The 114,247-nt window shown below is 35.8% G+C and overlaps 3 protein-coding genes, 1 long non-coding RNA gene and 1 pseudogene across 12 annotated transcripts; 3 read left to right on the forward strand and 2 right to left on the reverse strand.

Moving 5' to 3' along the window:
* Nucleotides 1-3,046: 3,046 nt before the first annotated feature.
* Nucleotides 3,047-4,249, forward strand: LOC126690274 (uncharacterized). Its single transcript, XM_050385389.1, has one exon. It carries the CDS (start codon nucleotides 3,047-3,049, stop codon nucleotides 4,247-4,249), a length of 1,203 nt encoding a protein of 400 aa, XP_050241346.1.
* A 6,516-nt stretch (nucleotides 4,250-10,765) lies between these two features.
* Nucleotides 10,766-15,804, reverse strand: LOC126689090 (potassium transporter 5-like; annotated as a pseudogene).
* Nucleotides 15,805-32,152: 16,348 nt separating this feature from the next.
* Nucleotides 32,153-34,239, reverse strand: LOC126689091 (uncharacterized). The gene is made up of 2 exons (XR_007644420.1): nucleotides 34,107-34,239; nucleotides 32,153-32,498 (listed from the first exon to the last, which is right to left on the reverse strand). It is a non-coding gene; the product is annotated as an uncharacterized LOC126689091 (long non-coding RNA).
* An 11,594-nt stretch (nucleotides 34,240-45,833) lies between these two features.
* On the forward strand, nucleotides 45,834-91,722 carry LOC126689088 (cullin-1). 9 transcript variants are annotated; one of them, XM_050384127.1, is made up of 20 exons: nucleotides 64,492-64,659; nucleotides 65,156-65,335; nucleotides 65,482-65,581; nucleotides 68,027-68,212; nucleotides 68,412-68,459; nucleotides 68,544-68,747; nucleotides 68,840-68,917; nucleotides 69,128-69,217; nucleotides 69,338-69,418; nucleotides 69,538-69,600; nucleotides 70,965-71,000; nucleotides 71,083-71,169; nucleotides 71,252-71,401; nucleotides 71,486-71,541; nucleotides 71,678-71,798; nucleotides 71,981-72,142; nucleotides 72,235-72,378; nucleotides 72,501-72,719; nucleotides 72,818-72,985; nucleotides 73,082-73,601. In XM_050384127.1, the coding sequence occupies exons 2-20, from the start codon at nucleotides 65,196-65,198 to the stop codon at nucleotides 73,181-73,183; spliced, it is 2,235 nt and encodes a 744-aa protein (XP_050240084.1). In that variant the 5' UTR covers nucleotides 64,492-64,659; nucleotides 65,156-65,195; the 3' UTR covers nucleotides 73,184-73,601. The 9 variants fall into 9 exon arrangements, 8 of the variants coding, with proteins under 8 accessions (XP_050240082.1, XP_050240086.1, XP_050240079.1 ...); XM_050384126.1 differs by lacking the exons at nucleotides 64,492-64,659; nucleotides 65,156-65,335; nucleotides 65,482-65,581; ... (15 more) ...; nucleotides 72,818-72,985; nucleotides 73,082-73,601 and adding exons at nucleotides 83,577-84,242; nucleotides 84,368-84,467; nucleotides 86,273-86,458; ... (14 more) ...; nucleotides 90,931-91,098; nucleotides 91,191-91,722; XM_050384128.1 differs by lacking the exons at nucleotides 64,492-64,659; nucleotides 65,156-65,335; nucleotides 65,482-65,581; ... (15 more) ...; nucleotides 72,818-72,985; nucleotides 73,082-73,601 and adding exons at nucleotides 85,613-85,702; nucleotides 86,273-86,458; nucleotides 86,798-86,845; ... (13 more) ...; nucleotides 90,931-91,098; nucleotides 91,191-91,722.
* Nucleotides 76,264-80,240, forward strand: LOC126689087 (protein FAR1-RELATED SEQUENCE 5-like). Its single transcript, XM_050384120.1, has 6 exons — nucleotides 76,264-76,381; nucleotides 77,241-79,392; nucleotides 79,498-79,566; nucleotides 79,667-79,759; nucleotides 79,857-79,938; nucleotides 80,036-80,240. Exons 1-6 carry the CDS (start codon nucleotides 76,311-76,313, stop codon nucleotides 80,041-80,043), a joined length of 2,475 nt encoding a protein of 824 aa, XP_050240077.1. The 5' UTR covers nucleotides 76,264-76,310; the 3' UTR covers nucleotides 80,044-80,240.
* Nucleotides 91,723-114,247: the final 22,525 nt, after the last annotated feature.

Consider the following 114,247-nt stretch of genomic DNA (forward strand, 5'->3'; position numbering starts at 1 on the left):
GAAAGGAAATTGGCAAATTTGGAAGGAATATCAAGCAGAGAATTCTATGTGCTGTGTTTGACAAGGAGATGACACATGAGGAAAAGGATTCAGATCAGATGGTATCTTCTGAGGCAAAATCTAACTCTAGTTCAAGGCTTTGAGAAGCTGGCCTTCAACAGCTTCCCCAGCAACTATGAAATTCCTAAGCTAGAACTGTAGAGGGATGGGCAGCCCTTCTACAGTTCTGCAATGCCAAAAAAAGGCCCAAGTAAGCAGTCCAAATATCATATTTTGATGGAGACATGGCTAAGTAAGGACAAAGGCAAACAACTTTTGGAAAAATGTGGCTTTATGGAGGGTTGGGAAGTCCCTAGAGAAGGCCTTAGTTGTGGACTACTTCTGGGATGGATGTCACCTTACAAGCTAAGCATTCAATACGGCTCCAAACACCTGATCCATGCAAATCTCCTTGATAACAGAGGTAGCCCACTATCTATTTCCTTTATTTATGGGCATCCAATTCAGTGTAAGAGAGACATAGTTTGGTCAGATTTAAAATCTATTAGTAGATTTGCTTATAAGAACTGGCTGTGCATTGGGGATTTTAACCAAATCCTCTCCCAAAATGAGAAGTTTGGGTTTAAATCTAGAAAGATTAAGGGTGCTGAATTACTCCAACAAACTTTATTTGATTTGGAGCTTTGTGAATTAGAAGCTAAAGGCTAGAAGTATACCTGGACGAATAGGCATGACGATGATACCTTTGTTATGGAAAGGTTGGACAGAGCCTATGCTTCTGTTGATTGGATTAATACTTACCCTCACTATGACCTTCAAAACCAACCTATTATAAGATCTAATCATGGGGCCATTTTGTTAGATTTTGATCTAAGACAACCTTTTGGGAAGAGACCTTTCAGATTTGAGAGGATGTGGCTCACTTATGCTGAATGTAAAACTGTGGCACAACATTCATGGACTTCTCACACACAAGGGTCAAGGGCCTACATACTGCAACAAAAAATCAAAAATGCTAGGAGGCAGTTCATTAATTGGAATAGGAATACCTTTGGAAGGGTGGATAGGGATTTAAAAGAAAAAACAAAGGAAATTGCAAGAAATCCAAAATGCAATCTCTTCTATTGAGGATATTAAAGCTGAAAAAACTTTAAGAGAAGAGATTGAAAATCTCATGATTAAGGAAGAACTTATGTGGTCACAAAAGGCTCGTAGTGATTGGATCATCCAAGGTGATAGGAATACCAAGTATTTTTAGACCTTAGTGAAACAGAGAAGAGCCAGGACTAGAATAAAAATGCTAAAGAAGTCTGATGGACAACAAATAGAAGATTTGAATGAAATTGAGGCACTCTTGGTTGATCATTTCAAATCCCAATGAGCCTGATTTAAAGGATGTGCATAGTATTTTAAGGGAATTAGAAGCTCTTTCAATACCAAAACTAGACCAATCCCAAAAACAACACCTTGATAGGCAAGTGACAAATGTTGAGATTGAAGAGGCAGTTTTTCAATTGGGACCCCACAAGGCTCCCAACCCTAATAGATTACTAGCTCTATTATATCAAGAATTTTGGAGTGTTGTAAAGCAGGACATCTTTAACTATGTGCATGCCTTCTTTCACTCAGGCACCATGCTTAAGTCCCTTAATCAAACCTTCATCACCCTTATTCCTAAGACCTTTCCTATTGAGGAGGCTACTCAATTCAGACCTATTAGCCTCTACAATGTTACCTACAAGATCATATCCAAAATCCTTGTCTCTAGACTTAAACCTTTGATGGATCAGCTTATAACTCCATATCAGAATGCCTTCATTAAGGGTAGGATAATTACTGATAATATTCTGCTTGCACACGAGATCTGTGACACCTTGAAAAAGAAGAAAGGTAGGAAAAAAGGATATGGATCTTTGAAGATTGATATGTCCGAGGCTTATGATAGGGTCAATTGGAAGTTTCTTGAGGCTGTGCTTATTTCCATGAACTTTAGTAATTGTTGGATCAAGTGGATTAAGGAATGTGTTACCACAGTGCAATATGCTCTACTAATTATTGGGAGTCCTCAACTTTTTAACCCTTCTAGAGGTCTTAGGCAAGATGACCCTCTTTCACCTTAACTATTCCTCTTTTGTGCAAATATACTCTCCTTGCTCTCTTAAATGAGGAAAATCTTGGGAACATTAAAGGGATCCGTGTGGATAGGAATGGACTATCCTTTACACACCTTTTATTTGCTGATGGTTCTTTGTTCTTTTTCCAAATTGACAAAAACTCTTTATCCAATCTTAGGAGGACTATTCTGTGGTATTGTTCATTATCTGTACAGGCCATTAATTTCAACAAATTTGACCTTTTTTGCTCACCTAACACTCCTCAAGAGGTCCAAGAAGCTATTGTCTCCTCACTTCAAGTTAATCTTGTCCAACATCCAACCAAATACCTAGGAATCAGCTTCAAGCTTAGGGGAAGAAGGGTAGAGGATTTTCAGGATATTATTGATAGAGTACAACGCAAACTTCAAGGTTGGAAAGCCAAACTCTTATCCCAAGCTGGTAGAGCTACTTTGATTGCTTCTATTCTTCAAGCCATGCCTTTGTATTCTTTTTCCTGTCTTAAAATTCCTGAAACTATATGTAACAAGCTTGATGCTATTACTAGGGCTTTCTGGTAGGGTCATGATCTAGGTGATAGGAAGCTTCATCTTATTAACTGGGATAAGATCTGCCAACCTAAATGTAGGGGAGGGTTTGGGTTGAAAAAATTCAGTCTAGTTAATCAAGCCATGATTGCTAAACAATTCTAGAGAATCCAGCATAATCCCAATTCCCTTCTAGCAAGAACTTTTCAAAGAAAATACTATTCATCCAATTCCTTAAGAGAGTACAAACCTAAACCTACCCACTCTTGGATTTGGAAGAATATTGTGGTTACTCAAAATCCTGCCTTACATCAAGGCAGATGGTTGGTTGGAAGTGGGCATCAAATTCCCCTGACTCATCCTGACTGGCACCAAGCTTCAGAACTTATTCTAAGGTAAAACAATATGTCCAATGGTTCAGTTGTTGACCTTATTGACCAAGAGACTAAATCATGGAAGGTGGAATTAATTAGGAAGATATATCACCCACAGGTAGCTAAGGAGATTCTGCTTCTACCTATATCTAGACTACCAAATATGGATGACAAACTCATTTGGAAGCGTTCAAATTCAGGAGACTATAAGGTTAAGAAAGCATATCAATTGCTTCTCAAAGAGCAGTACCCTACTTCTACACAGAACCATAGATACTTTGGTATTGAAAATGAGGTCTGGGAAAGAATTTGGAAAGTTAAGCTTCCTCTCAAAATCCTGAACTTCATTTGGAAATTACTTCATGGAAGTTTACAAGACCTTGAGGTTCTGGTTAACAGGGGCATCACTGTATCAAGCGTCTTTTATGCAATGAGGAGGAGGAATCTCTTAATCATCTTTTTTTTAAAATGCCAATTTGCTCGAGCTGTGTGGTATGGATCAAACCTGAAGATAAGAACTTCTGATTCCTTCAATCTGTCAATCAATCAATGGGTGAAGTTTTGTGTTAGGCAGAATGATCCTAGAGAATCTACTAGATTGGGAATTTTGCAATCCTTCTTCACAACTCTATGGTCTATATGGAACCATAGGAATCAGGTTCTTCATCAAGGGAAGGATCCTAATCCAATGGAAGTTCTTCTAACATCCCAATCTCTCTTGTGCAGGTATCAGGAAGTTTTTAACAACAGCCAAAGTCAGAGGTCCAGTTGTAGACAACAAACTCAGCAGCAATTCACAAACCAAGATTGGCGGCTTGTCATAAAGGTAGCAGCTTCTATCAATAGGAAAACCAAAAGGAGTGCCTATGCTTTTGAGGCAACAACAGTGGATGGAAGAAGATTGTTCACAGGTGGTGCTAGTTGTGGCAGGAAGACCTATTGTCTTGCAATACAGGATGCTATTGGAGAATCAATGATTGAGGCCCTGGAGCTGGGATATAACAGAATGCTTGTGTTGAATTGTTGTAAGGACCTCACACAGGTCTGCAAGCAGTACAGAGAGCCAAGTTGGCATCAGAAGACTTTGATTGCAGATATAACCCATCTTCGGAATCAAGGAATACACATAGACTTCCATTTTGTTCCTACCTATGTAGTTAGCCATGTAACAGATTTAGCTTATATCACCACTTGTTTCCCTGCACATAGGTGCAGGCTAAATCCTAATGCCTGATGTCCTTATTGTGTGTACTGGTTATGTTTCTGTTATTGAAGTTGTCTTCTTTGGTATCAAAAAAAAAAAAAAAAAAAAAAAGTATTAACGTCTCCTTTTTTTTTTCCTTCTAATAATCATTCCTTTCCATTTATAACTCATTTATTTTAAGATTATTCAGAGTATATACCTTTTAATAAAAGTTCAATTTTATTTTTAAAAACAAACTGTCATAATTTCTTTCTTTTTTTCTTACAACTCTTTTTTTTCACTTTGTATGTAGAGTTAGGGATATATACAATTGAAGGCATTTGATTTTTTTTTTTTTTTAATCTTTTAATATTTTGTCACATAAGTTTTTACAGTTCTATAATTTTACATGTCATTATTTTCATATATATATATATATATATTAACTGATTTAATTTATATTCTACATTTAAACCCTCCATAGAATCTTGACACTTCATATCTTCATTAAATGGTAAAATAGATAGTTCCCTGTATAATAAATGGGTTTGGTTTACAACCAGTTAATTTTTAACAAGACATTTTCCTTTGCTTTTAATAAACTTAACAAACGGCTAAGATTAAAAAGGAAGTACACGTCATTTTAAAAAGAAAAGGCAGACCTCTGAAGCAACCAAGACAGTGGTTCCTTCAGAGTTCAGTGTCGACTACGAAGATGATGTAGGGCCTCTTCAAGTCCAAGCCTCTAACTACCCCAGAAATCGTTTGCCAAACTCGAGATCTTTTCCTCTATGAAGAGAAGGTTTCATCTTTACCATGCTTTTTCCTACTCGGATCCAGTTTGGTTACGCTTGCCTTAGTGACTAGGCTACATGATGTGAAGATTTCATTCTTTGCCAGTGAAATCAAGGAAATTTATTTGAATAAAAGAATCGAAAAAAAAAATGAGATATTTTCGTCAATGTCCTCTACTTCTTCACAGAAACTAAAAAAGAAAAAAAAAATCATAGATTTAATCACATACAGAGTTTTAACAAGTATTCCATTTTTAGCTTCAAGTCTCTATTTATGTCTTTGATTTTGGAGGTCAGTCAGCGTTGATTTTTTAATTCAATCCAAGGGAATAGCGTGGACTGATAAATTAGAAAACAATTGCTTCTCTCTTTCTTTTTTCTTTTGAGACTGAGATTTGGCCGTTGGGATTATGCTTACCATGCCGTTTGATTACAAGCGAAAGAATAGAACGAAGAAAGGATGTGGATCCCTTTTGGACTTCTTTCTGAGTTTATCTGAAGAAGAAAAATTAAGACATTGACGAAGATAGATCTCAAGCTTTCCGCAATTTGCGTTACCCTTATGTCCTTTTTTTTTTTTTTTTTTTTTTTTTTTTTTTTTTTTTTTTCACTCAAGAAACCTTGGCAGGCGTTAATTTGCCCAAAAGAAAAATGTCATGGCTTACGCTCTGTTTGTTTTGATGTAAAATATTTTCCCATTTTACATTGTTTGTTTTGTAGTAAAACATTTAGTCAAAAGTAAAATATTTTCGGTCAACTAAATCAACCATACAAATTTGTGTAAAATATTTTACACTTAAATTTTTGGTAAAATATTTTACATTTGCTCTTCTCCCTCTTACCCAATTCTTCAACTTCCTCAGTCCTCAGTCCCTCTCAATTTTTGCTCTCCCTCTCCCACAACTACTATCCCTTCTTACTCTCAAGTTCTCCGTCCTCTCTTTTCTTCTCTTCGGCAATCCATTGGGACTCCTATTGGTGAGTGATGAGGCGGCCAGCGTTGATCTCTCTGGCAGTCCATTTCTTTCAGGCCGCATCTCTCAGATCTGGATAGGTGGGTCATCAGTAGTGGGTTTGGTTTTGGGTTTTGGTGGCTGGGTATGGCGTTGCTGGGTTTAGTTTTGAGTTTTGAGTTTGTTAGGTGGGTTTCAGTGTTGGGTTTTGATGGCTGGGTATGGCGTTGCTCGGTTTAGTTTTGAATTTAGTGGCTGGGTATAGTGTTGGGTGATCGATGGTTCATCAGTTCAATGGTGGTGCGTTGGGGTTGGGTTCCAGTGTTGATGGTGGCCGATTGGGCTGGGTTTATCATTGATCTTGGATTTTTTTTTTCTTCTTCTCGTTGTTGTGGTGGTGTGGGTGGCTATTGCGGTGATTTGAAGCGTTGGGTTTTGCTGGCAACAATAATGATGGCTTTTTTTCATTATCCTTCTTCTTAATCTGGAATTTGGATTTGGTACCGTTGGTGGTGGTTTGTGCTTACATCCGGTGTTGGTTTATGCTTGCATGGTGGTTGGTGGTGGCTGATTTGTTCTTGGATTTTCAAGAGTTTAGGACAATCCAAACACTTGAAAATGTTTTACTGAAAATATTTTACTGTAAAATTTTTTACTTGTAAAATATTTTACATTTGTAAATATTTTACTTCGAAACAAATAGAGTGTAGAATCCAAGCCCGTTTGTTAAAAAGTAAAGGAGATGTGCCGTTAAAAATTAACTAGATGTAAGCCAAAATCTTAATAAATATCTTCTTTTTCATAAGGTCTAATAAATGCCTATTAATTGTTAATATAATTATCATATTTCATATTTTAACAAATAGCAAAAGATTAAAAAAAAAAATCATATTGTGTTGTGCATTGCATGGGTTACTAAGGGCCCGTTTGGATTAGCCTGTTTTCATCACTCAAACTGAGTTCTCATCACTCAAACTCAGTTTGGGTTGAGTGAAAAACATGAAAACCAAAAACAGCAAAGTGTTTTTTTTTGTTTTCACCCCTCAAACTGAGTTTGAGTTCAGTGGCATTTCTGTAAATCTTTTGACCTCGTGGAGCCCACCCATATGACTTGTCCCATCAAGTAAAGTTTCTCTCTCCAACCCGTTCTCTATCACTTCTCCTTCATTTTTTTTTTCTTTTACCTAGAGCTCTCTCTTCTCACTAACCCAAAGAGAGAGCAAGACCAGAAAAGAAAAGGGACGCCGGCGAATCGGACTAAGCCAAGACCAGAGACCAGAGATCAGTGTTAATGGTCATTTTCGCAACAAATTTTATGGTTCGACGGAATTACTAAGCCCAATTGCTTAGCGGGTCCGACTAATGTATTTTATCAATGTATTCTGCTCTGTTGCGTGGCCCAAGCCCATGCGAATAGTTGGAGAATTGAATAGGAATGGTTTTGGTGAGTGTGGGTTAGTTCCCATTGGATATTTTACATAGGCCCAGCCTGTGTGTGCCACAAAATGGGCTAGGGACACTGGGGGCATCTAGGGCCCATCAAGGAGGTCCAATGTCAGAAATTTCCACCCCAAATTTGACTCCATGCTCTGTGTGACTGTGCCCCTAATTTTCAGCCCAGCTCCATTTTCCCACACCAAGGCAGCTGACTCTAAGAAAAAGACTGAGCAGCCTAGCCCACTCAGCCACCTAAATGTAGTCTCCCAAGGCCTACAAAGACCAGAGACAGCAGCTATAAAGATGAAACAACTTTGTTTTCCAAAATCATGCAAAAAGCAACCAAACCTTTCCCTAAGCATAAAACATAACACACCAAGTCATAAAGATAGCATCTGAAAGGTCCAAGGCCTTCCTCCCACCTAAGAACTAGTCACAAGCATCCCCTGAAGCTTGGTATAAATATCCATCACCAGCCCACAAGAAGGGGGGAGGTTTTTCACACAAAAAACCCAAAAACTTTGACACAAAAAGCCCAGTCAGCTACCTAGTGTATGGACGATTTTGAAGGGTTGGGGGTGAAAATATTGAGATAGAGGAACTCTCCTTCTCTTGCTCGGGACCTCCTTCAATTTCTTCCTCTGTGTGACTGCGGGCTGAAATTTCTGACTCATGAATATACAGTTTCTGCGTTTTCTTATGTTTTCATTTTTGTGTTGGTTTCTTTTTCCATAAAACACCATTAGCCTTTGTATACCCCACATTGTGAATTTTGGGCTTGGCTCTCCAAATAACTAACGAATTTGACGAACCCAAGGGGAGTTTTGGGCTCATCTCTGCAATCTCGGCCCTTGTTGCACACAAAAAAAAAAACGTCCCCGACAATCAGTTTAGCCCAGTTTCGCTGCCACAAGCCAATGACCCAGAAAAGGAAAACCACGAGACTATGATCGCCGGTGCTGGTTCAATCCAGTTCCGCCGCCACCATCAAAGCGAGAGCCTCAAAACACCAAGACCATGATCGCCGAAGCTGGGTTTTGATTTTGTCGCTGTGATTTTGTCATCGGTGTTGGGTTTTATTTTTATTTTGATGAATGGGTTTTGATTTTTTCGATGGTTGATGAATGGGTTTTGTTGATGGTTGATGGGTTCTGTTGATGGGTTTTATTTTGATTTTGATGAATGGGTTTTGATTTTGTCAATGGTTGATAAATGGGTTTTGTTGATGGTTGCTGGGTTTGTTAATGAATGGGTTTTGTTGATGGTTGTTGGGTTTGTGGTGGTGGATCGGTTTGTAGTGGTTGATGGTAGCTAGTGGCTGGGTTAGTGGTGGTGGATTGGTAGTGGTTGATGGTGCCGGTGAGTGGTTATGGGTTGAAGGGAGGGAGAAGATAGAGAGATAGAGACAGAGAGACGCGGGTAGCAACAGACACAATAGTGGGTAATGTCAGTTGTGGGGTCCACGGGTTTGGGGAAAAGTGGTAGAGATATGTAACTGAGAACTCAACCCAAACATGTGATTTGCATTTTTTGAGTGAAATTGAGTTTGAAAATTGAGTTATGAATTTTGAGTTTGAGTTATGAGAATTGAGAACTGAGTTTGAGTTAGCTCTAAACCAAACGGGACCTAAGTTACTAACTAGTTTTTCTTAAAAAACAAGTTGGTCAAGAGTCTTGTACCTCAACTAATTAGCATATTCTAGTGTTTCTCTCTGGTTCAAATCTCTCTTTTACCGTTGTAATTATCAAATTATTTGAAAAGATAAAAAGTTGGGCATAGTATAATTGCAATGTAGGTTTTAAAAACTATAGACAAACAAAAAACTAAATAATTAACCAAATTTAAAATATAAAAAAAAAATTTCAAATAAACGTCCAAAGTATTTACATTGCCCTACAAAATTCACATTAAGAATATATATATATATATATATATATCTCAAATGTCACCTAGTCTAGGGCTACTTTTGGGTAAAGCTGTACATGATTCATTGTGGTTGGTAAAATTGACCCTTTTTTAATCACTCCACATATCGGTTTGGTCAATTCCAAGAGCAAATTTCAAGGTAATTTGGAGAAAAACCCTTTAAATTTCTCTTATATTTTTTTATTGGGTATGAATTTTGAAAATCTAACTGTTGACTTGCATTTTCTTATTATATCCTCCATTCTTGAAAATTTTATAAAAATCAATAGCTATGTTATCAATCTAATTTAAATTTCAAGTTTTTGTGATCTAAAATTATAGATAAAAAATAAATTTATTGATCAAATAGTAAATAAAATCTTATTTAAACAAAATTTGACATGCATGCTAAGAGCATAAAAAACATGCAATCCAACAGTTAAATTTTCAAAATTCACATCCAATAAAAAGATATAGGAGAAGTTTGAAGGATTTCTCTCCATACTAGTTTAGAGAGAAACCTTGTCCTATGGTTGGCTTGTTGACTCAAGCAGTTTGAGTTGCTCAATTGTATTGGGCCAAAATCCCTTTATATGATTTTGTTTTACGCATGATTGAGCCTTTTCTGAGATTGGATTAGGTACAATTGAGGTTTTTTTTTTTTTTTTTTTTTTTTTTTTTTTTTTTTTTTTTTTTTTAACCTTACCCTTGTTAATTTATTTTTGAAATTAAAAGACTTTAATTAATACCTATAATTTTTATGTTTTCAGAAATTTTAATTTGTAGGTGTAAAAAAAAAAAAAAAAACAATGTAATGTTAAAGAGTTTATAATAATTTTAGTGTTTTGAATAAAATAAATTTAGAATTTTAAGTTTTATAATTAAGAAATATATTGGTTTTAATATTGTTTATTTAATTTATTTTTTGAATTTCTCAACGTCGCAAATAAATATAATATGTTAATTAGATTTGGAAAAAGACATGTTTATTTTATGTTGTTCTAGTAACAATTGGGTAATTAAGCTAGTCCTAATCCTTGTAAGTTGTAACACACACAATCCTTAAAAACATATTGGTTTTTTAAGATTGTAAGCCTATAACCGGTGGTTACGTATGGAAACATTCAATAATAATGATGATAAGGTGATTTTACTTAGGTGAGTAAGTAGACCGTCTCAACATTCACATTAAGTATTATGAATGTGTCACTCGGCACAAAAATTAAAATGAACATTACAAAAACTCAAGCTACAATTAGAAATGATTTGGATTCGATTTAGATTTTAGATTGTAAGCAAGGGTAACAACCTAGTTTATTACTTATCTAGGAATCAGTCTCTCAACAACTAGTTATGATCTTTTATAATTTATTGCTTATCATGGTATAACTTATTTGTACTCCGAACTAATAATTAAGCAGTCAAGCACATGCATTTAAAATGTCAAACACAAAAACTTTTATCCATCCTTGCAAAATTACATTTAAAATATTAATTCCCATTTCATGCCTTGAATTAGCACAATATAGCTAGATCCAGATTTTATTGTTATATGAAAGGAAAAAAAAAAATACTACATGATATTTAAAAACTACAGTGGTTGCAATGGCATCAAACACTACATGGTATTTGAAATGGTTTTTCATGCCATTAGCAAACCAAGTTGAAAGAAGATCACAACAAACTGATCAAAAAGTCTAGACCTCATAAGTCATCCCTACCTTGAGAAGACGATTGCGAGGAATCATGAAAACTTCATCTGCTTGTCTCACACATCTTTTCAACCAATTATAGGCATAGTTTATAGCTAACTTCTTCAAAAGGCTAGACCCCTTTGAAGCCATCACTTCATTTTCACCCATTAGATAAACAACATCCCCAAATTTTAGTGCATCATCCACAATTCCCATCTCTCTTTGCACCATTTCTTCATCAACCTTTTCTACTTCTTTGTTATCAGCTAATTCATTAGGCTTGAGCAGATCATTTCGTATGAACTCCTTCAATTGATTCACCAACATCTCCTTAAAAAACTCACACTCAGATCTTGAATCCTTATATCCATACCTCACAACACATCGGAAAATGCCTAGCTCATGATGCTCTATTCGTCCAAACAAAAAGCGTTCCTCTGGAGGGACTGTGCTAATGGTTAGATACTTGATTGAAACAAAGACAAGAACAGAGTGTAAAGCTGGTACATTCGCAACATAGTGGGTGAATATAGGGGAAATTCCATGGACAAGCTCAGTGTAAAATAGGGCAACACCCGGAACTCGATGGATGCTAGGATTAGAGGCTACCTCCACCAATTTACGAGTAGAAACTTTGTTTTCTAGTTCATACTTGTACTTCATCCGGTAGCCATAGTTCCATAAATACATAATGATCACAAGAGTCAAGGCAAACAATAGAGGAAGGTACCCTCCATCAACAAACTTGTAGAGTACTGAGCTCAAGAAAAGGAATTCCAAGAGCCCTATAGTTAGAGCATACATGATGATCAAGTAGATGTTTGTCTTCCATATCATGACCATCACAAGGAGAAGAAATGAAGATGTGATTGTAAATACAAATGCCACTGCAATTCCTGTTGAAAGAATATCAAGAAAAAAAGTTGGAAAGACTTGCACATGTAGAATTCAAAAGGAAGCTAACAGAAAATGTTTTCATTCTTCACAACACAACATAGTAAAATAACATATTGATACAAAGAATGCAACTTAAAGTGTTCATTTGAATGAACTGTATGATGGAATTTAGTTGTTTATTATGTTTATTTAGCTTATATACAACGTTTTGAAGCAACTTTTTCCTAACTTAATTTCAAAACCTAAAAAGTCAATGAAAATAAACTCTCATAAACAAGCACAAAAGACATTTTTTGACTACTTTAACTTCATATTAGAACACTTCATTGCTTTGAAACATCATCATCATCATCATCATGGGAAGAGGATTTTGAATAAGGTTCTCTCCAGGTAATGCATGACTTTAAGCCACAAGGCTCTCAATATTTTTATAGCTTTTGAGTTTCGACAAGTCTTAATTCATATCAACATCCAAATAAATCCAAAAAATTGTACAATTGTTTTTTACTACCTCTCAGAATTCTAAATTTATATTAAAAAATAAAGAAAAGTTTGAGGTGATTTACCATAAGCGCTCCCTATCTTCAATGTATTTTTGAAGCCAAGAGTGACACCCACACAAGCCAACATGAGAAGGGTGTTGATCTCTGGTACATAAACTTGCCCTTTGTATTTAGCAGATGTGTGCACTACCTTAACCCGTGGGAAACACCCAAGGGCCAAAGATTGTTGGACGATGGAGAAAGAAGCGGAGATTAACGACTGACTAGCAATGATGGCTGCCATTACAGCCACAATAAACATTGGCCAGTACAGTGGTTCTGCATAAGAGAGAGTCATATGAAAATAAAGATACCACCTCAATATGATAGCAAGAGGAAAAAAAAAAACCATATTATAAGGAACAGTAAACGTACTTGGAACAGAACTATAAAAGGCATTGCTAGCATCCTGATTGTGTTTCCGGAGATAAGAAGCTTGACCAAAGTAGGCAAGAACAATCGAGGGAAAAACTATAGTGCATGAGCTTATTTGAATTGAACGAAGATTGAAGTGACCAAGATCTGCAAACAATGCTTCAGAACCTGACATTGTTTGACCAAGTTCACCACATGAGTAGCAACTATAGGATTAGTCCTAAACAAATAAGCAAAACTAATATTTTTTAGTTTATAATAGTAAAAAAGAGCATGAGGTTTAGGCAAATTTCAAACATAGCCATTGTTCTCTTGGTTTAGTGCTGTTGGTTCTTAAGATATCAAGAATGACAAAATTGATCCCATCATCACTTCTGTCAATTGTGACAATGAGACTAATGTTCCTCAGTAGTCAATAACATTAATTTAAAAGTGCAAAGAGTCCTGTTTGAACTTAACTTAAACCTCCAATGAGTCTGTTTTGCATATTTCCATAAATTTATTGGTTTATGAAACTTCAAACAATACCTAAGACAACAGTCATTTGTTAGGACTATTCAAAGTAAGTTTAGAGTCCTGGACAAGACATTTGTAGAAAATTTAAAGCAAGTTCTTAATAAAGGAAACCATAAATTTGCAGCGAAAGCACAATCAGGGATAATTTGGGATTTAAGATGGACTGATAATGAAGATGGACTTAACCATTTTTCTAGGAGCATTGTGCTTAAATCATCAAGGATTTTTTCTTATTAAAATTTACTATGATTTTAGAAATAATTCCAATCACTACCGTAAATTGTATGTTACTAAAGCTGAAACCTAAGACAATAGCTATGCAACAAGTCCATCACTACATCTTATTTATGTACATTCAAAGTGCTTAAACAATGAGATGAGATTATGATACACACCTGTTAGGCATAAGATGACGCCTCCAAGAGAGATCCACGCATCCTTCTTATTCCTAATGAAATAGTCAACAATATACATTGGATTGATTGCCTTGATAACCCCTGGATCATGCTTCACAAAGTTGTACATGCCAATAGTTCCGATGAAAAGAAACCAAATTGTTAGTACTAGGGCAAAACTATAGCCAATTTTATCTGTCCCAAATCTCTGAACTTCAAACAAAATAATCAAGATTCCTACTGAAATCCACATGATTGTATTATCAGTAAGCGCACTAGTAGCTTCCTTAACTCCCCCCACTGCTGACAATACTACACAAGGAGGAAATCATAATGTAAATTATTATTCAGAATATTAGATACAAAGAGTTAATGAAATGTGAAGTTATAAATAATTGAAACTAAGCTAAATGAATTGAATAAACAACTTAATTTTTACACCATCTTAACCAAAAGTAAAGAGATAAGTAGGACTCAGGAATATCACTCTATTGTACCTGATATGCATGGTGTGAGGATGCCATCTCCAATCACCATGGAGGTGCCAAGCATGGTCATGAACAAGATGAAATACTTTAGTATTTGGTTACTCTCAAGCATAGATTTGATAAAGGATGCTCTCTTCAGCCGTCGGTTTGGCACATCTAGTCGGTAGTTAGACACTTCTTTGTCTTCAGCCTGCTGGTTGGGCGTCAAGCTGACTTGGCATAGCGGCATATGAGAGAATATAGAGCAAAAGTTCCTCCTACAACAATACAATTTCCATTATAAAATAATGAATAGTTTGATGACAATGTATTCCTTGCTAGCAATTCAATATATAACATATCAACACCATTCAAAGTTCAAAGCATTATTATTGACACACTAATATAGCATCACCCAATGTCATTTTTATTTTGTGTGCAAGTCTTATCATCAAAAAATATTAATTTCTTTCTGATTATCATCTAGCAATAAAAATGAGAATCCAAGAACTACAATAACTAATCTATTAAAACAAATTGCTAAGCATGAGAGAAGATTATCAATTACCATCGCCGTTATCGTTGGCTTTCAGCACAATGAAAACATACTTGATCAAAGTAATTAACATGAGCGAGTAAAAGATTAGAGACAGCACACCAAGTATATCATCATTGTGCTTAACCCCAGTAGGAAAAATGCCTGGTAACACATACAAAGGCGACGTGCCCAAATCACCATACACAACCCCAATGCTCTGAAATGCTAGTTTCATTATGCTTCCCCAATCCAAGGCCTGCACTCCAACACTTCAAATATCATATTGGAAACGAAATAATAACTATAATAATAATTGGATTAGTTTTTTTTTTTTTTTCTACACTAACTTATTAGTTTATTGCTTATCTAAAATTATTAGTCCTATAATTTTTAGAATAGGCTATAGATATCATAAGAATAACAAGATAAACGAAGAGTAAAAAAGAGAAAACAAAAAATAATACCTGAGAAGATCCAAGGCCTTGATTGGAGGTGAATCTATCAGCCTCCAAATCAAAAGAATCAAGTCTAATAAGATTTTTCCAAGAGAGTTTTTTACATTTGAGACCATTGTGAATCCCAGGTTGATCTACTTCATGTTCTTGTTCTTTTTCTTCTACATGAATTTTTTCTTGTGAGCTTTCTTCTTCTATAGCATCAACACCCTCCATCTCACTCAAACTTACAATCTTATGACCTATCTAAACTCAGGAGTTAAAACTGAAATGAGAAAGCCCTTAATTAAGCAAGGTAATTTATAGGCTCTAATTGCCGATTAGTTTCCACCCAAAAAAAAATTTAAAAATAAAATCTTTATATCATTGAAAGCTTAAATTATATCCTATTAATAACTGGTAAGTCCTAGATTTCTAGTCCTACTACTACTAGTAATCTTTGCCTAAAAAATCTACTCTTGAACATGCGTCAACTATCTAAACGAAAGGATAAATATTACAATCAAATAATTTCGAAAATTACAAAAGAATAATTAAAAGTTTTTTTTTTCTCTCTCTAATGTAGAGGATTGAATTTTGTATTTTTTTGTATTTTTTTTATTTAAGTCTAAGGCTAATCCTATTTCTTTTAGTTGTATTTGCTTTACTTCGTGGAAGGGATTGACAAGAAAGGCCTGGTTATAGATAGAAGTTAATATTTCTGGCTTGCTTGATGATATCAAGTTGTACTTGTACATTTGTGATAAGCCACACTGAATTACCAGGGTCACACACACGGTTTCCACACAGAATTTTTTAATTGGTTCTTTGTTTAATTCTTAATCCACGCAACACAATCAAGTTGTACTTGTACATTTGTGATAAGCCACACTGAATTACCAGGTCACACACACGGTTTCCACACAGAATTTTTTAATTGGTTCCAGAATTTTTTAATTGGTTCTTTGTTTCTTAATCCACGCAACACAATCATTGTACATTTGTGATAAACCACACTGAATTACCAGGGTCACACACACGATTTCCACACAGAATTTTTTAATTGGTTCTTTGTTTCTTAATCCACGCAACACAATGCCACTCATATTTACTATTCTGGAAAGGCGTTCTTCCCATTTAATTCTCCCAATTCCTCTTTTTCTTTTTTCTTTTTTCTTATATTTTATTAGTTAATACAATCATGTGTTTGAATTTAATTAAGGAACCTAATCTATAAAATTAAATTTAAGTTTTGCCTAATTGTTAATATTCAATTATGTGCTACAATAGTAATAAACAATTTTCTAATATAAAAATATACTTTTACTTTATAATAATTCATTGATGATTTATAGGTACGTACAAAATAATTGTGATTATATGTGTTTTTCTTTATATTTGGCAATAATTTAACTTTACTTTTTTTTTTTGGGCTAAATACTTTATTTTTGAAGATACATCTTCTATACTCTATGCTATTAATAATAAGATGATGATGATGATTCCTGGTTTGGGGATTGACCTTTTTCCTGTCCCAAAATACCCTCTCACACACCTTATTAAGTCTTGAAAATGTTTAAAGAACAGAGTCAACTAAGTAAAATCATTCAATTTTGAATTATTATATTTTAAAAGATTTCTTGGAAATAAAAAAACACCTAAATTTTATGCTTTTATTTTGATCTTTTAATATTCAGGTAACCGCAAAAATCGACTCCCACTCAAGTCACCGTTGTTTTTTTTTTTTTTGTTTTTTTAACCCAAAAAAAAAAAAGTCCTGCACTCTTTCTTTTTTTGAAAATGAATTCAAAAGTTAATTTCATTGTGTCAGTTTTCAAGGATAAATACAATGACTAGGTCAAAAGGGCATCAGGAATCAAGGGTATCTCATGGTAAAGCCCTTGGTTGAAGGCAGCACGAGAAATTACACATTTCTGGGCTCATTTACATAGCTCATGGACCAGAAATTTTAGCTTCTATATTAATATTAACCCAGGTGGCCAGGCCTTAAAAACAAAAGAAGGTAAATTACTAGATGCACATTGGGCTTAAGAAAAAGCAACGCCATACAATTATGTAGGATATTTTTACTAGCCCTGAAGTTAAATTACTAGATTTCTTGGGCAATTTGAGGCATTTTTCACCATTATATTGAATTCAACCTTTAAATTTGTTTAAATTGATCGCTACCTACCAGGAGCAATACCATACAATGTTAGGACAGTAACTGGAGCTTGCAACCATATGCACAGTGAGATGTCTGAATACAAATAGAGGTGAGCAATGCTACATACACAAATAATTTTACAATAATTTAGTTGACAAATTTTTACTAATTTTTATTTGGACCCACTATTAATATTTTCTTTCTACTTATCACTAACAATCTGTCATATTTTTTTTTTTTTCTAAAACTAACAATCTGTCATATGACTCATATCAACTGTTGTAAAAAAATTTGTCAATTGTTTTCGTGTTTATAGACTTTCTCGGACAAATAACATATACTATGATTATATGATGTGAAGTTTTATTTATTTATTTATTTTTTTGAGAATGAATATGATGTGAAGTTGGAGGAGCTTTCAAAGGCTTTTTTTTTTAGTAAACATTAATACTTATTAAAATACACATGAAAATAATAATAAAAGGTGGGCTGTCAAAGGGCAAATGGGTCAAAGAGACTCAACCTATTAATTATTTATTTTATTTTATTTTCAAAGAAAGAGTCAATCTTATGGTCAACTCAATTAGTATGCTCATAAAGTGTTTTTTTTTTTTTTTTTGAGAATCAGTCTGCTCATAAAGTTGATACTAATACTAATACCATGCCTATTTTCACAACTATTTTATGCAATAAATTATGATTAACTATTGCCATCATAATTCTTTTTCCACCACTCACAGACTGACACATCAAGACATTAAAACAGCTAGAAAGATCATTATAAAACAACTAGCAATTGCGCATTCTCTTAACCTATTGAAGATCTATGCATTTAAGACCCAAACCATCTCTGACTAATCAAATGAACCAAAAAAAAAAAAAAATTAAAGAAAAAATGAACAAAAGATTGAATGAACCTTGCATGCAATTATATATTATATGAGAACAAGGAGTTGCAAGACACGATAACACTAAGGTTGGGCTACCATAAATGTTGACATAATTGTTAGATTTAATTAACCTTATCCGACAAATTAGCATGAGCATGTAAAATTCTATCCCATGTTGGAAGCTATGGGTTTACTTCTAAATTGACCTCCATATGGAAAATTATTAGGTACTCCCAGAGTACCATAAATGCGTATGTAAATTTGTAATTTACAATTATATGTTTTAGTTGGCTTTAATTTTGTGCCAAATTTGATTGTAATTATGCTCAATCTTTTGTACCCTGTATTTATTGTGGGATCTAACTATAAGGGTTGTGTGATAGAGAGAGAGAGTGTGTGAAGACTCAAGCAATTAAAGACAGAAAAGTTTTCGCAGGTAGCTCGCAACTAAGAATCCCGCGAAATGATGCATGTGCCCTACACATTATTGGAATGCAAAGAGTCAGGACAGATGGAGACAGCTATGTTTTGCAAGTAGCTTGCGGGTAAAGCCTTCCCGTGAGACACTCGCGAAACATTTTGTTTTGCTAGATTGTGCTATCTGATACACACTTTCTGTACCCACACTATATATACCTACATTATCCATAGATGTTAAGAAGTGCTTCAAAGAGAAAACTCTAGCCACAAACCTTGAGAGTTAGAAATTGTTATACCCACAATCCTCTACATAATTGCTTGTAGATTTTCCTTAACTCCTACCTCTCAATTTCCATACCATTGAGAGGTTAATAGCCCAAACACTTACTACACCCTTTCAGAGTGTTCAGTGAGGTTTTGGTGCTGCTGGGAAGCATTGGAAGAAGCCAAAGATGGCAAATGCAACATGGAGCTTGTTGCGGGATCCGGAGAACTAGACAAGACATAGTTCCGAGAAGCTGTGTTGGAGTAGGAGTTTGGAGGGCTTAGGTACATCGGGTAGATTAGGCTTGGAGGGTCTCTTGCTAACCCATGTATCCCAACTGATTGTCTAGTGGATCGATTACCACTTAGAGGACGGCGGAGAGGTTTTTCGCCAAGTTCTTCGGTTTCCTCTTCGATAACACATCGACGTGTTATCTTGTGTTTGCATTCTTCTTCCCTACTCTTTTATCTTTCATTTTACTGCTGTGTTATAATTATTATGGGTTAGAGTAGCTTGTTTGTTTATCCGATCGCATTTACTCTATTCCGCACTTAGTATTAAGTTAGAGTAAAATCAATCGAGCCGTAACTTTAATTTGGAAGTCTAAATAGCTCTTGTGTTTTCACATATTTTCAAGCATTCAGCGTAGTCCCTTCTCTCACATGAATGGTAGGTCCCACCATAAATTAGTGGGACCCACCATTCATGTGAGAGGAGGAAGTACGCATTTATGATACTCCAGGAGTACACAATAATTTCCCCCTTCATATGTGTGAAGATTTAAAGCAAAAGGTGTAATTAAATTTTTATATTTATTTTTAAAAATAAGATATAGAGATTCGGACTCAAATTCTTCACGTAAGAAAAATCATGTGATAGTAATACTTTTGATTTTTTTTTTTTTTTCCTTAAGAAGTTTTTGTTAACCACCTCAACCAAGAAGACAAGCACATAATTTGCATCTAGATAGTGCACAAAGAAATATACCTCATTGTTTACCCATTCATTAGAAAAGGAGGTCAACATTTAAGATATGATATATGCATATTCCATGTCTAGAGGACATGTATAATTGGTGTACATATTACACTTTTTTACTCGTCTATATATAATTAGTGTATACATATTACACATTTTTTACTCGTTTTCCAAAATGAGAGTGTTAGGATTTAAATTTCTAGATTTGTATTGGTAAACATGTGAATATAAACTTGCCTTGTTATTAGCTATCAATTTTTTTTTTTTTAAATTCATTATGAGATGAGAGTAGTTGAAAAGATGGGTTTGGTTTTTTTTTTTTCATTTCTTTAGTTGACAATTCGATAATTGAAGGAGAGAGGAATTCAATTTTGAATTTTAAATGTCTCTAGTGAGAACATTAGAAAAGTGTTGATTCATGAGCTAAAAAGCTCTTGCATGTATTTTACTATTTTTCTATCAATAAAAAAATAATGGATCGGTTGCATTTGAAATCCTTTGGGGGCAATTTTTTTTTTTTTTTTTTTTTTTTTTTTTTTTGTAATCTACATTCAACATGTAGGGTTCAAATTTGTCTTAAACAAAAACAAAAATAAAAAATAAATAAATAAAAATAAAAATAAAAATCACACACACACATATATATATATATATATATCACTTCACTTACAGTTCGTGTCCTTCACTCCTTCATTAATTCAAACAAGAACTTTAGCTTTATTATGCTCTTAGTGTTGGTGTTGCTCTAGCATTGAGACTTTGAGAGTAGTTCATAGTTCATAGTTTCTTTTATTTGCTTATCAAATTTTTTATTTTTTAGATTCTATGATTTTATTATCTACAGGTTACATTTTCTCTTTCTTTTTTTTTTCCCCAATGTAAACAATGATAGGTAACATATATTGATTATTTTGTGCGCCCAGGGCAAATATTCGTAAAATTTGGGTCTAAAATAGTGTGAGACAGCAAGGGCATGAGGTAGCATTTATATGATATTAATGTCGTTCTTTCCATATGTTCATAATTAACGTGTTAAGAATTTTATATTTCAATGGCACAACTTTGGCTCAAATCCTCTCATCCTCATAATAATTTTTATTTATTTATTAAAAATAAAAAAATAAAAAAACCCTAAGAATTTGGACGTTTAGTTGCCTTTTGGATTGCTTGCTACATTAAACTAATCATATGTCATTGTGTATAAAATGAATATTATTTCATCAAAAAAAAATGTGTATCTCATTTAGAAAGTGTGATTCTCCTTTCTCCTATCTACTTGTTAGCTAGAACTTCAACATACGCTTTTCATGAAACTAAACTTCTTTTGTTTGAGAAAGTAGTTGACCAACTTGACTTGTTCATTTCTTATTTGCTTCCTTCAACATACGCTTTTCATGAAACTGAACTTCTTCTTTTTTGAGAAAGTTGTTGACCAACTTGGCTTGTTCATTTCTTATTTGCTTTCATCAACATACGCTTTTCATGAAACCTTGATTAATGCTTTATTTAAGTGTCATGAAAAGGAACTGTTGAAGAAAGCAAATAAAGAAATTAAGTGGCAAATCAAGTTGACGGGGTACAGTTGGATATATATATCTTGCTTCTTGCTTCCACTTACAAAAGAAAAAAAAATCTCATTCCTCTCTTGCTTTTCCTCTTATAACCGAGTTTGTATTGCTCAGATTCTCATTTTCCTTACTCAAAATATTTTTCTCTCTCAAGAAAAAAATCCCAACAAAACCCCCACCGTTTTGAAGCAAATCTCATTACTTTCCGACCATTAATTTAGGTAAATCTTATTCTTAAGCTCAGTACTCTACAAGTTTTTTGATGGAGGGTACCTTCCTCTATTGTTTGCCTCGACTCTTGTGACCATTATGTATTTATGAAACTATGGCTACCAAAAGAAGTACAAGTATGAACTAGACAACAAAGATTCTACTCATAAATTGGTGGAGGTAGCCTCTGATCTAAGCATCCATCGTGTCTTAGGTGTTGCTCTACTTTACACTGAGCTTGTCCATGGAAATTCCCCTATATTCATTCACTATGTTGCGAATGTACTACCTTTACACTCAGTTCTTGTCTTTGTTTCAATCAAGTATCCAACCATTAGCATAGTCGCCCCAGAGGAACGATTTTTCTTTGAACGAATAGAGCATTATGAGCTAGGCATTTTCCGATGTATTGTGAGGTATGGATATAAGGATTCAAGATTTGAATGGGAGTTTTTTAAGGAGATGTTGGTGAATCAATTGAAGGAGTTCATACGAAATGATGTGCTCAAGCTTGATGAATTAGATGATAACAACAAAGTAGAAAAGATTGATGAAGAAATGATGTAAAGAGAGGTGGGAACTGTGGATGATGCACTAATATTTGGAGATGTTTATCAAATGGGTAAAAATGAAGTGATGGCTTCAAAGAGGTCTAGCTTTTCGAAGAAGTTAGCTATAAACTATGTCTATAATTGGTTGATGTGTAAGACAGGCAGATGAAGTTTTCATGATTCCTCGCAAGCGTCTTTTCAAGGTGGGAATGACTTATAAGGTATAGAGATTTTAATCAATTTGTTGAGATTTTGATAAAATGAATTGAATCTCACACAACAATTTTCTGATCAATTTACTTGTTTATTTTTATATATTATAGCCACAGCATGTTATGGAACCGATAAATTTGAATTTCCATCTATCAACTTGTTTGCTATAGCTAATGATAAAATTTGGAATGGTGGAGTAGCATGTGGGAGATAATACTTGGTGAAGTGCATTAGTGGTTCAGTAAGAGATGCTTATGATCAAAACCAGACAATTCAGGTCAAGATTGTTGATTATATTGGTGGAATACCGTCTCCCCCTTCAGCTTTCAACACCACCACGGTTTTATCCAACACAACTTTTGGGTCCATTACAAATTTAGCTACTTCTTCTCCCTCTATCAATATTGAATATCAACCGTAAGTTTCTTCAATGTCCCTTCTTTGTTTTTGTTTTCTTATTTCCTAATATGGGTGTCATTATAACCAATATAAATATTCCATACCTTGAAATTTATTCCTTATTTCTTTTGAAAGTTCAAATAGTGTATAAAACACTATGAACATTTAAACCGCCAATAACAAAATTACCAATTCAAGCTTTATGACAAACAATAAGTGTGCGGAACATGAATAAGCTTAATACAGAATTGATAAACAATCTAAACCAAATAAAATCACATCCACAACAGAAATTAAATGGCAAAGATTAAGGGAAGAGAGATGCAAACACAAGGACAACACACGATGTGTTATCGAAGAGGAAACCGAAGCCCTCGGCGTAAAACCTCTCCGCCACCCTCCAAGCGATAAGTAATCCACTAGAAAATGTAGTTGGGATACATGAACAGCAATATACCCTCCAAGCCTAATCTACCCAGTGTACTTAAGCCCTCCAAGCTTCTTGCTCCTACGAGGTTGCGCTGAACCTATTTCTTTTCTAACTTCCCAGATTCCGCTACTTGACCATAGCATCAACCAATGTGAAATCGGTTCCTTCCTAACTGCTTCCCAAAGCACCAAACAGCCCTCTCACAAAAATGGATATGGTGAGAAAAGGTTTTGGTAATAAGCCTCTTAAGGATTTAACAATGAAAAGGAAGAGAGTTGAGGAATTTGAAGAGTCTCTTAATGAAGATTAGGGATGAATCAATCTTGTTTTTCTCTAGGGTTTCTCTCTCAAAATTCTCTCTGGAAGCTCTCTTTCTTTCATGGGTATAAGGGGTATTTATACTGGGGTGAGAATGGAATGTGAACAGTGGCGACTCCAGAAAATTTTGTCAGGGTATTCCTCAATAAGTATAAATTACACAATTTAATAAAAATAAAATTTTATACATTGATAACAAAAATAATCAAAAAACACACAAATACATAAAATTTACAATTGCCTTCTATGAGTTTTCATATTTTGAAATCATTGTTTTCTTATCAAATATTTGTTCATAATTCTAGCAAAAAAATAAACAATAAACTATAAGTTCATTTAAAATATTAGTAAAATTATTAATTATTGTTGTTTAGTTATTTCATTAATTTGTTTGTCTTTTATAAACTATAATTTATTATATTGTTGTTTCATTAATTATAAAATTATTAATTATTATTTAACTTAACATAATTTAATTTATTTGTCTTTTATAATGTATTGGTTAATTATACAATTTTAATTATTGTTGTTTAGCGAAACAATAAACTATATTTGCTTTAATTTGTTTGTCATTAATTATATTGGTTTAATTTGTTATATTATTTAGGCCTTTAGCCCCTTGTGCACATTACACTAAAAGTGCCGAACATGATTACACATCCCATGTGTTATGTGTAACATATTACACAACTTTAATTATTATCATGTGTAACATATTACACAACTTTAATTATTGTTTACCGGACTCCATGTTCACATCAACCCATCTACCCTCACCCCACTCAACAAACAAGCACAAACTGAGTCAGAAAATTTCACAATAACCTACTAATAAGATTTTACAATCAAAAATTACAAACCACAGTACACGTTACACTAAAAGACAATTAATACCAACACCAACACAAACTGAGTCACTGCCCAACACCAACGGATAAGATAAAGCAAATTCAAAAAGACAAAAAAACAGGCAAAAAGAAAAATAGATAAAGCTCTTCATTCATTCGGCCAGGCGCTAGCCAATCAGAGAGAGAGAGAGTTACTGACTTATTGAGTGACTCTTAAAAGAATAAAGAGAGAGAGAGAAATTTTATTTTTCATATTTTCAGACTCAGTGAGATAAAGTGAGAGAGACTGAGAGACCGAGAGAGAAAAAGAGAGAGAAATACCTTGAGGGAGGCCGGAGCGGTCTGCGAGCCGATCTGCGATTTGCGATGAAGGGCGAGCGACGACGACGACGACGAGGAGCTACGGCGACGATGACGACGAGGAGGAGCGAGCTACGGCGACGACGAGCTAAGTATTGGGGTTTTTTTTGGTTTGGTTTTGGTACAGAGGCTCTGTATTCAGTATTGGGGTTTTTTTTTTTTTTGATAAACACCTCTCACCTCTGTGTTGGTTTGTTTTTGCTTTTGCTCTATAGACTGTATAGACTGTATTGGGTTTGGTTTTCTCTGCTTTCTCTGCCAGGACGTGACCGTGGGTTTGATTTCTGATTCTCTGTGTTGGTATTTTTTTTTTTTTTTTTTTTTGAGAATCCGTGGGTGGGTTTGCTCTGCTGACAGTGGGCTTGGCTTGCCGTGGCCCGTGGGCTTGGCTCTGTTACAATTTTTTTTTTGGGCTTTTTTTTTTTTTTTTGCTTGAAAGTTGAACAGATATATATATATTTTTTTTAATTTGAGGGTGTTCCTAATTTTGTGATCGAGGGTGTTCCTAATTTTGTTACTGAGGGTGTTCCTAATTCAGCTTAAATATAATTTTTTTTTTTTTTTAAATTTTCAGGTCAGGGTGTTCCTGGGAACACCCTGACCTGTACGTGGCGTCGCCACTGAATGTGAAGAGTCAGGTTTTTCAAAACAAGGCCGGCTCGCGGCTTGACTGAGTCATGAGTTCCAGCCGCGAGGTAACTGAATGGCCAGTTGTCCTATTTTGTCCTGTAGTGCTCCAACTGGCATGACGCTTCAACTTCTGGCATGCCTGGCATGTATGCAATTCTGACGGCTTGCAACCGCGAGTCACCCGCGAGATCCAGTCTCGAGTCCCTGTTTTTCTTGCACACTCTTGAGCATTTCTTCACACTATCTCACTCACTACCCTTACAAGAATCCCACCTAAATACAGGGTTACTAATTATTGAAATACAAGCAAATTTGGCCCGGAATAAAGCCAACAAGATGGTTGATTAAATTCAACCTTACATCTTTCTTTCTCAGTTCGAGTAAGATATGAATCTAAAATCTACTTTAATTCCACCTCAACCTTTATTCCTGAGCTAAAGTTAAGGATGAATGAACTTTTAATTGCTCTAATGCAGTTCTGTATTTTTACTTAAATTTTGTGTTATTGACTATCAACTGCTTGTTCAATAATTGTATCATGAATTTAATATATGTTTCCTCTTTCTCATATTAGGAAAATAAGAGAGGTAGAAAACATATATCTAAAATGAGATTCTTGTTTTTGTTGTCCCTTAATTCCTATAAGAGATTTTTCTTTTTCTTTTTTGGTTTAATTAATTTTGAAATATTGCAATATTTTGTGCAGGGTATGATATGTGGGAAATAACATGACTTGGACATCAATTCATATTCAGCTTGGTTTGTTGGACTGAGTTTTAAACAAATTTCTTTAAGGCTGCTATACAGAAATTTGAAATGGTTTTTCATGCCATTAGCGAACTAAAGTTGAAAGAAAATCACAACAAACCTATCAAAATCTCTAGACCTCATAATTCATTCCCACCTTGAGAAGACGCTTGCGAGGAATCATGAAAACTTCATCTGCCTACCTCACACATCTTTTCAACCAATTACAAGCATAGTTTATAGCTAACTTCTTCAAAAAGCTAGACCCCTTTGAAGCCATCACTTCATTTTCACCTATTAGATAAACAACATCCCCAAATTTTAGTGCATCATCCATAATTCTCATCTCTCTTTGCCCCATTTCTTCATCAACCTTTTCTACTTCGTTGTTATCAGCTAATTCATTAGGCTTGAGCACATCATTTTGTATGAGCTCCTTCAATTGATTCACCAACATCTCCTCAAAAAACTCCTACTCAAATATTGAATCCTCATATACATACCTTACAACACATCGGAAAATACCTAGCTCATAATGCCCTATTTGTCCAAACAAAAAGCGTTCTTTTGGAGGGATTGTGCTAATGATTAGATACTTGATTGAAACAAAGACAAGAACTGAGTGTAAAGCTGGTACATTCGCAACATAGTGAGTGAAGGGAAAATTTCATAGACAAGCTCAGTGTAAAATAGAGCACCACCCAAGACACGATGGATGCTTGGTTCAAAGGCTACCTCCACCAATTTATGAGTAGAAACTTTGTTGTCTAGTTCATATTGTACTTCTTCCAGTAGCCATAGTTCCATAAATACATAATGGTCACAAGTGTCAAGGCAAACAATAGAGGAAGGCACCCTCCATCAACAAACTTATGGGATACTGAGCTCATGAATAAGATTTACCTAAATTAATGGTGGGAGCGTAATTAGATTTGCTTCAAAATGGTGGGGGTGTTGTTGGAGATTTTTTCTTGAGAGAGAAAAATATTTTGAGAGAAAAAAATAAGAGTTTGGGCAATACAAACTCGGTTATAAGAGGAAAAGTAAGAGAGGAATGAGGTTTTTTTTTTCTTTTGTAAGTGGAAGCAAGAAGCAAGAAGCAAGATATATATATACACACACACAACTGTACCCCCATCAACTTGATTTTCCACTTAATTTCTTTATTTGCTTTTCTCAGCAACTACTTTTCATGACACTTAAATAAAGCATTAATCAAGTAAGGGGCAACAACTTTCTAAAAAAAAAAAAAAGGTTATGGGCAACAAATAGATAGGAGAAATGAGAATCACACTTCCTAAATGAGATACAAATTTTTGATATTTTTTGATGAAATAATATTCATTTTATACACAATGACATATGAATTGTTTGATGTAGCAAGTAATCCAAAAGGCAACTAAACGTCAAAATTCTTAGGGTTTTTCTGAAATAAATAAAAATTATTATGGGGATGAGAGGATTTGAGCCCAAGTAGTGCCATTGAAATACAAAATTCTTAACATGTTAATTATGAATGTATGGAAAGAACAACATTAATATCATATAAATGTTGTCTCAGGTTCTCACAATCTCACACTAATTTAGACCCAAATTTTATGAATATTTGCCCCGACCCCACGAAATAATCAATGTATGTTACCTATCATTGTTTACATCGGAAAAATAGAGGGGATATAGCCCGTAGATAATAAAATTAGAACGTAAAAAATAAAAAATTTGATAAAGCAAATAAAAGAAACTATGAACTATGAACTATGAACTATTCTCAAAGTCTCAATGCTAGAGCAACACCAAGAGTAGAATAAAGCTAAAGTTCCTGTTTGAATTAATGAAGGACGCGAAATGTAAGTGAAGTGATATATATATATGTGTGTATTTTTTTTTTTTTTTTTAAAGACAAATTTGAACTCTATAAGTTGATTGTAGATTACAAAAATAGTAAAATACATGCAAGAGCTTTTTAGTTCATGAATCAACACTTTTCTAACGTTTTTACTAAAGACATTTAAAATTCAAAATTGAAATCCTCTCTCTCCTCCAATTATCGAATTGTCAACTAAGGAAATGAAAAAAAACTAAACCCTTCTTTTCAACAACTCCCATCTCATAATGAATTAAAATAAAATAAAAATTGATAGCTAATAACAAGACAAGTTTATGTTCACATGTTTGTCAATACAAATGATATTTAAATCCTAACACTCTTATTTTGGAAAATGAGTAAAAAATGTGTAATATGTACACCAATTATAGATGAGAGAAAAAGTGTAATATGTACACCAATTATACACATCCTCTAGACATGGAATACGCATATCATATCTTAAATGTTGACCTTGTTTTTCTAATAAACTATTTGCGTTGACGATAGTGGATCCAATGATGAATGGTGCCAAAAGATGGAGCGTGATGTGTTAACTGGGTTGTGGGAGAGTAGAACTGAGGGTGAGAGAGGGGGAGAAATTGTCGTGAGTGAGAGATGGGCGGCACTGACAAAGGTGGAGCCGAAGAAGGTGGAGTCGTTGAGTTGTGAGAGAGAAGGATTGATGGTGGTCTAGGTTGTGGAGAGAAAATTGATGGTGAAGACTGAAGAGAGGCAGAGTATCAGGTTTGCGAGAGAGGAGCAAGGTCGGATTTGAGAGAGAGGAAAACAAGCGTAAAAGGTCAAATTTAAAAAATTTTAAAAAAATGTTGATGTGTAAAATTGTGGAGCTACCAAATCTGGTTAACCAAAAGTTAGAAATTTCGTTTTATAGTATATATAGATGTGTAAATAATGAGGAATAATTTTTTGTGCACTATCTAGAGGCAAATTATGTGCTCGTATTTTTGGTTGAGGTGGTTAGCAAAAACTTCTTAAGAAAAAAAGTCAATAGTATTACTATTACATGAGGTGTTCATTCAATCTATTGGTTCTAAAATTTTGACCTTGTTTTAATGTCTTGTGACCTAAAATTTTTGACCATTATGACCTAAAAGTTGTTAAGTGTCAACTTGTGCTTCGTGATTGGTGCACAATTATTCAACTTTTCACCAAATACCAACAAGTTAACATTTTCACCCCAAAAAAAAAGAAAAAGTTAACATAGAAACATATTGTGAAATTGAGTTTAAATTCGGTTGTGTGTAGTTGGGCTTATTCCTATGATCCACACTCCATCATTGGACATTGGAAATTGAACTCCCCACCCTGCTCGGAGAGAACCCTTCCTTATCTTATTAAAAAAATCTAATATCACGTACATTTTTATCACGACTTTGATGTGCTAGTCTATGAATGGTGAAGAAAAAATTATGATTCTATATAAAAGTGATAGATAATTAATCAAAATCTGTTGCATAGAATAGTTGTGAAAATAGGTAATTGTTAGTATTACTGCCAACTTTATGAGCAAACTAAGAAATTCTTGAATTATTGATTTGACCATAAGATTGACTCTCTTTTGAAAATTAAATAAAATAAATAATTAATAGGTTGATTCTCTTTGATCCTTTTGCCCTTCGATAGCCCGTCCTCCAGTCAATTTTCCCTTGTTAATTGCCTTCAAAAGCTCCTCCAACTTTTTTTTTTTAAAGCTCCTCCAACTTCACATCATATAATCTTAGTATATGTTATTTGTATGAGAAAGTCTATAAAAAAAAATAAAAAAAAAAAAGAAGTCTATAAACACAAAAATAATGGAGAATCTAGCCTTTTGCCCCATTTGGCAAAAAATTTGGCAATATGCTCTTATTTGCAAACTATATAGGTGCGTGCCCCTGTTTTGAAAATCGAGTACCTTAAAATTGAGTTTTTCATCAAACTTAAAAATAAAAAAAATAAAAAATAAAAAAAAAAGCATAGAACTTGATTTTATGAAGATCGAGTTCCAAAACGCCACTATAGGACTTTAAAACACCATTATAGGGCTAAAAAACGTCATTATAAGGCTCCCTCAACCTGCCATGAGACAATCACATTAAGAAAAAAAAATTGCAGGAAAACGTCGCTATAGGGCTTCCTCAACCTGCAATGGGACAATCACACTTAGAAAAAAAAGAATTTACAGGAAAACACCGCTATAGGGCTTTAAAACGTCACTATAGGGCCACTATAGGGCTCCCTGAACTTGGTATAGGGTAATCACACTTATTAAAAAAAAATTGTAGAAAAACGCCACTATAGGACTTAAAAACACCACTATAGGGCTTAAAAAGGCCACTATAGAGCTCCCTAAACTTTGTATAGGGCGATCACACTAAAAATTTTTTTGCATGGAACTCGATTTCTAGGAACTCGAGTTCCATGCATTATTTTTTTTTTTTAAAAAAATTTTGATTAGGTATAACTCGATTTTCTACAAATCGAGTATTTAATGAAACTCGATTTTAAGATAATCGAGTATCAAAACAGGGGCACGCCCCTATATATTTTGAAAACAGGGGCATATTGCCAAATTTTTTAAAAATTAAGGGTAAAATACCAGAATGTCCCAAAAATAATTGACAAACTTCACACCCGTGGGTCCCGTGAATAATGCATACTAGTGGGTCCCGCTTTTTTATTAAAAAAAAGTCCTACGATACTATTCACACATTTAAAAATTATTTTGCTATAGTATTTTCAATTTTCAGCTATATCTAAACATACCCTATTTCTATTTTATTTTATTTTTTTGGTGAGAAAAGAAAATATTGCATTATAGAACTGGGTGGTGGAGCCACATCTGTTTCTGTATATCAAGCAAAAGTCATTTTTAGCAAAAAATTTCTCCTTTTCCTCATCAATGCTCTGTCGGAGCTCGTCTCCTCTTCCTCCTCCGTCCCTATCGTTTTCTCTCTCTCCGTTAGGGTTTCTTCGCCATTCCAAATCAGCTCTCTCTCTCTCTCTCTCTCTGATTTTTTCAATAAAATCTCGATCTCGACTTTTCTTGTAGGTTTAATTTTCAGTGTTTGATAATTCTAAATCTTTGCTTTTCGAGCTCCGATTAGAGTGATTGCTTTTGTTTTGGGGAAAACTTTTCGGAAGTCTGATTTGGTTGGTTTTGGAATCTTGAGCTTCTTTTGGTTCCCGAGAAAGTCTAAAATTATAAACGAAATGAAAAAATTAGGATCATACAACAACTCCACCGAACTTCGGTAACTTTGTGATTTGTAATTTGAGCTTTTTAGTTGTACTTTCATGCTGCAGAAACAGAGCATTAGGGTTTTTGGACTGAGGATAGTGAAAATTTTGTTTACCTTTCAATTTATGCATCTGGGAATTTCAATTTGTGGGGTTTTCTTTGTTGTTCAATAGGTTTCATGTGAAACTTTGTAATGATTTTGGCACGAGGATAGGATGTGATGTGAGTGTGACCGGGTTTTGAGATTCGATGTTTTGTTTTGCAGGTTTTGGCTTTAGGGTTAGGGTTATAGCGGTAAGACGATGAGTGAGTGAAAGACCATAGACCTGGAACAAGGATAGGAATTTATGTAGAAGGGGATCACAAAGCTGAAGAACATTCTAGAAGGATTGTCCGAGCGATAGTTCAGCTCAAAGGACTACATGATGCTCTACACGTATTGATTTCCACGCCATTTTGCTTTTAGTTGCTTCATTTATTTTTTGTTAATTGTATGTGTTTCAAAGTTTTGAGTTTGATGAAAATGATTGTGATATTGTTTGTTTTGCTTGATTTTTTTTTTTTAATGTACGGAACCATCTATAACATGTGTACACAGAAGCCTCCTCATGATTATTCCCAACAGCTCTACGATAAGTACCGAGAATCATTTGAAGAGTACATAACTTCAACAGTGAGGAACATTTTGTGTGTACTATGAATGGATGGCCATGGGTAGGGTATGGATCGGGTATACCCATATCCGACCCGAAAAGTTTACCCATGGATACCCGATTATCAATACCTGTTAATATCCATACCCGAATCTTATCCGAACATATTATCCATGGATATCCATACCCTACCCGAAACCCAAAACCCATTTAATTTTTTTTTTTAATTCAAAACATTATAACATAAAAACTAACCAATCTTAAAACGCATTCATATATCAAAACATAAAGATTGCAAATAAGAGAAGAAAGCATAAGAAGTTTATAACTTTGAGTTGACAAATAGCTCCTTCACCATATAAGAAATCTCATCATCTCACATTTTTAAAACATATAAGAATTAAAAAAAAATTGAGCCTAGAACCACTTTTACAAATAAGGAACAGCTGGGAAAACCGCCAATACCCAGAAGATTGCAAAAGCAATTGAGCCTAGAACCACTTTTACAAAAGAAGCCAAAGCCATTTTTGCTGCTCAGCAAGAGAAAATCTTGTTGTTATACTATTCCAAGGGCTCTATGTTAATGAAATTCCCTAGCTGATGCCATGTTATTTCAACATGCAAGAAAAGAAATGCCCTGGTTAGAAAAAAGTAAGCATATAACAAGTGCTAGGAAGATAAGCAAGTAAAGTTGTTGCAGCTATTAATAGATTATAAGGCATAATAAAGTAACAGAACATTCAAAATCAAGAAATGTAAGGGATTGGGGAGTTCAACTAATACTAACTAACAATATACTCTTTTTTCTTTTTTCCTCCTTTGTTCTTATCTTTCTAGAACTTCTTAAGAGAAGAAGCTAGAATTCAAATAGAAAGCAGAATCTAGCCAAATATGATACTTTGTATCTATTGCAATTCCCATAAATATTGATATTAATAGAAGGAATTATTCGACTATTTTCAAGAAATGTCACTTCCATAACCATCTCAATAAGATTCTGTTAAGAGAAACAGTGAGAGAATGGAGCAAATAGGTTGAAAAATAAATCAATCCAAAGACAGCAACGAGAAAAGAAATGGAGCAACACAATTAATTAGCATCTTAAGGTGCTTGAAATGGACTGTATCATTTGTAGTCTAACACCATCCGAACAAGATACATATATTAATTCAATGCTCCAATCTGAACCATACCTTAACTAATACTCTGTAATTACACAACAAAACTGATGCTAGCTTAATGTGAAGATATGCTAAAACATCTATTAACATTACATGCATCCAATTTCACTTGCAAAAAGTACTAGAGTTATGTCTTTCTTTCTTTTTTTGTTGAGAAATTACTAGAGTTATGTCTTTGGTAACTCATTATACTATTTATCTTCAAACATGAACAAACAATAATCTTCCTAGATAACCAAAGTCTCCATTTCCGATAAAGAATACAAGCATTAAGAAGACTAACTAAAGTTTTATCTTGCTCAACTCGCAACTTACTTATTTAAGAATGCATCCCTTTTAAGTGTTTGGTTATTTAGTTGGGCTGTGATTCCATAATGAATCAGAGGACTAGTGGAAATGAGCTTCAGCAAAACTCATATCCCAAGCGACAGACTCAGATCGTACTTACTTCAATATATATGGGTCCACGTCATTTCTTTAAAATCTAAACTACAACTGCAAAAGCCAATACATGGACAGTGATTCCAAAACTCAGTTGCTACTAAATTATACTACAAAAACAAGCATAAAAGTTGAATATATACTCTAATAGGTTCCTTACAACCTTTCATATTTAACAAACAAAAAGATAGTTTTATAAATGCAAAGCTACGCATGAATAATCTAAAGAATAACAAAATTTTATATAAAAAAAAAAAAATGTTGTCTTTTATATGCATATCAGCCACTCAGGGTCTAAGAACATAAAAGTAGAAAACAAGTATCCCTAAGCTAGATTTTTTTTTTTTTTTAATAAAAGGCCTAAACTCAGAATACCCAGGTGCACACCCATCTGCTCCATGAAAGTCAAATTCAAAAGCACCCAGATGCTAGCCAAAACCCAAAAAGCAACAATAATCAAAGAACCCAGAAACCCAAAGGAAAAGATGGGAAATTTTGAACCCATATGCAAAAATCAAGAGTAAACAGTGAAACAGTTTCATATTCACATACACAAACACAAATCATTTCATGAAAATCTTACAATTACGCCTCTCTCTACTTAGCATATCATTCTAACTCTACCGTGGAGGAGGTCATAAACGCGATCGGCGATTTGGAGGAAGGTAGGGGCGGAAACGACGGCGAGGAGAGGCGGAGACTGGAGCGAGTGATGGTGAGGATTGAGTGACCTTTTTACACAAATTTTGGCAGAGAGAGTGTGAGACTGAGCGACGGTGAGAGAGGTTTATGTTAGTTTTTAGACCCCTTAAAACCACAATCAGATTAACCTAGGTAATTAGCTAAGTGATTACTTAGTCCAAATTACAAGTATAGGTTATCACAATCAAACAATCATATCATGCATAACAGCGGAAAGATAAATAACACAGTGATATGATAACCCAAGAAAACCAAACCGGTAAAAAAATCTGGGGAGGATTTAACCTAGCTATCCTCAAGGTAAAAAGCAAATCCACTAAAAAGAATCGAAGTTCATACAATAAGACTTACAAGCCCCCACGCTCGAATTCTTATTGTTATCCACCAGTAGAATTTACTGACACAACCATGTGCAAGCTCCAAATCCACGGACTCCTTCTTTCTTTGGCCTTTGCAAAACACAAACACCCCCGTTTGTGACTTTGAGATCCCACTCAAAGGTTTAGTAACACAAACTCTCCTGTTTAGTAACACAAACTCTCCTGTTTGTGACTCCAAGACCACCCTTGAAGGTTTAGATCATCAACACCTTTGATGACAAGAGAAGACAACAACTTCTACAATACCGGATCTTGAGATTCTTCAAGGAATAACACCAGTAGAAGACATAAGAGAGCTTTTAGGTACAAAACCCTAGATCTACAAAAGAGGCACAAGATGCACTCTAATCTCTCTAAAAAACTCTCAAAACCCCACCTAGGGTTAGCTTATAATGTCCTTTAAATACTGGAAAAAACGGCTCACAATTTGGACTTCAAACGAATAAGTTATGGCCTTTTTACGTTTGCTGAAATTTTGGATCAATGAAATTTGTTTTTCGATCAATCGAACCAACCAGCTTGTAACTCATTTGTTTTTATCCCAAACTTGAGTTTTTTGTCTTGGGCTTCAATGTAAACCATTCTAAACTAATGAGACTTAGTTTTTGTCATGGTTTGTCATGGTTTGCCAACATTACAAATTCAAAACCTAACAATCTCCCCCTTTGGCAATCCGTGACAAAACACATATACAACATAATGCCCATATACAATAAAATTCCCAAATACATCACAAATCCCAATCTAAGACTCCTAACCCAGAAGTTGCAAGAAGAGGTAGAAGGTCTTGATCAGAATGTACCTGTCTTTCCTGAAACTCTCAACAAACACATCACGGCATGTGTGGAAAGAAAGACATATAAACAATAATATGAAACAGAATATAAAAAAATAAACTAACTCTCCCCCTAAGTTAGATACAACAAAAAGTTTTTTATATTCTCCCCCTAAACAAAACAAACAGGTCATCTATATTCTCCCCCTAAAACTCAATAATCATAAAATCGAGTTACATTGAAACTCGATTTTTAGAAAATCGAGTTTCAAAACAGGGACACGGTACTTAATAGTTTCATAATAGGGACAATTCACTAGATTTTAAAAAAAATAAGAACAAAAGCCCATTTTTCCCGAAATAGTTGTGTGTTCTAGGTCTATTCATATTAAGGTAATCATCACATTATTATAATCCTTTTTATGTTTCAGAGTATTCTAGATCCTAAATCTTTAATTAAAACCCAAGCTATGAAGTTTTAAGGGGAAAATGGGCATTTGCCCCTAATTTACTAATTATGCAGCAAAATGCCCCTAATTTACAGGTGGAACTCAACTTTAGCAATGTTGAGTTCTATGCATATTTTACTACTTGAATTTTTTTGAAAATTTAAGTGGAACTCAACATTTTTTATGTTGGGTTTCACTTAAAAATATGCATAAAACTCAATTTTGAGGATATCGAGTTTTACAGAAAACTCAATTTTGTTAAAGTCAAGTTTCAAAAGCAAGGGCATTTTGCTAAATAGTTTCAAAATATAGGCATTTTGCTGCATTGTTTGTAAATTAGGGGCAAATGTCCCTTTTTCCCAGTTTTGAGAGCCTTAAACACGTTATTCTTATTGCAAAGGCTACGTGTATTTCCATTTATTAGGATTATATTAGTGTTAGCAAAATTTCATATCAAAAGTTTCAAATGTGTATTTGCATCAATTTCCATGTATCTTATTCTTGTGAGTTGCATTCAATCTAGTCAATAGGGAAAAGAAAAGATGAAAGTTGAAGTTGTTGTGAATATCTTGGTTGAGCAAAGTATGAAAATGGCAAGCGAGGGAATTAAAATTGACTTGCTTCCTAGTAATTTTTCTTATTAGTATTTTTCCAAATATGAAAATAGTCATTTAACCATTGATTTGTAACCATTTATATTAACAAAAAATAAACCCTAATCATGGTAGAACAAAGGTAGAGGCTCTTGTAAATTTAGAGTGAATTCTTTGTATTCTCACATACCTTCACCCTCTCTCTTCCGTCGATGAGAGGTAAATAACCAAAACAATGAGTGAAACCTAACCATACCTTCATGTCTTCATATGTGTGTATAGTATTTTTTTTTTTTTTAATTTTCTATTGTGTTATCCATTGTGATTGAGATTTTGAATTAACTTGTTTAAACACTAAATTAACTTAGAAAAATCAGTAATAAGTCGTTGTAGGGGTCTAAACCTAACCAACACCATTAAAGTTTCAAGAGATTAGATTTGTTCAGGTTTGGATGATTCCCCATTAAATACATAAAGAGGTGTTAGCTAAAATACAAGGCTCATGGCCTTAACTAGGTACTCAAAATTTGTACAATTTAGGTGTTAAGTTTTTTTTTTTTTTTTTTTTAATTTCTTATCTATATATATATATATATATATATAACCGAAACTTCTGAAACTCCTACAATTTTCCACGTTAGTACAATATTAAAAAAATAATAATAAAACAAAAAAATAAAACCAAAAAAAAAAAAAAAAACGTAATAAACCTGACACTCAAAAAAACATAAGCTCTGACATTCCCTTTCACAATGGTCTATCATCCCCATGTTTTTCCTTAGTCCTCTACCAGCTTCTCCTCGATCAGACCCACCATACCCATAAACCGAAGCCTCAATCTCCTTCCTCAGACCATCAATTTGCCACAAACGACCCACATTCAACCTCTACAACCCAGAAACGGCCCCCCATTTGCCGTGGGTTTCATCAGCCCCATGGCCACAAATAACCCACCATGCCCACCATACCCACAAACCCACAAATCCACAAACATCAAACAGAGGTCGAGCTCCTTCCTCAGACCACCCATCTTCTTCCTCAGAGCACCCACATGCAACCTCTACAACCCAAAAATGACGCCCCATTCACCATGGGTCTCATCCAGCCCATGGCCCATCAACTATGTTAGTCGACAATACACCCAACCCAACTCGTTGAAACCGGCCCAAATGTATCTAATGAACAAATTTAATTAGAACTCTATAATATATTTATTTATTTTTTGAATCCAAACTCTATAACTATTAGGACTCTATAACTATTATCTTATAAATAGTTGATTCTTATTAGTCTTCTTCTTCTTTTCTTTTTTTTTTTCACGGCTATTCAATTTCTAAGTTTATTGCTATTGCCTTTCTCATAATTCTTTTCCTCCATTCGAATCAGGGTTAAAGGTATGGTATTCGTTTACCTCTGTGATAATCTATATACATCTAATTTCTAACTATTTTAGTTTAGTTATATCAGTTTTAGCATACAGCTTATTTATTTTTTACCCCAGCCTATTTTGTATTCTAGAGTTGATGGAATTGTAGTTTTAGTTGTGTTTCTCTTTGTATCTTTGCAAACCCATGTAGCCAACCTTTCGGAAATTTTTACCCCAGCTTCATTGATTTCTGTTTTGTATTCTAGAGTTGATTGAATCGTAGTTTTAGCTGTGTTTCTCTTTGTATCTGTAATTGAGTTTGTGCACACACTTAGATAATCAATTTGAATAGATATTAAAATGGTGATAATCCATTTGAATTTTTTTTTTGTGTGGAAACTGAGCTATGGTTTTGAATTTGTCTAGTGGAAACTAAGCGAGGTGGAGTTATCAGCTTGCTTCCTGATAATCTTAGCGAAATTGGTGTGGAGTACGTTGAGGTTAGTTATTCATTACATTGTTCATATTGAATTATATGTCTCTCTTTGATGTAGTTTACTTTGATTAAGTGCACTTTGAGTTAGTCTATTTAGGAATAGTTCACTTCAAGTTAGTTTGTTTTGAATCAAGTTATTTTGAATCAATAGCATTGGAATATGAGTTAGACTTAGAAATTGAAAACTAGTCTCTTGAGGATTGTAATCACTTTAGTTTCTTATCCATCATTGTACTTGCATTGCAACAAAAAGTCTTCTTAAGTGAGTTATTTTGAACTTCTGCAAAATCAAATTTTAATCCATGAATCTAATGATCATTTAATGCTCTCTTCTAAAAGTTATGTTTGGTATTCATTTGCTGTTTTAAATCTGCTTTTATTCTTGGAGTTTTAATATCTTATTTTAACCTTATAAATATTTATCTATCTAATAATATAGTATTTTTTTTATTTCCCCTGTGTATGTTTAATAGTTACAGCAAATATATGGTTGCTGTTTTAAATATGCTTTTATGCTTGGAGTTTTAATATCATTGAACGATTTCTTATTCTTTGACATAGTTGATGTTTTATGTTTTGATTGTTTCAAGTTCAGACTTAGAATAGTTTGGATTTCTTAGCTTTTTTTGAATTTTAGTTTAGTTATATCAGTTGCAGCTCCCTCCTTTTCTCAGCCACAACTCCTCTGGTTGATGTCAATTTTGATTCATGGTTTTTTTTTCTTGAGTTTTTATCATCCAGGCATTGATTATTTTTTGGCCCCCTTTCTGGGCATTTGATTTTCAAGATAGACTTGAAGAATTTGGATCCTTTTCCGTTTCTGATGTTGGACGATTTTTTAGGTATGAAGAATTCCAATCTGATCTTTTTCAAGTTTCAATTTTATTTGATTGATATGGGTTAAAATTCAAATTGAAATTGGTTTAAATGGAACAAAGCCTCAAAGTTATGTTTTAATTATATGTCTTCAATTAGGTTTTCTATCGATTTAGGGATTTCAAATTATATGTTTTAATTATATGTCTTCAATTATATTCCTCTAATGGTTTTTTTTTTTTTTTCTGTGTTTTTGAAAGGCCTAAGAGTCGGCCTGATGATATTTATTTTGGCTGAAAAATTAATTCATATTGACGTAGATTGTGGTTTTAGAATTTTCAGTGATATGTATGAGCTGTGTGTTGTGGATAGTTATGGGTTGTTGCTGGAGTTTGTTTAATTAATTTATTTTGGGTTGCTGCTGGGGTTTGTTTCAATTTCAGGTTGTTGGAGTTTTTAATATCGTTTTTTATTTGAATTTGTTTTAATTTAGGCTTATGTTTGGATTTATCAAAATTTAGGCTTATGTTTGGGCATGTGATTTTTTGAAAGAAAAATTATTTTTGTTAACAGAGAATGTTCATAATATATGATTGTTTAAGGTACTCAGATATTGTTAAGAACTTTTTTTTTCTTTTTTGTCTCTCTAAAACTACACAGTAAATTAAAACATGCATTTCTCTTTTCAAAAACAGTCTTATGGACAGTGAGATTGACATGTCTTCCCATTTGATTTTTGAATTTGATTGTGATTATCAATTTTTCATATACTTACTAATATATTTATTGTTTCTATGTCTTCTTATGGTACAAATTGAATACTTTAGTGGGGTTTTTCAAACTTTGGCTTCTTCCCAGTTAAGTGATGGTATTATGATTTCTTTTGATTACATTTTTGTTTATGGTAGCTTAATTTCTAATGTTGTTTTTACTTTGCAATTTTTATTTCATGTTAAATTATGCTTGATATGACTTTTGATTTTAGTTCTAATATTGCATTGGCTACTGAGCATGTGAATTTGTTTCCAACTACTAAAGCTTAGAATGATCTGTTTTCGATGCTGTCTTCCAGATCTTGCACATTTGTTTGCTGCCTCCTAAAGATTGCAATCTTTGTAGTTCTGTACCTCTATAATCATAATGCACCTGAGCATGTGAATCAGTTTACGACTATTAAAGATTGCAAAGCCAGTACCTCTTTTTTCTGAGAAACTGAACATTTTGGTACCACACATAGACAAACATACATTGATCCATGTCTAGGTTTAGAAATATATATTATGTTACTTTCTTTTTTGTGTGCTTGGAGTTGCAAAGAATGTAGGTGTTAATTCTCTCGTTGTTGTTTTTGTGAGTAGGTATTAACTTGATTTAGGTGGTCATTTACTGCACTATTATTGATCTTTGTTATTTTGTTTTTTACAAATTATTTTAATTAAAAAATAAAAAAAATACTTATTTTGCAGGTTCTACTTTCATTTTTGGATAAAGAGTTGCATACTTAACTGCATCGACTCAAGGTTTGTTAACAATTTCTGTAAAAAAAATTTTAAAAAAGTTCCTGTTGCATAAAATTTATATATAAATAGTCAATATAAAACCATTAATCAGATCATTTACTGCTTTGCTACTAATACACAAAAGAGAAACAAAAAAAAAAAAAAAAAAAAAAAAAAAAAAAAAAAAAACCTGACTCTTTTGTTTTTAGACTATTTTCATTTTAAAATTTTTTTTAAAAGTATATTTAACTCAGCTGAGTTGTTATACAAAATAAAAGAAATATTTTTTTTAAACGGTTGGAACATATTGTTTATTGCGATTGTTATACTCATTATATTTGTTTTTAGTTGTTTTTCCAATAATTCATTGTGAGAAGGTAAAATATTTCTTTTAAATGGTTGGAAGGTAAAATATTTGTCTTCAATCATACAACCTGCCCTTGAATATTTTGTATCTATAAAATTCTTCTCTTGGCTTCAACTCAAACTTTTCTCATAAACAATACTACTTTTTGTTAGTGCGAAAGAAAGGAAAAACCAAATAGCTCAGCAACCCAATCTGTTCTGTGTTAGACAGCACCTTTAAGATAATATACCTGACTGTTTTGTTCTTATTACAAAATCTAAATCTAAATTCCCAAATTTTTGAATGTTTGCATAAATTTATGATCTTTTTCACTCATTTTTATTGTGTCCATGCTTTAATTTAAAAAATATTGCATTAAACGATGTCGTTGGGTTATTTTGGCATTTTAAAAGGTGCCGGAGTGGTGGAGAAAGTAGAGGTAGAGGTGGAGATAAAGGAATATAAGTATGAGAAATTAGTTAAAACCCTTGAAAACTTTGAAAACAGGCATTATATCTTTCTATTCTTATTGTTTGTTTATCTTATTCTTTGACTGGATTGAAAAGAATTAGAGTCCCATAAGTGTATAAAATTTGTTAACCCTGACAAACTTTAGTAATTTTGGAAATCCTTAAACTTTTTTGGCAGTTATAAATAAACAGTTAAGTTCTTTCTCAATCTAACATTTTAATCTATTTAGATTTTTATCATTTTGGGTGTGTTATTGGTGATTGATATACGGGCTGATTTGTTTGGTCTGTTATCCGCTCATCTTGTAACTCTCTTGTTATCCTTGCTCCAGGAGGTATAAAACAACGCAAGAAAGTTTGGCGAGCTAAAACTTTTAGAGTTACTTCCTTTCCAATCAAGTCTAAAATCTTAACAATTTATGCTAGGTTTGTTAATTCTACTTCCAACAATCTCCCTCTATGTTCTTGATATTTGGATCTTCAATTTGTGAATTTTAATTATTTTTATTTTGCTTCATTCTTCTCTCTTCAAATATTACATTTATTAGTTGGTGATATTTCTGCATTATGGTGTTTTTAAAACAAGGCTACTTTTGAATCAATTTGTATCTATGCTAATGGTGTATATATTGAGAATTTTAATAATAATGGCATGGAAGATTTTGATAAAATCATGAATCTTAACTTTTTTTGAGGGCTGCAAAAGTAGGAAATGAAAATTCTGGAATTCTGCTTTTGTCTGCATGGTTTTGCAAGGTAGGAAGCTTATGATGGGGGAGCATTAGTGTAGAGCAGAGAGAAGAATGAAGCAATTCAAGAGATACTCTTTGTGATACAGTGTAGAGTCAACAACAATATGCTTGCACCTGTTTTCTCATATTTAATATGATAACTTATACAAGTCTTATGAAGAAGGTTTTATTTTTAATAAGATTTCATTGTTGATTTACAAAACTCTTTGAATATTATGATCATTTGTTATTAATGCATGTCATATATTTTACTTTCTGTTAGTGTTTCTTTTAAATGTGATATGTAATATTTTGATTTGAAATTTTACCCTTTTTGTTGTGATGGCAATAACCAATGATAGGACATCATATTATTTTTCATCTACTCAAATTGTAAATCACAACAACAAAAAGTATGTAAGCTTCTGCCTAGAATGAACATTGTAAATTGTTTCAAATGAGCAATAATTTGCTTTGTTGGAAAATTAAGAAATATTTGACAAGGTCACTATATATATATATATATATATATATATATACATAGGGATGGCAATGGGGCGGGGCGGGGCCAAAGGATGGGGTCTTCGTCCCCGCCCCGCCCCGCCCCGCCCCGCATGACGGGGAATACTTTCTCACCCCATCCTTGCCCCTTGGGGCCCCATGAAGCCCCGCCCCACCCCACCCCATAAAACTTTACTTTTTGTTAATTTACCCTACAACTAGTACAATTTTTTTTAATGAAACCTATTTCATTAATAAAAATATACTTGAAATTACAACTAAATTTATCCCATCAAATCAAATAAATTTTTAGAAAAAATTGAATAATATATCCAAGTGTTTAACAAGACAATCATTAAAAAAAATAAAAAATAAAAATCTCATAGTATAACACATAACAAAATAAAGGCAGAGAATCACATTGGGTAGAATAAAATATGCTAATATTAATATGTTTGTTTAAATAGTAAAGTTTTAGGGTATGAAAAATTTACAATTATAACCTTTAGTAACGCAGGATGGGGTGGGGAGGGGTAGGGGCGGGGGGGGGGGGGGTGGGTCTAAAAGGCCTAAACCCATCCCCGCCTCGCCCCATGGTGCGGGGCTAAAATCTTGCCCCATCCCCGCCCTATCGCCTTTGCAGGGTGGGGAAAACTCGCGCGGGGCGAAACGGGGAGGGGCGGGTTAAGCGAGGCGGGGAAAAATTGCCATCCCTACACACACACCTACCTTGGTTGACCAACTCAAATCCTAATGAAATTTGTACATTCCTTTTTGTGTGAGTTATTTCTTAAAATCCAAAGCAAAAAGATTCATTCAAGTTAACTAAATTTCTCTCAACCCAACAAAAAATGCATTTAATTTGATTAAAAAAATATTTAGCATTTCTAAGAACTTTCCCGTGCATTGCACGGGTTAGCAACTAGTTTGTATTTATAAGCAAGTTATTAGGGAGTAATATGTTGATACTAATTAAATGCATCAATATTAAATTATATAGAAGTCTTAGGGTATTAGATGTTGATATTAATGTTAGGTTTATAATAGATTAAGTGTATTGGCAACTCATGCAAAAAAAAAAAAAAAAGAGTTTTATTAAGTCCAAATTGGTTTTTTTCAAGTCCAAGATGAAGATCTAAGTTCAGTTTAAAGAAAGGCAAGCCTTTGGAATTTCGACGGCTCTTCAATTGATCAAAGCAGTGTCGAAACTATTGGATAGATTGAAAATTAATCTAGATCAAACGAAAATTGTGAGATTTGTCAATCAAGCCCATTACGTCATCAATTTAAGTCCTATTATGTGTTCTACTTGCTGGACTATATAAGAATATATTAGGGACAACCAAAACAACAATGTCAACTTTAAACCATTATATTTCACTTATTTCAAATTCAAATTAAGTAGAATTTGTATATGCTTTGAAGATTCAAAACTCTACTTTCCATTAAACATGACTTACTCAAATATCATTTATGGTACAAAAAATATGAGCAACATGTTACATATGATCAACCTTTTATCTTTTGAGCATATCAAAACTTTGTAATATTTGAACAACGTTTGACTTGAATGATGAATCCAGCTCTTTTTTACCACTTTTTATGCTCCATTCTATGCTCAAAAATATAAACATGTCACATGTCCACCTATTTAATTAAATCATAAAACTATGTATCTTATTTTAATTACCTATAATATAATTTTTTTTTTTTTTAACCTACACATCCACATCATCACCGCCACCATCTTCAAGAAATTTTAAAAATTAAAGAATATTTTTCCCCCCTTAAAATATGAGGTTGTTTTCATTTTTTCATTGCATTTCAAAAAATTTCATTTTGGCCCATTATTTTTGTGGAGATAAGAGAACTGAGTATGGGTATCGGGCCATGGGCCATGCCCGAGGATATCAAGGAATTCGAGGACGGTCAAGCAGTAAGAAGGGCAAGTGGGTTAGTGGACCGAGGACAAGGGCCGATAACAATGAACAATTGATGTCTCCCGAGGAGCCACACTTCCTCGAAAAGCAGTGTGAGAGTCTAGAGCCCAACCACCCAGCGAATACCGTGCAAGAGGAAACCATACTTGGGAGGATCAGTTTCAAAGAGAAGAGTTAACAGTGAACTAAGAAATATCTGAGAAGAAGATTGCTACCACCATATTGAATGCTCTGCACCTAACCAATTGGCCACATTTATATGGAAGTGATGCATGAACAGTGATATTCAGCCTTACAGCTACACACAGAGGCTTCAAGAAGGTTCTGATGAAATAAGCATCCAAGAGATCACCTATTTGATCAATAAGTGGAAGGATAGGATGGAAGCAAGGGGAAAAAATATATAAGGGGAGGGACTCCTTGATAGAGGGGGTATCTGATCTAGGAGAGAAGAAAGGAAAAGAACTCTGTGTATTTAGAACATCTGTGTATTTGGAAAAAGTCGGAATATATCTAAGAACAAACCTTCTTCGGAATTTATCAAGGAATACTTTTCTTTTCAAGTTTTACTTCTCAATCATTCTAACGCTAGTTTAATCTACTATGGCACACACTTGATCCATTAAGTCTTCACCTGTAAAATCCACTCTTTAACAAATCTATTGTTATGAGCTTATTGGGCCACCACTCATTTCTTGTGGGCTAAGGATCAATTTTAGTCCTTACAATTTTTTTAACTATGTTTCAATATTGGTTTCTTTGTTCATTTTTGTTGGTAACCTAATTAACTATTTCATAAAATAAATTCTAATTGGTTAAAAATGTTAAATTAAAATAACCTTAATTAACGCTAAAAGTGTACTTTAAGTTTAAATATGAACAAAACTTAGATACAGTACTTAGGTATTATTCCTTAGGTTTCTTTTTTAAAATTTTGTCATGTGAATTTTTCCTTATAGATGAAAGTACTTTTTTTGTTAAGTAATCACAAAGCTCAATCTTAAGTTCCCATCTAAGAAACAACACATAAAATATTGTTCCTAAATTTTGTCATTTAAATATATATTGCACTTCATTCTCCCCAAAAAAAAAAAAAAACTAATATTGTACTTGAAAAAGCCCAAAGAGGTTGGGTTGTACAAGTTTTTCACTCGGAAAAGCCCAAAATGATAAAATTCCGGACAGCCTACCATCTTCGACTATAGGCCCAACGTACCGTATGATTCCACAAACCATAGGATTCGTTCCTTCACTTTCTCTCTTTCTTTTTATTTATTTTTTTTTTTTTCTCTTGGAACCAGATTTGGGGAAATTGGATTAGGATTTTAGGGTCTCTTCGTTGATTTTCGATTCCGCCATTGAAGGCAAAGAAATCAAATCCATCACAGTTCAACACAGCTACAAATCTCAATGGGGAAGAACGAGTTCCTAACCCCAAAAGCGATCGCGAATCGGATCAAAGCGAAGGGGCTCCAGAAGCTCCGATGGTATTGCCAGATGTGCCAGAAGCAATGTCGCGACGAGAACGGTTTCAAGTGCCACTGCATGAGCGAAAGCCACCAGCGTCAGATGGAGGTTTTCGGCCAAAACCCGACCCGAATCGTCGAAGGATACTCCGAAGAATTCGAACGCACTTTCTTGGACCACATGAAGCGTAGCCACCGGTTCAGTCGCATCGCCGCCACCGTCGTTTACAACGAGTACATCAACGATCGCCACCACGTCCACATGAACTCGACGGAGTGGGCCACGCTCACTGAGTTTGTCAAGTATCTCGGTCGAACCGGCAAGTGTAAGGTCGAGGAAACCCCTAAAGGTTGGTTCATTACGTATATAGATAGAGGTTCGGAGACTTTGTTCAAAGAGAGATTGAAAAATAAGCGAATCAAGGCCGATTTGGCCGAGGAAGAGAAGCAAGAGAGAGAGATTCAGAAACAGATCGAGAAAGCCGCTGAGTTATTTACCGAGCCCCCGAAGCCTCTCGAGGCTGAACCTGTTAGGGAATTGAAACCCGAAGCTGGTGTTAAGATCGGTTTGAAGCTCGCCTCGTCGAATTTGAAGCCGAAAGAGAGGGGAGAGGGTTCGAAACTGGTGTTTGATGAAATGGAAACCGATAACAAAACCAGTGTGGCGAAGACGAATAATAATAATAAGTCCGTTTTGGGGGAGATGATGAGGGAGGAGGAGATGAAGAAGGAGAGGATTAATAGGAAGGACTATTGGTTGTGTGAGGGAATTGTTGTCAAGGTTATGAGCAAAGCTTTGGCCGAGAAGGGTTACTATAAGCAAAAAGGGGTTGTGAAGAAAGTGATTGATAAGTATGTTGGGGAAATTGAGATGCTTGAGAGTAAGCATGTGTTGAGAGTTGATCAGTTGGAGCTCGAGACTGTGATTCCGCAAATTGGGGGACTCGTGAAGATTGTGAATGGGGCATATCGTGGCGCGATTGCCAAGTTGTTGGGGGTTGATACGGAGAAGTTTTGCGCCAAGGTGCAGATAGAGAAGGGTGCTTATGTTGGTAGAGTGCTTAAAGCTGTTGAGTATGAGGATATTTGTAAACTTCCCCAGTGAGTTTGATTAGAAAAATGATAATGGATTATATATTTGCTATGTTTAGTTGTTTGACAAAATTTCATTCTGTTAAGAAACTTTAATCTGTTGAATGAATGTATGATGTTTCTTGTGTTCTTAAATATGTATGTTTCACTTGGATTAATGACTTGGATACTGTTTATAAATTTAAGATCTTGCAATTACTGGCTTGATTATGCTATTTAGGTCTGTCATAGGTTTGCTACCACTAGAATGTCTGCTTTTGTTTTATTTGTTCTGCAAGACCATCATGTGTTTGACATGTATTATCCATTTGGTAGACTCTTAGATTTGTCTGCTTTTCCCTTTTGGGAGTGGGGATGCCATTTTTAGATAGGTAATTGGAGATATGGCTCTTCATAGGGTGAGTAACATGAAACAATCCATGTAGCCAACCCCAATTAGTTGGGATTAAGGCTTAGTTAAGTTGGTGTTGAGAGACCATTTATAATTGTAAAATTTTTATATGTAATAGTTATTTTTCTTCACCCCTTAATTACTCTGCAAAAAAATTAATACTACCCTACCCATCTTTGGGATCTCATACAAGTTTCCCATTTCCTCAATTGGGTCACAGCTCTTGGATCTTCAATAAAACCACCCACAAAATAAAAGGGTTCGTCGTTTACACCATTTCGTGAATTGGGTCACTCTCTTTTGGTCTCAAAAAATGAAGGTCAGTGTAGTTTCTCGAAGTGGTAAAGATGTTGTCAAGGGTGGCCTTGAGCTCAGTGATTCCATACGTTCTTCTCTTTCCCTTTTTTCCTTTGTTTTTGTAATTTATTAACATAGTTTCTCTGTGAATCAGTGGTAACAATCATCTCAATTCAGCTGGGTTTGTTAGTTCTAATTTAAGTAAAAGATTGTTTTTTTTTTTTTGGTTGTTGTTGTTGGAGGATAAAATGATTAAGACCCGAAAATGGTCTTCTTCTTGTTTTCTTGGGTTTATATTAGTTTCATGATTTTTGTTTTCCTTTGCATGTATTTGAATAATACCCAATTGTGATTGTATATGTCTTTTTTGTTAATTTGTAGGCTACGGTTGCAGATCTGCAGTAGGCAATTCATCAACGAAGTAAGTGCTGGATTTGCTTTCCTTGTTATTAGAATTTCTGTGCAAATTTTTACCTTGAAGGCTTGAACTGCTAAGTATGCTTTTTTAGTCAGTTAATCTATGTTTAGCGAAATAGTTATGGTTGATTTTAAAAGACAAATGCCCAAAAAGTGTTATTTTCCACATGTAGTGATGTAGGTGTTAATACTGGTTTTAGTATGGGTTTGAGGATGAAAAGAGATTTTCTTTATTATGGAAATTACTGAAACTTCTATAGACGGCTGCAAATTTGACAAGTGGGTTCTACATGATGTTTTTTGCACACAATTGTGAAGGACATCTTCTCTATTGTCTTTAAGGACTAATTTTCTTTCTTGAAATTATCCTAGTAAGAATTAGTAACATCCTTATGCTTAAAGCTAAATTAGAGCTTTGGTTGTCCGTACCACATAGGCGAAACCTTTCTAGTGATAAATTTTTTTATACAGATTTGCATCTTGAACTGCATTTCTCTTCCCCCCTCCCCCACCCAGCCACCCCCCATAGAAGGAAGGAAGTTCACTTTTTCTACTAGAATGTACACATATCAGTCTGTGGAGGGTAATGTACTTTCTTGAAAATGATTCTCCCAAATCATTGAATATTTTTCTACTACGGTAGTATCCAAAGATAATGAGTCATGACATTGACAGGAATTTTATTTTTACTATTAATTCAATTCAATTATTTGTGGGCATGACTGATCACTTTTAGAAATTATCTGTTAAAGCACCAGGTCTTGTTGGGCTTGTTTGACTAAGTTATTTTCAGATTTCAGAGAACTATAATTTGTATGCAGTGTTAATTACAATTAGATAAACAAACTTATATAAAAAAAAATTGTATGCAGTGTGAATTCAAGCACACTGAAAGGAAATCTTGACACTTACCACTGGAGCTCTTTTTTTTTTTTTTTTTTTTCATGATGCAATATTTCTGTCTAGAACAAAATAATTTCTAAGTCCGTGGGATCTGTAAGATTTTTAACAAAATCAGCACTAGACTTCCTGTCTGATTTGATTTATATTTTCTGGACCTTTGGTGTGTCTAAGATTGAGGCATGGCCTTTTGTAGTTCATCATATTAGGTGTATTCGCTGTTGGACTTAAATCTATTATTGATTTACTGCCTGAGATACTACTTATATGCTTTGTTTCATTGTGAGTTTGACCCCTGCCCCCAAAAACTGAAGTGTGAGTGCAGGTGTATATGTGTTGACAGACTTGCATGTCATATGATTTAACTCACCTGATTTTCATCTTACGTCAACAGCCAAAAAGTTCTATCCTTCAAGACAGCGGTTAACCCTCCCCCTTAAACCGGGATCAAAGGAAAAGCCTGTTGTTCTTAACTACAAGAAAAGTCTCAAGGATTATTGTGACAGAAAGGCTAATGTTATAACATTCTAAGAAAAGGCTCAACCTTGATTAGTGATATATAACATTAGCATTAGTGACTTATTATAGACTGAATGCAAGGAAAATGATCATTAGAACGTTAAGATCAGTGACTTACTCCAGACCATTGTATCTTGACCTCTGCATACTGCTCTTTTTTTTTTAATTGATCTTTTTATGTGAGCTAGTACTTGAAAAGTTCATTATGCTTGTAATGCTCACTATTGTTTTTTCTTATCTTATTTTCACAGGCGGAGAAGGACGTGGTTGGTTTGCACGAACTGGTAATTGTATGAAGCTTCTACTTGTAGAATTTGTCTGGGCTGTTTGATGATTGGAAACTGATATGGAGTGTGTGCTCTTCAGGTTTTTATTAGAAAAGTGATTGAGCTGCATGACAAATACCTAGCTTATGTGAATGATTGTTTCCAAAATCACACTCTTTTTCATAAGGTTTGTATTAGAAATTGGCTTCAGGGTTTTCATGATCACACACGTGTTCCTCTACATCTAAATATTATGTGTTCCATTGTAGGCACTCAAGGAGGCTTTTTGAGGTCTTCTGCAACAAGGGTGTTGCTGGAAGCTCAAGTGCAGAACTACTTGCAACTTTTTGTGATAATATTCTTAAGAAAGGTGGAAGTGAGAAGCTGAGTGATGAAGCCATTGAAGAAACACTTGAAAAGGTCTACTCCACTCCTGATGAGTTATTCTGTTTAGCTTCTAATAGAGATATTTTAGAACTTAATAATCTTCTAATCAACCTGCAGGTAGTAAAGCTGCTTGCTTATATCAGCAATAAAGACCTGTTCGCTGAATTCTATAGGTAAATAGTCTTATTTTCAAATATTGGTAGTCTTCGATCAGTTCTTTTGAACATGAAACCACATTGATTATTGCTTTATGTTTACTTTAAAAACAACTTGTAGATGATTAATTTATGTTGCATAATTTCTGGCAGGAAGAAGCTTGCTCGACGGCTTCTTTTTGACAAGAGTGCTAATGATGACCACGAGAGGAGTATTTTGACAAAGCTTAAGCAGCAATGTGGTGGTCAGTTCACCTCAAAGATGGAGGGAATGGTAAGTTAACTTAATCTTTAAATAACTAAACTTTTAAATGTTAATGAAGTACATTTTTTATACTGATTGGATCCCAATATTTCATCTCTATTCAATATCCAAAATAGTACTCTAGTGGAGAATTTTTCCATTTAATTAAAAAAAAAAAAAATTCTTGTAGGTTACAGACTTAACATTGGCGAGGGAAAACCAGACCAGCTTTGAGGAGTATCTGAGTAATAATTCACATGCAAATCCAGGGATTGACTTGACTGTTACTGTTCATTTCTTATTTGTTTTCTTCAACATACGCATTTCATGAAACTGTACTTTTTTTTTGAGAAAGTTGTTAACCAACTTGGCTTGTTCATTTCTTATTTGCTTTCATCAACATACGCTTTTCATGAAACCTTGATTAATGCTTTATTTAAGTGTCATGAAAAGCAACCGTTGAAGAAAGCAAATAAAGAAATTAAGTGGCAAATCAAGTTGATGGGGTACGGTTGGATATATATATCTTGCTTCTTGCTTCCACTTACAAAAGAAAAAAAAAATCTCATTCCTCTCTTACTTTTCCTCTTATAACCAAGTTTTTATTGCTCAAATTCTCATTTTTTTCTCACTTAAAATAATTCTCTCTCAAGAAAAAAAATCCCAACAACACCCCCACCATTTTGAAGCAAATCTCATTACTTTTCGACCATTAATTTAGGTAAATCTTATTCTTGAGCTCAGTACTCTGCAAGTTTTTTGATGGAGGGTATCTTCCTCTATTGTTTGCCTCGACTTTTGAGACCATTATGTATTTATGAAACTATGGCTACCAGAAGAAGTACAAGTATGAACTAGACAACAAAGATTCTACTAATAAATTGGTGGAGGTAGCCTCTAATCTAAGCATCCATCGTGTCCCGGGTGTTGCTCTCTTTTACACTGAGCTTGTCCATGGAATTTCCCCTATATTCACTCACTATGTGAATGTACCAGCTTTACACTTAGTTCTTGTCTTTGTTTCATTCAAGTATCCAACCATTAGCACAGTCCTTCCAGAGGAACGCTTTTTGTTTGGATGAATAGAGCTTTTCCGATGTAAAGCTGGTGCATTCGCAACATAATGAGTGAATATAGGGAAAATTCCATAGACAAGCTCAGTGTAAAATAGAGCAACGCCCGAGACACGATGGATGCTTGGATCAGAGGCTACCTCCACCAATTTATGAGTAGAAACTTTGTTGTCTAGTTCATACTTGTACTTCTTCCAGTAGCCATAATTCCATAAATACATAATGGTCACAAGAGTCAAGGCAAACAATAAAGGAAGGTACCCTCCATTAACAAACTTGTGGGATACTGAGCTCATGAATAAGATTTACCTAAATTAATGGTGGGAACGTAATGAGATTTGCTTCAAAATGCAGGAGGTGTTGTTGGAGATTTTTTCTTGAGAGAGATATTTTGAGTGAAAAAAATGAGAGTTTGGGCAATACAAACTCGGTTATAAGAAGAAAAGCAAGAGAGGAATGATTTTTTTTTTTTTTGTTAGTGGAAGCAAGAAGCAAGATATATATACACACACAACTGTACCCATCAACTTGATTTTCCACTTAATTTCTTTGTTTGCTTTTCTCAGCAACTGCTTTTCATGACACTTAAATAAAGCATTAATCAAAGTTTTATGAAAAACATATATTGAAGAAAGCATTAATCAAGTTATGGGCAACAACTTTCTCAAAAAAAAAATTTTGATTATGGGCAACAAATAGAGAGGAGAAATGAGAATCACACTCTTCCTAAATGAGATACAATTTTTTTTTTTTTTGATGAAATAATATTCATTTTATACACAATGACATATGAATAGTTTGATGTAGCAAGTAATCCAAAAGGCAACTAAACATCAAAATTCTTAGGGTTATTTTGAAATAAATAAAAATTATTATGAGGATGAGAGGATTTGAGTCCAAGTAGTGCCATTGAAATACAAAATTCTTAACATGTTAATTATGAACGTATGGAAAGAACAACATTAATATAATATAAATGTTGTCTCAGGTTTTCACAATCTCACACTAATTTAGACCCAAATTTTATGAATACTAGTCGCGGATCCGCATGTTGTGCGTGATAATTTCTTTTATGATGATTGGATGTTTTGGTCATGGAATTTATTTTGTATTATTAGAGATTAGTATTTGAAATAGAAAGATGAAATTTTATTGTTGAATTAATTTTTTAGAACATAATTTCTACCATACTCAATTTGCTAATTTGTACATTTCCAAGTCAATTGAGCACATTTTGCATGTTACATGTAATTCTTTGTTTCCATAAGGGTAAGGACAGTCACAATCTCAATGACCCACTCCATTTTTCTTGCATGCTTGGTTTTTTGGGATGTAAAATGTGTTTGTTCCAAAAGTTGTATGTGGAAGAATTTGTCGATAGTTTTGCAGCAATTGTTTCCCATCTTGTTGGTTTAAAATTGATGATAGTAGCTGGATTCCTTCCTTATTTGATTCACAAAAGAGTGCAATTGCGAGTCCATATTTTGCATTTTTGTCCCCTTATTTGTTGGCTTGAAGAAGGATTTCTTTTCCTACTTTAGTTTTACCTTGCACAAAATATTTGTGAGCTCCGACCCAAAATAGTGTTTGTTTGTTTCCGACCCTAAAGCATCAATGAATGAGTTTTTCTTCATCATTTCGAAGGAATGAAGGATTTTGAAGCAATCCAGTCAGATTGATGTGGTGAAGAACTTTTGTTTTTTTGGTTAGCCGATTGAATCGCTTGCAGCTATTTTTTAAAACAAAGAACACATATTAAGAAATTAATGTGCTAAAAAAATACATATTTTAATACTATATTATAAAATTGAGAAACATTTATTTTCCTTTAAACATACTTTTTATGCCTACAATTTGGTTCAAGTTCAATTTATTTTGTATCCCCATATTTAAAAAGTTAAATTTCATTCCAGAAAAATTATGACTTCTAAAATTTGTATATGTAATACTAAAAATTTAGGAAAAAAACAAAAATACCAACAAAGTTAAATTACTATCTGAAAAATTATAGTATGCTCATACCATTATGACAAAGCAACTACTTCCCAATTAGAAGAAATGAGACTTCATTTAAGCAAATCATGAAGTAATTAAGAAAGTATTACCCTGCCACCTGCGAGTTGATTTTCTGTTCTTTAAATCAAAGTAGAGAAGGGGAGAAGTTTATTCATTTTCTTGACTGTTTGAATAAGGAGATTAGCAACAAAAGTTCACTTACAACCGTTGGATATCTATTGATAAGCAAGTATTGAATTTTGGCAGAAGTAACTGAAAGAGAGGCATCCAAACAAACAGAGATAGGGAAAAGAAATCTCCACAAAACAGGACAAAAGACACTAACATATGTATCCTATCCTAGTAATCTGTATATTCTAAATAGCACAACCTATAACGTTCCTATGACAATATCTATACAGCAGGGACCCAAAAAATGTATTATTAAATACATGTAAATAGCTGCCAATTGATTAATATTCACATCAGTTACTTAAGACAAAGTAATTAATTTTGGTGATTGTCAGTTTGTTTTTTAGATTCATATCTTGTCCCATGATATGGTATAATAACATAAACATGTGACTATTTGAAGACAAACCTTGAAGTAGCGTGTGAGTGATGTTCATTAGCGTAGGCGTCGTTTGAATTGTTCAATCTTCATCCTCTTCAACCTTTGCCTTTTTACAATGAAAGATATACTTGCCACCATTTTTTAATAGATAAATTATGTTTAAACAGGATGACATAATATAGATTTTTTTTAATAATTTTAGTTGATAACAATAAAATATTTGTATGATTTTAATTGTAAGAATATTAGAATATTACGGAGAAGAGATGATAGGTTCATTATATTTTTAAAAATGGGAAATTGTCATAAATAATTGAAGTATTTGGTTGTGAGAGGCAAATGATTTGAAAGCTTCATGTTTGATTCATACTGGGATGGTGTAAGTTTTGAAATAAATGGAAAGTTAATATACTTTCATGAATTGATTTATTAGATAATCGAAAATAGAGGATGTTGAAGAGTCTTTGCAATAAAAATTTGTAAATTATGTTTAAAGGTAAAAAAAATATTGTTTTTGTCTGTTAAGTTACAGCACTATTGAGCAATATATAGAGGTCTTTTTATTTTTCTAATGACATTCAGTTATAAAATTTGATATTAAAAATTACTAATGAATCAATTATTGAAAGCAATATATGTGTGGTAATGGGTAAAGATTTTGGCACAGTAGTTGGTGGTAGTATATTTAGGTTCCTCAATCAAATGAAATCCACCTAAATGAATTAGATTTTTTTTTTTTTTTTTTAAATACAACATTGTTTGTATTTTAACACGTTTTTTATAAATAAAAAAATTAAAAGATTAGAGGAAAAAAGATATATATTTTAATAGATTTGGAGGATGTGGTTAAATTTAGATGTTAAATTAAAAGATGATGTTTTGATTGTCAAATAATGAAGTTTGTAATTAAACTTAAATGAGTATATTTCATGAAATAGAAGTAGCTATAGTTGCTGGCTGGTATTGATTTTATTAGTGCTAATGCTTAATTGGATAACAATTTGATTTTCCAAAAAGTTTTATTATTAATGAAGGAAAGTATTCGATTTCATTTTTTTTGACACAATATGTAGAAATAATACAACTCTGAAATAAGTTTATATAGGCAGGAAAATATAAAATTCCAATATCATTTGCGTCTTTGAAGCTTCTTCTTCTTTGATGACTTTTGTTCTGTAGCTTTTCGATGATTGATCAGATCTTGAAGAAACATGTTATTGTCATTTGGTTCCGCATCTTCAACATTAGAGGCAGAACTCATTGATGGGATGGCATCATCATTGTCTTCTTGTTTTGATCCACTTGCATCATTATTTGCGTTTGTTAATGGTTTTGTATCAAGAACTTGAAATGTGTTTTTGTCTGAAGTTTGATTTGCTTTTTTCTTGATTTCATAATTCTCCAATGTTTCCTACACCAAAGAATGTTTATTAAATTATATTGTAGATATTTTTTTTTTCAATGAATTTGCAAATAAATATAGCAGTAGAAAGCTTACTGTTGTGGTATCAGCATTATTTGTGGGTGGATCACTTGGATCATTATTTGCATGTGGGGATGGTTTTGTATCAATAACTTCAAATGTTTTGTTGGCAGAAGTCTATTCTGGACTTTTCTTGATTTCGTCCTCTTGCAGTGGTTCCTAAAACACAGTCTATGGATTAAAACACAATGTTTGATTTTGCAAATAATGGTAAGTTTGTAATTATTGACAGTTTATTGTTGTGCTATGATTAAGTTTCATTGCCATTTGATCATTTGAAAGTTGTCAAACAACTTTTCAATTGTATATAATTCCCAAGAAAAGTATAAAAATAAAATGACACAGAAAAAGTACTATGGAAACCCAATGAGGGAAACAGAAAGCATAAATTGATGTGACCAAATCTAATAGTGGAGAAGTTCTTGAGTAAATGCAGCTTATTTGATCAGAGTAACATAAAAAGTAATCATTCAATTATCACTGGCTTGGGCATGAACATTTTTACAAATGCCTATGATTGAGCAGTATGCAATAGTAGTCTAAAAATTGTCAAATTTAAAAGTTACATATCCCCTATCGAGATATTGCAAATTAATTTTTTTTTGCAATTTAGGTCTTCCTTCCAATTTCATTAAAACTTTTCCATTAAAAATATATCATTCACACATGAAATAGATCTATAAAATTAATTAAAAATATTTTTTCATAAATTAATTACATACTTTCAACTTCAGATATTAAATGGTAAAGACGTATTGAAAATATGTGGAAGACGTATTGCTCAAAAAAGAACTAAAGACGTAATTTATATAATGTTTGAACTAAAGAACTAATTCGCTCTGCTTTCTTTTCTTTTCTTTTTTTTCTTTTTTTAACTAATTTGAACTAAAGAACTAATTTTTTTTAACTAATTTGAACTAAAGAACCAATTTTTTGAAGTATGTAATTAACAAATTAACTAAATAAGAGCAAAACATTTTACAATACGTCTATCAAGTTAATTACATATTTAATGGTTAGTTGAAACTTGCAAGTAAGAACCACCCAGATTAATAGGATGCATAAAATGTTTACTATAATGTTTTGCTCTTCTTGAAAGACGTATTTTAATGGGATGCATCAACTTTCTAGATGTATTCAAGTTAATTACATATTTAATGGGAAGTTGAAACTGATACATCTTAGGTGGGGAGAGAGATTTAGGCCTTATAAATCTCGACTAAAAAACACAATCTTAGCACAAAATAAAACACTTGCACAGTGACATAAAATTGAAACCATGAATATCAAATCATGTTTAAACCAAAGACCATGATAAACACAATTATGCAGAAAAATTACTGCAAAAATTGAAACACCAGAAAAACAATTTGCTTTGATTCTAAAACCCAATCCATGTTATACAATCATGATATTGAAGTATGCTCTGATATCAACTGTCGAAAAATAGCAGAAGCAAATAGAATTAAAAACCCAGCAATCAAAAAAATCAAAATGAACAGACCCAAAGAGGTAGAGATCTAATTAAAAAACCCAGCAATCAAAAATTCAACACTCTAAAAAAGATGCAGTAAACAATCTGCCACACCATAGCAACCTTATAACTCTTAATTAAAAAACACAATCTTAGCACAAAATAAAAACACTTACACAGTGACTTAAAATTAAAACCATGAATATCAAACGAAGTCTAAACCAAAGACCACGGTAAACACAATTATGCAAAAAGTTACTGCAGAAAATTGAAACACCAGGAAAACAATTTGCTTTGATTCTAAAACCCAATCCATGTTATACAATCATGATATTGAAGTAGATAGTGGAAGCAAACACCACAGCACTATGCTAGGAAATCAGAGTCACACTAAGTAGTTGGAATCACATGGAATTATAACAAAATCTAATAAGGGAAACAGAAACCATAATGCAAAATAATGGGGCAAAAAAGAACTGAGATGTAGAGATATCTCAATCGAAGTAGGCAAGTTCTGTTAGTATATATACACCGTGTGGAAAGGAAGACAGGGAGGAAGGAAATCAAATTGGCAATCATTACTACAAAACGGTAGAGCAGGAAGGTGGGTAGCTTTCAAACTCTCTATTTTCTCATGCAATACCTGAAGGCTTCAACATTTTTTTTTTCCTTTAAGCTTCCCTCCATGTTACAATCTTCAAACTCTTTGTCTCCTCACGTTTCTATTTGGTCACGCAAAACCCTGAAGGCTTCAACGTTTTTTTTTTTTTTTTTTTTTTTTCCTTTAAGCTTAAAAAGGCTCACACAAAACCCTGAAGGCTTTAACATTTTTTTTTTTTTTTCCTTTAAGTTGAACTGAAAAGGCTTTGGATTGGGCTTAATAGTAGAACTAAATAAATAAGAGGTGAGCTAGATTAATTATACAAATTTATTATAGGATGACAGTGGAAGTAAATAAATAAGTGGTGGGCTGGATTTATTATAGGGTGATAGTGGAAGTAAATAAATAAGTAGTGGGCTGCATTTATAGGGCTGAAAATTGTAAAAAACCATTTTAAAATTGTAGGACAATTTTTTTTAAATAACGTGGCAGCTGATGTGGCGCAATGTGAGAGCAACAGCATTAAACGCTACGCTTCAACTTTTAGTAATATATAGAATATAGATTTGCACTGACCCCACAAAATAAATAAATGTATGTTACCTATCATTGTTTACATCGGAAAAATAGAGGGGATATAGCTGGTAGATAATAAAATTAGAACGTATAAAATAAAAAATTTGATAAAGTAAATAAAAGAAACTATGAACTATTCTCAAAGTCTCAATGCTAGAGCAACACCAGCACTAAGAGCATAATAGAGCTAAAGTTCCTGTTTGAATTAATGAAGGACGCGAAATGTAAGTGAAGTGATATATACATACATATATATATATATATATAAATATATATATAAAATTTTTTTTAAGACAAATTTGAACTCTACATGTTGATTGTAGATTAAAAAAAAAAAGTTTGCCCCCAAAGGATTTCAAATGCAACCCATCCATTATTTTTTTATTGATAGAAAAATAGTAAAATACATTCAAGTGCTTTTTAGCTCATGAATCAACATTTTTCTAACGTTTTTACTAGAGACATTTAAAATTCAAAATTGAAATCCTCTCTCTCACCCAATTATCGAATTGTCAACTAAAGAAATGAAAAAAACTAAACCCTTCTTTTCAACTACTCCCATCTCATAATGAATTAAATAAAAAATAAAAAAATTGATAGCTAATAACAAGACAAGTTTATATTCACATGTTTGCCAATACAAATGATATTTAAATCCTAACACTTTTATTTTGGAAAATGAGAAAAAAAGTGTAATATGTACACCAATTATACACGTCCTATAGACAAGGAATACGCATATCATATCTTAAATGTTGACCTTGTTTTTCTAATAAACTAGTTGCGTTGACGACAGTGGATCCAATGATGAGTGGTGCCAAAAGATGGAGGGTGATGAGTTGACTGGGTTGTGGGAGAGTAGAACTAAGGGTGAGAGAGGGGGAGAAATTGTTGTGAGTGAGAGATGGGTGGCACCGACAAAGGTGGAGCTGAAGAAGGTGGAGTTGTTGAGTTATGGGAGAGAAGGACTGATGGTGGTCTGGGTTGTGGAGAGAAAATTGATAGTGAAGACTGAAGAGAGGCAGAGTATCAAGTTTGCGAGAGAGGAGCAAGCTTGGGTTTGAGATAGAGGAAAGCAAGCATAAAAGGTCAAATTTTAAAATTTTAAAAAAAATGCTGATTGTAAAATTGTGGAGCTATCAAATCTGGTCAACTAAAAGTCAGAGGTTTTGTTTTATAGTATATATAGATGTGTAAACAATGAGGAATAATTTTGTGTGCACTATCTAGAGGCAAATTATGTGCTCGTATTTTTGGTTGAGGTGGTTAACAAAAACTTCTTAAGAAAAAAAGTCAATAGTATTACTATCACATGATTTTTCTTATGTGACGAACTTGAGTCCGAATCTCTATTTCTTATTTTAAAAAATAAAAATAAAGACTTAATTATACCTTTTGCTTTAAATCTTCACAGATAGGGAGGTCAATTTGGAAGCAGACCCATAGCTTCCAACATGGAATAGAATTTTACATGCTCTTGCTAATTTGCAAGATCAGAAGGTTAATTCAATCTAACAATTATGTCAACATTTATGGTGGCCCCAACCTTAGTGTTATCGTCTCTTGCAACTCCTTGTTCTCATATAATATATAATTGCATGCAATGTTCATTCAATCTTTTGGTTCTAAAATTTTGACCATTGTTTTAATGTCTTGTGACCTAAAAATTTTGACCATCGTGACCTAAAAGTTGTTAAGTGTCAACTTGTGCTTCGTGATTGGTGCACAATTTTTCAACTTTTCACCAAATACCAACAAGTGAACATTTTCATCCAAAAAAAAGTTAACATCGAAACATATTGTGAAATTGAGTTTAAATTATCCACACTCCATCATTTGGACATTGGAAATTGACCCCCCGCCCTGTGCGGAGGGAACCCTTCCTTATCTTATTAAAAAATCTAATATCACGTACATTTTTATCACAACTTTGATGTGCCAGTCTATGAATAGTGAAGAAAAAACTATGATTCTATATAAAAGTGATAGATAATTAATCAAAATCTGTTGCATAGAATAGTTGTGAAAATAGATAAGTGTTAGTATTACTACCAACTTTAAGAGCAGACTAAGAAATTCGAACGAAATGGGTAATTAGCCATAATTTCCCAACCATTTAGTTAGTAGTTCTAGTTACAAAATTATATTATTTACTAGCATCTCGAGTCTTTTAGACTCGATTTTGACCTATAAATCGAGCATCAAAGACTCGATTTTTATGCTCTAATTACTTCCGACGTGGCATATTTTTCCATGTAGTTACATAGAAATCGAGTCTCTAAGACTCGATTTCTAACCCTTATAAATAGAAACAAGTCAGAGAGGAACCAGAACATCAGAGAAAAAAAAAAAAAAACCAGAAACAGAAAGGGAGATCGGCTTCAGATTGGAGTGGGTCACACGTGGCCCGGCCTCGCGCGACCCGACCACGCGCGACTTGGGCTCGTGCGACCCAAGCAACGCGAGGCCTGGGCTCACGCGATCCAGGCCGCGCGACCCAGCTCTTTCTCTCCCTCTGATCTGAGTCTTTGGATTGATTTGTTTGAGATTTCTTAAATTTGTTTTTGGGCATTTTGGCTCGTCTATGAGACTTAAAATTTTTTAAAATCTTTTTGGCTTAGAAATCGAGTCTTAGAGACTTGATTTCCAGGTAGGCTCCACGTGGAAAAAAAACTCCACATCGGACGTGATCAATCCATAAAAATCGAGTCCCAAAAACTCGATTTATAGGCCCTAAATTGAGTCTTTGACGCTCGAGATGTTAAAAAAAAAATTTCTTTCAAAACTGGACCTACTAACTAGATAGTTGGAAAATTAGAGTTAGTTACCTATTTTTCCCAAGAAATTCTTGAATTATTGATTTGACTATAAGATTGACCCTCTTTTGAAAATTAAATAAAACAAATAATTAATAGGTTGATTCTCTTTTACCCTTTTGCCCTTCGGCAGCCAATCCTCCAGTCAATTTTCCCTTGTTAATTGCCTTCAAAAGCTCCTCCAACTTTTTTTGTTAAATCTCCTCCAACTTCACATCATATAATCTTAGTATATGTTATTTGTATGAGAAAGTCTATAAAACTCAAAAAAAAAAAAAAAAAAAAAAAGGAAGAGAAAGTTTACAAGCACAAAAATAATTGACAAAAAATCTCACATCAGTTGATATGACATATTGTTAATGGTAGGAAGAAAAATAATGTCAATAATGGGTCCAAATAAAAACCTGTAAAAATTTACCAACTAAATTAGAGTCTGTTTAGATACTGCTTATTTGCTAAAAATTGAAAACTTATTACTGAAAAAACTGTAGCAAAATAATTTTTAAACTATGAATAGTACTGTGGGACCCAGCCAAAAAATGCAAAACGCCCGATAATCCTTAGGCAAACGCACGCTTATTATGAAATTTTTTGTGTATGTAGTATTGCTCGACTCTATTTGTATTCATACCTCTTACTATATCATATGGTTGCATGCTCCACTTACTGTCCTAACATCGTATGGCATTGCTCCTTAGCAATCAATTAAAATAAATTTAAAGGTTGAATTCAATGTAATGGTGAAAAATGCCTCTAATTGCCAAAGAAATCTAGTAACAATATCCTAATTGTATGGCATTGCTTTTCTTAAGCCCAATGTGCGTCTAGCAATTTAACTTCTTTTTTTAGGCCTGGCCGCCTGGGTTAACATAGAAGCTAAATTTTCTGGTCCATTAGCTATGTAGATGGGCCCAGAATGTGTAATTTCTCGTGGTGCCTTCAACTAAGGGCTTTCCCATGAGAAACCCTTGATTGCTGATGCCCTTTTTGTCCTAGTCATTGTTGTTGTTGTTGTTGTTGGGTTTTTTTTTTTTTTTTTTTAATTTGAAGATGTGTGAAAAAATAGTGGTTAACTTAGATTTATTGCATTGTCTCAATTTCAATGTTTTATTAGGATCATGATATTCCATTGTGCTTTGTTCTTGTTTAGTGGCATCATCAAGCAGGTCAGAAGGGTATAATTAATGCCGATCTAGGTTGAAGTTATTATAGCTTAGGAAAAAAAAAGGTTTGAAGTTATTATAGCTTAGAAAAAAAAAAGGTTTGAAGTTATTATAACAAGACATGGGAGTTATCATTAACCTAGTAGTTTACTTAAACAAAGTACAATGATTAGAAACTATTTTGTACCTGTCTTTAACTGCCAATGTTTTTTTTTTTTTTTTTTCCTTAAAATTCTATTTCACTTTATAAAACGTTTTTCTTTATTTCAACACAAATTTTTAGCAAGTTTCCTCTAAAATCACTTTTACAATTCAAGTGTAGTAATAATTTCCAACCCTGAATTTGCAAACAAACATTTGAACCTTTGACCAAACCCACAGATTTTTTTTTTTTTTTGTTGATAGGAAGAAGCCAAAAGAATTGATTATGATTGAAATAGTAGAAGTCTGGAAAAAAAAAGAAAAAGGAAATAGATTAATTTGTAATATTAAGAATGTTACAATTAGAATACTCATGAAAAAAGAACAGTGATAAATGCAAATAAGAGGCATCTTTGTATTTGCAAGAATTCCTTGTTATTTTTTTATTCTACCCCTACATGATCAAAACTTTCATGAGCCTGAGCTTTTGTTGTTGATATAAAAACATCTCTTTCCATGTCTTCGGATACAACCCATGCATGTGTCTCTGTTATTTGTAAGAATAAACCCTTGTTATGGTTTCATGCAACTTCATCACTTCTTCCGCTTATAGGATAACAAAACGGATTTTTCAAATGTATAAAATAAAAACTTCAACAGCTTTTGTTACTATAAACTTCCTACCCATGATTTTTTAAATTTATTTTTACAGACATTTCATCTAGAAAGTAGACATTTTTTTTTGGTAATAATAATAAATAGGTATAAATAGAACAAAAGAGGGGACTTATATAACTTTGTATAACCTTTTATATACTACCCTCTCTTTTGTTCTATTCATTAATTGAATTTAAAAGGTAAGAACCCGTTTGGTCATAGAGTTCAAAAATTGTTGCTTAAAAAGATGTGAAAATTGTAATTTAAAAAGTGTTGTTGAAAAACGTGTTTTTAGTATTTATAAAAAAAAAAGTGTTTGGTATCATGGTTTAAATAACGTGTTTCAGTGTTCAAAAAACATAAAAAATATGTTTGGTACGTGTGTTTAATTTTGTAAAAAAAGCTGAACAAATGTACGAAGTAACAATTTTTAAATCAGGAGAGAGAATACTCCCGTTCGTTTGGGGCGTGAAGAGATGAGAGTACAGAGAGGAGAGGAGACAAAGATTAAAAAAAAGCTGATCAAGTGGGTCCGAGCGTAGTCCAAAATAGCTGATAAATGAGTTCAATTTTATTACAGAAGTGTCATCGGAAACATCAGTTTGTTGTTTAAAATCAGCTCCGAGCACATTCCAAAAAATGCTGTTCAAACATGGGTTTTGGAGCAACAATTTCCAAACAACCCTATTTTGAACTCCGTGACCAAACACATTTTTCCAAATTTTGGACACTAGTGTTCAGTGTTTAAACACTGAACACTGTGTTTTGAAAAGACAAACCGAACGGCCTCTAAATATCTCGGTTTCACATATAATTTATATAGATATAATTTTTTTCGAAAAAAATCTTTTCTTCCTTATGAAAGAAAGGACTTACTATCTTTGGAATCCAATTCTATACCCTAAAAAAAAGAAAGCTTTTGGTTTTTGAAATCTTATAAAACCTTAGTAATTTATTGGGAAGAATTGATTAGAAGAGGTTTTTACAACTTACGCGAGGACGTCTTAAAATAAATCAATTAACATTGAAAGTGTATATTAAAAAAAAAAAAAAAATTGAGGAAACATGAGGGGATTTCACCCATGAACAAAAAGTGTATGACCTTGATTGCAAAATAAGTTAATTCCTCATGACTCTAAACTATTTCTATTTTATTTTTATTTTTATTTTTTATTTTTATTTTGGTGAGAAAAGAAAAATATTGCATTATAGAACTGGGTGGTGGAGCCATCTGTTTCTGTGTCTCAAACAAAAGTCCTTTATAGCAAAAAATTTCTCCTTTTCCTCATCAATGCTCTGTCGGAGCTCGTCTCCTCCTCCTCCTCCTCCTCCGTCCCTACCGTTTTCTCTCTCTCCGTTAGGGTTTCTTCGCCATTCCAAATCAGGTCTCTCTCTCTGATTTTTTCAATAAAATCTCGATCACTGACTTTTCTTGTAGGTTTAATTTTCAGTGTTTGGTAATTCTAAATCTTTGCTTTTCGAGCTCCGATTAGAGTGATTGCTTTTGTTTTGGGGAAAACTTTTTGGAAGTTTGATTTGGTTGGTTTTGGAATCTTGAGCTTCGTTTGGTTCCCGAGAAAGTCTAAAATTAGAAACGAAATGAAAAAATTGGGATCGTACAACAGCTCCACCGAGCTTCGGTAACTTTGTGATTTGTAATTTGAGCTTTTTAGTTGTACTTTCATGCTGCAAAAACAGAGCATTAGGGTTTTTGGGGGAAAATTTTGTTTAGCTTTCAGTTTATGCATCTGGGAATTTTAATTGGGGGGTTTTCTTTGTTGTTCAATAGGTTTTGTGTGAAAATTTGTAATGATTTTGATACTAGGATAGGATGTAATGTGAGTGTGACCGGGTTTTGAGATTCGGTGTTTTGTTTTGCAGGTTTTGGCTTTGGGGGTTAAGGAATTAGGGTTATAGCGGCATGACGATGAGTGAGCGAAAGACCATAGACTTGGAACAAGGATGGGAATTTATGCAGAAGGGGATCACAAAGCTGAAGAACATTCTAGAAGGATTGCCCGAGCCGCAGTTCAGCTCGGAGGACTACATGATGCTCTACACGTATTGATTTCCATGCCATTTTACTTTTAGTTGCTTCATTTATTTTTTGTTAATTGTATGTGTTTCAAAGTTTTGAGTTTGATGAAAATGATTGTGATATTGTTTGTTTTGCTTGATTTTTTTTTTTTTTTTTTTTTAATGTACAGAACCATCTATAACATGTGTACACAGAAGCCTCCTCATGATTATTCCCAACAGCTCTACGATAAGTACCGAGAATCATTTGAGGAGTACATAACTTCAACGGTGAGGAACATTTTGTGTGTACTGTGATTACATGTATTCTTCCGCATTTTGTTTGAATTCGCTTGACTTTGTTGACGTAGCATGAAATATGAATTATGTGTAATACAACTACTTGCTGCGGAATATCACTTTGCAAGGTATAGGATTGAATCTAATAGTTATATAACAGGAAATGTGGGTTGAATTGTATAAAATCAGGGGAGATGTCTGACTTCCTTTCATTCTTTGCAAGACAACAAACATTATTAGGTGAAGCTTATTCTTGTGTGACTTTTAAGAATTGGTGTTTTCCTTACTAGGATTCATCTTATGTTCTTGGGTTGGTTCATGTGTGAGTTGCAATGACAATGGCTTATTGCCCTAAATTGAAATCTTGCTAGCCCACAAGGTAAAAATATTATAATATTGAGGTATTGACAGTTCTTTGCTAAGAGATGTTTAGTATGCTATTGCTGGATTTATTATTTTGAATATGAAGTGATGTCTCTTGATACCATAGTCAGTGAGGAGTTCTTTTTTTATTTATTTATTTTTTCTTCTTTCAATGAAGTATTATTAACCTTTGCTTTATTGAAGACTTAAATGTGTCAGGCTCAACCTTGAATCAAAGTTAACATTTATTCTATTACTGTGAAGCATTTGAAAAAAAAAAAAAAAAAGATATAAAAATAAAAACAAAAATAAAAGGAACATGTTTAACAGTGATATAAAATGCATATTGCATGTCAAAAGACTTGATTTTGCACAAGTCAAATGTTGTTGCCTGTTGTAATATTCACGCATGAATGATGTGTTTGGTTAAGTGTTCAAGTCCCATATTGTGTAATAATAACCACAGTGAGAATTAATTAATATAATAATATTTGGCACAAACCTACTGGCCTAAGCTTCTAAGTTAAGGTGGTGTTCCAACATGCTGTATCAAGTTGTCAAAAAGAACTTCCTTAGGGCTTTAGCATTCAACTCTCAAAAATCTGAGATCAATATGTGCCATCTGAGCCATTGTTTCAACAGGGCAAGCCTTTGATGTGATTGTGCATGTTGTTGGTGGATCCCACATAAGAGCAAGGAAGACCCCTATGATATCCTACCTATGGTTGAGTAAGGACTTTAAAAGTGATGAATTAACGGAACTATGCTTGTGCACTGGTGGCTCTCATAGTAGTGTGAGAAAGATTCATTTTTTCTATTAGTAATGTCACATATGCACTCGATGGGTTTTGAATCCATGACCTTACCCTCCACTCTTTTCATTTGGTGTTTGGGGGGGGCAGCGGAGATGCTGTTTGAGATAGAACTCAATGGCTGCAAGAAGGATTCCCATGTCAATTGTATCAATGATTGAGTAATGGCAAGCATTGGATTCTTGTGACACTACGCTTAAACTATTAAGAAAAAAGAATTCCATTTGAAGGGGAGGCTAGTCAAAGTGTTTGTTGATGTGGCAAGATAGAATACTCACATGTGAAGGGAAAGATTTGTTAAAATAATTACATAAGATATTAAAACTCTTGTCAGAGTCAATATTAACACCTTCTCACTACCAACAGATCAAGCCATCAAAAAGAGACTTCCTATGATGTTAACATTCACCCTCACAGATTCAAGATCCCTACATTTGGCCTCTCTGTCAAGATAAATGAGCCTCCTTCCTATCTCTGAAGTAGCTGTTGTATTTCGAGTTACCTCCTCTTTCTCAAACTGGAGAACTGTTTTGTTAATTTTCAATAGCTTTCACATTTACTTGTCAATCATTTGATGGCCTCTACGGTTTGTTGATTAAATTTTAAGCTCATGCTTTGTTGCCCTTTTTTGGCTTGCAAGAGTGAGATCAGGAAGCATCAAAAGGTAATATTACTAGTATAGCTGCCAGAATAACGACTGAAAGGAGGAAAAAAACACAACTGTAATTTAATACTGCTACTGCTTGTTATTCCATTCTCATAAGTTTTCTGTCTTTTAAGTTCTCAATGGTTTGCCATTATCTTAAAAGATAAAAGAAAGTTTTCTTGTACTTTTCTTTGAAAAAGAAGTATTAATGGTTATTATTTGTTTGATTCTGATATTAATATTATGATATAAGCACTTTAGACTTTAGTTATCTAAGAGGTGTGCGGAAAACTGTTGGGAAAGCAATTACCAAGATAAGTAGGACCTTTGTTTGATCAGTATCTCATTTCTAGCTCAAGAAATGTCGTGCATCTCAATTCTATTTTCTTCTGTGTGTGTGTGCATGTGTGTTTATAAATGTATATATATGTGTAAGTATATTTATTTATAATTCTCTTGCCAATGAGCTATAGCTCCATTAGCACTTCATAATAATGGGATGAAGGGTGAGTACGTGGGTTCAAAACCCACTAGGTGCATGTGTAACTTACCACTAAAACAATGTATTTATAGTTCTCTTGCAATCATTTTCTAGCGGTTTCTTCTTCTGTACAGGTATTGCCATCTTTAAAAGAGAAGCATGATGAATTTATGTTGAGAGAGCTTGTAAAAAGGTGGGCAAACCACAAAGTAATGGTGAGATGGCTTTCTCGTTTCTTCCATTATCTTGATCGATATTTTATTGCTCGGAGGTCACTTCCGCCCCTTAATGAAGTTGGACTTACTTGCTTCCGTGATCTGGTATGTCATGACCGAACCCCTATGTGATGCACCATCTTGGTTCATGTTGTGTAGGCCATTTTTATTTTTATTGCCTCTTGATAATGGATTAGTTCACATTCTAAACCAAGACTTTACAGTCTTCCATCCAATTTGATGCTCATTTCCTTCATAAGATATATCAATTGTGATACGGAGGGCACGTTAATTCTGATTTCAGGTCTACCAGGAGTTAAATGGAAAAGTAAGGGATGCTGTAATTTCTCTGGTATGTTTGCACTTTTGCCTGTATTATAGACTGAACTTGTATAGCTCTGAAAAAAGTTTACTTGAGACAATTCTTTTCGATCAGATTGATCAAGAACGTGAAGGAGAGCAGATTGATCGAGCTTTATTGAAGAATGTTTTAGATATATTTGTCGAGATTGGAATGGGGCAAATGGATCAGTATGAAAATGATTTTGAAGAAGCAATGCTTAAAGATACTGCTGCCTACTATTCTCGAAAAGCTTCCAGCTGGATTCTAGAAGATTCTTGTCCAGATTATATGCTGAAAGTAAACTTTATATGCCCGTGTTTTTTGGTAAAAAGTGATTTCCTATAGATATAGAATGATTTCTAATGTCTGTTGAGACTTGGGAATTCCAGGCTGAGGAGTGCTTAAGACGAGAGAAAGATAGGGTTTCTCATTACTTGCATTCTAGCAGTGAGACAAAGCTACTGGAGGTTTGTACCTTCTTTTAGAAAAAAAAAAAAAAAAAGTAATCCATCTTTTCTGGTGTAGTAGTCCTATGAATGATGTTTTATTAGGTTGATGAAATATTAAATTTTTTAGTGATGTTCATTGATTTTTGCAATGCCTTTCAATGTTTTATTAAAAAATCTGTAAATCTGGCTGTTACTTTGTTATTATGACCTCGTTTTTCTTCCTTGTAGAAAGTTCAACATGAGTTATTGTCTGTATATGCAACCCAACTGCTTGAAAAAGATAATTCTGGATGCCATGCATTGCTTAGAGACGACAAGGTACTTGGTGATTATATTGTTTTTGAAATAGATTTGCTGATATTAATTGAAAATTGGGCAATTATTTCTGCTTCTGATCACTTTATTATTTATTTATTTCTCTGTTTAATTATGCCTAAGGTGGAAGATTTGTCAAGAATGTTCAGGCTCTTTTTTAAAATACCTAAAGGCTTAGATCCTGTTTCCAGCATATTTAAGCAGGTTAGTAGCCTCCAGCTTATGATTTATCCAATGTCTTCAATTTAAAAGGGATCCTATGCATGGCACATCTTCCTTCTGTCTCTCATTAAAGCTTTTTTTTCCACTGTTCTGTAATGCAGCATGTCACTGCTGAAGGAACAGCCTTGGTCAAACAAGCGGAAGATGCAGCAAGCAACAAGAAGGTCTGTGCCTTGATTTCCTTTTCCTCTTTATTTACTGTTTCAATGCTTTTCCCAGAAGGTGTTTTTCTCACTTAAATACCACAGTAGGAATTGAAAAGGCAAATACTTCCATTTCATACCCTTGCTAAGGAGGTGGCATCCATACTTCTTCACATAAGTGTTTTATCATTCTTATATTCATGGAGCCATTCTAAAATCTTGGTGACAACATGCAACACTTTGAATTGTTTCAGACATGTTGCATTTCCCTTCGCAAAATGTGAGATAGATACATTTGGTTTACTTGACTTTTTTGTTTTGTGTATGAATATGCGTCATTTATGTGCACTTAATTGTGAGTCATTTTGTTGCCCTATTCCTCAGTAAACTTTTAGAATGTCTGATCCAATGGGATCTGTGGCGGACAAGTCTGTTGCCTGAGGCCATAAGCTACATTCTAATTTGTCCCTTGTTTTGAAGATTGGTTTTGAGGGTGAGTTCTAGTTAAAGCCAATATGAATAAAGTTTCAGAGATGCAATATATGGAAATATAAAACAAAACTTATAACAGTATGAAAGTAAACTTGGAAAGATCACTTCTTACAACAATGTAGAATCAAAAGTGAAGCATATAGACAGAAAATGTTGAATAAAAAAATATTTACATTCAAACGGATTAATTTTAATTGATACAGTCATTATAAGTTCATTATGAATACAGTCATTATATATATGAGTCCATAAAGTGTATGATCACCATAGTCTATATGGGTGAATTGGCTTATATATATAGCAATAGCAATGAAGCCTTAGTCCCAAATTTTTGAGGTCGGCTATGGATCCTCAACAAATTAGTTTAGGTTGGCGAATTGGCTTATGTATAGGATCATTCAAAATTAAAATTTTTTTTAGATTCTGAATTTATTCATGTTTTTTGACATTTTTAATGGTCCAATGCTAATCATTTAAAAAATGTAATGGCTAAATAAACCGACTGATTGGACTGATGGATGTAAAGATGCTTGGGCCAATTATTACTGAATTTTTCATCCTTCATTTTTTTTTTTTGGTTGAACAAATTAGGAAATTCTTCATTTTTGTAATCCAATATGAAATCACGCTTTGTAAGTTCACTTGCAATCTAAAAGGTGACTTCCAATAGGCTTACATTTTAGGCCGCACATTAAATACTTTCACATTACATATCATGTTATGATTAGTGATATATAACATTAGCATCAGTGACTTATTCCAGACCACTGTATCTTGACCTCTGCATACTGCTCTTTTTTTTTGTTAATTGATCTTTTTATGTGTGCCAGTACTTGAAAAGTTCATTATGCTTGTAATGCTCACTATTGTTTTTTCTTATCTTATTTTCACAGGCGGAGAAGAAGGACGTGGTTGGTTTGCAGGAACAGGTAATTGTATGAAGCTTCTACTTGTAGAATTTGTCTTGGCTGTTTGATGATTGGAAACTGATATGGACTGTGTGCTCTTCAGGTTTTTGTTAGAAAAGTGATTGAGCTGCATGACAAATACCTAGCTTATGTGAATGATTGTTTCCAAAATCACACTCTTTTTCATAAGGTTTGTATTAGAAATTGGCTTCAGGGTTTTCATGATCACACACGTGTTCCTCTACATCTAAATATTATGTGTTCCATTGTAGGCACTCAAGGAGGCTTTTGAGGTCTTCTGCAACAAGGGTGTTGCTGGAAGCTCAAGTGCAGAACTACTTGCAACTTTTTGTGATAATATTCTTAAGAAAGGTGGAAGTGAGAAACTGAGTGATGAAGCCATTGAAGAAACACTTGAAAAGGTCTACTCCACTCCTGATGAGTTATTCTATTTAGCTTCTAATAGAGATATTTTAGAACTTAATAATCTTCTAATCAACCTGCAGGTAGTAAAGCTGCTTGCTTATATCAGCGATAAAGACCTCTTCGCTGAATTCTATAGGTAAATAGTCTTATTTTCAAATATTGGTAGTCTTCAATCAGTTCTTTTGAACATTGAAACCACTTTGATTATTGCTTTATGTTTACTTTAAAAACAACTTGTAGATGATTAATTTATGTTGCATAATTTCTGGCAGGAAGAAGCTTGCTCGACGGCTTCTTTTTGACAAGAGTGCTAATGATGACCACGAGAGGAGTATTTTGACAAAGCTTAAGCAGCAATGTGGTGGTCAGTTCACCTCAAAGATGGAGGGAATGGTCAGTTAACTTAATCTTTAAATAACTAAACTTTTAAATGTTAATGAAACTAAACTTTTAAATGTTAATGAAGTACATTTTTTATACTGATTGGATCCCAATATTTCATCTCTATTCAATATCCAAAATAGTACTCTAGTGGAGAATTTTTCCATTTAATTAAAAAAAAAAATTTCTTGTAGGTTACGGACTTAACATTGGCGAGGGAAAACCAGACCAGCTTTGAGGAGTATCTGAGTAATAATTCACATGCAAATCCAGGGATTGACTTGACTGTTACTGTTCTGACTACTGGCTTCTGGCCAAGTTACAAGTCTTTTGACCTCAACCTTCCACCAGAGTTGGTAATTTGGAATTCTATATGATATAAATTTGCAATTTTAATTTATTTTGTGGAAGTCGCTAACATCCTTCTCTTCTTTTGCTATTGCTTTAGGTCAAGTGTGTCGAAGTTTTCAGGGAATTCTATCAAACAAAAACAAAGCACAGAAAACTTACATGGATATACTCTTTGGGTACTTGTAATATCAGTGGGAAATTTGAACCCAAAACTATGGAATTGATTGTGACCACTTATCAGGTGATATGTTCACAAAATTTTATTTCTATCATACAAATGCTTTTATGTGGATGTGAGTGCCACATCCGAATGGTTTTATTTCTTGATAATATAGAGGGTTAATTCTTTTTCTTGTGGGACAGGCTTCAGCCCTGTTGCTTTTCAATTCCTCGGATAGATTGAGTTACTCAGACATCATGACGGAATTAAACTTGACCGATGATGACGTTGTAAGACTTCTCCACTCCTTGTCATGTGCGAAGTACAAGATTTTGAACAAGGAGCCTAACACGAAAACAATATCTCCAACTGATTATTTTGAGTTCAACTCAAAGTTTACCGACAAAATGAGGAGGATCAAGGTACTGAGCTATTTTCTGAATGTCTTGTTCCAGTTTGCCTTTTCAATTTACTGATTTTTGCTAGGCATATTTAATCTATTGCTTGGTTTGATGTGCAGATTCCTCTCCCTCCTGTGGATGAGAAGAAGAAAGTAATTGAAGATGTTGACAAAGACAGACGGTATGCCATTGATGCCTCGATTGTGCGCATCATGAAGAGTCGTAAAGTTTTAGGTCACCAGCAGCTGGTCATGGAGTGTGTTGAGCAGTTGGGTCGCATGTTCAAGGTTTTTCTGGCACCTCTTTTCCTCATATATGATTAATGTCCTGTTTCTTTCAATCAGCTGTGACTCACTGTTGTTGCTTGAAATGTGATTTTGCAGCCCGATTTCAAGGCAATAAAGAAGCGAATTGAAGATCTGATCACACGAGATTATTTGGAAAGAGACAAGGATAACCCTAATTTGTTCAGGTACTTGGCATGAGGTGGCCTAGTTGAATATCACCAAATGAATTTGTGACTATTACTGCTGCAAATAACAAAGAAAAGAGGGTCAGTTCGTGGTGGAAAGAAAGGGGGAAAAGGCATGTACATAAATGCCACCATGTAAGTGCCTCTTTTGGTGATTGCTTAGTAGCAGTAAGCAGAGAATGCTTGTACATTTTTCCTTGGAAGCCAAGTAATGAACACTACTGTAGATTTAGCACCCATGCCGGAGAAATTGTAATTGATTCCATAAAGTGGTCCAGTGCACTAGTTGGATCCCGCCCTGTATCTTTGTGTTGTAATTTATTGTAATATCCAGTCTCATGACTTAGTTTATGCTTCTGTTAATTGTTTATCCCCACCCCACCCCCTGCGACCGGCTGCCAATGGAAATGAAAAGTATATCTTTAATGTTACTCATCATTGCCTTTTAATTGTCAATCTTCAAACTATCAGATGGATGGTCCATCACTCCATCTTCATATGCAAATCTTTATTGCTCTCTTGTTTTGTGCATTAGTCTGTACTTACATAATTTTATTTGCTTAATGTAATTTCCAAGTCAATGTGCCAGCGTCATAAGATGCTTATGTTTTTTTTTTGTAAGGCTTGGGACACGTGTTGGATTTAGAACAGTAAAATGAGTTTCATATTCTCTCATGCTTTTAGAAATCAATCTGTGTTCAAATGCTATTATGATTAATTTCACTTTACGGGATTTAAAATAACCCCTATTCTCCTTGCAAACAGATCATGAGTGTGTGTGTGTGTGTGTGTTGATTGAAATTATTTGTTCACTTCTCAAATATTGACATATACTAGTCATCATACCTATGTCTTTCTAAAACATGAAAGTGTGGGATTGCCACCTTCATCAAGAAATTTTTGCTATGAACATAAATAACGAAAATAAAAGTATTATAATTAAACACTATAAGTACAACCTAAAATATAGCACAAACCAAGAAAAGTGTTAGCAATTACCATGCAAATATGTCTCCAAGATTGAGACGTTCCTCTCTCAGACTGTGCTCAAAAGCCTCAGGATCTCTATCATAGCCTTAAAATCTTGCTAGAAATTGATGTCCCTAGCCGAAACCCTAGGGATTTCTCAGCGTTGCACCGATTCGATCTATTTTAGAGCATATTCTGCCTTGTTAGTTCCATTACGACAAAGACAAAGATTCGGGTTCTATTAGAAGGTTTATGCCAAATTTGGGTTTGCTTGATTATAGTTATGGGTTTTCCTGAGTGATTTTCAATTTTTCAAGTTATGAGGTTATACAATTTTTCTCGGTTATGATTTTAGGTTTGCTCAATTTTATCCCAAACGAATAATATGCAAGATGCTCGATTTTTTGTTGATGAATTTGTTTATTTGTTTGTGTTTTGGATTTAATCTTTTTGTTTAATCTTTTTTTTTTTAATTTTAAATAATAATTATTAAAAAATTGATATAGTATTTTATTTTTTTTGTTAATTTATAAAATTCAAAGAAAACCAAAATTACGTCGTTTTTAAAGGCAGTAATGGCACGATTCTATGACTGAATTAAATAATGTTAAAATTTAGAAGACTGAATTGAGTAAAGTTAAAAATTAGAGAATTGAAATGAATGAAAGTAAAGTAAAGAGTATACAAATTGTAATTTAGCAAACAATATATATATAGGCATAAAAATTAACATGCATGTTAAGAACGTATAAAACATGTAATTCAACGGTTAAATTTTCAAAATATGAATTCAACACCAAGTTATTGAGTAGTAACATTGCTTAGAGTTACATCACGTATAACATTGCTTAAAGTTATATATAAATGAGTTTGTATTAATATTTGTATTAACTATTAAATGAGTTATTAGTTGCAAAAATCTAAGGTCCACTATCTAATCCTACAATCCACAATCCTACCTACTTCCCACGATTCTATGTAGGATCCTAATTTTGACAACCTAATCTGGACATCAAATTCAAAACTCACTAAAAATTACACTTAAAATAATATTCACATAAATTTTAGAAAAAATAAATTTTACATAATTGTTACTTTTTATGATGAATTCATTACTAATAAAGTTCTATAATAATTATGCTATAATACAGATACAACATTCTTCAAAACCATTTTACATAAAACAGTACAACATTATCCGTGTATCACACGGATAACTTACTAGTTTATAAAATTCAAAGACAACAATTGTTTTCAAAGGCACTAATGACGCAATTTTAATGGACACTAATGAGATGTTGAATGAAATAAAGTTAAAATTTAGAGGACCAAATTGATTAAAATTAAAAGTTACTAGCCTCATCACACACATTTCGCGTGAGCGATAAGGCTTTTTTTTTAGCAAAAAAAAAAAAAAAAAATCTTGTGTTTTTATTTTATATATATGATTTTTATTTTGAGAATCTAATTTATAAGTAAATAAAACAATTTGAAAATTAACAGAAGAATGTTCCTATTTTTTAGGCAAATATTTAGTGGGAGTTAGAGTTGTATTTTTACCGGATTGTCCTTTAATTTTGTCTCTACTTAAATATAGAAGTGTAGGGATATTTTTAAACTAAAAAAATGAGAAATTCAAACAAGAGAAGTCTCTTAAATAGTAGTATAGATAATACTGAATTAAATAAAATTAATGACACGTTTGGTAAGGCATTTCAAACATGGATTCAGATCTTCTAGAGTTCCTAGGGAACTCTACCAGGTAAATTTCTTTAAATCCTTACCTCTCATTTAAAATTAATGGTTTAAGATGTTGCCACATCAACATTCCACTAACTTACTCTTTTAAAAACACAAAAAAGGGAATAACTTTAAGAAGCTGCCGTGATCTTTTAACGTTAGCAAACGGTTCCAACATTTTTTTTTTTTTTTTTTCTCTTTGGATGGAAACGGATCCAGCTTTTTTTTTTTTTTTTTTTTTTTTTTTTTTTTTTTTCTTTTTGGATGGAACAAATCTCAAACCCGGGAAATTCATCATCCCAAAAATTACTCCCGCCATTTTCCCATCTGAATCCAAAAGACACTCCTAGGCAAGAAGAAACCAGACTTTCTTTTACATCTGAAGCCATAATCTCCTACAGCCTTGAAATTTTCAGTTCTTTCAATCACAAATGAGGGATCCACCCAGCTCAATCCCTTCAAACCGTCCATGGATGACCATTGAAAGCCCAATGGAGGCCAGGTATATTAGCTATCTTAATCTCTCTCTATCCTCTGTTCTCTGTCTATTGCCTACTGAGTATTAGTTTCTTCCTTTCTCTTTTTTTTTTTTTTTTTTTTTTTTTTTTTCATACCTGTGGTTGATATTAGATTTTTATTGTTTTGCAATTTCACTACTGCAAAACTGTTTAATGATTGCTCATGAAGGGCTGTGTTTTTTTGGGGCTATATCCTCTGCCTGCAAGGTGTTTGATAAATGTTCAAGATAAGTTTTGACAACTAGGACCCCTTTACGTATTGTTGAGTTTTGTGCTCCATGGTGTGGGCCATGCCGTGTAAAAGATTTAGAGGGAACTATTCTGCAATATTTGTCAATGTGGTGACTTGAAAATTGCATTTCAACCTTAGACCTCAGTCTTCTCAATGTAGTTTTAGTCTTTACTTTTTGGTTTTAGTACCTGACTGAAGGTTTATTATATGTCCTTTTATCTTTGCAGCCCTTTTTTTGCACTCTTCTTCTGCTTGTAAGCAATGTTGCGCGTGCACCACAGAAAACTTGAACTCCATTCATTTTTATTTTACTTTTTGTTGTTTTTATTGTCTTTTAGAAGCCAATATATATCTACTGGTGTAACCAATTTGCTTTGTGTTTTTGCTAGTTTTTCTAATGATTTGCAAGCTATCGGATTTGGAAATCTGCTTTGGTGCTTTTCTTTTCATGTTATTGGGTTTAGCTATTGCCATGATTGTTTCAAACTTGTCTATTTAGTTTGAGTATATTGGTAATGGGACCTTGGTATATTAGTAATATTTGAATTATTCAGTTTCAGTTAATTGGAATTGAGTTTTATTTTTTATTTTTTTTGGTTGTATTTTTATAGGATGATGGACATTTCTTGTCAAAACAAGGATACCATGAATGATTGTACCCCAAAGGTTGGTATGGAGTTTGATACGTTAGAGGCAGCTTGGATGTTTTGGAAAAATTATGGAAAACAAATGGGGTTTAGTGTTCGAAAGCATTATACAAATAAAAGTAAGATAGATGGAGAAATAACATCAAGAAGATTTTTGTGTTCTAAAGAGGGTACTCGTAAGCCTGATAAACGAGATCATCTGACCAGTCAACCTCGACAAGAAACAAGGACTAATTGTCCAGTACGATTGGGTGTTTCATTAGTTCGTGAGACCGGAAAGTACAAGGTGTACGATTTTGTATCAGAGCACAACCATGTTCTTCATCTTGCAGCAACTACTTTCATGATGCGATCAGAACGAAAGATGTCTGATGTCCAAGCTTTTGCTATTGATTTAGCTTATGCTTCTGGAATTAAGCCTAAGGAGATACATGAGTTAATGAGTAGGGAGGCTGGTGGAAGGGCTAATCTTGGCTACACTGGAATTGATCAAAAAAACTATCTTCGAACTAGACGACAACGAAGCTTGATATATGGTGAAGCCGGTAGTTTATTAAGGTATTTTCAACAACAATTGATTCATAATCCATCGTTCCATTATGCTGTACAGTTGGATATCGAGGAGCAAATAACTAATATATTTTGGGCTGATGCTAAAATGATAATTGATTATGCCCATTTTGGTGATGTTTTTAGTTTTGACACTACATTTGGCACAAACAAAGAATTTAGACCTTTAGCTATGTTTATTGGTTTCAATCACCATAGAGAGATGGTGATTTTTGGGGCTGCACTTTTATACGATGAGACAACTGAATCATTCAAATGGCTTTTTGAGAGTTTTTTAAAAGCACATGGTGGTAGAAAGCCTAAATCTATCTTTACTGATCAAGATTTTGCTATTGCAAAGGCATTAGCTGAGGTGATGCCAGAGACATGGCATGGATTATGTACTTGGCACATAATGCAAAATGGAATCAAGAAATTGGGAAATTTGATGAAGGATGGCTCATTGTTCCTCCGAGACTTTAAGGACTGCATGTATAAGTATAAGAATGAGAGTGAATTTGAAGAAGCTTGGAATAAAATGATTCAGACCTATACAATTAAGGATCTTAGTTGGTTAAATGGTATATACAAATTGAAGGAAAAATGGGCTAACTGTTACATGAAGAGGGCAGTTACTTTGGGAATGCGAAGTACTCAGCTTAGTGAAAGTTTGAATGGGGATTTGAAAGATTACTTGAAATCAAATTTGAATATGGATGATTTTTTTGAGCATTTTGAGATGGTAGTAGGGCAGAAGCGGGATAAAGAGTTAGAGGCTGAGTATAATGCTAGGGAAAAATTGCCTCCTTTGTGCTTGAAGAATTCACCTTTATTGAAGCAAGCATCACAGGTGTATACCCCTGCAATATTTAAAGTGTTCCAAAATGAGTATGACCATGCATCAGCTGCAATAATAAAAGATCGGAATTGTAGCCAGCCAGTGCATGAATATACTGTTGTGCTTCTTGAGAAAGTTGGAGAATATAAAGTATTGTGTAGTCCTATTAGTAGGACAATCTCATGCAGTTGTAGGAAGTTTGAAACATTTGGGATTTTGTGTTGTCATGCTTTGAAGGTTTTCGACATACTTGATATAAAGATAATTCCTGATGCTTACATTTTGAAGAGATGGACAAGAGAAGCAAAAAATGGGTATGTCATAGATAGTATTGGGAAGGATGTCAATGGGGATGTTAACTTAAAAGTTACACAACGGTATAGAAGATTATGTCCCAGGTTAGTTAGATTAGCATCACGAGCTGCTGAAATCGAAGAAGCATATGCTTTGGTAGAGAGTGTTACAAAGGAATTAGAAAAGCAAGTTGAAGATATTGCCATGAAATTTTCAAGTGTGAGTCTTGATAATTCTAAAGATCAAATGTCATTGGGTGGTAGTGAAATTGTGGATCATGGAGAACCTATAAAGAATTTAGTTGAAAAGGTTAAAGGCCTCAAAAAGAAAGAAGGTTGTAAGGGTCGAAAAAGATGTAAAAGTTGGGTTGAACAACAATCAAGGAGAAAGAAAAAAACTTCAACAAAAGATACTGTTAGACAACAATTATCCAAGGTATGCTCTTGATGCAAAAAATATTGACAAATTTACATGCATTGTGTACAAACAGTTTATTTTTTTATTCTTGGTTAAACTAATTCCTTATATCTTACCATATAGGAAAACAATAACTCTTCTCTCATAAATTACAATAACTCTATCTCACCTGTGCAATGCTATTCACATAAGGTGAGCAATCTTGTGAGTTTGTAGGTAAGCAATTTTAAAGAATTTTTATTGCTAAAAATCTGAAAGTTTTAACGAGAACTATTTGTGATTTGTGATATAGGAAACTGATCTGGCACCTAATTCAATGGCATGGATGACATATGAAGGTCTCCAAGGAAATAGATGCCAAAACAATTTCATTGAATCATTAACGGTGAACTTGTTCATTCAGCTTTTTTAAGTTATTAACAAGTGGCATGTTCTTTTATGCAATGACATAGATGACACAAAATCATTATAATTTCTTGCAGGGAATGGATGTTGGGTTTGATCAAGCACAAGTTCCTTTGGGTGACACAACAAATAATTATGATGCTCACATGAATTTTCTTGGTAAATGATTAACAAATGATGGAAAGTTTTTTTTTTTTTCTTTTTTGCCTTTACTAAGTTATCAAAAGATAACCTTGGGTTTTTGAAATATGTATAGGTATGTGATTTTGATGTTGCCAATGCTATGGACGTTGAAGAGGAGATAGGCCTTTGTTAATGCCACCAATGTTACATTTTTCTTTTGTTAAGATTGTCCTTGTTGTAAAAGAGAAGAGGGGATAGGCCATTGTTAATGCTGCCAATGTTACATTTTTCTTTTGTTAAGATTGTCTCTGTTGTAAAAGAGAGGAGGGGATAGACCATTGTTAATGCTACCAATGTTACATTTTCTTTTGTTAAGATTGTCCCTTTGTAGAATAGGGGATAGGCCTTTGATATGTAACATTTTCCCCTCTTTAAAACAATTGTACCTTGTGCAAAGTTCAAACTTCTAGATTTTAAATCAATATTATTGGCAATTTGAATGTCTAGCAATAAATTACATTATATTACATGTATAGTTTACAAGCATCTATGAAATAACAAAGTAAGATAAAACTAATAAAATTGATATTATTGCCAATAACTATTCATTACATATTGCTTTCAAAAAAAAAAAAAAAAACTATTCATTACATATCTATAACTATTGAAACATTGGTAATACATGAAGCATTTTAGCCACTATTGATACATATTCTTCTTAATTTTTTTTTTTTTGATAAATACATATTCTTCTTAAATATTGTGATCTTTACTACTGTCTTTTTTCCAAAGAACTAAATCCTAAAAGCCACTGTGGATGCTGCTTAGTGATAGCCACCCGCATAATTAGTGTGCAATCATAGATCATCAACATCCAAGCTTTCAAGTGAACCTGAAATTAGAAGCTGGAAAAAAAAAAAAAAGTGTCAAAGTTGGACCGTAAAGATCAATAAGTGTCAAAGTGTCAAAGAAGACTCAAAATTATCATTTGAGTGAAAATAAAGGGTAATAAGCACTTATCAAAAAATTTCATCATACAAATTTCATTGAATCCATGTGAAGAACTAGTCAATTCAAAAGTTCTAGATTTAGGCTATTTCCAAAAAATTAAAGTTCTAGTTTTCAAGAACCAGGCTTTTTCCACGTGAAGAACCAGTATTCCTTCTTCCAAAATTAATACTCTTAAGTAATGAGAACTTTCTCCAGAAGCAACAGATTATAACCAACAGAACTCCAATTCCAGCAAACAAAATGGTTGTAATCAAAGAATAAAAATGTTATATGGTGACATGAGAGTAACTTAAACTATCTATTGATAATGTCTTGAGCCTCAATAAAATTGCATTTTCTTGTGGTGACATGAGACTAACAATAGAGAAGAACATGCTAAGGATGACTTGGCATCCTGTACCTTAAAGCAGTTCAAGGGAGTTAGGTTTTGATTCACAGGAGATAGGGAGCCATGGAGAAAAATTATGAACTACAATAATTTAGTTACTGTATCAATGGATTCCGTACATTATATAGGATGATAAAAAAAAAAAAAATAGAGTAAATGGAGTTACCAAAACTGATAGCAGAAGCTACAGAACCTTATATCACTGCAAATTAATGGAATGGCATAGTAAACTTGGTATCAATATCAACAATATATTTAACAAAGAACAATAAAGATCGGTATACATATATCTGATATAGATTTTATATCAAGAAAAGTGTATTCTATTTCTAGTAACCTAAAAGGAAAGACATTGACATTGACCTCTTGTACCATGACAACTGCGACAAGCATCAGATACTTGCACTTCAAGGTTGAACTCAGCACTTAAGAGTGAAAACAGGCATTGACCTTTTAATTGTAAACATAGTGGGGCAAACACAAAGTAAAGACTAAGAATTTTAATTATAAACACCTTGCAGGCAGAGGATATAGCCCAATTACCCAAGTTCATCATAAAAATTTCATTGAATCCATGTGAAGAACCAGTCAATTCAAAAGTTCTAGATTTAATTAAAAGTCATTAAAAGCATGTTTTTGTTTAGATTGAGAAGATTGAACCTGAGTCTAAGGTTGAAATGCAATTTTCAAGTCACCACATTGACAAAAATTGCAGAATAGTTCCCTCTAAATCTTTCACACGGAATGGCCCACACCATGGAGCCCAAAACTCAACAATACGTAAAGGGGTCCCAATTGTCAAAACTTACCTTGAACATTTATCAAACACCTTGCAGGCAGAGGATATAGCCCCAAAAAAACACAGCCCTTCATGAGCAATCATTAAATAGTTTTGCAGTAGTGAAATTGCAAAACAATAAAAATCTAATATCAACCACAGGTATGAAATAAAGAAACTAATCTCAGTAGACAATAGACAGAGAACAGAGGATAGAGAGAGAGTAATATACCTGGCCTCCATTGGGCTTTCAATGGTCATCCATGGACGGTTTGAAGGGATTGAGCTGGGTGGATCCATCATTTATGATTGAAAGAACTGAAAATTTCAAGGCTGTAGGAGATCACGGCTTCAGATGTAAAAGAAAGTCTGGTTTCTTCTTGCCCAGGAGTGTCTTTTGGATTCAGATGGGAAAAATGGCAGGAGTAATTTGTGGGATGATGAAATTCCTGGGTTTGAGATTTGTTCCATCCAAAAAGAAAAAAAAAAGAAAAAAATGAAAAAAAAAAAAACGTTGGATCCGTTTGCTAACGTTAAAAGAAAAAAAAACGTTGGAACCATTTGCTTACGTTAAAAGATCACGGCTGCTTCCTAAAGTTATTCATTTTTTTTTATGTTTTTAAAAGAGTAAGTTAGTGGAATAATGATGTGGCAGCATCTTAAACCATTAATTTTAAATAAGGGGTGAGGATTTAAAGAAATTTACCTGGTAGAGTACCCTAGGAACTCTAGAAGATCTGAATCCTTCAAACATTCATTTTCAGTTTTTAAATAACATTACACACATTTCCATATACTTTTTTATCCACACGTATTTTAAAAAATTACAAACAATACTACTCAAACTCCTCTACCAAACAGGCCTAAGTTAGATAACTAAATTGAATATTAAGCAAACTTAAAGTGTGCAAATTGTAATCTTGCAGCAACCAAAAAAAAATATTTGGGATAATTATTAATTACAACAGATTAAATACTTGTGGTTTAGCCGTTAATAAGAATTTTATTTAAATGAGAAGGAACCCTCTCCTTCTCTTTCGTTGTCAAAAACAGAGAGAGAGAGAGAAGAGGAGACCAGTACTGCTCCAGAGTGCTTAAAAGTAGTGAGAAGCAGAGTTACATTTGGAAAAGGCAAATGGGTGCTCTAAATAATTGCGTACTCGTACTACTACTACTAGTATATAGGAGACCAGTACTGCTCCAGGGTGCTTAAAAGTAGCGAGAAGCAGAGTTACATTTGGAAAAGCCAAATGGGTGCTCTAAATAATTGCGTACTCGTACTACTACTAGTAGTATATATATAGGATCAATAAGAAAGCAACATTTTCTCAAAAAAAAGAGAAAAAAAGAAAGCAACACAGTAGTCAATGTACACTTTGTTTTTCCTAGTCTTTGCTATTTCCACCACTCAGACTTCAAATAACGACTTCCAGGTCAAAAGTCTAGGAGAATCAAACAAACAAAACTAAACTAGACCTTTTTTTTTTTTTTTTTTTTTTTGCTAAAATGTAAAACTTTCGCATTAAGTTTCATCAGAACTTACTCCTAAAGTTTCATGAAAACTTGGACTGAACTTTGGTTGAATTCTTGTGCTTTTTAATTTTTGCTTTTCTTTTGATGGGTTTCTCATATACAGCTTTTGTGTTCTTTGGATTACAACTCTTTTAGAGAGAGAGAGAAATATATATGTTTGAAATTTCATCTGTAATCTTCATCCATTTTTGCAAAAAATTAACATTTTGATTCGTTTTATGTTATGGTTTTGTATTGAAAGGTGTTTTTCTAACAAAGATTATACCAATTTGTAATTTGAGCTCTTTTAGTTGTACATTCACTCTTCCTCTTCCCCAGCTGAGAAAACAGAGCATTGGGGTTTTTGGACTGAGGATAGAGGCAATTTTGTTTAGCTTTCAATTTAAGCATCTGGGAAATTCAATTTGGGGGTTTTCTTTGCTGTTCAACAAGTTTTGTGTGATTTTTTTTTTTTAAATAATAATTTTGGGGGTTAAGGAATTAAAGCTATAGCAGTATGATGGAGCGAGAGACCATACCCTTCAAACAAGGATGGGAGCTAATGCAGAAGGGGATCACAAAGCTGAAGAACATTCTAGAAGGGTTGCCCGAGCCGCAGTTCAGCTGCGAGGAGTACATGATGCTCTACACGTATTGATTTCTATGCCATTTTGCTTTATTTGCTTTGTGTTTATGAATTGTGTGTGTTTTGAAGATTTTGAGTTTGATGGAAATGATTGTGATATTATTTTTTTTGCTTGATGTTATATGCATAGAACCATTTATAACATGACTACACAGAAGCCTCCTCATGATTATTCCCAACTGCTCTACAATAAGTACCGGGAAACATTTGAAGAGTACATAACTTCAAAGGTGAGGAATTTGACATGTATTCTTGTTCATTTTGTTTGAAGTAGCTTGAATAAGCTGGCATAGCATGAAATATGAAATGTGTGATAAAACTGCTTGCTGTAGAGTATCATATAAAAAAAAATGTTTAATTGTGATATAACTTGCATATTGCATGTCAACGACTTGATTTTTGCACAAGTCAAATGTTGTTGCATATTCATGTATGAATGGTGTGTTTGGTTAAGTGGTCAAGTAACATATCAGGTAGTAATTACCAGAGTAAGTAGTTAATATAATATTATTTATTAGGGTGTTATCATGGTCTATCAAGGTGTCAAAAAGAACTTCCTTAGGGTGTTAGCATTCAACTCTCAAAAACCTAAAATCCATATGTACCATATGAGCAAATGGTTCGACTAGACAAGTGTTTGATATGATCGTGCATGTTGTTGGTGCCCCCACATAAGAGCAAGGAAGACTCCTATGTTGTCCTACCCATTGTTGAGTAAAGACTTTAAAGTGATGAGTTAACGCAACTATGCTTGTGTATGTGTTGGTAGCTCTCATAGTAGTGCAAGAAAGATTCCCTTTTTTCTATTGGTAATTTTACACATGCACCCAATGATTTTTGAATCCATGACCTCACACTCCACTCTTTTCTTTTTGGGGGGGAGGATATGCCGTTTGAGATAGAACTCATTGGCTGCAAAAAGATTCCCATGTTAGTTGTATCGATGATTGAGTAAAGGCACACTAATGGCAAGCATTGGATTGTTGCGACACATGACACCTAAATTATTACGAAAAAGAATTCCATTTGAAGGGGAGGCTAGTCAAAGTGTTGCTTGATGTGGCGTTATAGAAGGCTTACATGTTAAGGATAGATTTGTTAGAATAATTACATATGATATTAACACTATTATCAGAGTAAATATTATCACCTTGTCACTACCAACAGATCAAGCAATCAAAAAGAGACTTCTTAAGGTGTTATATTCACCCTCACAGATACAAGATCCTACATTTGGCCTCTCTATCAAGACAATTGAGCATCCTTCCCATCTCTGAAGCGGCTGTTATATTTCTTTGAGTTACCTCGTTCTCAGACTGGAGAACAATTTTGTTAATTTTCAATAGGTTTCACATTTAATTGTCGATCATTTGATGGCCTCTGCTGCATGTTGATTAGATTTTGAGTTCATGCTTTGTTGCCCTTTTTCTTTCATGCAAAAATGAGATTAAGGAAACAGAAAAAGGTAATAATATTTCAATCGTAGTTGTCAGAATAAATTTTAAAAAAGGAGGAAAATACACATCCACTGTAATTTAATATTGTTACTGCTTGTTATACCATTCTCAGAAGCTTTTTGCCTTTCAAGTTCTCAATGGTTTGTGATTATCTTAAAAGATGAAGAAAGCATTCTTATTCTTTTCTTTGGAAAAGAAGTATTAACGGCTATTGTTTGTTTGGTTCTGAGATTAGTATTATTATATCAGCACTTTAGTCTTTAGACTTTTGTTATCTATGAGGAGTGAGGAAAACTGTCTGGAAAGTAATTACCAAGATAAGGGCATTTGTTTGATCAGTACCTCACTTCTAGCTAAAGCAATGTCATGGATCTTAGCTTTAATTTATGTGTGTGTGTATTTATAATTCTCTTGCCAATGAGCTATAGCTCAATTGGCACTTCCTTCTCCCCTAATAATGGGATGGAGGGTGAGTTCGTGGGTTCAAAACCCACTAGGTGCATGTGTAACTTACCACTAAAAAAATGTATTTTTAGTTCTCTGGCAATCATTTTCTAACGGTTTCTTCTTCTGTACAGGTATTGCCATCTTTACAAGAGAAGCATGATGAATTTATGTTGAGAGAGCTTGTAAAAAGGTGGGCAAACCACAAAGTAATGGTGAGATGGCTTTCTCGTTTCTTCCATTATCTTGATCGATATTTTATTGCTCGGAGGTCACTTCCGCCCCTTAATGAAGTTGGACTTACTTGCTTCCGTGATCTGGTATGTCATGACTGAACCCCTATGTGATGCACCATCTTGATTCATGTTGTGTAGGCCATTCTTATTTTTATTGCCTCCTGATAGTGGATTAGTTCACATTCTAAACCAAGAATATACAGTCTTTCATCCAATTTGATGCCCATTTCCTTCATAAGAAATATAAAGCATGATACAGAGTTACCAGATTTGCTAGATAGCTGTGCTTTCCATGTATCCTAGTTTTTTTGTTTTGGTTCTTAGCACGCTGCCTGTGTGCTTTGGATTTTTCATTGTCCTTTTCATTGTTTTTGAAATGAAGTATTATTTACCTATCAAAAAAAATTTTAATTCTGATTTCAGGTCTACCAGGAGTTCAATGGAAAAGTTAGGGATATTGTAATTTCTCTGGTATGTTTGTACTTTTGCCTGTTTTCTATACTGCACTTGCATAGCTCTGAAATCAGTGTTCTGAAAACAATTCTTTTCAATCAGATCAATAAAGAACGTGAAGGAGAGCAGATTGATCGAGCTTTAGTGAGGAATGTTTCAGATATATTTGTCGAGATTGGAATGGGGCAAATGGATCAGTATGAAAATGATTTTGAAGCAGCGATGCTTAAAGATACTGTTGCTTACTATTCTCAGAAAGCTTCCAGCTGGATTCTAGAAGATTCTTGTCCAGATTATATGCTCAAAGTAAACTTTATATGCCCTTGTTATTTGGTAAAAAGTAATTTCTTATAGATATAGAATGATTCCTAATGTGTGTTCGGAATTCCAGGCTGAGAAGTGCTTAAGACTAGAGAAAGATGGGGTTTCTCTTTATTTGCATTCTAGTAGTGAAGCAAAGCTACTGGAGGTTTGTACTTTATACATGTAAAAAAAGTAATCTTGCTTTTCTGGTGTAGTAGTCCTGTGAATGATGTTTTATTAGGTTGATGAAAGATTAAAATTTTTAGTGATGCTCATTGATTCTTGCAATGCCTTTCAATGGTTTGTTACTAAATCTTCAAATCTGGCTGTTACTTTGTTATTATGACTTCTTTTTTCTTCCTTGTAGAAAGTTCAACATGAGTTTTTGTCCGTGTATGCGACCCAACTGCTTGGAAAAGATGACTCTCAATGCCATGCATTGGTTAGAGACGAGAAGGTACTTGGTGATTATATTATTTTGAAATAGTTTTGCTGAGATTATTTGAAAATTGGGCAATTATTACAGCTTTCTTATCACTCTATTTATTTATTTTTGTGTTTAATGATGTCTAAGGTGGAATATTTGTCAAGAATGTCCGGGCTTCTTTTTTATTTATCAAAAAATAAAGAAAGGTTCAGGCTTCTTTTTAAAATACCTCAAGGCATAGAACCTGTTTCCGGTATATTTAAGCAGGTTAGTAGCCTCTAGCTTATGCTTTAACCATTTGTCTTCAATTAAAAAGGGATCTTATGCATGGCACATCTTCTTTATCTGTCATTAAAGCTGTTTTTTCCACTGTTCTGTAATGCAGCATGTCACTGCTGAAGTAACAGCCTTGGTCAAACAAGCAGAAGATGCAGCAAGCAACAAGAAGGTCTGTGCCGTGATTTCTTTTTCCTGCATATTTATTGTTTCAATGCTTTTCCAAGAAGGTCTTTTTGGTCACTTAATACCACAGTAGGAATTGAAAAGGTAAATACTTTTTTTTCATACCCTTGATGTGGCATCCGTACTTCACATAAGTGTTTTATTGTTCTTATATTCATGGAGCCATTCTAAAATCTTGGTGACAACATGCAACACTTTGAATTATTTCAGACATGTTACATTTCCCTGTACAAAATGTAAAATTAGATACATTTGGTTTACTAGACATTTGTGATATGATAGAAATATATGGAATACTGGAAGTATAAAAACAAAACTTATAACAGTATAAAAGTAGGTGTGGAAAGATCACATGTTACAACAAAGTGGAATACTGGAATCAAAAGAGTGAGGCATGAAGACACAGAAAATGTTATATAAAAAAATAATTACATGCAAACAGATTAATTTTAATTTATACAGTCATTATAAGTTCATTATGAATACAGCCGTTATAAGAATGAGTCCATAAAGTGTATGGTCACCATAGCCTACATGGGTGAATTGGCTTAGGTGTATGATCTTTCAAAATTAAAATTATTTCTAGGTTCTGAATTACTCATTTTTAATGACCCGATGCTAATCATTTAAGAAAATTTAATGAATAAATAACAACCCGATTGGATTGATAAATGCAAAGATGCTTTGACCAATTATTACTGAATTTTTCAACCTACATTTTTTTTTTTTTTTGAGAATAAGTGAGAAAATCCTTCAATTTTTTTTAATCCAACAGAAAATCACACTTTGTAAGTTCACTTGCAATCTAAAAGGTGAGTTCCAATAGGCTTACAATTTGAGCCACATCTTAAATACCTTCACATTACATATCATCTTATGATTAGTGATAAATAATATTAGCATTAGTGACTTAGTATAGTCTGATGCAAGGAAAATGATCAGAACGTTAAGATCAGTGACTTATTCCAGACCATTGCGTACTACTATCTTTTTCTTTTTCTTTTTTAATTGATCTTTTTATATGTACCAGTATTTGAACAGTTCATTTTTCTTGTAATGCTCACTATTGTTTTTTCTTATCTATTTTCACATGCGGAAGAAGGATGTGGTTGATTTGTGGGAACAGGTAATTGTATGAAGATTGCACTTGTAGAATTTGTCTGGAATGTTTAATTATTGGAAACTGTTACAGATTGTGTGCTCTTCAGGTTTTTGTCGGAAAAGTGATTGAGCTGCATGACAAATACCTAGCATATGTGAATGATTATAACACTTTTCATAAGGTTTGTGTTAGAAAATGCTCTCAGGGTTTTCATGATCACACACATATGTTCTTCTACATCTAAATATTCAGTGTTCATTTTAGGCGTTTGAGGAGGCTTTTGAGGTCTTCTGCAACAAGGGTGTTGCTGGAAGCTCAAGTGCAGAACTACTTGCCACTTTTTGTGATAACATTCTTAAGAAAGGTGGAACTGAGAAACTGAGTGATGAAGCCATTGAAGAAACACTTGAAAAGGTCTCCTCCACTCGTGATGAGTTATTCTATTTAGCTTCTAACAGATATCTTAGAACTTATAATTTCTAATCAACCTGCAGGTAGTAAAGTTGCTTGCTTATATCAGCGATAAAGACCTGTTTGCTGAATTCTATAGGTAAATAGTCTTATTTTCATATATCTGTTGTCTTCAGTCAGTTCTTTTGAAAATTCAAACCGCATTGATTATTGCTTTATGTTTACTTTAAAAACAAGAAATTGTAGATGATTCATTTATGTTGCATAATTCTTGCAGGAAGAAGCTTGCTCGACGGCTTCTTTTTGACATGAGTGCTAATGATGACCATGAGAGGAGTATTTTGATGAAGCTTAAGCATCAATGTGGTGGTCAGTTCACCTCAAAGATGGAAGGAATGGTCAGTTAACATATAATCTTTAAAGGACTAAAATTTTAACAGTTAATGAAGTACATTTCTTATAATGATGGATCCCAATATTTCATCACAATTCAATATCCAAAATAGTACTCTAGTGGAGGCTTTTTCCATTTTATTTTTTATTTTTTTTCTTCTAGATTACGGACTTAACATTGGCTAGGGAAAACCAGACCAGCTTTGAGGAGTATCTTGGTAATAATTCACATGCAAATCCAAGGATTGACTTGACTGTTACTGTTCTGACTACTGGCTTTTGGCCAAGTTACAAGTCTTTTGACCTCAACCTTCCACCAGAGTTGGTAATTTGGAATTCTTTTGTTGATATGATATAAATTTGCAATGTTAATTATTTTGTGGAAGTCGCTAACATCTTTCTCTTCTATTGCTATTGCTTTAGGTCAAGTGTGTCAAAGTTTTCCAGGAATTCTATCAAACAAAAACAAAGCACAGAAAACTTACGTGGATATACTCTTTGGGTACTTGTAATATCAGTGGGAAATTTGAACCCAAAACTATGGAACTGATTGTAACCACTTATCAGGTGACATGTTCACAAAGTTTTATTTCTATTCTGTGAATGTTTTTATGTGGTTATGAGTGCCACTTCCGAATGGATTCATTTCTTGCTAATACAGAGGGTTAATTCTTCTTCCTGTGGGACAGGCTTCGGCCCTGTTGCTTTTCAATTCCTCAGATAGATTGAGTTACTCAGACATCATGACAGAATTAAACTTGACCGATGATTACGTTGTTAGAATTCTCCACTCCTTGTCATGTGCGAAGTACAAGATTCTGACCAAGGTGCCTAACACGAAAACAATATCTCCTACTGATTACTTTGAGTTCAACTCAAAGTTTACTGACAAAATGAGGAGGATCAAGGTACTGAGCCATCTTCTGAATGTCTTGTCCCAGTTTACTTTTCAATTTACTGATTTTTGCTTGGGATGTTTAATCTATTGCTTGGTTTGATGTGCAGATTCCTCTCCCTCCTGTGGATGAGAAGAAGAAAGTAATTGAAGATGTTGTTTTGGACAGACGGTATAACATTGACGCCTCGATGGTGCGCATCATGAAGAGCCGTAAAGTTTTAGACCACCAGCAGCTGGTCATGGAGTGTGTTAAGCAGTTGGGTCGCATGTTCAAGGTTTTTATGTCACTATCTTCATTTATGATTTATGACCTGTTTCTTTCAATCAGCTGTAACTCACTGTTGTTGCTTGAAATGTGATTTTGCAGCCCGATTTAAAGGCAATAAAGAAGCGAATTGAAGATCTGATCACACGAGATTATTTGGAAAGAGACAAGGATAAGCCTAATTTGTTGAGGTACTTGGCATGAGGTGGCCTAGTTGAATATCACCAAATGAATTTGTGACTATTACTGCTGCAAATAACAAAGAAAATAGGCTAGGTTCGTGGTGGAAAGAAAATGGGCAAAGGCATGTACATAAATGCCACCATGTGAGTGCCTCTTTTGGTGATTGCTTAGTAGCAGTACGCGGAGAACGCTTGTAAATTTTTCCTTGGAAGAGAAGTATTGGACAATTACTGTAGATTGAGCACCCATGTTGGAGAAATTGTAATCGATTCCATAAAGTGGTACAGTGCACTAGTTGGATCCGCGCTGTATCTTTGTGTTGTAATTTATTATAACTAGTCATATACCCGTGCATTTCACGCGATAATTTTTTTAGGATGGTCTCATTAAATATGTTATTGATACTATAATTTTAGTTATTAACCATTGATTTTTCATTAGTTTTTAAATATACCTTTTTTTTACCCTGTACGGCACCGAGCTCCCAAAGCCCATACAGGCCTTGGGCCCAGACCCATCTAGGCCCCGGGCCCAAGCCCATACCAGCCTTGGGCGCAGGCCCAGCAGATAGTTCCCGTTACCTTATGCCCTTCTTAAAACTGCCTTAGGGCCAAAAACAAGTTTTGGTTATTAAGCTCCCGGGGTTGACCGGTTAACATTTCCCGGTAGAGCGCATGAGTCAATACCCGGGAAGGTCATGATATGCACGGGAACGTGAGTCGCCGAACACAATCGGTGAAAATGGAGCCAAGTTCCAAGATCATAAATGCTGCACCGCCCTCTCACCTAAAACAGCCACTTTAACCAGATAATACTGGACCTTCAATAGCACTAACGATGAACATAATCATGGTCTCCCCACTAACCTTGGCTATAAATAGAGGAAGGTTGGGAGAAGAAGGGGTTCAGAAAAATTGAGAGAAATGAGTCAAAGAGAGAGCTTTTCAGCTGAGTGTTGCTTTGAGTCTCTCTGCCGAGAACGACCCATTGTAGGAAATCCTTAAACCCACTACAAATAAATTGTGAGCCCAAGGGATCTAAGGCCTAGAGTTCTTGTACTTGGTTCTTACAATTGGCGCCCACCGTGGGGCCATCCTACGAAGCTGTGGTTCGAGTGAGACTCGAGCAAAGAAGATGTCTGAGGAGCGTTCAAGAGGGCACGTTCCGAGCAATTCCGCAGGATCTTCCCGGGGATCGACGTGGAGGGAGAGAAGGCAGAAGCGGCTGGAGGATAAGGAGCATTCAAGAGGAGAGGAAGGGTCCGGATTGGGAGAAGGATCGGACCAAACGCACCGGACGATTTCAAACGTCTCAGCACATCGGCAACCTGATGATAGAGACCGGGAGCTGGAGCGGTTGCGCAGATTGGTAATGGACTTGGAGCTGGAGGCAAGGGGTCGGCGCCACGAAAGGGACCACAACCCCCAACCCAGAAGGAACCGTGGCGAGGAAGGTTCCAGCCGACCTGTTACGCAACAACACCAAGACCGATCCCATTCTCAAGAGTCACGTCGTCACTCCCGGGATATTCGTCGTAGACGGGACCGTTCCCGGTCACATGGATATGATAACCACGGGTCAGAGTCGCCAGAGGAGCGGCAGCACCACAACGCCGCGATGGATGCCATGAGCAGGGCCTTGCGGATGGCGGCCCGGTCTCCATTCTCGGATGAGATTGAACGGGCACCCATGCCGAGCAGATTTACGCGTCCACCATTCAATTCCTATGAGGGGAGGACAGACCCCGTGGAGCATGTCAGTCATTACATCCACATGATGTCGTTGCATGCGCACAACGATGCATTGATGTGTAAAGTATTCCCCTCTAGTCTCGGCTCTACCGCACTGAGATGGTTCAATGGGTTGCGGAAAGGTTCTATACACAGCTTCGCCGAGCTGATTCAGGAGTTCGGCAGCAGGTTCGTAACATGCAGCCGAGTGCAACAACCGGTCGACGCGTTGCTTTCCATGAAAATGAGGGTCGGGGAAACCCTTCGGAGTTATGCCAGCCGATACTGGGAACTCTACAATGAGATTGGTGGGGGAAACGAGAAAATTGCGGCTAGCACCTTCAGGATGGGGCTCCCCGAGGATTCTGAACTACGGGAGTCGCTGACAAGAAGACCCCCGGAGGACATGAGGCAACTGATGAGACGCATAGAGGAGTACAAACGCCTGGAGGATGACCGGCTGCAAAGCAGGGGGAAAGCCCCTTTTTCAGGGAGAGTTCGGCAAAGCTTCTTGCCGCCAAAGCCGAAAAGGGACTTCAGAATGCAGGAACCGGAGGTGCAGATCGAAGGGGTTAATGTGTTGTTTAAAGAGCCCGTGCACAAGATACTGGAACGAATAAGGAACGAGCCATTCTTCAGATGGCCGAACAAAATGGGGGGCGACCCATCTCGGAGGAACCAAAGCCTATACTGCACTTATCACAGAGACAAGGGGCACACCACCGAGCAATGTAGGGTATTGAAAGATCATCTCGGGCAGTTAGTGAAGGCAGGGCACCTGAAAGAGTTTGTAGCAGATTCCACTGACCGGGAGACCGAGCAGGGCGCACCACAGAGAAGGAATCCCCTTCCACCACCCCGGGGAGTAATCAACGTCATTCATGCCGCACCGAGAGGGGCAGCGGCGGCTAGGATGGTGATGACAGTGGCTTGCGCGGAGGGAGAATCATCCAAGAAGCAAAAGAGGGCTGGACGGCTAGACATCTCGTTCGGAGAAGACGATTTCGAAGGAACCATCCAACCCCACGACGACGCTTTGGTGGTGACAGCCCGGATAGGCGGATTCCTGGTGAAGAGGGTGATGATTGATCAGGGTAGTGGGGCTGACGTCATGTACCCGGACCTCTTCGAAGGGCTCGGGTTAAGAACCCAGGATTTGGCGAAGTATAACACGCCATTGGTCTCGTTTGACAGGAGAATTGTGATTCCCGAGGGGCAAATCTCACTCCCAGTGGACATGGAGGGCAAGGAAGTTGTAGTTACGTTCATAGTAGTCCGATCGTTCGCACCTTACACCACAATCCTGGGGAGGCCATGGATTCACGCCATGGGGGCTGTTCCGTCCACCCTTCACGTGAAAGTAAAGTTTCCTACTGAGTACGGAGTTGTAGAGGTAAGGAGGAATCAGCAGGTGGCGAAGCAATGCCTCATAGCCGCGGTCCAGTGGGAAAAGGAACAGCTCGGCCAAGCTGAGCACGCCGAGAAAGAGACTGCATAGCAATTACAGATACCCCAGGAAAAGGGGGCGGACGTTGCCGAGGAGGTACTGAAGGTAAGAATTCTCCCAGATAGTGACAAATACTTCCAGATAGGTACAAGCGTGAATGACCTGGAAAGGGTAGAGATGTTGTTGTTCCTGTTGCAGAACGTAGATGTCTTCGCGTGGAACCCGTATGAAGTGCCTGGCGTAGACCCCGAGTTCATTGTTCACAAACTCAATGTGGACCCATCATTTCCTCCGAAAAAGCAGAAGCCGAGAAGAGCGTCAAAGGAGCACGTCGATGCAGTAAACCTGGAGGTCCAGCGGCTGAAGGAGGCCGGGGCCATAAAAGAAATATTCTTCCCGAGATGGCTAGCAAACACTGTCGTAGTAAAGAAGAAGAGCGGTAAATGGAGAGTTTGCGTGGACTTCACCGATTTAAACAGAGCGTGTCCCAAGGATCCGTTCCCGATGCCCAAGATTGATCAGTTGGTGGATGCCATGTACGGGCACCCGAGAATGAGTTTCCTGGACGCCTTCCAAGGCTACCACCAGATTGCCTTAGCACCCGAGGACCGAGAGAAGACAGCATTCATATCCCCGAACGCAAACTACCACTACGAGGTCATGCCGTTTGGATTGAAGAATGCCGGAGCTACCTACCAGCGTATGATGACAAGGATGTTCCGGGAGAAAATTGGTTGCACGGTTGAGGTTTACATCGACGACATGGTAGTAAAGAGCAGAAAAGAGTCGCTGCATACTGAAGACCTTCGGGGAGTGTTCGAGATACTACGACGACACAGGCTGCGCCTCAATGCCGAAAAGTGCACTTTCGGAGTGGGGGCTGGCAAGTTCCTGGGTTATCTGATCTCCACTCGGGGAATAGAGGCTAACCCCGACCAAATAGAGGCAATCAATCGCCTAAAACCACCGAGCAACCCTAAGGAGGTGCAGGTGCTCACCGGGATGTTGGCCGCCTTGAACAAGTTCATCTCCAAGTTTGCCGATCGCTGCCGGCCATTCTATCAACTTCTGAAGAAGTGGAAGGGGTTTCAGTGGGACGAGAGCTGCGATGAAGCTTTTCGAGAACTAAAGGAGTATTTGGCAAAGGCGCCGAGGTTGACGGCCCCGGAGCCCGGGGAGGATTTGTTTATGTACCTTGCAGTGACCAATCATGCCGTAAGTGCTGTATTACTAAGGGACCGGGGAGTGCAAATACCGGTGTATTACGTAAGCAAGACCTTGGTCGATGCCGAGACAAGGTACCTGCCTCTTGAAAAGTTGGTTTTGGCCTTGGTACACGCCACGAGGAAGTTACCACACTACTTCCAGGCACACACAGTGTTCGTCCTCACCGAGTATCCATTACAATCACTGTTGAAGAGATCCGATTTCACAGGACGGATTGCTAAATGGGGGACTCGGTTGGGATCGTTCGACATAAGATACCGACCTAGAAGCTCGGTGAAAGGGCAGATTCTCGCTGATTTCATCGCGGAATTCACACCTAAGAATGAAGGCCAGGTAATCTGTAGTGCGGAAATTCGCCCGTGGAGGTTATTTGTGGACAGCGCATCAAACGCTATGGGGGCCGGGGCTGGTATTGTCATAATCACCCCTGAGGGTATGCGACTGGAACATTCCTTCAGATTGGGGTTCAAAGCCTCGAACAATGAAGCCGAATATGAGGCCCTGTTGGCCGGACTAAGGGCAGTATTGCAGCTGGGCGCCAGGGACGTAGAAATCTACTCAGACTCTCGGCTGGTCGTTTATCAGATCACTGGGGACTTCGAGGCTCGGGATCCTCGAATGAAAGCTTATCTGAGTACGGCAAAGCAGATTATCGGTCAGTTTGGAAAGGTAAAGATTTCCCAGGTGTCCCGGTCGCAGAACAAGCATGCTGACTCTCTTGCTACGTTAGCCTCATTGGCTACCGAGGACACCCCGAGGCTTATCACGATTGAACTTGTAAGGGAACCAAGCATCTGTGTGCAGACTGCCCTCGACCGGGCCGGAGTAGAAGTTGCGCAGGTGGCGGTGGCCGGACCATGCTGGATGAACCCGATCATAGACTTTCTTTCTGAAGATAAAGTTCCAGAGGATGAGGCCGAGGCCAATAAGATTCGATGAATGGCTCCCAGGTACTGGTTGTCTTCGGACCGAAAGTTGTACAGAAGGTCCTTCGCGGGCCCTTACCTCTTGTGCCTGCATCCTGAAAAAGTTAAGGAGCTTCTAACCGAGCTACATGAAGGAGTATGCGGTGGGCATGCCGGGGGACGATCTCTAGCACACAGAGCAATGACGCAGGGGTTTTGGTGGCCACAGATGCAGAAGGACGCCGCCGAATACGTTCGGAGTTGCGAACAATGTCAAAGGCACGCCCCAATGATCCATCAGCCTGCCGGACATCTAAATCCTGTCAGCAGCCCGTGGCCATTTGCACAATGGGGGCTTGACATCCTCGGGCCATTCCCCCGAGCAACGGGGAACCGCCGTTTTGTATTGGTGGCCGTGGATTACTTCACAAAGTGGGCTGAAGCTGAAGCCTTGGCCAATATCCGGGATACCGACGTGAAAAAGTTTGTGTGGAAAAACATAGTTACAAGGTTTGGGGTGCCGAATTCACTAGTGACAGACAACGGGCTACAGTTCGACAGCAACGCTTTTCGGACCTTTTGCGGCGAGCTCGGCATCAAGAACAAGTATTCAACCCCGGCATACCCCCAGAGTAACGGCCAAGCCGAAGCAGTAAACAAAACTATTTTGAACGGGCTCAAGAGAAGGTTGGATGGAGCGAAAGGAAGGTGGGCAGAAGAACTACCCAGTGTCTTGTGGGCCTACCGCACGACCCCCAGGAGATCCACGGGGGAAACCCCATTTTCTCTGGCATACGGAGCAGAAGCAGTGATACCGACCGAGGTGAGCTTATGCAGTGCGCGGGTCGTTGGGTTTGACCCTGTACAAAACGCCGACCTTATGATGGAGCAGTTGGATTGGCTAGAAGAATGCAGGGAGGCTGCGACCGTACGTCTTGCCGAGTATCAGCAGAAGCTAGCGCAAAGGTACAACCGAAATGTAAGGACCAGGGAATTCAGTGCCGGGGAATTGGTGTTAAGAAGGGTAGTAGGGAACATGCGGGACGTGGCTGCAGGGAAGCTTGCTCAGAGTTGGGAGGGACCATACAGAGTCACAGCCGTCGCAGGGGCAGGGGCTTACTACTTGGAGGACCTGGACGAGAGGCCGCTCCCCCGACCATGGAACGCCAACAACCTGAAGAAGTTCTACGCGTAACCATCGATGTAAGCCGAAACTTGTATTCTATGAAGATTAAGAGTATGATGAACTTTTTTGTCTTTGCTGTTTTTTACCCTGTAGCCGCACACCAAGAGAATCGCCAGCAGAACCTAAGGACAGAAACCTGACCCTCGGCTCGATCAATATCGCCGAGCAGGTGAAAACCTTACAAACAAAATCCTAAGGACAGAAACCTGACCCTCGGCTCGATCAATATCGCCGAGCAGGTGAAAACCTTACGAATAAAGCCTAAGGACAGAAACCTGACCCTCGGCTCGATCAATATCGCCGAGCAGGTGAAAACCTTACAAACAAAATCCTAAGGACAGAAACCTGACCCTCGGCTCGATCAATATCGCCGAGCAGGTGAAAACCTTACAAACAAAATCCTAAGGACAGAAACCTGACCCTCGGCTCGATCAATATCGCCGAGCAGGTGAAAACCTTACAAACAAAATCCTAAGGACAGAAACCTGACCCTCGGCTCGATCAATATCGCCGAGCAGGTGAAAACCTTACAAACAAAATCCTAAGGACAGAAACCTGACCCTCGGCTAGATCAATATCCCCGAGCAGGTGAAAACCTTACAAACAAAAAACCCTAAGGGCAGAAACCTGACTTTCGGCTCGGACAAAATCACCGAGCATGTGTGAACCCTGCAATTAAATCTATGAGGGCAAAAAATTGATTCTCGGTTAAAATCAAACATCCGGACAAACGGAAACTTTGCAAACAAATGCTCGAAGGACGGAAACTCAATTCTCGGTTAAACCAAAACCTGATAAAAACCTGACCCTTTTTACAAAAACTAAGTCCAAATAGCGCTCTCAAAACTACTCACAGCTCCGCACAACAGGTTCTCGGGGGTACATTCTATTAAGCGGCCATAGCATTGGTGTGATTCAGGCAGGGCACAAACGGATATAATTTCATTCAACAAAATTGAAACAGGAAAAGAAAACGGACTTCCAATTAAAAGAGTAAAAGCAATTGTTCAGTCACCACAGCCCGGTGACATGGGCAAATAAAACCAATAAATTAAAAGAACGGTTCAATCACCACATCCCGGTGACATAGGCAAATAAAAACGAAATAAAAATAAGCTAAAATAAAATCAACTAGGGGGTTGAGTCGGTGGTGGCACTTCCTGTTGGACGATCAGGGAGAAAGGCTGGGCCTCGTCAAGAAGTTCCTGCACGGTCGGTGTGCTCGTGGCCTCCAGTTCCTCGGGCTCAGCATGAGAGTCTATTTGCTCAACCAACTCCCTCATACTGGCCGTCTCCTCCTCATCTAGAGCAGCCGGGACGTTCTGGACAGCAGGTACAGGACTCGGAAATGGAATCTGGCCGGGGTCTCTCAGCGGCGAGTCTTCAGGAACTCCCATTGCTTGAAGAGCAGCAAACCACCCGGCCTCGAAACCCATATGCCGAGCCCGAGCCACCACCGGCTCTGCGGAGTTCTCGGCGTCGGCGAAGCCCACGACGTACCACTTCTGCTCCGCGGCCTCCAAGCCCGCCCTGAGATCAGCTATCTCCTCGGCATGAGAAGTGTTGAGACTGAGGGCTTGGGCCAGTTTAAGTTCCGTCTCATTTTGCCTGGCCAGGAGGTCAGTACACCTCTGTTCGGCAGATGCTCGGAACTTCTCCGCGGCAGCAGCCTTATTCTCGGCAGACTCAGCAATCTTGGCCTTTTCCTTAGCCGTTTTTACTGCTGCCTCCCGCGCCACCTTCTCGCGCTCATTTTCCTCGTCAAGCTCCCGTGCCCGGGCAGCCACAATGTGAGCTAGTTGAGCGGCCTAGCAAGCGTGAAGGTTAGCAAAGTGGCAAAAGGAAATTTACATGGAGCAAATAGACAAAAGAATTACCGCAATGGCGTGCCACTCTAACCGGCGCCCCACGGACTCCTCGGACCCGTCCTCAAAGGCGTGCACGTCCTCGGGAAGTTGGAGAGCTCCGGCCAAGGTTTGGGCAATGCGGCCGCCCTCGCCCTTATCCCATATCCGAACAGAGGCCGTTGATGGCAATGGTTTGCCATCCAGAAGGAACTTTGGCTCCCACGCCGGAGCCACTTGGGAGGAGGATGCGCCCCCCGTGCCGGCTTCGGACTGCGGCTCGCGGATGACAATCCCCCCTGTTGGTCGGGGAGGAGTCCGGACAGCGGCGTCCCCCGGGGCCGTGGAATGTGGCTCGGCCACTTTCTGTTTTTTCCGGGCACGTCCGGACTGCGAGGTTGGAGGAGGTTGAGAAACTGGACCCCGACCCTGGGTAGGCGGGGGCTGGTTGGTCGGCCGGGCACCAGGCACGAACCTGTCTAGGGTCATTATTCGCCTTGCCACCATGCTTGCACCGGGCTGGATCGCTTCAGCTAGCAGGTTAGCCGCGTCTGTCACTTGCTGTTGATGCTCGGCGGGTGGATCCTCGGGATGGGTCTGCTCTTGGGCTTGGTCCCCTTGTTGTATAGCTTCGTGGGCTCTCTCTCTAAGGCGCCGGGATACTTGCTCCGCGGAATCGTCTCGAAGGGGAACTAGTTCGTCCGCGGCAGTGAACCGCCTACCAAATTCCCTCGCTTCCCCGGTTGTAAGCTTCGGCGGCAAGAAGTTCACGTACCGGACGTCTATGTACGAGAGCAGGGGGCTGTCAACTATCAACGCCTGCTTGAATGATTGCCAAGTGGAGTAAACCGGTTCCACGCCGAGGATCAGGTGTGAGGCCCGGAGTTGCCCGTCCCAGTGCACGTAGATCTCGGAACGAAGGACGAAGTTTAAGTCGTTGACGTGGACGGCTCTGAGGTCCTGAGTAAACACTTTGCCGTCTGCAGAAGAACAAATAACACGTTAGCTTTTAACAATAAAAGATTTTCTTTTACTCAAACAACTATAAGAAGGGGAAGGTACGAACCCACTTCACGCCGTGTGAGGGGGCAAGGGATCTCCCCGGCAAACCAATTGCCGCGCACCCTGACAAACTCCCCGGCGGAGTTCCTGTTCGAATCAGGTAGGCACGATATCAGCCGTACCCGAGCATCCCTTGTCTTTAAGTAGTAATTTGTGGATTTGCTCCCACAAAGGCTGTACATTTGGTTAATATCATGGTGATCTAGTTGTAAGTTAAAGGTACGGTTCAACTGGCCGACACAACTAACTACCCGGTAAAAATTGGGGGGAAGCTGGTCGGGGCACAGCCCATAGTAGGTAAGTGTGCTTATCAGGAGGGGATCTACCGGGAACCTAACCCCACCTTCTAAGATGGACATCAAAGGAAAGAAGGCCGTACCATGCCCTCGGTGGAGTTCCATATCACTCTCATGGCAGTAAGCCACGTCCACGTCACTGGGGATACTAAATTTACTCCTAAAGTTGGCCAAAGCAGCCGGGGTATCTAGAAGGTAAGAATAACCCATCTATAAAGCCTAAAACTACAAGAATAAAATCAAAGAAACAAAGCTGAAGGAACAGGAAGGGAAAAAGAGACTTACGTTGGGTTCTAAGGAGGAAAAGAACGCTGAGCAAGCAAGCACACAGAAATGTGGTCGGCAGAGAGTAGGCGCTAAAAATCAGAGGCAAAGAAAAAGCGGAGTGACGTTTGGAGAAGAACTATTTATAGAGCCAGAAGAAATGGGGAAAGAAGAAACGCTTGATCAAACAATAAATGGGCACAGTGAACGAGCGACCCAGCAAATGCCAAGCGTAACCGATTTGCGCACCGCTTCGGTTCACGAACCGTCAGGCAATAATGACGTCTGCGCCTGGCGCCGCGAAACGGCGCGTCTTTTGAGATGGCTATTAATGAGAAATGACAGCCAGAAGTCCCAGACTAAAAGATTCCCGAGGTCAAGAAGCCCAGGCAGCTCCTTGATTCTCCTCGGCAACCGAGTATGAATCAAGGGGGGGCTATTGTACGGCACCGAGCTCCCAAAGCCCATACAGGCCTTGGGCCCAGACCCATCTAGGCCCCGGGCCCAAGCCCATACCAGCCTTGGGCGCAGGCCCAGCAGATAGTTCCCGTTACCTTATGCCCTTCTTAAAACTGCCTTAGGGCCAAAAACAAGTTTTGGTTATTAAGCTCCCGGGGTTGACCGGTTAACATTTCCTGGTAGAGCGCATGAGTCAATACCCGGGAAGGTCATGATATGCACGGGAACGTGAGTCGCTGAACACAATCGGTGAAAATGGAGCCAAGTTCCAAGATCATAAATGCTGCACCGGCCTCTCACCTAAAACAGCCACTTTAACCAGATAATACTGGACCTTCAATAGCACTAACGATGAACATAATCATGGTCTCCCTACTAACCTTGGCTATAAATAGAGGAAGGTTGGGAGAAGAAGGGGTTCAGAAAAATTGAGAGAAAGGAGTCAAAGAGAGAGCTTTTCAGCTGAGTGTTGCTTTGAGTCTCTCTGCCGAGAACGACCCATTGTAGGAAATCCTTAAACCCACTACAAATAAATTGTGAGCCCAAGGGATCTAAGGCCCAGAGTTCTTGTACTTGGTTCTTACAGTTTCCATAATTAGAGTTTGATTAGTTTTAAATTTAAATTTAGTACTATGATTGTATTTAATTGTTGATTGTTGATTTAATTTTTTAAGTTTATTTAACGGTTTATGTTACTACACTATAAAGTTTTTAATATTTTTCACACGGTAATCTCTATTTTATTTTTTACTTCTCCAGTTCTCCTTAAAACCTCTTTGTTTTCCAATCAACGATTACTAATTGACTTTTTTTTTTTCTTTATCTACTCTTTATTACTTTGTATTGGTTTTTTTCTATACCCTCCCCCTCTCTCTCTCTCTCTCCATTGGTAGCCTATCGTTTTCCAAAATTTGATGATGATTCTATGACATTAAATATGCATTATTGGTTTTTTTTTTTTTTAATTTAGTGTTTCTAACTTGATTTGTTTTGTATTTCATTCTTCCTTTGATGCATTGGGTGTGAGAATGGGTGTTTTCCTGGCATTACTCCACTTAATGTGGATAATTTTATTTATTTAATTTAGCCAAAATATTATATTTTAAATTTTTTATAATAAAAAAGGAATGGAAATATAAATAATTTAATAATATATATGGGGGATGTGGCAGAATTTAAATGTTAAATAAAATGATATGGAAAAAAAATTACAATAAACACTAACTTATCTAAATAATTCTATGTAATATAATAATAGTACATTCTTATATACTATTTTTAATTATTTATAATGCATGATAATATTTAACAATCAAAGTCATAAAAAAAATAAAAATAAAAACTTAAAACACAAAACTAAATCCCATCAACCAAAATAGAGTTCTAAAGAATACAAAACTTTATCAAGCAAAAATAGAGATGCAAGAAAAAAAAATCCATAGGAGAAAGAGTAGGAAATAACCACTTTTTTGTGAGAGAAAATTATGTAAAGAATGGAAGAGTGAATGACAAATTTATACTAAGAGGATGATAATAAAAAGAAACAAAATAAAGGAAGATAAAAGGAAAGAGGAAGAGTGATATCAAGGTAAAATTTTTGGGGAGATGAAAAGGTAAAGAGAAGGAGAAATGTTGGGGAAAGTGTAAATGTTAAAAAAAAATTAGTACAATTTGATGAGCACAATTTTCTTTTATTTGAATTTAAGTAAAATATTACATTTTTTTATTTTTTAAAACAAAAGGAGAGAAAATATAAATAATTTAATGATAAGGAGGATGTGGTTGAATTTCAATATTGAGTAAAATAGAAGAGAAGAAAAAAATAAGAAAAATTAAAAGATATAACAATAAACACTAAATTATCCAAATTATGCTATGTAATGGAATACTATTTTATTTTTATCTACTATCTTTAATTTTTTATAATGTAATCGGATAAAAATTAACAATCAAAGAGCAAAATAATAGTAATAATAACTTAAAACACAAAACAAAATTGTATCAACCTAAATTAAAGTTCTTAAAAACACAAAAATTTATCAACCTAAAGCGGAGATGCAATAAAAAATAAAAATCCACCAAAACATTGAGAGAGAGAGAGAGAGAGAGAGAGAGAGAGAGAGCATTTTTGTGGTAGAAAACTAAGCAAAGAATGGAAATGAGTGGCAAATTTATAGTAAGAGGGAAGGCATAAGAAGAGACAAATAAAGGAAGATGAATGGAACGATGAATAGCAATATTAAAGTAGAAGGTAATGAGGAGATGAAAAGGTAAGAGAAGAAGAAAGGTTGAAGAAAGTGTAAATATTTAAAAAATAAGTGAATGTAAAAAAAATTATAGGAAAATTGGAAAAAAAAAAAGAAAAAAAATTATATATATATGTTAAAACCGACAAAAATGAATATGTAAAGTCAATAATTTATTTATATATTTTTTTTTGTAAAAAAATAGGAATAAATAATAATTATGTAGCAAATGACGTGGCAATGAGGTGGCTCAACAGGAGCTCAGCTGCAATAAATGTCACACTTCAACTTTTAGTAATATATAGATATAGACTAATTGCAAACCTACGAGATACATGAGAATAAATAATTATTTTGTATTATAATATAATGTATACTTTTTTCTCTAAAATTTGTTGAAGATAATTTGTTCTCTCTAAAAATTAAACTATTTCTGTTTAGTCTCATTCGGTCCAATGTGGTCCAATTAGGTCTACATCGGTCCAATTTGGTCCACTCTGTTATTTTCAGTCCCTTCAGTCCATTTTAGACTAATTGGGCCTTAAATTGATTTTTTTTTTTTTTTTTTTTTTGTAGGTTGCATTTTCAAGTTTAGCTCAAAAATTATTATTATTTTCTTAATTTTTGGGTTGAAAAGTATAAAATTTTATTATATTTGGGCTAAACTCTTTAGTTTTGAGTTAAAAAATATAAAGAAATTAGACATTAAAAATTAGAAATATAAGCCCTAAAAATGCAATAAAAATGATAAATATTCAAAAGTCTTATTCGGTCCAAATTGGTTCTATTTAGTCCATTTTGTCATCTTTAGTCCAATTTGGTCCTATACAGTCTATTCAGTCCTATTTATACCATTCTGTCCACTTTGCTTCTATTTAGTCCACTTCGGTCCATTCTATCCACTTCGGTCCTATTCTGTCCACATTGGTCCTATTCAGTCTAAGTTGGTTCTATTTGGTCCACTTTAGTCCTATTCAGTCCATTCTGTCTACTTTGGTCCTATTTGGTCCACTCTAATCCTATTTGGTCCATTTTGTCCACTTTGGTTCTATTCGGTCCACATTGGTTTAATTTGATCCATTCTGTCCACTTCGGTCTTATTCAGTCAACATTGGTCCTATTACGGCCACTTCAGTTCAGTCTGTCCACTTCAGTCCTATTTAGTCCAATTTGGTCCTGTTCCGTCCATTTGTCCACTTTGGTCCTAATCTGTCCATTGGGTCCACCTTGTTTCTTTCGGTCCTATTATGTCCATTCGGTCCACTTTGTTCCATTCAGACTACTTCAGTCCATTTTGGTCCACTTTGATCTATTTATGTGCACTTACATGATGGGAAAAAAACATGTTTGGGTTAAAACCACCTATTCTAAATCCAAATTTATTATAAAAAATATAAATCTCAAACTCGTAATATCTAAAATCTTAAGCATAGTATTTATTGTTATTACGTTTTTGTTAAGCCACATTATCGTAGCATTTTAGTTCACTTCGAAACGACTAAATTTAAGTGAAAGTCTTTCTAAACATAAAAGTTATGAATATACAAATGTAATTATTAGGGAAGTTATTCATTTATTTTAACATCGTTACTTTAAAATGAATTGCACGAGGTTGATTATACATTTAAACAAAATATATATATGTATGTATCCATAGTTTTTATTTAAATAAATTATTCAAATTATTCATTCTCTTAAAAGAGATTATCATGATAATCAAAATTCATATCACACTTATACTGAATATGTATAATTTATTCTCTAAATTTTATTAGAGAGAGAGAGAGAGTACTTGTTATGGAGAACTAAAAATATATAACATCAAAATGTACGAACACAAAATAGAGTTTTAAAAATCACAATGATTCATCAATATAAAGTAGAGTTGGAAGAAAAAATAAAAAAATTAAGAGAAACAGAATAACCAATTTTTCAAGAGAGGACGTGAGAGAAAATAATAAGAAATTTATAGAAAATAATACAAGTAGAAAAATAAGTAAAAATGGAAAAAATATAGTAATAAACACCAAATTATCTTAGTAATTTTATGTAATAAAATAGCATTATATTTTCATATACTATCTTTATAATTAAATATGATAAAATCTATAAAATCAAAGAGAGTAAAAAACATAACAACTTAAAAATACAAAACTTAATCGCATCAACACAAAGTAGAGTTCCAAATAATACAAAAATTTATCAACCTAAAGTAGAGATGCAAGAAAAATATTTTAAAAAAAATCCACCAAAAATGAAAAATAAAAAATTTGAGAGAGAGAAAGAGAGAAATAACATTTTGTGTGGGAAAACTATGTATAGAATGGGAAAGAGAATTGTAAATTTATAGTAAGAATAGAGGAATAAAGAAAGCAAAAATTAAAAGAAGATAAAAGGATAGATGAAAAGTGATATTAAGGTAGATATTAGTGGAGAGATGAAAAGGTAAAGGGCAAATTACAACTTACCAATCTGTGGGTTGGCTAAAATTTAAGTTGTCTACCTATGATTTGAAATTTGACACTTTACCCACCTGAGGTTAGCTTAAGTTTTTTTTTTTTTTTTAGTAAACAATAATACTTGTGTGGGGCTAGAAGACTTACGACCCGGCCCACTTCCCATTAGGACCCAGGACCCGTGCCAAGGAGTGTAGTTGCCGAGGACGAGTGGCGAAAGACCGAATAGCCTAGAGATGCAGCCGAGGACGACCCTGTCCTCGGCATCCTAAGACTTCAAGGGGAAGGGCAGCATGTCGTCAAAGGCGACCTTTGAAGCGCCCCTAGAAGATAAAGCGAGTAGAATGGGACCTACACAGGGGTATGGAGTGGGAGTGATTCAAGGGAAAGACGTCACCTCCGCATTAAATGCACCCACAAACGTCTTGGCCATATTAATGGGAAAAGACCCCTGAACAATGCGGTTTCGGTTATTGCAACTAACATAAAGTAGGAGGAACCGGCTAATGGGACAGGTACTTGAATAGATACCTGCCTGATCAACAGATGGAGGGTCAGGATCAACCGAGAAAGGTTATATAATCTAAAGGCTTATGCGCCAAAGAGGGGGGCTGGGAAAAAAGGCCAAGAACCAGAGCCTCCCAGACCGTATCGAGGAGAAAGACTCCTTAAGCGAACATGGTTTACTTTTGTATGTACACCATGACTAACCACTGTTCGGTGACCAAGGCCTAGCCTTTCAAGCCCACGCTCTACAAATTATATTGTTTGGGCCTTTTAACGTACGAACCCAACATCATTTTAGGGTCGTTAAAAATTGAGTCCTTACAATTGGCGCCGTCTGTGGGAAGGCTTGTTCGTTGGTACAGGCGGTGGGTCGAGAAAATCCCTCCACCACTTCCAACGGCCCGTTGTTGTGCCCTAGCCTAAAGTTCCACTAGGGGCTGCGCTTCGAAGCCCCGGTGGCATAGGTAGTTCTTGGGGCCTCCAACGTCAGATCAACATCCCACATCTTGGCCAAGGGGCTGGTCCCCCCAAACTTAAAGAAAATATCTAAGTTTTGGTTAGAACCAAGGTATTGTATGGTCCTCGAACTCAAACCTATGGGGAAACCAGCTACTTAAAGAAAATATCTAAGTTTTGGACAGAACCAAGGTATTGCATGGTTCTCGGACTCAAACCTATGGGGAAACCAACTACTTAAAGAAAATATCTAAGTTTTGGATAGAACTAAGGTATTGTATGGTCCTCGGACTCAAACCTATGAGGAAACCAACTACTTAAAGAAAATATCTAAGTTTTAGACAGAACCAAGGTATTGCATGGTCCTCGGACTCAAACCTATAGGGAAACCAACTACTTAAAGAAAGTATCTAAGTTTTGGACAGAACCAAGGTATTGTATGGTCCTCGGACTCAAACCTATGGGGAAGCCAACTACTTAAAGAAAATATCTAAGTTTTAGACAGAACCAAGGTATTGCATGGTCCTCGGACTCAAACCTATGGGGAAACCGACTACTTAATCAAAAAAATCTAAGTTTTGGATAGAACCAAGGTATTGCATGGTTCTCGAACTCAAACCTATGGGGAAACCAACTACTTAAAAAAAATATCTAAGTTTTGGACAGAACCAAGGTATTGTATGGTTCTCGGACTCAAACCTATAGGGAAACCAACTACTTAAAGAAAATATCTAAGTTTTGGACAGAACCAAGGTATTGCATGGTCCTCGGACTCAAACCTATGGAGAAACCAACTACTTAATAAAAGAAACCTAAGTTTTGGACAGAACCAAGGTATTGTATGGTCCTCGGACTCAAACCTATGGGGAAGCCAACTACTTAAAGAAAATATCTAAGTTTTGGACAGAACCAAGGTATTGCATGGTCCTCGGACTCAAACCTATAGGGAAACCAACTACTTAATAAAAGAAATCTAAGTTTTGGACAGAACCAAGGTATTGCATGGTCCTCAGACTTAAACCTATGGGGAAACCAACTACTTAATGAAAGAAACCTAAGTTTTGGACAAAACCAAAGTATTGCATGGTCCTCAGACTTAAACCTATGGGGAAACCAACTACTTCAAAGAAATCTAAGTTTTGGACAGAACCAAGGTACTGCATGGTCCTCGGACTCGAACCTATGGGGATACCAACTACTTGAGGGAGATTTGGATACCAGGCTCGGCCTAACAATATTCATGACCTCTCGGATGATGCCTATATATCCCCAACGGTGTGTTCAGGCACAAATTCAACGTTCTATGGGCGCGGGTAAGTTAGAATTCCAAGATATGATCCCAAATACATCATATGCACGACCATTCATACATGTTAAGATAACTAGTTCAAAAATCAAGAAATCCGCAATAATAGTAAGCATCAGCAAGGGCAACTAACATACAATTTAAAGGAAGAAAAGAATTTTATATATGTGGCTAATAAGTTCAAACTACAGTCAAACTATAAAATTTTCAAAACAAAAGGGAAACTAGTTAAAAAGTTGAACAAGAAACAAATAGAAAGATTGGCCAAGGCTGCTACTTCTTCAATGTCGTTTTGTCCACGTCCTCGGAAGGTAGAGCAGGACTAGCCTCGGGGCTCTGGGAGACATCCCCTTCTTGGGAAGGCTGAGCAGGGTCTGTTTCGATGCCCTTGGGGATCTCAGTAAGGGGAATTGCCTGTAGGGGCTGAACAAGAATGGCTGGCTCTTTGGCATCAGGGGTCAGAGCGCTGACCGTAGGCTTGACACCCTCTTTGGGAATCTCGGGGTTCAAACCTCCAGGTGCTTCTGTCGCATCATGAGGCTCTCTTTCTTCAATCAACTCGCTAGGAGGGACGATGACCTGTGCAGCTTCTGACTAAGTAACCCCTGTCTCGTGTTGATCGCTTATAACCTCGGAGCTGGCGGGGGCAGTCTCACGGATGGCTGAAGGATAAAATATGCTCTCCGCCTTCCACAAGTCAGACGAAACATCCACCCCAGCTCGTTTTAAGGCCTCTTCCCAGACCTGGGAGCAGTATAGTCTGCATACTCCAGGAATTTGAGCTTTAAGGGAGGCTTGGGTTTCAGCCATCCCCGTCTCGTAACCCTCCTCTTCGGCCTTGTCCCTAGCAGCTTCAGCCTTGTTTCTGGCAAACTCAGCCTCCTGCTTGGCCCTCACGGCTTCGTCCCGGGCAAACTCTGCCACGCCCTTAGCATTCTCTGCCATGATCAGTTTCTTCTTCAAATCACTAATCTGCTCCTCGGCATCAAGTAGGCGCTTTGTCTACTCCTCGGCCTGCTTTTGGGCACCAGTTAAACCTACTAAGGCACTATCCCTATCTCGAGTAGCCTCCTTTAAGTTCTTCCTAGCCTTTGCGAGGTCAGCCTCGGAAGCTTTGAGGGTCCGCGAAGCATCTATGCGCTTGGTGCGCTCATCCTCGGCGGCCTTACTTTGCCCCTTCACTTCATCCTCCATCCTATAGGTGGCCTGGATAGCCTGCCAATTGAGACAAATATATTATGAATGAAAATCTAGGAGCCAGAGTTGACAGAGCCTTAGGTTTCAAGAGTCTTACCATACCCAGGTACCTCTTCACGCTAAGGAAAACCTCCTGCATCCTCATGTTCTTTAACTCTTCCACATCAGTAGGAAGCAGCATGGTTCTCCCTAATGCGTCGGCCACATAACTGCCATCGCCGTCTCCAAGATCCCTCATGGACGCGGTTTCCAGCAATGGCTCCCCGTGGAGCATTGGGGCAGGAAGCCAAGCACTCGGCGCGAATTGGGCTTCGATCCCCTTCCCCTTGCTCTGGGCAGATTGGGCTTCGGTCCCTTTACCCTTGCTTTGGTGCCCAATCTTTAATTGTTTAACTTGCGGGGCTTCATCCCTCTCCTGAGAGGATTGGGATTTTCCCCCATCCATGGGTTCCTTACCCTTGGGGCTCTTTGAGTCAGTGGGCTCCAGCTGAGGAGGTAGAATTGATTGGGGAGGAGTAGGAAGTTTAAGACGGGAGATTGTGGCTGCGATTTAGTAAAGGAAGACCTAGTCTGCACAGACTGAGGCTGAGACGGGGGAGACGGAGCATTGGGTTGCGGCCTTCCCTGTGCACCCTTCCCCGGCTGGCCCTCAATGAGGTCGAACAAGCTAGTCGGGGGCTTTCTCTTAAGACCCATTTTGGCTCAGGAAGATGTTCCCACTGACAACAATTCCGCTTTGGACAAGTCTGGGTCACCTAGATCACCAGAAGGATCCTCGGACGGGTCGGCTTGATCAAATGCCCCAAAACCCTTCTCGGACAGACCCAAATTACCTTCGTCCTCCGCTGCATGATGAGACGACGAAGAGCCTACCAATGGGATGCCCTCTGGGACAGAAGATCCTTCGGAGACCAAAAACCCTTGTTCAACTACGGTAATTTTTGGAAGCCGAGGACGGTTAGCGCTAATCACGTGCTTTGGGTCGGCAAATGACTTCTGAACGGGAGTGTATCCTAAGATTTTGTGAGCAGCTCTGACTTGACCATCCTCTTCATTTACAAAAACTGCCGCTTGAAGAACAGTTTCCAAATCAACCCGGTTAACCAGATGAAAGTGTCAGTGAAAGGCGTTTGGATCTGCAAAAAAAAAAAGACATGTACATGGTTAGTAACCGAACCGCATCAAATTAAAACGGCGCAAAGGATTGGCACCCTTCTACTCTCTATACCCCACCTGGTTCTCCCTCCACCATCGGACATGGAAGGCCATCATGCCATTCCCCAGATACGATAAGAAAATCCTTGGTCAACCCCTTGTTGGAGTTGGGGAGGCACTGGATTAGCCGAACCCTATCGTCTCTCGTCTTCATGTAGTAGGATTTACCCTTCAAATTTTGGAGATTGTAGCACCAATTTACGTCATGAAGGGTTAGTCTTAGCCCTATTTTCTCGTTTAAGGCATCCACACAACCCAGAATCCTAAACACATTGGCAGCGCACTGTGTGGGAGCTAATCATAAATTCCTAAGGTAACTCTTCATTACTGGTCCCATAGGGATTCTCATTCCCCCCTCTACGAAGGCGAGAATGGGAATTACCACCTCTCCCGTCCTTCTCAGAAGATGCCACTCCCCCATCTTACAGTGCCTCAAACTCATGTTGGGGGGAATCCTATAATCGGCGATGAACTTTTCCATCGCCTCTTCAGTGTCAACCAATTTTCTCAATCTCAATTTAACCATCTCTAAGAGTTGCTAAGCAAATTCAGTGGATGACGGGAGAAGGAAAGGAACAAGACAAAAATAAACCCAGAAAAGAAAAAGCACGAGTTAATGAAGGCAGAAAACTTACAAAAAAGAGGAAAGGTGCCTCAGACAGGCTTTTTGTGCTGGAGATAGACTTGAATGTGGATGAAAGTTTGGATGAACCCAGGGTATACGTGCTAGAACTCTTAAGTGCAAAAGTGAAGAGACAAATCAGTTCCAAAAATCATTTATACCTCCCATCGAAAGTAACTGCACGAATTTTCCCGCCCATAAAGGCAAGGAAGTCTCCACCGTTAGATCACCATCGCGCCATTGAACGTGGGAAGCACAGAGCCGCCCGCATTTAATGAGGACACGTTTCACCTTCCAAAGGTCCTAGGAACGTGTCTCGGGCAGACGAAGAGTCTCGGGAACCGATAGGTGACAAGGATTGACAAGCTTTGACAGAGGCCTGCTGTCATCAAAACCCTCATATCCGGCCGAGGATCCGGACAGCAGGATTTTGAGGGGCTATTGTGGGGCCAAAAGACTTATGACCCGGCCTACTTCCCATTAGGACCCAGGGCTTGTGCCGAGGAGTGTAGTTGCCGAGGACGAGTGGTGAAAGAACGAATAGCCTAGAGATGCAGCCGAGGACGACCCTGTCCTCGGCATCCTAAGACTTCAAGGGGAAGGGCAGCATGTCGTCAAAGGCAGCCTCTAAAGTGCCCCCAGAAGATAAGGCGAGTAGAATGGGACCTACACGGGGGTACGGAGTGGGAGTGATTCCAGGGAAAGACGTCACCTCCGCATTAAATGTGCCCACAAACATCCTGGCCATATTAATGGGAAAAGACCCCTGAACAGTGCAGCTTCGGTTATTGCAACTAACATAAAGTAGGAGGAACCGACTGATGGGACAGGTACTCGAATAAATACCTGCCTGATCAACAAATGGAGGGTCAGGATCAACCGAGAAAGGTTATATAATATAAAGGCTTATGCGCCAAAGAGGGAGGCTGGGAAAAAAGGCCAAGAACTAGAGCCTCCTAGACCGTATCGAGGAGAAAGACTCCTCAAGCAAACATGGTTTACTTTTGTATGTACACCATGACTAACCACCGTTCGGTGACCAAGGCCTAACCTTTCAAGCCCACGCTCTACAAATTATATTGTTTGGGCCTTTAACGTACGAACCCAATATCATTTTGGGGTCGTTACAAATTGAGTCCTTACAACTTGCATCATGAAATTTCAAACCACAGGTAGGCAACTTAAATTTCAATCAAATCACATGTGAGTAAGTTATAATTTATCCAAAGGAACAAGGAAGAGAAAAAGTTAGAGAAAGTATAACAATAAGTTGGGAAATTAAGAAAAAAAAAAAGAGTTTAAAACAGGAGAGAATGTTGAAATGGGTAGATGATGTGGCTCACCATGAGTATAGCAACAATAAATGTTACACTTCATTTTTTAAATATATTGAAAATAATTTGTTCTCTATAAAAATTGAACTATTTTTAGAAGTATTATCTAAGTCAATGATCCTAAACCTTGCAAGAACCAAATTCCATATTTAGCATTATCAAAATCAGATAAAAATTAAACCCCCAATCATGTTTTGAGATTTTCTATTTCCTCATAACGAAACTTTTGAAATAGACTTTTTATTGTCTATTGGACTGCAAGATCAAATTATTATGTGCTGCACATAACAAGAAAAAGTGTACTAAACGTGCGCTTTGTTTGTTTTGCTGGAAAACCTTCTGTAAAGATAGTTTTTCACATTTTTCAGTGTTTGGTAGCACCAAAAAAAAAAAAAAAAAAAAACTGTTCAACAGAAAACTATCTTTAGTCAATTGAAAATCCTAATAAAAATAAAGCTTATTTTCTATAGGTTGTTTTCCAAAAAATAAAATTGGAAAACAATCTCTCTCTCACCCTCTCTCTTCCCTTTTCTTTTTCTTTCCTCACACCCTCTTTGTCACTAACTCTGGTCTGCCCTCTTCCATAGATCTCTCTCTCTCTCCATGTTTCTCTTCCCCTTTATAACACAGTTCTCTGATTAGATTTTCTTTTCCCCCTCATTGCTCAGTAATTATTTCATTCCTCTCTACCAACTTGCAAAGGAGAACATATTTGCAGCGGTAATCATTCCTCTCTACCAAAATCCCAATTCTTTACTTTGAATTTCAAACTTGATTTTATTTTTTTTCTCTAAGAAATTTTTGGTTTAATGGATTTCAGGTAGTCGTTTTTTGCACATAAAAGTGCTAAAAAAATATAAAAAATAAAAAAGAAGAAGAAAGAATGAATGAAGTAAAAGATGAAAATTTTGAGCATAGTGCCTATATGGCTCTAAATTGCTTTTACATAGGATAATATTTACGATAAATTAATAATATTGTTATATAATGAATGATAATTGTTTAGGGGAATTGTATTTATTGGTAGATACATTATGCAGATACTATACAGTGATAATATATTATGTAGATACATTATATAAATACATAATTTCAAGTAATATTAAAGACTTGTGGTTGACCATAGTAGACAATTAGTGTACCAACAAAAAGAATAAACAATTAAAAGTTATTGTTTTTTGTACTTATTAAATATATATTCCCATGTCAATTTTATG

Source organism: Quercus robur, chromosome 6, assembly GCF_932294415.1.
Source record: "Quercus robur chromosome 6, dhQueRobu3.1, whole genome shotgun sequence".
In the NCBI taxonomy this organism is placed as follows: domain Eukaryota; kingdom Viridiplantae; phylum Streptophyta; class Magnoliopsida; order Fagales; family Fagaceae; genus Quercus; species Quercus robur.

Coding starts and splice junctions, on each gene's coding strand:
- LOC126690274 (XM_050385389.1), top strand. CDS start 3,047: ATGTCCAATGGTTCAGTTGTTGACCTTATTGACCAAGAGACTAAATCA.
- LOC126689088 (XM_050384122.1), top strand. CDS start 45,998: ATGGGGAAGAACGAGTTCCTAACCCCAAAAGCGATCGCGAATCGGATC. Junction 71,170..71,251: donor ATCACACTCTTTTTCATAAG/GTTTGTATTAGA, acceptor GTTCCATTGTAG/GCACTCAAGGAGGCTTTTGA. Junction 89,931..90,088: donor CCTCAAAGATGGAAGGAATG/GTCAGTTAACAT, acceptor TTTTTCTTCTAG/ATTACGGACTTAACATTGGC.
- LOC126689087 (XM_050384120.1), top strand. CDS start 76,311: ATGAGGGATCCACCCAGCTCAATCCCTTCAAACCGTCCATGGATGACC. Junction 76,382..77,240: donor GAAAGCCCAATGGAGGCCAG/GTATATTAGCTA, acceptor GTATTTTTATAG/GATGATGGACATTTCTTGTC. Junction 79,760..79,856: donor ATTTCATTGAATCATTAACG/GTGAACTTGTTC, acceptor AATTTCTTGCAG/GGAATGGATGTTGGGTTTGA.